The sequence below is a fragment of the Schistocerca nitens genome, chromosome 4 (assembly GCF_023898315.1).
Source record: "Schistocerca nitens isolate TAMUIC-IGC-003100 chromosome 4, iqSchNite1.1, whole genome shotgun sequence".
Classification (NCBI taxonomy): domain Eukaryota; kingdom Metazoa; phylum Arthropoda; class Insecta; order Orthoptera; family Acrididae; genus Schistocerca; species Schistocerca nitens.
Window position 1 is genome coordinate 944,566,744 of NC_064617.1, and position 116,185 is coordinate 944,682,928.

Here is a 116,185-nt window from a genome sequence, read left to right on the forward strand (position 1 = left end):
CTGAAGCGCCTAGAACCGCTCGGCTACACCAGCCGGCCAAACTGCAGAGGTCATCGGGCCCTAGGCTTACATTCTCTTTAATCTAATTTAAACTAACTTATACTAAGAACAACACACACACACACCCATGCACGAGGGAGGACTCGAACCTCCGGCGGGAGGGGCCGCCCAGTTCATACAGGGCGCCTCAAACCACGCGGCTTTACGGTCAAAACTTGCTCCGACTTTGAACACAGGTGGTAAATTATATACGATTACTTACACCGGATTCGAACTTTAAATTTATCCAGAAACTTGTAAGAATATTAGACAAAAGTTGATTGCCAGAATAATTCTTCGATGTTTCATGCAAGTTATCCTAATCGTTCAGGACTGAGGTCAGTAATTATTTTGTGATTCAAACAGTTGTGGCGGTTTATGTCACACAGATTGATACATTAGTACAGCTGACCATTAAAACTGCAATCCGTTGAAGGATACGAAGTAGTGAAATTGTTCCCTACTGTGCGTATAGAGCGAAGCAGTCATTTGGAGGATACGGTATGTCAAATTCAGTGCAAAGAGATGGCACCTGTGGCTGCATAAACGGCTCGATCCCGACTAGAAATCGAGTCAAAATCAGCTTGAATGACAGATGGAGGTAAATTACTCCATGCTGTTGACAGATTTTGTTTGTAGTGACTGGCCAGTGGTGCTTTGTTGTGTTTTTGCAATTTATGACTAGATGAGCGGTACTGACAAGGGAACCTCCCCATCGCACCCCCCTCAGATTTAGTTATAAGTTGGCACAGTGGATAGGCCTTGAAAAACTGAACACAGATCAATCGAGAAAACAGGAAGAAGTTGTATGGAACTATGAAAAAAATAAGCAAAATATACAAACTGAGTAGTCCGTGTGCAAGATATCCAACATTAAGGAAGTTTGACCTAAAGAGCACCGTGGTCCCGTGGTTAGCGTGAGTAGCTACGGAACTAAAGGTCCTTGGTTCAATCGTCCTTGGAGTGAAATGTTTTAATTTTTATTTTCAGACAATTATCAAAGTTCATGCACTCAAACATGATCAACTTCGCTCTCCAAAATTCCAGGACATGTTCAGATTTGCTTGGACACATGCAGGATTTGACGGTCTACACACGGAAAAATTTGAAAACGTTCAAAACATATGTTTTGACAGAGCACAGGGAAAACTGTGCGACTGTGAAACTGTTGCATTCTTTGTGGCAGTTTATGTGACAAACTCTTATGTTTTCATCACTTTTTTGGGAGTGATTATCACATCCACAAGAAAACCTAAATCGGGCAAGGTAGAAGAATCTTTTTACCCATTCGCCAAGTGTACAAGTTAGATGGGTCGACAACATATTCCTGTCAGGTGAAGCACATGCCGTTACCAGTGTCGTATAGAATATATCAGACGTGTTTTCCTGTGGAGGAATCCGTTGACCTATGACCTTGCGAGCAAATGTTTTTGGTGCCCATTGGAGAGGCACGTCCTTTCGTCTACTAATCGCACGGTTTTGCGGTGCGGTCGCAAAACACAGACAGTAAACTTAATACAGTGAACAGAGACGTCAATGAACGAACAGACGGATCATAGCTTTGCGAAGATAAACAACGTAAACTTTTCACTCGAGGGAAGACTTGAACCAAGGACCTCTCATTCCGGACCTGCTCACGCTTACCACGGGACCACGGCGATCCTCGTCTCACATTTTCCATAATATTGTCTATCTTGCGCATGGACTACTTAGTTCGTATATTTTGCTTATTTTTTTCATAGTTCCATACAATTTCTTCCTGTTTTCTCGATTGATCTGTGTTCAGTTTTTCAAGGCCTATCCACTGTGCCAACTTATAACAAAATCTGAGGGGGGTGCGATGGGGAGGTTCCCTTGTGAGAAGGTACTGCGCAAGTCACCTGTCGAACACGTATTGCAGTGAGGTAGACCTGTGTAACATTGCCAACATCTCTTTTCAATAGCACCCTGTACCAACACCTCTCTCTGCTACTGCATCAAGAGCAACTACAGAAATCGTAGCCATGCTGACAATCTATAGTACTGCAGAAATCCTCACACTGCTCGCGTGGTTGCTTTTCTTGCTGTCAGCAAGCAAATTTCCATTCTCAATGCACGTGATGTGGGTCTACAGTCCTGCATGACCGAGTGAACAGTAAGTTTGTTTCCTGTGACGCTATTCATGTGGGGATGTTGAGGTCCTGCATGGCGCTGAGAGTGACACTCTTGAACCCTTAGAGACCATATTCATTTGCCAGTAGTGGGATGTTGACCTACGCGAACACCAAAACTGAAGAACAATAAACGGCCGTGTCGATACGCCACGGCCTTGCCGCTTTCGAATTCCCTACAGTTGCTGGTGAACGTTTCACCTTCTTACACGAGGTATGCCACAATCTTCTCACAAGCAAACAAAATTCTGAACCGATACCTGAATAAGATACCGTTGTGTAATCTTGTCTTATGTATAGAATTCTGACGACTATACTCCCACCTACTCAATGCACTTATACTGAAATGCTTATCATTTAAATGTGTCATCACGCATTGCGTCTCATGCCACTTTGAAATTTATAGCACCCCGCTTTCATGGCGTTGCTTAATAGCCAGCAGTCTTTTTACGTTTATTCTATTTCATACCCCAGGCGTGGCACGATTAGGCTGTTTTTGCAACGAAAACATTTTTGTAACTTTTCCAGGATGAAGAACGTTAAAATAGTTTGGTAAGGCAAAAGTATAGTGAGACTCTTTATTGACGTATCAGTTCTAAGCAGATCGCAGCTGCAGAAAAATTCCAGTAACGTTTATATATCTTGCAGGATTCGTTCTTGAAACTGGTGTACCGTACTATTGGGATTTGTTCCAGCCTGGAAAAAAACATAATTATCTGACAAAAATAATATCACCGTATGTTCACTCTAAGACAAAAAAAAGTGGTACCAGAAAGGAGCCTGCCAGGGTGGCCGAGCGGTTCTAAGAGCATTAGTCTGGAACCGCGCGTCCGCTACGATCGCAGGTTCGAATCCTGCCTCGGGCATGGATGTGTGTGATGTCCTTAGGTTAGTTAGTTTTCAATAGTTCTACGTTCTAGGGGACTGATGACCTTTGAAGATAATTCCCATAGTGCTCAGAGCCATTTTGAACCAGAAAGGAATTAGCCGAATGCGACGGAAATCGTTAAATGCGAAATGCGTGTACAGATAAACAAACGATTACAATTTCAGAAAATTCGGCCTCGAAAATTGATTGACTGGAGTAGAATTGTCTTCAGTGATGAGCCCAGCTTCGAACAGAGCCGCAATGACCAGTGAAGACGTATCTTCATGACAAGCCATCCTGACCTTACATTTCAGCAAGATAACGCCCTCCCCAACCTAGCGAGAGTTTCTAATGCTTGTCTTCGTGATTACTAAACAATATCTTGGCCCGCAAGGTAGCCGGTCTCTTCTCAGTTGAGAACGTTTGCACCATTCGGTAGGGCCCTGCAATCATCTCAGGATTTTGACGATACAACTCGCCAAATGGACAGAATTCGGCACTATATCCCTCAGGACCACATCCAACAGCTCTTCCACTCAATGCCAAGCCGCATAATACACTCCTGGAAATGGAAAAAAGAACACATTGACACCGGTGTGTCAGACCCACCATACTTGCTCCGGACACTGCGAGAGGGCTGTACAAGCAATGATCACACGCACGGCACAGCGGACACACCAGGAACCGCGGTGTTGGCCGTCGAATGGCGCTAGCTGCGCAGCATTTGTGCACCGCCGCCGTCAGTGTCAGCCAGTTTGCCGTGGCATACGGAGCTCCATCGCAGTCTTTAACACTGGTAGCATGCCGCGACAGCGTGGACGTGAACCGTATGTGCAGTTGACGGACTTTGAGCGAGGGCGTATAGTGGGCATGCGGGAGGCCGGGTGGACGTACCGCCGAATTGCTCAACACGTGGGGCGTGAGGTCTCCACAGTACATCGATGTTGTCGCCAGTGGTCGGCGGAAGGTGCACGTGCCCGTCGACCTGGGACCGGACCGCAGCGACGCACGGATGCACGCCAAGACCGTAGGATCCTACGCAGTGCCGTAGGGGACCGCACCGCCACTTCCCAGCAAATTAGGGACACTGTTGCTCCTGGGGTATCGGCGAGGACCATTCGCAACCGTCTCCATGAAGCTGGGCTACGGTCCCGCACACCGTTAGGCCGTCTTCCGCTCACGCCCCAACATCGTGCAGCCCGCCTCCAGTGGTGTCGCGACAGGCGTGAATGGAGGGACGAATGGAGACGTGTCGTCTTCAGCGATGAGAGTCGCTTCTGCCATGGTGCCAATGATGGTCGTATGCGTGTTTGGCGCCGTGCAGGTGAGCGCCACAATCAGGACTGCATACGACCGAGGCACACAGGGCCAACATCCGGCATCATGGTGTGGGGAGCGATCTCCTACACTGGCCGTACACCACTGGTGACCGTCGAGGGGACACTGAATAGTGCACGGTACATCCAAACCGTCATCGAACCCATCGTTCTACCATTCCTAGACCGGCAAGGGAACTTGCTGTTCCAACAGGACAATGCACGTCCGCATGTATCCCGTGCCACCCAATGTGCTCTAGAAGGTGTAAGTCAACTACCCTGGCCAGCAAGATCTCCGGATCTGTTCCCCATTGAGCATGTTTGGGACTGGATGAAGCGTCGTCTCACGCGGTCTGCACGCCCAGCACGAACGCTGGTCCAACTGAGGCGCCAGGTGGAAATGGCATGGCAAGCCGTTCCACAGGACTACATCCAGCATCTCTACGATCGTCTCCATGGGAGAATAGCAGCCTGCATTGCTGCGAAAGGTGGATATACACTGTACTAGTGCCGACATTGTGCATGCTCTGTTGCCTGTGTCCATGTGCCTGAGTTCTGTCAGTGTGATCATGTGATGTATCTGACCCCAGGAATGTGTCAATAAAGTTTCCCCTTCCTGGGACAATGAATTCACGGTGTTCTTATTTCAATTTCCAGGAGTGTACATTACATGTACCGGTTTCCGCCCCATTCAGATAATTCCTTCGTGCTGCGTCGTTTCTTTCTTCCTTTATTTCTTTCTTTCGTCTTACATTTTATCTCAACGGCGTGAATTACTTCATTTTGGAACCAGTCTTAACCTATTGTATAGTAGTAATTATCAATGCAGTTTCTCCGGTTCAGGAACTCATGTTCCAACACCTCTCTTCAAGATTGGACAATACGTGAGAGAAATGGTTACAATAAATCAGATTCTACTGTCCTTAAAGGTTACTACAATTATTCTATTACTTATACACTTACAGTATTACACAGCTTTCAGCGCAACAACTGCAGACGCAAAACGAAGTGACTTTTTTAACAATATACCAAATGTTTGGCCAGTGAATAAATGAGTTATTGTGGTATACCAACTACAGATGCCACACAAATCCTTTTGACCACAATTTGAGAAGAATGATGACAGAATCACGAGAATGTTGCGACTGCTATGAATTATTGGTTTCACGGACGCAATCCGCTTACATTCGGGACAACCAAGCGCGACATCCCAAGCCAAATGTCATCAGATAGCGGTCAAAGTTATCTTGACTTTGGCTGGCCTAGTGAGGAAAGTTAGTCGTTACCTGACATAGTATGGGGATTATATACACTGACGGAAAAAACCACAACACCAGAACGTAATTAATACGTGGTAATGAAAATTTGGGGACACATTTGTATAGGTAACATATTTAAGTGATTAACATTTCAAGATCACAGGTAAATGTAAGCGCAAGATAATCATTGTAAATTCGAAATTCTGGTGAATTAATAATCGGTGTAACCGCAAGAATGTTGAATTCAAGGATGAAAACGTGCGTGCATTATGTAAAGTCATGTTGTTGTGGTCTTCAGTCCTGAGACTGGTTTGATGCAGCTCGCAATGCTACTCTATCCTGTGCAAGCTTCTTCATCTCCCCGTACCTACTGCAACCTACATCCTTCTGAATCTGCTTAGTGTATTCATCTCTTGGTCTCCCCCTACGATTTTTACCCTCCACGCTGCCCTCCAATACTAAATTGGTGATCCCTTGATGCCTCAGAACATGTCCTACCAACCATTACCTTCTTCTGGTCAAGTTGTGCCACAAACTCCTCCCCAATCCTATTCAGTACCTCCTCATTTGTTATGTGATCTACCCATCTAATCTTCAGCATTCTTCTGTAGCACCACATTTCGAAAGCTTCTATTCTCTCCTTGTCCAAACTATTTACCGTCCATGTTTCACTTCCATACATGGCTACACTCCATACACATACTTTCAGAAATGACTTCCTGACAGTTAAATCTATACTCGATGTTAACAAATTTCTCTTCTTCAGAAACGCTTTCCTTGCCATTGCCACTCTACATTTTATATCCTCTCTACTTCGACCATCATCAGTTATTTTGCTCCCCAAATAGCAAAACTCCTTTACTACTTTAAGTGTCTCATTTCCTAATCTAATACCCTCACCATCACCCAACTTAATTCGACTACATTCCATTACCCTCGTTTTGCTTTTGTTGATGTTGATCTTATATCCTCCCTTCAAGACACAGGCCATTCCGTTCAACTGCTTTTCCAAGTCCTTTGCTGTCTCTGACAGAATTACGATGTCATCGGCGAACCTCAAAGTTTTTATTTCTTCTCCATGAATTTTAATACCTACTCCGAATTTTTCTTTTGTTTCCTTTACTGCTTGCTCAATATACAGATTGAATAACATCGGGGAGAGGCTACAACCCTGTCTTACTCCCTTCCCAACCACTGCTTCCCTTTCATGTCCCTCGACTCTTATAACTGCCATCTGGTTTCTGTACAAATTGTAAATAGCCTTTCGCTCCCTGTATTTTACCCCTGCCACCTTTAGAAATTAAAAGAGAGTATTCCAGTCAACATTGTCAAAAGCTTTCTCTAAGTCTACAAATGCTAGAAACGTAGGTTTGCCTTTCCTTAATCTTTCTTCTAAGGTAAGTCGTAGGGTCAGTATTGCCTCACGTGTTCCAGTATTTCTACGGAATCCAAACTGATCTTCCCCGAGGTCGGCTTCTACTAGTTTTTCCATTCGTCTGTAAAAAATTCGTGTTAGTATTTTGCAGCTGTGGCTTATTAAACTGATTGTTCGGTAATTCTCACATCTGTCAACACCTGCTTTCTTTGGGATTGGAATTATTATATTCTTCTTGAAGTCTGAGGGTATTTCGCCTGTTTCATACATCTTGCTCACCAGATGGTAGAGTTTTGTCAGGACTGGCTCTCCCAAGGCCGTCAGTAGTTCCAATGGAATGTTGTCTACTCCGGGGGCCTTGTTTCGACTCAGGTCTTTCAGTGCTCTGTCAAACTCTTCACGCAGTATCGTATCTCCCATTTCATCTTCATCTACATCCTCTTCCATTTCCATAATATTGTCCTCAAGTACATCGCCCTTGTATAGACCCTCTATATACTCCATCCACCTTTCTGCTTTCCGTTCTTTGCTTAGAACTGGGTTTCCATCTGAGCTCTTGATGTTCATACAAGTGGTTCTCTTTTCTCCAAAGGTCTCTCTAATTTTCTTGTAGGCAGTATCCATGTTACCCCTAGTGAGATAAGCCTCTACATCCTTATATTTGTCCTCTAGCCAGCCCTGCTTAGCCATTTTGCACTTCCTGTCGATTTCATTTTTGAGACGTTTGTATTCGTTTTTGTCTGCTTCATTTACTGCATTTTTATATTTTCTCCTTTCATCAATTAAATTCAATATTTCTTTTGTTACCCAAGGATTTCTACTAGCCCTCGTCGTTTTACCTACTTGATCCTCTGCTGCCTTCACTACTTCATCCCTCAAAGCTACCCATTCTTCTTCTACTGTATTTCTTTCCCCCATTCCTGTCAATTGTTCCCTTATGCTCTCCCTGAAACTCTGTACAACCTCTGGTTCTTTCAGTTTATCCAGGTCCCATCTCCTTAAATTCCCACCTTTTTGCAGTTTCTTCAGTTTTAATCTACAGGTCATAACCAATAGATTGTGGTCAGAGTCCACATCTGCCCCTGGAAATGTCTTACAATTTAAAACCTGGTTCCTAAATCTCTGTCTTACCATTATATAATCTATCTGATACCTTTTAGTATCTCCAGGGTTCTTCCATGTATACAACCTTCTTTCATGATTCTTAAACCAAGTGTTAGCTATGATTAAGTTGTGCTCTGTGCAAAATTCTACCAGGCGGCTTCCTCTTTCTTTTCTTAGCCCCAATCCATATTCTCCTACTACGTTTCCTTCTCTCCCTTTTCCTACACTCGAATTCCAATCTCCCATGACTATTAAATTTTCGTCTCCCTTCACTATCTGAATAATTTCTTTTGTTTCATCATACATTTCTTCAATTTCTTCGTCATCTGCAGAGCTAGTTGGCATATAAACTTGTACTGCTGTAGTAGGTGTGGACTTCGTATCTATCTTGGCCACAATAATGCGTTCACTAAGCTGTTTGTAGTAGCTTACCCGCGTTCCTATTTTCCTATTCATTATAGCTCTAACAATATACCCAGCCAATAAGAGAAAAATCCTCGAACTAGCAGGAATGGCTGTTGCTTATTCTTCATTTTCTTCTTCTCTTCAGATGTTAGGCGAAATTGACTTCCATGGTACTCATCGTGTCCTGGGTATCCCTCAATCTGTTCTTCCTGGTCACTTATAATTTATAACCTTTAAAGGCAGTCAATCACTCTCCATTCTTGTTAGGTGGTCGTTCCATTTTCTTCTGATTTCTACAATTTTATAATTTAGAGTATTTTTTTTTAGTTGTTCTCTAATATCTTTTATCGTGAAAACTTTCACTCGCTTAGGAATTTTATTTCTTGTGCCTGGATGCGTCCTTCTTGTGCCGGGCGTCAGTTTGACGTATAGAGTTCCATGGCTGTTGCACTTGATTAGTCGATACAGGGACGGTTAATGCTGTTTGTGGATGACCCTGGAGTAGTCGTCAAATCACGTCCCATTTGGGCTCGTTGGGAGACAGATCTGCAGATCGAGAGGGCAAGGCAGCACGTCGACACCCTGTAGAGCGTCCAGGTTGACAACAGCGGTATGTGGACAAGCGTTATCCTGTGGGAAACACCACCTGAAGTTCTGTTCATGAATGGCAGCACAAGAGGTCGAATCAACAGATTGACGTACAATTTGGCGGTCAAGCTGCTTGGGATGAACACGACAGTGGTCCTGCTGTCATATGGAAACGCACGCCAGGACGTAACTCGGGGCGTAAGTACCGTATGGTTCAAATGGTTCAAAGGGCTCTGAGCACTATGGGACTTAGCTTCTGAGGTCATAAGTCCCCTAGAACTGAGAACTATTTAAACCTTACTAACCTAAGGACATCCCACACATCCACGCCCAAGGCAGGATTCGAACCTGCGACCGTAGCGTCTAGAACCGCTCGGCCACACTGGCCGGCCAAGTACCATATGTCCAGCACAGAGGCAGTAGTTGCAGACCCTCGATTGCACTCCTTCCAACCAATAAACGGATACCACTACGACAGAGGCAGAACACCCTTTCGAGAAAAAACACAACAGACCTCCACTCCGTCTTCCAGTGAGCTCCAGCGTGATACCACTCAAGTCGCAAGTTGTGGTGGTTTGCGGTCACTGGAATGCACGCTACAGGGAGTCTGGCAGGGAACTGTCCTTGAAATCACCGATTTGTAGCAGTTCGTTCTGTCACACCTGCTGGTCAAATTGCTGCTGCAGGTGTAGTATGATTCGATGGTGTTTCCTCGATGGTCTTCCCTCTCGATAGTGGCCACCTGGAGATCATCTTCTTCCAATAGCACATTTTTGTGACCACCGCTGTTAGCAATAATGCACAGGGGCTACTTTATTGCATAGTGTTTCTGCAACAACGCAGAGGGAACATCTAGTTCCTCGTAGCCCTATCTCTAGTTATTTAGAAAATATACACTACTGGCCATTAAAATTGCTATACCACGAAGATGACGTGATAAGGTCGCGAAATTTAACCGACAGGAAGAAGATGCTGTGATAAGCAAATGATGAGCTTTTCAGAGCATTCACACAAGGCTGGCGTCGGTGGCGACATCTACAACGCGCTAACATGATGAAAGTTTCCAACCGATTTCTCGTACTCAAACAGCAGCTGACCGGCGTTGCCTGGTTAAACATTGTTGTTCAAAAATGGTTCTGAGCACTATGGGACTCAACTGCTGTGGTCATAAGTCCCCTAGAACTTAGAACTACTTAAACCTAACTAACCTAAGGACAGCACACAACACCCAACCATCACGAGGCAGAGAAAATCCCTGACCCCGCCGGGAAGCGAACCCGGGAACCCGGGCGTGGGAAGCGAGAACGCTACCGCACGACCACGAGATGCGGGCAAACATTGTTGTGATGCCTCGTGTAAGGAGGAGAAAAGCGTAACATAACGCTTCCGACTTTGATAAAGGTCGGATTGTAGCCTATCGCGATTGCGGCTTATCGTATCGCGACATTGCTGCTCTTGGTGGTCGAGATCCAATGACTGTTAGCAGAATATGGAATCGGTGGGTTCAGGAGGGTCATACGGAACGCCGTGCTGGATCCCAACGGCCCCGTATCGCTAGAAGTCGAGATGACAGGCATCGTATCCACATGGATGTAACGGATCGTGCAGCCACGTCTCGATCCCTGAGTCAACAGCTGGGGACGTTTGCAAAACAACAACGATCTGCACGAACAGTTCGACGAAGTTTGCAGCAGCATGGACCACCAGATCCGAGACCATGGCTGCGGTTACCCTTGACGCTGCATCATAGACAGGAGCGCCTGCGATGGTGTACTCAACGACGAACTTGGGTGCACGAATGCCAAACGTCATTTTTTCGGATGAATCTAGATTCTGTTTACAGCATCATGATGGTCGCATCCGTGTTTGGCGACATCGCGGTGAACGCACATTGGAAGCGTTTGTTCGTCATCGCCATACTGGCCTATCACCCGGTGTGATGGTATGGGGTGCCATTGGTTACACGTCTCGGTCACCTCTTGTTCGCATTGACGGCACTTTGAACAGTGGACGTTACATTTCAGATGTGTAAGACCCGTGGCTCTACCCTTCATTCGATCCCTGCGAAACCCTACATTTCAGCAGGATAATGCACCACCGCATGTTGCAGGTCCTGTACGGGCCTTTTTGGATACAGAAAATGTTCGACTGCTGCCCTGGCCAGCACATTCTCCAGATCTCTCACCAACTGAAAACGTCTGGTCAATGGTGGCCGGGCAACTGGCTCTTCACAATACGCCAGTCACTACTCTTGATGAACTGTGGCAACGTGTTGAAGCTGCATGGGCAGCTGTACCTGTACACGCCATCCAAGCTGTGTTTGATTCAATGCCCAGGCGTATCAAGGGCGTTATTACGGCCAGAGGTGATTGTTCTGGGTACTGATATTCTCAGGATCTATGGACCCAAATTGCTTGAAAATGTAATCACATGTCAGCTCCAGTATAACATATTTGTCCAATGAATACCCGTCTATCAAATGGCCCTGAGCACTATGGGACTCAACTGCTGAGGTTATTAGTCCCCTAGAACTTAGAACTAGTTAAACCTAACTAACCTAAGGACATCACAAACATCCATGCCCGAGGCAGGATTCGAACCTGCGACCGTAGCGGTCTTGCGGTTCCAGACTGCAGCGCCTTTAACCGCATGGCCACTTCGGCCGGCTAATACCCGTCTATCACCTGCATTTCATCTTAGTGTAGCAATTCTATTGGCCAGTAGTGTACATTTTTCAAACGGCTGTACCATTTACAAAAAATAAGATAAAACGAAAATACCTTATTTCTTAACGCTTATGATATAGAGATCTAAAATATATGTTTACCAAAGAAATTCATGACCACGAGTTTACAGGATCTGTGTGATTTGACATGAAACCATCCCCCTCCCCCTCCAGACATTTGTATGTGTTGACAGGTTCCAGATGTAGCTCACTAGTATTGTTGTAATGCCTAATAGTTTTTTAGTATTTGGATATTCGCTGCAACAGATGATTTGTAACTAAATACGTGATTTTAGTATCAGAACAAAGAGAAACGTATAAGCATCAGATGAACGAGAACAAACATATAAATTTGACAATATCTTTAATTTCCTCACAACAGACATCAATTACACAATATTCTGTGTACTTTCCTTAATCTATGTGACCACACTTGTGAACGAAGGAAATCCTTGAAGCTGGCTCAAATGGCTCTGAGCACTATGGGACTTAACATCTATGGTCATCAGTCCCCTAGAACTTAGAACTACTTAAACCTAACTAACCTAAGGACAGCACACAACACCCAGCCATCACGAGGCAGAGAAAATCCCTGACCCCGCCGGGAATCGAACCCGGGAACCCGGGCGTGGGAAGCGAGAACGCTACCGCACGACCACGAGATGCGGGCCCTTGAAGCTGGCTAAAATGTTTTAAAAGTGGAGAAACGCATCGTTTTCAATCAATTTCACACTCTGTAACGTTAAATGCTCCTACTATATTTTCAACGGAATAAATGATACTACGACGATCCAGACAGCCATGGATCGAATTGTGTTCGCTGCCTTCAGACTCGTTGTTTTACGTGGCCAGAGTACGATAAGTGAGAACTAGATTAACAGCATAATCTTGTTACACCACACACACCGTCCTGCCATGACGCATCCCACCCTTCCCGCATCAACCCACATTCGCTTAGAAAAACAGTAGTTTTTCTTCTTTCATAGGTATCCTCGTGTTCTTTCGTCAGTGCAAGTAGAAAAACTGCAGTTTTAATCGAGTATTACTCGAGATGCAAATTACTTAGCTTAAGCTCGGTAAGCTGAACAATTAATGTCGGCCGTTGTGGCCGAGCAGTTCTAGACGCTTCAGTCTAGAACCGCACGACCGCTACGGTCGCAGGTTCGAATCCTGCCTCGAGCATGGATATGTTTGATGTCCTTAGGTTAGTTAGGCTTAAGTAGTTCTAAGTTCTAGGGGACTGATGACCTCAGATGTTAAGTCCTATAGTGCTCAGAGCCATTTGAACCAATAATTAATGCCCTAAGTTTTTTCGACAAACGCTATGGCCTTTACAGGCGCGAATCTAAAAGATTATCTCACTTATAGGCAATAAAATTCAATCTTACCGGAATAATCTACATTACCACAACTTTTCGTACATTTGACATTATCTGAATTACAAAATTCTCGAGGCTTTATTCTGCCTCTCTCACATACATATCGACAGTAACTTAACGGATTAGTCCCCTTTAATGCAGTGTGCAGTTGCTTAAAATTTCAAGACTAGCTGGTGTTAAAATTCCGCTAGATATGTAAAATAATGTTCTCTAGAAGTCCCCTAGATGTCGCTAAACCTTCTTGAGAATAAGGATATCATCGGAGGGCGGGAAACTATATTTATTTTCAGCTCTTGTATATTACCTGACAATAATCTACTGCAAAATATTTATTAATGATCCCATTTTGCTTTTATTCTAGCGATATTTTACAATGTTGGTGTGAAAGACTAAAAGTCACATTAATTTATTTGTATATGGTACTGAAAGTGTTTTATTATTTTTAACAACTAAATTCATTCTAACATATGCACAGTTACGAAAACCGGAAAAAATTAATTTCGTGGACGTTGCGCTCAAATGTTTCACTCAACCGAAATTGAGAATTTCTCGTGTCGCAGATTTTCGATCTGAAAAGACAAAATGAGAAGTTTACTTCTAGCTATTAAAATGTTCTACTTTTAAGTATGTACAGGGGATTATCAATAAACTAAAGTACATACACTTTGACATTTTAAACGTGTTACATTGAGAGCTCAGATAATGCATTCATAACTCCAGCCTTATTATGTGACCAACCCTGAAACCGCGAAAAATTTCAGCTGTTCCATATAAATACATCAATGCCAATCAAAATATTTACGTAACAACTAATTTCTTGCGATTTCACAGCTGATCCAATAGTTTATGTTGTTTGCAGCAATGCGTACATTGATTGGTCTTTTGATGTAACATGCTGCGGTGTATACATATAGGTACGCTTTCACAAAAGACAATAATTATTAGCCAGATCTTTTAACCTAAATTTCAAAATCATAGAAGAACCCTCCAGAGCCATCGACTGGGTTAACTAAAGATGACGTTGCATCCTCGTCAGATTCTGTTGGTCTTCCTTTGCCGACTTGGTTAGTAACATCTTCTGGGAGATTATAAGTCAAGCAACTCATATTTTTAATCTTGGGTTGGTTTCTGATGAGAAGAGAATTTAAGTTTGTTGAGAGAGTCTGTTCCTAAGTTTGGTTTTCACAATATTCATGGAGCTAAACAACAATTCTACTTCGGCGTTAGCATATGGTTAGGATAGAACAGCAATAACGAAATCACTTAAATCCTGGAGTATATTTTTGTTCTAGTCGCATACTTATATTCGGCCATCTTAGTCCAAAGGTAACAGTGTTCCAGTTCAGTCACTGTTGCAAGGTTTTGTCAGGTTTATCGCCAGAGTATCCAAGCTCGTTTACAAGATCAATTAATGAAGAGTCTTGATTGTTTCAAAGTTTCTTCCTCACTCAAAACTTTCAATTTTTATAAAGGTTTGTAACTGGCTGTAATCGTTCTTGAATTTCTTTTCCTGAATTCACATTAAAATCAACACACAGTTTTTTTATTCCTGGAACTGTGGCATTTTTACTTTGAAGTTTCTGAACATGTGTCGCAAAAATAAATCAGATGTAGATAACGGGATTGAAGCAGTATCTCATTCCCGAGAGCTATATAGTCTTGGCCGGCTGTTGCTGCCGTAGGCAACAAAATTCACTGGCAGACTGAATGTACCAAAGCATTTCTATAGGGTTTGCTTTTTCACTCTGAAAGATTTAGACTGTCTGTTGTACCTCACCCAGAACAATTTTGAAAAAGTAAATGCAGGGTCGATTCCGTTCAATATGAGTATACTAATTATTTGTAAACAACTGTGAGAACTAACGACACCGCAAAATAGTATACAAACAAAGTGAATATGATAATCAAAATAGGCCTATTCGAATATATTTCTCTTGTTCTCATTATTGAGTCACGAATCTCCCACAGTTTTTCTGCAGGTTCGCTACTGCAATGCCGCCAAGTGGATGGCCTTTACAAACACTGTGAAACAATTGTACGTCGTGCGTTGTGTAAAAGTACAGAACCACACTGAAAATAAAAGTGCTGTCGCATTCAACACTTGTTATGGCACTGTAAATCGTAGCAGCTGTCAAAAAATCTCTTTTTCGATTTCCAAAGAATGCTGAGATGATTGTGAATGATTATTATAGTAATTAAAAACGCTCATTTTAGCGTACATACACTTTAGGTTTGCGAGAAAATGTTGTCACCAGAACTTTGACTCATAACGAGACTAGCTAAATCTTTTACCACCTGTACAAGTTACTGCCGTCTACATGGCTTACCGTTTCTCGAATACAAATAAGCATATCAGTCGACAACTTCTTTAATCCGTACCTACTAAAATACAAATACTGAGTTTCGTACTTCAGTTTTATTAAAAACGAAGAGCCGTCCGGTCTGGCCGAGAGGTTCTAGGCGTTTCAGACTGGAACCGCGCGACCACTACGGTCGCAGGTTCGAATTCTGCCTCGGGCATGGATGTGTGTGATGTCCTTAGGTTAGTTAGGTTTAAGTAGTTCTAAGTTCTGGGGGACTGATGACCTCAGCTGTTGGGTCCCATAGTGCTTAGAGCCATTTGAGCCAAAAACGAAAAGTAAACACGCCTGTGCATTTTTGTGTATATGTACTAGTTTGAGTATGGAGTATGGAATAATTAAGATAAACGTGCATAAATTGCCAAGAAGCTGTCAAAATTTTCAGGTCGTAAGCAGGTTCATGACAGCGAGGAGTCGTTTTCGCTCGCATTAGACTACGTTGTACGAATATAAACGAAGACTTAATGGAAGTCTCTAACAGATACTGGTGAGGTAAGAGTGTTTAGCGGTACAATACGCTTGCCTTGAGTTTTCCCCCATAGACTAATTTTTATTCCCCCTCCACAGCAGGGGAGTTAGAGTATTAAAGGTATGTTGATCTTTATTAGGAGTAGAAAATTAACACGACACTGAGGATATAGGGGCGATATATAGCCGAAAGTGAGCAGGAATTGAATTTTTTGCTGTTTACAAGGTAACTGGTGATAGGTTCGATTTAAGAAGAGGACATAGACTAAATAAGAAGAAAGCGTCGTAGGTAGACTTGCAGGCGGGCTAAATGTCACAGGTGGGAAACAGAATCTGTAAGACACACATTTTGATATCTGGGAGGCAGAGTAGATAAAGACGATAGTTTCACGTGAGCCAGAGAAGCAAGAACAGGTCCAGAAGGGCGTTTAGAAGAAGAATTGGCAACCAATCCCCATGAATGTAAGAGTTGTGTCTAGTTGTGAATTTTAAAGTGAATCTGAAATCGACAAAGAAACTCTCGAAACGAAGTACAATCGGCGCAATGCATGAGGAAATACGTGCCAGGCACGCGCATATACTCGTAATCACTTCCTTTTAAATTTAAACAAGTCAAATTACAATTCATTCCCTGTCTAAGATCATTTTCCATGATAAAATTACGCCTCTGCTGCTGTGAACGGCACATGTTATAATGCTCTGACATTTTATCACTATGTGTTGAAATAGATGAGAAATGGGATACAACTTCAAATACATTTTCCAATTAGAACCGCCACTGATGTTCCAAAGCACCATCAAACTGTTTCTCGGCTCATCTGATGCCATCCATCTGTAAGTACAGTCCATCCGCTTGGGGCGCTACCATCGCTGCAGCAGGTTGTATGATTTTGCCCTATAGAGTTTCGTTACTGTTTGATAGAACTCCCGTTTTATTTGATTCAATGTTGAAGTTACCAGTATCAGGAGTTGAAAATCTTATAAGTGAATGAATGTAATATTTACATTTTATTCTTTGATTATGATTGGTTAGTCGCACACTATAAATTTATAAGCTAAGAAACCTTGCGTATGTTTGACATCCCATAGAGTCACCAGAAGAGAAATTTGTTACAGCTAAAACCAAATTTTTGTCCGGCAAAAGTTCATAAAATCGAGTCGCTGGAACGACAACCCTGCTCCGACGTGACTTCGCGCCTCGCACTCCAAACTGGAGGAAGAAAAATCATATCATTCTGTTGAAGTTTGAGCCACAAGGTTAGACAACGCAGGGATCTCGTTTATCTGTTTTGCATATGACAATCACTGTATGCCCCAATAAATGTTACCCTCAACTGCCATCTACGCTGATAATACAATTATTCCCATACGTCTTAACATATGATATATATCTGTTGGTTTCATCTTCGTGCCGTATTTTCCTTATCAATTTTTTTTCATTCTTTCGTAGCGCTACACTTCAAATGTTTCTACAAGTTTAGGATTTACATATGGTCCAGGTTTCACTATCATAAATCGCAGCACTCCAAATTTAAACACTGTACACTTTCAATAACCTCTTTCTCGCTTCCATGTCAGGAAATCCATTAAAGATGTTTGTTGAAGGAAACAGTTAATCATACGTAACAATCTACTTGTTCCATTGCTTCATCTCTGTAACAGAATGTCATATTAAGAACAGCAGAGTCTCTCACTTCTCCTTCTACTACGTTTTGACATTCTGTAGTCACTACTAATGTTTCTTGCGTTGTGTATGACTTTCGTGTCAACATAGTTTATCGTTGAGACTAGTTCTCTGATCTTTCCTCTGCACAGGGTAGATCATCTTGGTCATTCTTACTTTCGGTCAGGAGGTTCATATTTTCTATGAACGTAGTCATCAGATACTGAAAGTTTGTCTTCAATGGGATACACAAGAAGGGCATATGTCGCTCACACCTCCATAGAAAGAAAAAAAAGGTCGTATATCGAATGCACCGACCGATCAGCCTCGAAGACGTATCAGTTCAAAAACGCTTTTGAAGAAAACCACAGCACGTCATGGATGTTCGATTATAATAGGTGCACATAGTCATCTGACATGGAATCTAAAAACTATTTTACCATTCACCGCAAAACTAACATGTATTATCCTCCTCACCACCCCAGCTGAGAACCGCGTATGTTCTTCTTCGCCACGCCCCCTCCCCCTACCATACAACTGCGGTAATAGGCCGCAAAGTCATCTTTTGTTCGTTTCAGCACAAAACTGTCCTTGTTTTTATTAGACCACTTGTTTACGAAATTGTCTAATTAGGGTTCCTACATCACGTTTCCCACTACACTGACGAAAGCTCTCTCTATATCGACAGATGTTTCGAGTGCATGTTGATTTTTCTGTTCTTTTCATTCCGTTGGTGCGCGTAAGGTCATTATTGCTCAATTGATACATTTGCCTTAACTGAAACTGAACTGATCCTCATAAAGTTGGACGGATGCACCTGGACAAGTATGCATTTTCGGGTACTTGTGCTAACAAAGGGATCTGCAGAAGGCGAGATTAGGGAAGGCCGAAGCAAACGACACGGCCAGGGGACAGTCCACCTGGGCGGGGAAGGCCAGGAACCGAGTCCGCCTGGTACTTTCACGAGTCCAGCGGGCGGTATATAAGGACGTGGCCGCCGGTGTCACGCTACAGTTCATAGCAGCTCCTACAACAGCTCCGCCATGAAGGTCCTGCTGGTGAGTAGCGTTCGGGCGTCATTCGGTTTCGCTGCACATGAACCATGGACCTTGCCGTTGGTGGGGAGGCTTGCGTGCCTCAGCGATACAGATGGCTGTACCGTAGGTGCAACCACAACGGAGGGGTATCTGTTGAGAGGCCAAACAAACATGTGGTTCCTGAAGAGGGGCAGCAGCCTTTTCAGTAGTTGCAGGGGCAACAAACTGGTTTTTTTGTCATTTTTTGTGTTTTTTTTCTTTTTTTTTCTTTAAATATTTGAATCTTTTATTTTTTCTTATTTTAAAAATTTTTAAAAATTTCTTATTTTGTTCCCAAAAGTTTTATTCTTGCTTATTTATTTACTTTTTCTTTGTATTATATGTAAGTTTTGTTAAACTAACTGGCCTTGTAACATTAACCAAAACGGCCTTGCTGTGCTGGTACTGCGAACGGCTGAAAGCAAGGGGAAACTACAGCCGTAATTTTTCCCGAGGGCATGCAGCTTTACTGGAGAGCTGCATCAAACCAGTCTCAGGACTGAAGACCACAACAACAATAATTCCTACAGTTTCCACCGGGCGCCTAATTCCCACTGGTATTTTCCCATTGTGGCACAACTAAACGGCCTGAACCATAACTGTTTCAATGATATTCGTATGCAGAGTTTTGAATTCTAAAATTTCTAACAGAATTAGTGGAACACAGAATCTGACACGAAAGGCACAATTACTCTGTAAGGATCCATGTCACGATTGTCACTTTCGATAAACCAGTTTATCCTACCGTGAGTATAGCCAGTAAGTTTGAAACATCCCCTTTGAAAAATTACAAGTGACTGTGCTGGTAAGCTTCTACGTTATTTGATTTTCAAACAGCTGAACAAAACTGAACGTACTCAGAAATTTCTCTCTTTACTTATTCCGATCATCACTAAACTGACACACAATATTTGTAGCGCAGCGCAATCTGATTTTCAATATTCCCTACAAAAGAATGGCCCTGACTAACAATAACCTATCCCTTTCATGAATCACTTACCTCACAAAAATCTTCGTTACTCGAACAACTGCAATACAGCGAGCGCCAATACTGCCAACTAAATAAAAGATTCTAACTATTGAAGTCACTAGATACTGGTAGCCACAGTTAGCAAATAAAAGAATTTGATAGTGAACAACCAATGTATTTACCTTAATAATTTTCAAAATATCAATTCATGACCTCCATCTTTACAAATTTCCCTTTTCTGGCGGACACACTTCCAGGTCGTCTGCTAATAGCAACCTCTCAATACTCAGGTATCTCACTCTCCACATCCACCACTTCTGGCGGCTCACCTCCAACTGCGCAACGCTACGCGCTGTTCACATCCAGCTGCCCAACACTACAATAGCGAATATACCAACAATGCCAACCAGCCACAGACTGCAGTGATTTTCATACAGAGCGCTACGTGGAGTTACCAACATAAAAACCTAAACAGCTTACTTACAAGTTTTAAATTTTTCAACAGCGGTACTATTTATCGATTCACACACGAAATAATCTGCAAATAACACTCAATTAAGACCAGATGTTACCAGCATTATTTCGACGTATTCTCTAGAACGCGGCACTGAATTTGACAGAGAAGTAAACTGTACGTATAACTGTTTTTCAAGTGTTTATAATGAATGTGTAATATAAATTTGATGTGGCGAAAAACTATGCTAATAATTTATGCCATGTGATTAGTACACAATCGTTGTTACTAAGAAGAAAGTGACAGACAGGTCTAAAGTAATGAAACCAATGGAACAATGTCTATGTGAGGACAAAGATGCATTTAAGAAATACCTGCTATGCTTTACATATGCCACACTCTTTTTCACTTGGTTAGGTATTTCATCTTTAGGCAGGAAAACTATGAGACATGTTGCTGACAAAGTGCTCACTTGTTACCTTCCTTGAGCATAAGAACAGCTCAGTCAGTTTACCGTCAGTGCTTCATGTGGTGCAATGCTTTAATCAATGGCTTAATCGTGAAATACATGTAAACTGGTCACATTCCACATTTGTCGGCAAAAAAAGTCCGTTAAATGTCAGGTGAATTTTTACTGGGCTACTGTGCTGCTTTATCTGCTATAAATCATAATTAATTATACACGAGTGTCACTAATAGCCGGCATGTGTGGCCGATCGGTTCTAGGCGCTTCAGTCTCGATCCGCGCGAACGCTACAGCCCCAGATTCGAATCCTGCCTTGGGCATGGCTGTGTGTGGTGTCCTTAGGTTAGTTAGGTTTAAGTAGTTCTAAGTCAAAGGGACTGATGACCTCAGATGTTAAGTCCTATAATGCTCAGAGCCGTTTGTCAATAAATCTCCTAGTAATCAAATACTCATCCCTGTTTTTTTAATATATTTTCCCCAATTACGACTGACTATAATGTTCTAAAATTTACTATCTCACTCCTTTTCACTGTTCGTGCTCATAACGGCTCAATAGCCTTTATCACCAACAAATGCTATTGTAATTTTAACTGCCAAGTGCCCAGAGATGAGAACAATCAGGACACATTCTACTTTGTGATCTTGTAGCATACAACACGCACCAACCTGGTATCTGCAGGTACTCCTCGTCGCCGTCCTTGCTGTGGCCGTGGCTAGACCCGGCTACCTGGGCGCTGCGCACGGTGTAGTCCCTGCCACCCACGCAGTGGTGGCCGCGCCCCACGCCGTCGTCGCCGCCCACGGCGCCCACGGCGTCCACCCTGGACTGGCCGCCTACGGCCCGGCTCACATCGCCGTCGGCCCCGGCGGCTACGTGCAGGACACACACGAGGTGGCCGCCACCAGGGCCGCCCACCTGACCGCCGTCGCCCAGACGCAGGCCCGCGACGCCCACATCAACGGCGCCGCAGCGCACGCCGCGGCCGCCGCCCACGCTGCCGCTGCCGCCCACGCCGCCCCATTGGTCGCCGCCCACACCGCCCCCTTGGTCGCCGCCCACGCCGCCCCCTTAGCCGCCGCCCACGCCGCACCCCTTGTCGCCGTCGGAGCGCCAGCCCTGCCCGCAGCGCACGGTCTTCTGGGTGCGCATGGTGCCGCCCTCGCTCACGGACACCAGTGGTGAAGCGTACCAGCAGTTGTAACATAAATGACGTATCATAATTTCATGCCAACTTCATCTGCCTATAGTCTGTTTTACATTTTCATTAGTTACAAATAAAGCTGTTCTTTAAAATGTGCACGGGCATTCTTGAGTTACCTTGGAGACATATTTTTCTACTGACCTTGTTTATTATCAAATCTTGCTCTGACTTTGAACTCAGATGCCAAGTTATATGATGGTAGTCCAGAAAGTAAGATCCGATCGGTCGCTAAATGGAAATCACAGTGAAAATCAGAAACATTTTGTTTGCAAGAGTTAGCTACACTTTCCAGATACTTTTTACATAGTCGCCACTCCGACTTAGACATCTGTCGGAGTGTTATACCAAATTTCCCACTCCATCGTCATAGAAGGTAGCCGCCTGTGCTTTCCGATAATTCTCTACGCTGGTCTGTAGAGCGTAGCCTGCGCCCAAGTGTTGTCTTCAGCGTTTCATGTCAACAGAGATGATACTCAGGATGAGCCAATCAGGGCTCTATTGTGGCTGATCGATATCTTCCCACCGAAAAGGTTGCAGGAGCATCTACTGCCCCTGCAGAGTGCGGCTCAGAATTGCCATGAAGAAGGAAGTGAGTGGCAGTTGTGTTAGGTGGGCTGCATTCATTAAGGCGAAGCCTCTCAGCGAGCCCTCCTACTTGGCGGGAAACATCGTTGTTGTAGACATCTTTACTCGCTCACATTACGTTCACAACTGAAAAGAGCGTCTTGATGCGATCGACGGTCATACTAGGGACACTGCCCAACATATCTGTGCAAAGTTTATCCGGTTTACACTGTGGTGCCCATTTTGAGACCGATCGGCAGAATAAATGTCTCTAAACCGTCTGCGAATCAAGTCAAAGGGAGTTTTAATGACAGAGACATTTACATTATTCCACGCTGCTTCAGCTCTGTGCCAGATCTAATCATTTGTAGTGGCTGGCTAGTGGCGGTTTGCTAGAGTCTTGGCAAACCGTGACCAGATATTTTCACTGAATGGGAGATACTGAGAACGTGCCGGGCAGGTCAGCAGTCGAACACCAATTGAGGTAGTCCAGTGCACTACTGGCGACATTTGGTCCCAATGGCATTTGGTACCAACACAAAGGTGCTGGAACCGTTTGATGGTGACAAATGCTATCAACAAATTTAGTTCTCCTCTGAATCTATGGGCACCATCGGGACTCGTCTAAATCGATGACTTAGTGCTATTCCTTCTGTGTACAGTGATGTCGCTGGACGCACCACTGTGAGCACACATCTCTCTGCAGCTGCGTCAAGAACAACCACAGCAATCGTAGCCCTGCTCAGTCCGTGGTCCTACAGAAGTCCTCGCACTGTCCGTGCGGATACTGTTCTTGCTGTAAACAAACCAATTTCTTGTCTCAAAATACTGTATAAATTTGCGTGAGCGAGCGAAGACCAAGTATGTTCTTTCAGTAGCTGTTCACATGGGGACTTTGAGGTCCTGCATAGCTCTGAGTATTTCACTCTTGAACCCATCGATTCCTTATTTGCATGACAGTCGTCTCGATAGGCCACGGACCTGCTGCTGCCGAATTCCCTATATTCTGTGGTAAACGCCCCTCCTTCGTAGAAAGAACAGACACCACGTGGAATACGTAGCTGTGACGCATTGTATGTGAATTGAAGGAGGAGAGAGGGGGAAGAGGGGGAATGGGATGAACGAAAGGAAAGAGAAGGGATTATTAATGTTAGGTACATCGGAATATTACGCAGAATCAGCGGCTACGAGTGAAAGTACACTACTGCCCATTAAAACTGGAACACCACGAAGATGACGTGCTACAGACGCGAAATTTAACCGAGACGAAGAAGATGCTGTGATATGCAAATGATTAGCTTTTCAGAGCATTCACACAAGGTTGGCGCCGGTGGCGACACCTACAACAACCTGACACGAGGAAAGTTTCCAACCCATTTCTCATACACAAACAGCAGTTGACTGGCGTGCCTGGTGTTGTTGCGGCGCCTCGTGTAAGGAGGAGAAATGCGTATCATCACGTTTCCGACTTTGATAAAGGTCGGATGGTAGCCTATCGCGATTGCGGTTTATCGTATCGCGACACTGCTGCTCGCGTTGGTCGAGATCCAATGACTGTTAGCAGATTATGGAATCGGTGGGTTCAGGAGGGTAATACGGAACGCCATACTGAATCCCAACGGCAGTCGACATGACAGGCATCTTATTCGCATGGCTATAACGGATCGTGCAGCCACGTCTCTATACCTGAGTCAACAGATGGGGACGTTTTCAAGACGACAACCATCTGCACGAACAGATCGACGACGTTTGCAGGAGCATGGACTATCAGGCCGGAGACCATGGCTGCTGTTACCCTTGACGCTGCATCACAGACATGAGCGCCTGCGGTGGTGTACTCAACGACGAACCTGGGTGCACTAATGGCAAAACGTCATTTTATCGGATGAATCCAGTTTCTTTTTAGAGCATCATGATCGTCGCATCCGTGTTTGGCGACATCGCGGTGAGCGCACATTGGAAGCGTGTATGCCGCGGTGGTCTCGCGGTTCTAGGCGCGCAGTCCGGAACCGTGCGACTGCTACGGTCGCAGGTTCGAATCCTGCCTCGGGCATGGATGTGTGTGATGTCCTTAGGTTAGTTAGGTTTAAGTAGTTCTAAGTTCTAGGGGACTTATGACCACAGCAGTTGAGTCCCATAGTGCTCAGAGCCATTTGAACCATTTTTGAAGCGTGTATTCGTCATCGCCATACTGGCGTATCACCCGGCGTGATCGTATGGGGTGCCTTTGGTTACACGTTTCCGTCACCTCTTGTTGGCACTGACGGCACTTTGACCAGGGGACGTTACATTTCAGATGTGTTACGACCCGTGGCTCTACCCTTAATTCGATCCCCGCGAAACCCTACATTTCTGCAGGATAATGCACGACTGCATGTTGCAGGTCCTGTGCGGGCCTTTCTCGACACAGAAAATGTTCGACTGCTGCCCTGGCCAGCACATTCTCCAAATCTCTCACCAACTGAAAACGTCTGTCCAGTGGTGGCCGAGCAACTGGCTCGTCACAATACGCCAGTCACTACTCTTTATGAACTGCGGTATCGTGTTGAAGCTGCATGGGCAGCTGTACCTGTATACGCCATCCAAGCTCTGTTTGACTCAATGCCCAGGCGTATCAAGGCCGTTATTACGGCCAGATGTGGTTGTTCTGGGTACTGATTTCTCGGGATCTATGCACCGAAATTGCGTGAATATGTAATCCCATGTCAGTTCTAGTATAATATACTTGACCAATGAATAACCGTTTATCATCTGCATTTCTTGTTGGTGTAGCCGTTTTAATAGCCAGTAGTGATAGATTATATAATGGTAAGACAGAAATTTAGGAACCAGGTTTTAAATTGTAAGACATTTCCAGGGGCAGATGTGGACTCTGACCACAATCTATTGGTTATGACCTGTAGATTAAAACTGAAGAAACTGCAAAAAGGTTGGAATTTAAGGAGATGGGACCTGGATAAACTGAAAGAACCAAAGGTTGTACAGAGTTTCAGGGAGAGCATAAGGGAACAATTGACAGGAATGGGGGAAAGAAATACAGTAAAAGAAGAATGGGTAGCTTTGAGGGATGAAGTAGTGAAGGCAGCAGAGGATCAAGTAGGTAAAGAGACGAGGGCTAGTAGAAATCCTTGGGTAACAGAAGAAACATTGAATTTAATTGATGAAAGGAGACAATATAAAAATGCAGTAAATGAAGCAGGCAAAAAGGAATACAAACGTCTCAATAATGAGATCGACAGGAAGTGCAAAATGGCTAAGCAGGGATGGCTAGAGGACAAATGTAAGGATGTAGAGGCTTGTCTCACTAGGGGTAAGATAGATACTGCCTACAGGAAAATTAAAGAGACCTTTGCAGAGAAGAGAACCACTTGTATGAATATCAAGAGCTCATATGGCAACCCAGTTCTAAGCAAAGAAGGGAAGGCAGAAAGGTGGAAGGGGTATATAGAGGGTCTATACAAGGGCGATGTACTTGAGGACAATATTATGGAAATGGAAGAGGATGTAGATGAAGATGAAATGGGAGATACGATACTGCGTGAAGAGTTTGACAGAGCACTGAAAGACCTGAGTCGAAACAAGGCCCCCGGAGTAGACAACATTCCATTGGAACTACTGACGGTCTTGGGAGAGCCAGTCCTGACAAAACTCTACCATCTGCTGAGCAAGATGTATGAAACAGGCGAAATACCCTCAGACTTCAAGAAGAATATAATAATTCCAATCCCAAAGAAAGCAGGTGTTGACAGATGTGAGAATTACCGAACAATCAGTTTAATAAGCCACAGCTGCAAAATACTAACACGAATTCTTTACAGACGAATGGAAAAACTAGTAGAAGCCGACCTCGGGGAAGATCAGTTTGGATTCCGTAGAAATACTGGAACACGTGAGGCAATACTGACCTTACGACTTATCTTAGAAGAAAGATTAAGGAAAGGCAAACCTACGTTTCTAGCAATTGGAAACTTAGAGAAAGCTTTTGACAATGTTGACTAGAATACTCTCTTTCAAATTCTAAAGGTGGCAGGGGTAAAATACAGGGAGCGAAAGGCTATTTACAATTTGTACAGAAACCAGATGGCAGTTATAAGAGTCGAGGGACATGAAAGGGAAGCAGTGGTTGGTAAGGGAGTAAGACAGGATTGTAGCCTCTCCCCGATGTTATTCAATCTGTATATTGAGCAAGCAGTAAAGGAAACAAAAGAAAAATTCGGAGTAGGTATTAAAATCCATGGAGAAGAAATAAAAACTTTGAGGTTCGCCGATGACATTGTAATTCTGTCAGAGACAGCAAAGAACTTGGAAGAGCAGTTGAACGGAATGGATGGTGTCTTGAAGGGAGGATATAAGATGAACATCTACAAAAGCAAAACGAGGATAATGGAATGTAGTCGAATTAAGTCGGGTGATGTTGAGGGTATTGGATTAGGAAATGAGACACTTAAAGTAGTAAAGGAGTTTTGCTATTTGGGGAGCAAAATAACTGATGATGGTCGAAGTAGAGAGGATATAAAATGTAGACTGGCAATGGCAAGGAAAGCGTTTCTGAAGAAGAGAAATTTGTTAACATCGAGTATAGATTTAAGTGTCAGGAAGTCATTTCTGAAAGTATTTGTATGGAGTGTAGCCATGTATGGAAGTGAAACATGGACGGTAAATAGTTTGGACAAGAAGAGAATAGAATCTTTCGAAATGTGGTGCTACAGAAGAATGCTGAAGATTAGATGGGTAGATCACATAACTAATGAGGAGGTACTGAATAGGATTGGGGAGAAGAGGAGTTTGTGGCACTACTTGACCAGAAGAAGGGATCGGTTGGTAGGACATGTGCTGAGGCATCAAGGGATCACCAATTTAGTATTGGAGGCCAGCGTGGAGGGTAAAAATCGTAGGGGGAGACCAAGAGATGAATACACTAAGCAGATTCAGAAGGATGTAGGTTGCAGTAGGTACTGGGAGATGAAGAAGCTTGCACAGGATAGAGTAGCATGGAGAGCTGCATCAAACCAGTCTCAGGACTGAAGACCACAACAACAACAGTGTATGTACTGGATCCTAACTCGAGCCCAGGATCTCCTGCTTACTATGCAGGTGCGTCATCGGGGACGTCGTGTTATCGCAACTGCGGAACTATCTAGGTACGCCTCACAGCCGACCCGCATTCCCACCAGGCGCCGGCTATCCGCAATCACTGCAAATTTCCTCCATGCTCGCTACTCTGAGATTCCCACGGGAGGTCGGACGTATTTGTGCGTCCGCACTGAAGATGGTTCAAATGGCTCTGAGCACTATGGGACTCAACTGCTGAGGTCATTAGTCCCCTAGAACTTAGAACTAGTTAAACCGAACTAACCTAGGACATCACAAACAACCATGCCCGAGGCAGGATTCGAACCTGCGACCGGAGTGCACTGAAGAACGTGGATCCATTGCCCATCTAGGCGAATCTATTGTATGAATGCCAGGGGCGGTGGCAAGAGGGGTAGGGTCTAGGGGGCTATAGCCCGCCCCCCCCCCCCCCGCCCTCTCCCCCGCCAAATTGAATATCATATTACACTCGATAAAGTGACTTCAGAAATCAGCGGATATATTACTTCAACAGATTCAATCTGTTTTTTATAATTTTGTAGCAATATAGGTTGCAATGTATTTCAAACACATTTTAACGAAAGAATAAGAGCGTCAAATAGCTATCTAAACTAATAAATATCATTTAACATAAAATGGGCGTCTAATTATTTATTAATAGACACTGGATGTATATTAATGTACGAATACCACTTACAATAGTCAAGAAAGCTAAATATGCCGGGTATGTCTACCAACACTCAAATTGCTGACGCTGGACAAAAACTTGGATATCGCCGAACATCTGGATCAAATCTTATTACTTTACCGGGCACACACATTCTGTAGGTACGTTTTTACCCTGAACTCCAAAACAGTTACCAATAACTACTTTAAGCAACTTTTACCAATTTGTTGGTGGTGGACCCCATCTCTCCTTTTGTTAAGCGATATTCCACTCCCCCATACCCCCTGCCTCCACCCCCCTTCCCCTCCCGCCATTAGCTCCCACCCCCACCTTGACCTGCTTCTAGAATCGCCCCTGATAAATGCATGGTGTCTGCTGTTTCGTACGTGTCCGTGCCATGGTTCCACCTTCTTCGGTGCGGATGCACAACTAAGTCGGACCTCCCGTGTGAGTGTCAGAATTGTGAACATGGAGGAAATGGACAGGGATTGCGGACACGTGGTAGTCGGTGGGAATGTGGGTCGGCCGTAAGGAGTGCCGAGATAGTAGAGGACTTATGATACTGCGTCCTGAATGGCGCAGTGGTTAAGCATCTACTTGGTGAGCAGGAGAAACCTGGTGCGACGCACATTCTCACTCGTCGGCGTTGATTCCGCCTAATGTCCCGATGTAGCTGACATCAGTAATCCCTTCCCTTTCCTTTCTTTTCTTTTCTGCCCCCTCCCCCTCAAGCTTAAATTTACATATAATATCACAACCTTCTCCTCACGAAACAAAATTCTATTGCGATACCTGTATACGAATTCCTTTGTGTAATCTGTCCTTTTGACATTTATTGCATGCAGTCTTCACAGTTTAACTAAGTGGCAAACAGTGATTTTCCGTTTTTTTTTTCCATTTCGCACTTCAGACGTACCACGATTAAGCAGTTTCTGAAACGAAAACAGATTAGCGTCTTTTCTAAAGTGAACAGCGTTGGTATAGTTTGATGAATCGTACACTGAAGCCGTCGGCACACGGATCATGCATTCGAAACAGTGGTCTGAGTTTCTGACGTCATAGCGTGGAAAAGAAGGTTGAGGAGTCGTTCAGAACGTGCAGAGCAATATCTAGCGTGACAGATACTCTGCACGTGCGATAGCACGTTGACCGACGAGATAGAACAACGCCACCTAGGTCGCATTCACGCCGTCTATCTTATGCTATTTTCGCGTATGGTCGTAAATTGTAAATTACTCTTTTCTCTATTTTATTTTCGGTTTTTGTTTTTGTTCGCGTAATAACGCATATACGAAAAGAGCCGCGAAATACCTTTTAGTAGTGCTGTGCCAAGAATTTCTTTATAATCATTAATTTTCAACAAAACAGAATATATTGGGTTCTTATTGTTCTGAATCTGGCCTTCTATTAAAGGAACATTTTTGGCTACTGTAACTCACTATAAAAATCAACATATCTTCCGTACTTTATAGTTATTGAAAATGAAAATTACTTTGTTATGAAATACTGATGTTACAGTTCGCAAAGATTGTTCAACATTTTGCAGTGGATTTTTGTTAAGCGTAAAACACCAATAATTACCACGACTAGCACAAGAACATGAGACTATTGTCGAAGAAAAATACGTTTTCACTATAAGGTTTGCCAGACCAGAACTAAGCACAGCAAAATTCCTATTATGTTACAAAGGTAAATTATCTCTTTTGTAATGTTAGCAATATATTATCAGCAGCCCGCGTCAACCTGCAAAACACATCATAAAATCTGCTGCTCTGCTCTGCAAGTCCGGAAGCTGAAAGAGATGATTGTATTTCACTATTACCTTCCCGCTTCTTTGCGGTATGATCAATTTCTTTTAATGCAGTTTGAATGCACCGCGGCAGCGGCTTGTTCGTTCGTAGCGCAGCTCTGCACCACGGATAATATTTAAATAACTGAAAAATGTCTCAACAGGATGGGATAATAGGCAAGCAAGCTATAACAATTAATAATGCAAGTTTTCATCTAAATAACTCTATTTAAACATTCAAATATGTTAACTTATCTGCAATACACACCTTTTTCAAACATGAGTACGTAATGGCGTACATCGATTAACCGTGACAAAAGAAGACTACGTTAGCATGTACAACTGCGACACAGGCTATCTTACTCCCGTAACTTCAAGAAGAAGACAGAGAAATTAATGTTTATTCTGTATTATTTATACTAGTGACATTGTTCATCTTTGAGTGATATTTATCGTCTGTGCGGTTTCCGTACTCGCCGACACAGATATTATCTAAAATAAATAATAATAAAAAAATACATAACTCCATACAATAACAGAATACGATGCACAATATTTTCTCTTTACTACAAAATATGATTTTTCTAAGGGACGTTACAATGCCCCCTGGCAGCAATTGACTAACGTTAAGAATGTTCGGCAATATGCTGCCACTAACGTCCGTTTTGTCATTGTCTATCACCTTGTTTGGAATATTCACAGTTCACTTCTTTCCTCTTTTACATTATAGTTTTAATTACATTTTTTATAGTTTTTCACACTTTGCGAGGTGACCGTAAACCTAGTCCCAGGGTCATTACGGTTTTCTGGCTCCCCCATTTGGGCTACGTGCGATCAGAAAACCTGGGAAAACTGCGCCGGAGCCATGGTCATCTCGCCTGGATTGTCTTAACACACGGTTTTGTTCATCAAACAAGGGTGGACCTTATCCAATGTTCACAGATAACAATAATTATTTATGTCAAAATGTTAAACCTTTTAGTCTCTCTATTAAAAATGTACCTTCTACACTTTTTCACATTTGTGTTCTGTGTCACAATTAAGGTCAATCATTAAACAGTTTGATAGCAATGTAATGGATTGTCTCTACACGTATTCACGACTAATGTTTTACCATTGTATGGCGTTCGTGTCAATTTGTTTCACTAACATGACAAAAACGTATCGCATATATTATTGAATTAGTAAATGTTTTGAGTTTATATACAGGAAACTAAAGGAAGAAAAAAATGTTTGTCACGTAATTTCGTGTCCAATAAATCATTTTCATATTAGTATATGAACAACGTAGTTGTTAATGTTCGGTTGAGCGTCAACAATGTCGTACAGAGCGGGCGGCGCGAAGCAATTGTTGCGTAGCGTCGTCTGGAGCGCGGCGTGCCAGCGACCGCTGAGGTCGACGACCTGCTAGCAGCAACAGCGACGGCGTGCTGCGGTGGCGCCCGAGCAGTCGCGAACCGCGCCGAACCATTCACCAATGTCGGCGTGTTGCAGCGGTTTCTTGCGACCGGCTGGCTGGCGGCACGGCACGGCACCCGTCTCTGCTTCTCCGCATGGCTCCCCGTCGTAACGCATGAAACAAATATTCCACAACGGTGTACTGTCTTTAAGGATACAACTTATTAGCTGTGGAAGAAAATGCACTTTGGTTAAAAGCGTTTATTGTTCATTACGCCGTCGCTTCGCTGGTATGCACAGGATGTTTTGGCGTGATAACAGGTTTCTTGTGGCATTGTGACACTGGTATTCAGGGTTCGTCACACGCACATTGTACTACACACTTTCACTTGTTCTCACGGTTGATACACTGCCAGAGCGTCTTTCAACACGCGAAAATGTTTCGGTACACACATACTAAATGTCTCCGTCGAGCGATGTTTGTTTGAATCGTCTCCGAACGGATCACTAACTACCGTTTTTACTCACAGTGTACTGTTCGTTGAGCACTGCTCTATGACAGTTAGTCACTCAACACTTAACTTATACCGACGTATATATTGGTGCAGATACAACAGTCATTTTCTGTCCCTACTACACACAATATTCCGTCCTTTTCTAGATTGTTTATGCACACAGTTTATTTTTAATGCATAACAACTGTTCTTAGCATAATCACTCTCATCTACATTGAGTCCATTGTGTTACCTTCTCATTACACACTTTTAATACTATTACTAGGCATATATTGCTTTTTTGTAATTATTTAAAGGTGTGTGATTTTTTGTACATAGCTTTCTTTTCCTCTTTTAGTGTAGCTTGCCAGTTTATCACCCATCTAGCAAACAGATTTTACCATATGCATGACAGCTTGACTTGGGCATATTGTTCAATAAATACTTCATTTAGTACTAGTATTATTTTTGACGTTCTGTCCTACAGGACTACAGTGTAGTTTCCGCGTAACTTGATTCGCGTACCGCGTAATTAATATTCAAGAACGTGTACCAAGTACACAGGCTTCAATTGAAGCATTAATACATACAAAGCATAGGTTACACGGAACGGTTTTGTTTTTTATTGGATTCTGCTCCAGTGTCGTTCTCAGATCACTATTGGCAGTAAACATTACATCACATAATTATTTCGTACTACAAAGTCAATTTTTGGCTAGTATAGACTCTCTCTCAGGGTTCCTTAACTCTAACACAATTACATCTGCTACACATTTATATGAGATTTCATCATTAATTGTACTTACTTACTAAAAATGAAAAATGATTCAAGAAATTAATCATTATTTTATCAACAAAAGATTATTCATTGCTTGAAGAGCATGTAGTATTTTAATGACACTAGCTGTCTGTAAACAAAGTCTTACATTTGCATATTATTGCTCAGTTTACTGATTCTACTTCCTCAAAATTGTAACTATACACAAATTCTTTCTTAAAACTAACATACTTATACTCTAAAACACAATTGAAATCTTCTTACTACTACTATTTACATCAGATATGTCACTGAATAAATAACTCTATTATTCCATTCCAACATCCTTCAGATCTCTTTAGCCACTACCTCCCTCCTCGACCAAGGGATGGAGTAAGATGCGCGACAGTATGTTTTGTGAGGCATCACCTCTATGTGATAGTGGTACCCTTTGACTATTCCTGGTCGGTCGGTAAATACCATAGTATATTCCGATAGCAGCTGCGTCAACTGTTGCTTTTGTATGTTGCTTAAACTTTCAGATTCCTGTACTTTGGTTTGAAATTCATTAACATGTGGTTCAAAATTTCTATCTCCTATATTCGGATAATAGAGATCCGTCACAGGTGAATAATCATTAAGGTGTAGTACCCAGGGGTTCCTACCTTTGATATTAATTCGATTGCAACATGGCACAAGTACCTCCTTCGATTTCATCATAGATAACTCAATCCTCCTAGCTTTATTAACTATACTTAGTTTTCCCGAGGAGAGGTCGATTACTGCGTCCCTCTCACGGAGAAAATCTACTCCCAGAATGCAGGCCACCTTTAACCCTTTAACAATGAGGAACGAGCTCACTATGGCTTCGCCCTCCTTACAAATCTCCACCTGCACCTGTTACTTAACTAACTGGCTCTGTGCACTTATAGCTCCAGACACCTTGCAATTATTAACCGGGAAAGTCGGTATACTACGTCCCTTCCCTAGCGCTTTAAACAACTCTATACTCATTACACTCACTGAGGCACCTGTGTCAATGATTATATTCACTGCAACATCATTGATTTTCGCTTCTATTATGGCTTGCACATTTTCGTTGCTATCTTTCTTACATTCATGCGGTTCGGTCAGTAGATCTTTATCCATACTGATACCGTCGTTGTATCGCAGCATATGTACTCTAGGAATATTCTTGTCATTCGTGTTGCTCTCACTCCTCCCCTCGGCCAGCGATGGAGAGCATATCGAGGCCGATTCTAGTTTGTTGGATGGCTTGCTTGCGAGGTACTTGGACGGCTATTGTCCGCGACCTCTACTATGTTTACGCTTTGGTTTGTGAGCCGCCACGACTGCGCAATAGGCGCGTTCTGCAGTGGTGGTCTGTTGTTATCGTACCGGTCATTACCCTGCCGCTCTGGGCTTGGTCGCTGATTCTGATTCCAATTACGATTACCGTCATTGTAATTGCTATGCCACTGACCTCGCGCATTTTTCCAGCAGTTGGTCCCTGGCAATCCGGAATCGTACCGGTCGTCGAATCGACGCTTTTTATTATGGGACGGCTGCCCATACCCGTTCTGACTTCTACCATTATTACAATTTTGCGAATGCTCTTGCCGCTTGTTACCACCCCCACCATTTCCATGGTTGTGGTTTTGTGCACTATTATATCATGTTTACACCCTGATCCATTATTCCGCGAGTGATCACACGCTGCTTTTGCGTCTTCCTGTGTTAAGTCTATTGAATCTAGAACAGACAGGAAATGTTCCATGTCGCTTTCTGGTACGTGTATTAATTTCTCTTTGATATGAATGGGTAAATGTGATTTTAGGAGTCTTATTATGTCTCTTGGTGAGATAGGCTCGTCCCAGTAACGCGTTTTGTTTATGTACTTCTCGAAATACCGTCTCAGATTCCCAAGACGGGGTGAGTACGGTTCGGGATTGTATACTTCTTTTCTTAGCCGCTCTTGTATACAAGGCGACCAGTATTTCGACAAAAACGCCCTCTCGAACTGTTCGTATGTCATGCAGCTGTCTGCTACTTCTGTAGCCCACAACGCTGCATCACCCTGAATGTATGACATTACGTACTGAATCTTCTGTGCTTCGTTCCACACACTAGGCAAGATATTTTTAAAGCTTTTTATGAATACTACTGGGTGTACTGACTTTCGTTCAGTAGTAAACGTTTGAAACTGCCTATTTTTGATTAAACTTGCTTCAACTAATATTTTTGGGCTATACTGGTTTGCTCCTGGGACATAGGCACTGTGCTCCGAACCGAAGCTACAGCTCTTCGCATTATCGCCTAAAGATTCACCATTGTTGCGTCGCGTATAAGTTTGTGCGTTGCCAAAAACATTGGCTGCTGGCAACATAGTTTCATGTTCAAGATGTTTGCTACTTTGTGCTAAACCCTTTTCCAAGTCGGATATCCGTTTGTTAACATTCACTTGCCACTGCGGAATATCCTCACTGAGTATTTGTTTGATAGTTTGCACATCGTTCTGTACCTGACTATTTACTGCGGTACTGAACGATTCGGAATCTCTACCTGCTATGGCTGCTTGTACCTTAGAATTAATATTTTTGTCAATCTCACTGTCCTTCACTTCTAGCCATGAGTTGAATTCGGTTTCAATTTTCGTCGCTTGTTCGTTCCACTTCTGCTCTACAAGCTGTGTGGAATCTACCTCTAGCTTTTCTAACCGGTTGGCTAAGACACCTATTTCGTCTACCCTGTTAGTGTTTGCTACTTGCAGGTTGCTGACCTGTACAGTCAACTCTTGCACGGCTTTAGGTATCGACTCATAATTCTGTTTCATACAGGCAATCTCTTTTTTCATATTTTCTAACGACTGCACAAGTTGCTGGTCACGCTCAGCTTGCTGGCGATCTCGCTCAGCTTGCTGGCGATCCCTCTCAGCCTGCTGGGCAAGTAAATTTTCCTCTAGCCTGCGATCTCGCTCAGCTTGCTGGCGATCTCTCTCAGCTTGCTGGCGATCTCGCTCGGCTTGCTGTTGCGCAAATTTTGCCTGGTAATCCAGCACGCGCTCTAATATCGCCTGAAGTGAATACCCACCAGGCAGATTACCACTCTCTGGTTCCTGCTTTTCTGGAGGTGGTGTAATTTCTTTATCTACCTCTCCTTGAGCACTGGTGGACGGTGGCACTACTTCCTGTGCCTCTGCCCCCACATTTTCGCGTGATATATCCTCAAAGAGAGTACTTGTACTGCTTAATGCACCCGTTTCTACATTTCCTGCACTAACTAATGGCTGTTCCTCATCATCCATATTGCTCGGACGTTGACTACGCAATTTAACCATATTCATAAATTACCTACTCGAACACAAGACCTAACAGTTTTTTCACTTGCACACAAAATATGTTAATTCATCTACAATACACTGCACACTAAAAATTGCTATCTACAATCAACTTTGTCCTGTCATAAACACTAACATCAAACTACACACCACTAGCGATATGAGGTCACTTCATTGGAGTTAAGCTTCTACAAACAGGACAACTACACTGTAGTCTTACCTTTTATTTATCTGATCTCGGGGTTCGGCTGCCCCCGGATTATGTAGTCGTTACAGTTTCTCAGTACTATCAGGATCGTTTCCTCTAACTTGCTTGCAGTGGTGCGGTTTTTCATGAAAAATTTTTGTACATTCATTAATACATAGCATTAATCATGATACACATACATACATTTATCACTAAATACATACATATATATAACAATAAACACTGAAAGAAATTACACAAAATATTCTTATTTTCGTGGCCACTGCAAATTCGGGCCCCGCGTTTTTGGGCGACAATTTCGCGTATGGTCGTAAATTGTAAATTACTCTTTTCTCTATTTTATTTTTGGTTTTTGTTTTTGTTCGCGTAATAACGCATATACGAAAAGAGCCGCGAAATACCTTTTAGTAGTGCTGTGCCAAGAATTTCTTTATAATCATTAATTTTCAACAAAACAGAATATATTGGGTTCTTATTGTTCTGAATCTGGCCTTCTATTAAAGGAACATTTTTGGCTACTGTAACTCACTATAAAACTTTATAGTTATTGAAAATGAAAATTACTTTGTTATGAAATACTGATGTTACAGTTCGCAAAGATTGTTCAACATTTTGCAGTGGATTTTTGTTAAGCGTAAAACACCAATAATTACCACGACTAACACAAGAACATGAGACTATTGTCGAAGAAAAATACGTTTTCACTATAAGGTTTGCCAGACCAGAACTAAGCACAGCAAAATTCCTATTATGTTACGAAGGTAAATTATCTCTTTTGTAATGTTAGCAATATATTATCAGCAGCCCGCGTCAACCTGCAAAACACATCATAAAATCTGCTGCTCTGCTCTGCTCTGCAAGTCCGGAAGCTGAAAGAGATGATTTTATTTCACTATTACCTTCCCGCTTCTTTGCGGTATGATCAATTTCTTTTAATGCAGTTTGAATGCGCCGCGGCAGCGGCTTGTTCGTTCGTAGCGCAGCTCTGCACCACGGATAATATTTAAATAACTGAAAAATGTCTCAACAGGATGGGATAATAGGCAAGCAAGCTATAACAATTAATAATGCAAGTTTTCATCTAAATAACTCTATTTAAACATTCAAATATGTTAACTTGTCTGCAATACACACCTTTTTCAAACATGAGTACGTAATGGCGTACATCGATTAACCGTGACAAAAGAAGACTACGTTAGCATGTACAACTGCGACACAGGCTATCTTACTCCCGTAACTTCAAGAAGAAGACAGAGAAATTAATGTTTATTCTGTATTATTTATACTAGTGACATTGTTCATCTTTGAGTGATATTTATCGTCTGTGCGGTTTCCGTACTCGCCGACACAGATATTATCTAAAATAAATAATAATAATAAAAAAATACATAACTCCATACAATAACAGAATACGATGCACAATATTTTCTCTTTTCTACAAAATATGTCTTTTTCTAAGGGACGTTACACTATTTATAAGCACCAGCGAACTGAGGATCTCATGAAAACCCACCGTTAAAGGTATGAAATTTTGTAATAAAATGACAGGAAATGTCATATTGGTTGTTCAAGAATTATTGAAACTTTGGTACTATGAAAATATGCCGTTTAAAGTTAACGGCACACTGAGGATCCATAAGAAATGCAGTGTTCTTGATGGAATTTGCCGTAATTAAATGTCAGTTTTTGATACATATATGTATATGATTAAAGCTTTCAGGGGACTGTAAGATGTGTAAGTAGGCTGTTTAGGTTTTTATACTGGTAACGCCACGTAGCGCACTGTATGAAAATCACTGGCCGTGCTGTGTGCAGTCTGTGGCTAATTTGCATTGTTGTCTGCCATTGTAGTGTTGGGCAGCTGGATGTTAACAGCGCGTAGCGTTGTGCAGTTGGAGGTGAGCCGCCAGAAATGGTGGATGTGGGGAGAGAGATGGCGGAGTTTTGAGAGCGGATGATCTGGACGTGTGTCCATAATTACTTTTGAACACTATTAAGGTAAATACAGTGTTTGTTCTTTATCAAAATCTTTCATTTGCGAACTATGCCTATCAGCAGTTAGTGCCTTCAGTAGTTTGAATCTTTTATTTAGCTGGCAGTATTGGCGCTCGCTGTATTGCAGTAGTTCGAGTAATGAAGATTTTTGTGAGGTAAGTATAGGTTATGGTTAGTCAGGGCCAATCTTTTGTAGAGATTATTGAAAGTCAGATTACGTTGCGCTAAAAATATTGTGTGTCAGTTTAGTGATGATCAGAATTAGTAAAGAGAGAAATGTCTGAGTACGTTCAGTTTTGTTCAGCTGTCTGAAAATCAAATAACGTAAGGGGTTTATCAGCACAGTAATTCACTAATTTTTCTAAAGGGACGTTTCAGATGAAACGGACGGTTTTAGAATAACAATGGTAAGTATAGCGCAATGAGCAGAGTCTTAAATCTGTGAGGTAACGGAATGTCTGATGCTGCTTCCTATCTCAATGACTGTAAGAAGAATTATTTTACTAGCCTTCCCGTTTTCTAATAGGTTCTGTTACCTTCCTATTAGTTTAATAAAAGTATATTCTATAATATTTGATGTTATGTAAATACAAGTGTACTATCTCGGAAGAGTGAGTTTGTTCGATTTGCTTAACCTACAAGACACCGTGAACTACTTGCAGTTAAGGTATTTCTTGCTTTAAGTTTTGTATTTCACACGTTGTAAGATTTCTGCCGCTGAATGGGAACAGTGAACAAGTAAGAGTGACCTTAGGATCTTACTAAAATGTGAGAATGACGACATAATTTTTAACTTATTCAGAGAAGTATTGTAAACTGCGATATTTGTAATGGAATGTTTACACTGATGAGCCAAAACATTATGACCTGCTCAATTGCTTACTTGTCCGCCCTTGGGACTTTATACATCACTGATTCTGCGTATCGTGTTCAAATGGCTCTGAGCACTATGCGACTTAACTTCTGAGGTCATCAGTCGCCTAGAACTTAGAACAAATTAAACCTAACTAACCTAAGCACATCACACACATCCATGCCCGAGGCAGGATTCGAACCTGCGACCGTAGCGGTCGCTCGGTTCCAGACTGTAGCGCCCAGAACCGCACGGCCACTCCGGCCGGCTGCGTATCGTGTACCTGATACTTTTTGGTAGGTTTGTGTGCATTAGGTGTCTACAAAGCAGTGATGCAATAGGCGTAAATAACGGGCCGCTGATGTGGGTACGGCGTCCGCCCCCGGTAGCTGAGTGGTCAGCGGGACAGACTGTCAATCTAAGTGCCCGGGTTGAATTCCCGGCTTGGTCGGAGATTTTCTCCGCCCAGGGACTGGGTATTGTGTTGTCCTAATCATCATCATTTCATCCCCATCGACACGCTAGTCGCCGAAGTGACGTCAAATCGAAAGACTTGCACCCGGCGAACGGTCTACCTGATGGGAGGCCCTAGTCACACGACATTTATTTAATGTGGGTATGGCGTCTGAAAGCGACCCGGATGGATTCTATACGTTTAACACAGACAAGTTTGGTAGTCGAGATATCAAGGTGAGCTCACTGTAATGCTCCTTAAACAACTGTAACACGGTTCTGTCTCCGGCAGATGGACAATAGTATTCGTAAAAGACGACATCACCATAGTGGAAAACTTCAAGCGAGGACAGACTGTCAGCGTGTCTTCGTTTACTGCCACAGGTCATATGTAAGCCCAGGAGAATGTCTCCCATGGCATAATAGTGCTCCCACCAACCTGCGTCCGTGTCGCGCTGCACGTTTCGAGCTGGCCTTCATCTCCATGATGGCGTTTGTGGAGACGACCAGCGACATACGAGGTGCGGCTAGAAAAAAACCGGACTGATGCTGGAAAAAACATTTATTTACAATTATTTACAATTTCATGTTATCTCCTTCAATGTACTCTCCTCCTCGGTCTCTACACCGCTCCATACGAATTTTCCACTGTTCATAGCAATGCTGCAGATCATTTTCGGTAAGTCCATATATTACTTCCGTCGCTTTTTCTTTTACTGCTTCAACAGTCTCAAATCTAGTTCCTTTCAAAGCTGACTTGACTTTAGGGAAAAGAAAAAAGTCACAGGGGGCCAAATCAGGTGAGTAGGGTGGATGATCTAAGATGGGAATGTTGTGTTTTGCCAAAAACGTCTTCACTGACAACGCACTGTGAGCTGGGGCATTGTCTTGGTGAAGGATCCATGACTTTTTCTCCACAAATCGTTCCGTTTTCTCCGTACTCGCTCACGTAGGGTAGCCAGGACGCTAATGTAGTAATGCTGATTCACTGTTTGTCCCTCTGGTACCCAATCAATGTGCACAATCCCTTTGATGTCAAAAAAAAAAAAAACAATCATCATTGCCTTGAATTTCGATTTTGACATTAGTGCTTTTTTTTGTCGTGGAGAACCAGGAGTTTACCAATGCATCAATTGGCGTTTAGTTTCGGGATCGTAAGTAAAAAACCACGATTCATCGCAAGTAATAACATTTTGTAAGAAGGTGGGATCACTTTCAATGTTTTCCAGGATGTCAGAACAAATCATTCTTCGGCGTTCCTTCTGTTCAATTATGAGACACTTTGGAACCATTTTTGAACAAACTTTGTTCATGTTGAAACTTTCATGAAGAATCTGCCTAACACTTTCCTTGTCAACTCCTGTTAACTCAGACACTGCTCTGATTGTTAAACGGCGAACTTGTCGAACAAGTTTACCGATTCTTTCAATGTTTGCATCAGTTTTTGCTGACAATGGTCTGCCAGTGCGAGTGTCATCACTGGTGCCTTCGCGGCCATCTTTAAATCGTTTAAACCACTCAAACACTTGTGTTCGCGATAAACAATCATCGCCGTACACTCGTTGTAACATTACAAACGCTTCACTTGCAGATTTTCCTAGTTTGAAACAAAATTTGATGTTAACACGCTGTTCTTTCTGTACACTCAACATTTTCCGACGCACAGACAAAACGTCAACTACTTAAAACAGACGCCACGGGCAGACTGAGTGCAGGAGGCAGATGAAACTCGAGCAGTAGGCGGAGCGAGAGTCACGTGACAGGCCACGCGACTTTCAGCCTGATTGCATTCGTTTTATTGTTTCACCAGTACTAGTCCGGTTTTTTTCTAGCCACACCTCGTACTCCAGCAAAACTTTGTCACCCGAGGAGCCGACACGCTTCCTTTGATCAATGGTCGAATCCCGATGGTCCCCTGCCCACTGCAATCGTAATTGACTATGTCGTTGGATCGGCATGTGAAGAAGTAGGGGTGATCTGCTGCGCAACTCCATGTTTAACAATGTACGATGAACGGTGTGCTCCGAAACATTTTTGCGTGCACCAGCCTTGTGCTCTTCCGGCCGAGATGCCACAGATACTGCTTTACAGAGCAGACAAGCGTCCGTAGCCCATGTTCTGTGAAGAGTCGTAGAGCATTTGACCAACTTCGACGTTTTCTAGATACTCGTTCACCGGCTCTGCGTAATAATATTCTGTTCAAAGTCACCTATGTCAATGGAATTCCCCATTTGCAGCCCCTACCTTCGCTTGGATGATCTCCCGTCCGTGTCTGTTGCACTACACACGTTCATTACGGCGTCTCGTGCCCGCTACGCCACAAGGCGGCATACAACATCGCAGTGGGCAGTGATCGTAATGTTTCGGCTTATCAATATACAGGGTGAGTCACCTAACATTACCGCTGGATATATTTCGTAAACCACATCAAATACTGACGAATCGATTCCACAGACCGAACGTGAGGAGAGGGGCTAGTGTAATTGGTTAATACAAACCATAAAAAAATGCACGGAAGTATGTATTTTAACACAAACCTACGTTTTTTAAATGTAACCACCATATTTTTGTTAGCATATATCAACATATAAGCAAATACGTAATCAGTGCCGTTTCTTGCATTGTAAAATGTTAATTACATCCGGAGATATTGCAACCTAAAGTTGACGCTTGAGTACCACTCCTCCGCTGTTCGATAATGTGTATCGGAGAGCACCGAATTACGTAGGGATCCAAAGGGAACGGTGATGGACCTTAGGTACAGAAGAGACTGGAACAGCACATTACGTCCATATGCTAACACCTTTTTATTGGTCTTTTTCACTGACGCACATGTACATTACCATGAGGGGTGAGCTACACGTACACACGTGGTTTCCGTTTTCAATTACGGAGTGGAATAGAGAGTGTCCCAACATGTCAGGCCAATAGATATTCAATGTGGTGGCCATCATATGCTGCACACAATTGCAATCTCTGTCGTAATGAATGCCGTACACGCCGCAGTACATCTGGTGTAATGTCGCCGCAGGCTGCAACAATACGTTGTTTCATATCCTCTGGGGTTGTAGGCACATCACGGTACACATTCTCCTTTAACGTACCCCACAGAAAGAAGTCCAGAGGTGTAAGATCAGGAGAACGGGCTGGACAATTTATGCGTCCTCCACGTCCTATGAAACGGCCGTCGAACATCCTGTCAAGGGTCAGCCTAGTGTTAATTGCGGAATGTGCAGGTGCACCATCATGCTGATACCACATACGTCGACGCGTTTCCAGTGGGACATTTTCGAGCAACGTTGGCAGATCATTCTGTAGAAACGCGATGTATGTTGCAGCTGTTTGGGCCCCTGCAATGAAGTGAGGACCAATGAGGTGGTCGGCAATGATTCCGCCCCATACATTTACAGTCCACGGTCGCTGTCGCTCTACCTGTCTGAGCCAGCGAGGTTTGTCCACGGACCAGTAATGAATGTTCCGTAGATTCACTGCCCCGTGGTTTGTGAAACCCGGCCGGCCGCGTTGGTCGTGCGGTTCTGGTGCTGCAGTCCGGAACCGCGGGACTGCTACGGTCGCACGTTCGAATCCTGCCTCGGGCATGGGTGTATGTGATGTCCTTAGGTTAGTTAGGTTTAAGTAGTTCTAAGTTCTAGGGGACTTATGACCTAAGATGTTGAGTCCCATAGTGCTCAGAGCCATTTTGTGAAACCCGCTTCATCGGTAAACAGGTAGAATTGCAACGCATTCTCTGTTAATGCCCATTGACAGAATTGCACTTGTTGATTAAAGTCATCACCATGTAATTGCCGATGTAGCGACACATGAAACGGGTGAAAGCGGTGACGATGCAGTATGCGCATGACACCACTTTGACTCAGTCCACCGGCTCTCGCAATGTCCCGTGTACTCATGTGTGGGTTCATGGCAACAGCAGCTAACACACCAACTGCACCCGCTTCTCCTGTGACGGGCCTGTTACGGACCCGTTTGCGTGCTACGACCATACCTGTTTCATACAGTTGGCGGTAGATGTTTTGCAATGTGCGGCACGTTGGATGCTCTCTGTCCGGGTACCGTTCTGGATACACCGTGCAGGCTTCAGCTGCATTTCGTCGACACTCGCCATAGATGAGTATCATCTCCGCCTTTTCAGAGTTCGAATACACCATGGTCACAGTTCCTACAACACTACACTATCACAGACGTCTGGTAACACGGTGTACTACAGTTGGTCTGCGTGCGTAGACGAATGCAGAATAACAATAGCAGCAAGCGCTACATGCGGACACTGCGACAGCTAGACCAAACCACAATAGTGCACTGCAGCCACGCTCGTAAACACGGTCGTCATCGTAAACATGTCCCGGCAGATGCTGCTCGCCGACCGTGGCCCGTGTTTGTTACAACACGCAACTGAACGTCGGAGGTTTCAAGCGTCAACTTTAGGTTACAATATCTCCGGATGTAATTAACATTTTACAATGCAACAAACGGCACTGATTACGTATTTGTTTATATGTTCAGATGTGCTAACAAAACTAACGTGGTTCCATTTAAAAACACGTAGGATTGTGTTAAAAAACATACTTCCGTGCATTTTTGTATGGTTCGTATTAACCAATTACACTAGCCCCTCTCCTCACGTTCGGTCTGTGGAATCGGTTCGTCAGTATTTGATGTGGTTTACGAAATATATCCAGCGGTAACGTTAGGTGACTACCCTGTATAAGCTCAAAAATGTTTCAAATGGCTCTACGCACTATGGGACTTAACATCTGATGTCATCAGTCCCCTAGACTTAGAGTACTTAAACCTAACCAACCTAAGGACATTACATACATCCATGCCCGAGGCAGGATTCGAAACTGCGATCGTAGCAGCAACGTGGTTCCGGACTGAACCACGGCCACAGCGGCCACACGGCCACAGCGGCCGACTAATATACAGGGTGGTCCATTGTTCGTGACCGGGCCAAATATCTCACTAAATAAGCGTCCAACGAAAGAACTACAAAGAACGAAACTCATCTAGCTTGAAGGAGGAAACCAGATGGCGCTATGGTTGGCCCTTTCGATGGCGCTGCCGTAGGTCAAACGGATATCAACTGCGTTTTTTTAAATAGGAACCCCAATTTTTTATTACACATTCGTGCAGTACGTAAAGAAATATGAATGTTTTAGTTGGAGGAATTTTTTTCCATTGTGATGGATGGCGCTGCAATAGTCACAAACATATGGCTCACAATTTTAGACGAACAGTTGGTAACAGGTAGGGTTCTTAAATTAAAATACGGAACGTAGGTGCGTTTGAATATTTTATTTCAGGTGTTCCTATGTGATACATGTACCTTTGTGAACTTATCATTTCTGAGAAAGCATGCTGTTACGGCGTGATTACCTGTAAATACCACATTAATGCAATAAATGCTCAAAATGATGTCCGTCAACCTCAATGCATTTGGCAATACGTGTAACGGCAATCCTCTCAACAGCGAGTAGTTCAACTTCCGAAATGTTAAAAAAAAAAAAAGTTGAAATGGCTCTGAGCACTACGAGACTTAACTTCTGAGGTCATCAGTCCTCTAGAACTTAGAACTACTTAAACCTAACTAACCTACGGACATCACACACATCCATGCCCGAGGCAGAATTCGAACGTGCGACCGTAGCGGTCGCGCGGTTCCAGCCTGTAGCGCCTAGAACCGCTCGGCCACTCCGGCCAGCCCGTAATGTTCGCACACGCACTGACAATGCGCTGACGCATGTTGTCAGGCGTTGTCGGTGGATCACGATAGCAAATATCCTTTAACTTTCTCCACAGAAAGAAATCCGGGGACGTCAGATCCGGTGAACGTGCGGGCCGTGGTATGGTGCTTCGACGACCAATCCACCTGTCATGAAATATGCTATTCGATACCGCTTCAACCCCATGCGAGCTATGTGCAGGACATCCATCATGTTGGAAGTACATCGCCATTCTGTCCTGCAATGAAACATCTTGTAGTAACATCGGTAGAACATTACGTGGGAAAGCAGCATAAATTGCACCATTTAGATTGCCATCGATAAAATGGGGGCCAATTATCATTCCTCCCATAATGTCGCACCATACATTAACCCACCAAGTTCGCCGATGTTCCACTTGTCGCAGCCATCGTGGATTTTCCGTTGCCCAATAATGCATAATATGCCGGATTACGTTATCGCTGTTCTTGAATGACGCTTCGTCGCTAAATAGAACGCGTCACAAAGTCTGTCATCGTCCCGTAATTTCTCTTGTGCCCAGTGGCAGAACTGTACACGACATTCAAAGTCGTCGCCATGCAACTCCTGGTGCATAGAAATATGGTACGGGTGCAATCGATGTTGATGTAGCATTCTCCACACCGACGTTTTTGAGTTTCTCGATTCTCGCGCAATTTGTGTGCTACTGATGTGCGGATTAGCCGCGACAGCAGCTGAAACACCTACTTGGGCATCATCATTTGTTGCAGGTCGTGGTTGACGTTTGACATGTTCCTGAACGCTTCCTGTTTCCTTAAATAACATAACCATCCGGTGAACAGTCCGCACACTTGGATGATGTCGTCCAGGATACCGAGCACATAGCACACGCCCGTTGGGCATTTTGATCGCAATAGCCATATGTCGACACGATATCGACCTTTTCCGCAATTGCTAAACGTCCATTTTAACAAGGGTAATTCATCACGAAGCAAATACCGTCCGCACTGGCGGAATGTTACGTGATACCACGTACTTACACGTTTGTGACTATTACAGCGCCATCTATCACAAAGCGAAAAAAGTGGTCCAACTAAAACATTCATATTTATTTACGTACTACACGAATATGTAATAAAAATGGGGGTTTCTATTTAAAATAACGCAGTTGATATCCGTTTGACCTATGGCAGCGCCATCTAGCGGGCCAACCATAGCGCCATCTGGCTTCCCCCTTCAAGCTAGACAAGTTTCGTTCTTTGTAGTTTTTTCGTCTAACGCTTATTTCGTGAGATATTTGGCCCGGTCACTATCAATGGACCACCCTGTATAGGCCAATATCCTTATTGACTGGACATGTTACTGTCCTTTTGCCATATAAAATGTCCATAGATATTGAAGTTTTTTTATTTATACCACACACAGAACAACATGACTAACATATGGACATAGTAAAAAAAATGTGCATTTTAATAGAGCTACCGTAGAAATTTTACGCCAGTCCATTTCATAAACAGTGTGATTTGCAAGCAGCCAGATGCAGCCGATAACTGCCTCTGGAGTGCGCTGCGATCGCGTGTATGACGTACTTCATACACAAGCTGCATCGTTTCTGAGTGGTGGGCAGCATGCTGATTCTCCACGCTCAACGCTGACGTTCGAAAGCACGGTCCATGTGCCGGCGGCTTACCATTAATGGGCGCTGAAGCAACAGTACAGTGACATTCTTAAGTGCTACACCAGTTTAAAGGACATTAAAACTGCAGAAAAATTCCAGTCAAGTTCATGCTTCTCGGTGGAATCGCTCCTGAAATTGCTGTTCCGTACGCTTGGGTTTGATTCCACTCTGGACAAAAGCCTGATTATCTAACACAATTAATTTTACTGAACATATCTCTATAGCGTGAATTACTTCATTTTGGAACAAATCTCGAACAGGCGTTAAGCAATAATCAGCAACACAGTTTCTCCGATCCAGGTACTCATGCTACATCATCAACGTCTCATTTGGAGATATGACAGTTAGTGGCAGAAATGGTTCCTATAAATCAGATTCCACTGTCCTGAAATGTCGCTGTAATTACTCTGTTACTAATAATGGGTAGGATACACTTAAAGCCGGCCGCGGTGGCCGTGCGGTTCTAGGCGCTGCAGTCCGGACCCGCGGGGCTGCTACGGTCGCAGGTTCGAATCCTGCCTAGGGCATGGATGTGTGTGGTGTATTTAGGTTAGTTAGGTTTAAGTAGTTCTAAGTTCTAGTGGACTGATGACCTAAGATGTTAAGTCCCATAGTGCTCAGAGCCATATGAACCATTTCATACACTTGAACTGTTACACAGCAATGGAGAAACGAGCTATTCTCATATCTAAACTACTGGTGTCAAACTAAGCCTTTCGGTCACAATTCGGGAAAAAAGGAGATCTACAGATTAACAAGAAAATTTTGGTCACTTCCACTTCATAACACCTGAATGATGCCCTTATGCCGTCAGCGTGAAGCAAAGGAGACTTCCGGTAACACATTCTTCGAATCATAAATAGAGGTAAATTACAAACACTTTGTTAATGCGACAGAAATGTTCACTGCCCAGAGTAATTAACGCAATTTTTTCACCGTGAAAAACTGAACTGACGCAAAAAAACACAACTTCAAAAAGTAATTAATGTAGAGTAATGAAATATCAGGTATACGTTTGTCTAGGTAACATATTTAAGTGGTTAACATTGCTGGAGTACAGGTGTATGTAAGTGCGAGATAAACTAACGAAAATGTGAAATGCTGGTACATTAATAACCGATGTAACCACCAGATTGTTGAATGCTAGCATGCAAATTTGCATGCATTGTGTTGTACAGGTTCCCGATATCTGTTTGTGGGATGAAGTTCCATGCCTTTAAGACTTAGTTGGTCAATACAGAGACGGTTAGGGCTGATTATGGATGACGCTGGATTTATCATCCGATGATGTCTCATATGCGCTCGGCCGGAGACAGATCTGTTGATCGAGCAGGCCAACGCAACATGCCGACATACTGTAGAGCATGATGGGTCACAACAGCAGTCTGTGGGCGAGCGTTATCCTGTTGGAATACACCCCCCTGGAATGCTATTCATGAATGGCAGCACAACAGGTCGAATCACCAGACTGGTGTACAAATTTGCAGTCAAGGTACGCGGAACAACCACGAGAGTGTTTCTACTGTCGTACGAAATCGCACCTCAGACCATAACTCCTCTACTTATAGGCCCAGTGTGTCTAGCACACAGACAGGTTGGTTACGGGCCAACAACTGGCTTCCTTCTAACCATCATTGGTACAGAGGCAGAGCCAGTTTTCATCAGAAAACACAGAAGATCTCCATCCTGCCTTGCAGTGAGCTCCCACTCGCCGCCACTGAAGTCACAAATGGCGGTGTCTGGGGTCGATGGAATGCACGCTACACGGCGTCTGGCTTGGAACCGTCCTTGAAGTAAACTATTTGTAACAGTCCGTTGTGTCACTGTGTTACCAACTGCTGCTCAAATTGGTGCTGCTCGGAAGAGGGGCTGGATCTACTTAATTTAGAATGATAAACAAGAAGAACCTATTGTTGTTGTTGTGGTCTTCAGTCCTGAGACTGGTTTGATGCAGCTCTCCATGCTACTCTATCCTGTGCAAGCTTTTTCATCTCCCAGCACCTACTGCAACCTACATCCTTCTGAATCTGCTTAGTGTATTCATCTCTTGGTCTCCCTCTACGATTTTTACCCTCCACGCTGCCCTCCAATACTAAATTGGTGATCCCTTGATGCCTCAAAATGTGTCCTACCAACCGATCCCTTCTTCTGGTCAAGTTGTGCCACAAATTTCTCTTCTCCCCAATCCTATTCAATACTTCGTCATTAGTTATGTGATCTACCCATCTAATCTTCAGCATTCTTCTGTAGCACCACATTTCGAAAGCTTCTATTCTCTTCTTGTCCAAACTATTTATCGTCCATGTTTCACTTCCATACATGGCTACACTCCATACAAATACTTTCAGAAATGACTTCCTGACACTTAAATCTATACTCGATGTTAACAAATTTCTCTTCTTCAGAAACGCTTTCCTTGCCATTGCGAGTCTACATTTTATATCCTCTCTACGTCGACCATCATCAGTTATTTTGCTCCCCAAATAGCAAAACTCCTTTACTACTTTAAGTGTCTCATTTCCTAATCTAATTCCCTCAGCATCACCCGACTTCATTAGACTACATTCCATTATCCTTGTTTTGCTTTTGTTGATGTTCATCTTATATCCTCCTTTCAAGACACTGTCCATTCCATTCAACTGCTCTTCCAAGTCCTTTGCTGTCTCTGACAGAATTACAATGTCATCGGTGAACCTCAAAGTTTTTATTTCTTCTCCATGAATTTTAATACCTACTCCGAATTTTTCTTTTGTTTCCTTTACTGCTTGCTCAATATACAGATTGAACAACATCGGGGAGAGGCTACAACCCTGTCTTACTCCCTTCCCAACCACTGCTTCCCTTTCATCCCTCGACTCTTACAACTGCCATCTGGTTTCTGTACAAACTGTAAATAGCCTTTTGCTCCCTGTATTTTATCCCTGCCACCTTTAGAATTTGAAAGAGAGTATTCCAGTCAACATTGTCAAAAGCTTTGTCTAAATCTACAAATGCTAGAAACGTAGGTTTGTCTTTCCTTAATCTTTCTTCTAAGCTAAGTCGTAAGGTCAGTATTGCCTCACGTGTTATGTATTGTAAAGATTCATGTAGGTTACTTACATGAGTGAAATACGTAGTTATGCAGCCTCGAGATTAGTTGCACAGACTTTTTCCTATAAAAACGAGCTTAACAAAGGATGTTGCGGCAACACATTGCTATCCACACGAACTTTCAAACAAATCCGGCCAGCAAGCATCAACTGCCGGGCAGGGTAGCCGTGCGGTCTCTGACGTCTTGTCACGGTTCGCGCGGCTCTCCCCGTCTGTGGTTCGAGTCCTCCCTCGCTCATGTGTATGTGTTGTGGTGTGTGTGTTGTCCTTAGCGTAACTTAGTTTAAGCTAGATTAAGTAGTGCGTAAGCCTAGGGACCAATGACCTCAGCAGTTTGGTCCCATAGTCCTTACCAAAAATTTACAGGCATCAGCTAGTCACAGCAGCAAGCATTCCAGAGTTAACAGTTCCCTTGAGAACTGCCTGTATTCTGCCCGCCTTATGCGATACATTCACTGTTTCTTCCGAAAACGTATTTTATACAGTGTATTATGCCTCGTGTGGATTCATCAACAGTGTCTTGAGGGCGGTATCCTTCCAGAAGTTAATTTGAAAAAAAAAAAGAAAAGTCATACGGTAATTTTTAAAGAGAGGGTTTCGGTGCTTGAAAGGAACGAAATTGTAAAACCCTACGTTTTCGTTTGAAAAGTGAGTCATGAGAATGTTACGACCGCTATGAATTATTGAGTTCATGGGTACATTCTTCTTACGTTCGGCACAACCAAGTGAGGCGTTCCAAGACAACTACCATTGAATTTATCTTTACTTTGGCTGTGTTTTGGACTCTAGTGAGGAAAGAAGAGTTAATCAAAGTCAAAGTTGTTAGCTAATATAATGTGAGGATAAAATAGTACACTGGCGATATGTAAGTAGTAAGAGTACATCTGATGGAATACCTAAAAAGACGAAAGGGCAGTAAAGTTTCCTATCTGTTTTTATAGTATTCGTGCGTTGGAGATCATTGTTCCACGTCTGTCTCATGATCATCGACTGTAATATTTTAGTGAACGTCTTTGAAACAGTAACCTGGTTCCCAGCTACCTGATGTGGCTTGTTTCCTGAATAATCTCGTTGGAAAATCTTTTAGGAAAGTGCTGACTCGTTCCCTACTTGTGTAGTTGGTAATTTAACAGTCTGTTGCAGGGCAATTAAAATCTCCTCCAGCCACTGTAGTTAGACCACGGAACATCAATCTTTGTGAACTGAAATCTTTGTTGAAGCCATTTGTTCGTTGTGAGTCTGTTGTCTTATAAGATTTCGGCGTTGTTACTTCTAACTCCTACATTTTACTAATTTGATCAGACGATTCTTCGTGCACAGACAGTTCCTACGACAGTGAGTTTAAGTTTCTCGTCTACTTCGACAAATACACCTTTCCAAAAAATGTAATCTCAGTTTTCGAGTAACACTATTATGATTTTCTGGTCAAGTCAACTTCTAGCTCTAAATAGCATGTGAACAATATAACTTGAAAGTCTCTCAAATACTCCGTTTATTTTGTCACCTATTCATCCGCATTTCCAGTGCTGATACGTATATTTTGGAGACCTCTTAAGCTTAGTTCAGCCGACTGAATAGAACCTAAACTAAGGTACAATCCTTTGAACATCATGTTCAGTGTATTCTAGTTTCTAGATATAACTCCCACTTAATTCACAACAAGATAACCACGAACAGTTCTCGGAGCAACGCTACAAGCTGTATACTTGTCAATATAACAACGGTAAAGCTGGTCTCTGCAGTGTTCTACCAATCAAAACAAACCACCCAAATCTCAGAGCACAGGTGACATGTGTGTTTTGTTACGACATGAGATCCTGAGAAATACGATGCAATAGCTATTTATACAGCCAATTTAAAATCATAGATGAGAACGCAGTGCACATACAGAATACACATTATCTTTATTCCTGAGTAGTCCAACACGTTCAGTAGTATTATTACACAATGACAGTGATGAAGCTGGTTGAAATGGCTCTAAGAACTATGGGACTTAACATCTGAGGTCATCAGTGCCCTAGACTTTGAAGTACTTAAACTTAACTAACTTAAGGACATCAAACACATCCATGCCCGAGGCAGGATTCGAACCTGCGACCGTAGCAGCCACGTGGTTCCGAACTGAAGCGCCTAGAACTGCTCGGCCACCGCGGCCGGCCAGTGATGAAATCAACCGACATTTATAACGAGGTTAGTATCTTCCTTTGGATCGTGGCCATGCAGAGGTGATTTAGTCCTATATAGCTGGTGAATGTGCTGTCTAACCCTACCGTGACTGGAACAGAGGCGTAATATTCCCCAGAGAAACTGCGTATGATGCATGGCACATTCAAGGAAAGGTCTTAATGGGGTGTTCAGGACTATACCCACGTATTACTGTCCCTTCGTGATGTTGAGGGATGTGAAATATCCCACAGAAAACCTGTATTATTTCGGCGCGGGAGGAAACATGTTCCCGCGAGTTCAGCAAAGGCACAGTAAGAGTAACTAATGCCGTGGCGCCTTGCACGGGTCAGATACTGTGTACGTTTGTTCTCCCTTCCTGTCGACAGCATTTATCCTTGATAGGTAAGAAAATAGTGCACGAAAGCAAATGGCTGTGAACAGGATGTAGTACATTCCAGAGAGCGCTGAACAGTTGCTTACAGAATGCATTTGAAGTGGAAGGCCACGTAAACTGTTCCTACCAGAGAGTTGTATGAGCCGACAAATTTCAGTTGTGACTCATTGGTATTGTTGTAATGCCTAACTCGTTACAAAAGGTGATATGTTTGAAATACATGATCAGTTAATCAGAACATTAACTAATGGTATAATCGTCAGACGAACGACAACAAAGAGATAAATTAGATGATAAATTTAGTTTACACGTAACAGATGCTAATAATACAATATTTAATTTACTCTGTACCAGATGTTTATAATTAAAGTGCAGCTGCTCACAGGGTTCCAGTTGGGGCTGCAGTTGTCGTATGACACAGAAAGTTGGTAGGTATTGTAATGCGTTAATGCGGAATCAATTTACGCTGAAAAAAAATTGTTCCAATTTTGTCCACCAGGTGCGAATATGGCGCTGTGATTGCAAGAAAGATGTGCAGAAATGTTTCCGTGTGTAATAGATCAGGAACGGGACGTGGGCAGAAAGGGTCAACCAGTGGGAAAGTCGTGATGCTGGTGTTTCGATTAAGCACCGCTTACAAAATTTGTTCAATACAGACACCTAAGACGTCGCCGATATGCTGTATCCGTAAGACTAAGTGATCAACAGTTGCTCGCGCAACGTGCTCCTGTATACTGGTCTTCAGATCAGGTAGATACCGAACGTGTCCCTGGTAAACGCGTTCTTTTACATAGCCCCTGAGGCAAAAGCCACTTGGATTCAGATCAGGTGATCTTGCACGCCACGCATCTGGAAAACCTCTGGAGATAACACGTTGGTGAAAGGTTGCGTTAAGCCGATCTTTCACTAGCTTCCATAGAGTTGCGCTCTTCCAAAGCAGGAATAACGTGCTCTAGAAGTAGGTCTCGTTAACGCACAGACATCACTGTACATCTGGCAGGTTATAATGCGCATTCTAGTGTAGAATACTGCCCGCCCACACGTCATGAAACTCCGAATCGGCCAGAAACGGAAGGGCGTATTCAAAATGTTCCTCCGGATCATGAGGTTTCAGTTGCTACACTGTCTGGATCTCGTACGGGTACCAATGTAAAACAGACAGCAAAACTTTCCGTTCTATTGACCGTGGGATGGACAATTCTCGTGACTCTGCAGGAACACTAGCTCTACTCGGGGAACGTGTGCTGCATGGTCAGTTACAACAACAGCAACATCTACAATAACTTCCATCGGAATAAGGCGCCTTCCTCTGCCAGGTGACACACGAAGACCACACGTGTTTTCGATTTTCATTATCATCTTCTTTAAACCATTTAATGACACTGGGCCTCTCCTCAGATCTTACAGTAACCGATACTGTCTCGATGCAGAAATGTAATTCCTGTCGTTTACATAAAACAGATTCACTAATAGCTCACGCTCTCTCTCTCTCTTCTCGATAGCCATACTGTTCACTCGAGTTATGGTTTGTGAAATGACAGTGCGGATGTCATACACAAACTGCAGAGCGCCTAATTTTCACTTGGTAGCCACAACAGGAACTAATATGTTTTCCAGCGTACATCGGTTAAGCATTAAGGCATTAGCATTGAAACGGTGCAGTAGTTTCCGCTCCATAAGCAGCAGGTTTCGCTGCTCGCTCGCAACGGGAAATACAAACAGAGGCGGCTCCGCCGACTATTTTATTGCACGACGCGGCCGGCCGCGGGTGCAACAGAACCCATGTGGACGGGTGGAAGGAAATGTGTCAGGCTTCATAATACATATTTATATGTGTCGTGTATTATCCATTTCTTGTACGTGAATTTGAATCTGCACATGCACTTTACTAATCCTCCTCACACCTTTCCATAAAGCGTGGCCAAATCTTAGCTGGGAGGTAGTTCTGTATTATAGTAGTGCCAACCTTACTCCTGGGTAGGGGATCAGAGAGACAGCACAGGCAGGTAAAAGTCAGAGACGTTCCAGTGTCACATAACCTGGGGTGGAGAGGTGGGTCATGGCCAAGTGGTTCGACCATCCCCTCGCCGGGGCCCAAGAAGTCCTCCGACTGCCCGCGATATTCTGGGAGTATTACAGAAGACGGGTAAGTGAGAAGACATGCCCTCAGTGCGTATGTCTCGATGTTCACGCGTGGAAGAGAGGTATTTGAATATTTGCACTAATTCTTTTATTTCCAGCTTCGGACTGTGTAAGGAAATGAGTGTTCTGGTTTAATTTCGGAAATTTGACTCCCCTGTGTTAACGTATCTGGTCCCCAGTTTGCCCGTTATCCTCCTCACATAGTGGCTGTCCCATGTAAAATATTGGGAGACTTTGGTCCTATACATTTGGCCAACGCAATTCCTTCTTACCTGTAGAAATATGCGTGCAGATTAGTATATAATAAACCCGAGCTATAAGTTGTAAAATTGTAATATCTGTAAACTGGAACAATTGCTACAATCGCTGTAAAGTCGAATCATAATGTTTAAAATAAATAGGTATTCAATTGTCATCTTTAACATACCCTAAAAATCATACAGGGGTCAAGTTAAAAGATTTCATTTAAAATAAAAGATACAGAATACAGGGACCCACACATCAGCGTGTGAGCCCTCCAGCCCCTTGTCTAGTGTCGTACAGATAGGGCACGCTTTCTAGGTAGCTTCCCTCCCCAGTTATCCCTTGCGCAATTTTCTTTCAGGGATTGGCGACATCAACTTTCATGTGGCGTCCCTAGGCAACAGGGTTTGACGGTAATCTTTCAGCATTATCAACAAAGTTTCGCTGCCATGCGATAATTACAGTCCATAGTAGAGTTCCGCGAGCAGTTGCACTTCAATTACAACCATCCGGTGTAAACACTGTGGTCTCACTTGTGAACGAAGCAAAACCTTCAAGTGGGCTAAAATGTGCACATGTGCACAAAAGGGGAGAAACCAGTTTTCCGTTAATTTCTCACCCTGTAATGTTTGTTACCGCTCCTACTACATTTTCTAACGAGCAACTGATGATGTTTTGACGAATTAGACAGCCATGAATCACATTTTGCTCTGCGCTTGGACTCCAAAATCGTTGTGCTGCTGGTGCAAATGGTTCAAATGTCTCTAAACACTATGGGACTTAACATCTGAGGTCATCAGTCCTCTAGAACTTAGAACTACTTAAATCTAACTAGCCTAAGGACATCACACACATCCATGCCCGAGGCAGGATTCGAACCTGCGACCGTAGCGGTCGCGCGGTTCCAGACTAAAGCGCCTAGAACCGCTCGGTTACACCGGCCGGCTGCTCGTCCAAAACACGATTAGTGATAAATAAATAAATTACGTAAGTTAGTACTTCACGCACATACGTGCCTGATATGAAACAGCCCACTCTTTCCGCATACTACACTCCTGGAAATGGAAAAAAGAACACATTGACACCGGTGTGTCAGACCCACCATACTTGCTCCGGACACTGCGAGAGGGCTGTACAAGCAATGATCACACGCACGGCACAGCGGACACACCAGGAACCGCGGTGTTGGCCGTCGAATGGCGCTAGCTGCGCAGCATTTGTGCACCGCCGTCGTCAGTGTCAGCCAGTTTGCCGTGGCATACGGAGCTCCATCGCAGTCTTTAACACTGGTAGCATGCCACGACAGCGTGGACGTGAACCGTATGTGCAGTTGACGGACTTTGAGCGAGGGCGTATAGTGGGCATGCGGGAGGCCGGGTGGACGTACCGCCGAATTGCTCAACACGTGGGGCGTGAGGTCTCCACAGTACATCGATGTTGTCGCCAGTGGTCGGCGGAAGGTGCACGTGCCCGTCGACCTGGGACCGGACCGCAGCGACGCACGGATGCACGCCAAGACCGTAGGATCCTACGCAGTGCCGTAGGGGACCGCACCGCCACTTCCCAGCAAATTAGGGACACTGTTGCTCCTGGGGTATCGGCGAGGACCATTCGCAACCGTCTCCATGAAGCTGGGCTACGGTCCCGCACACCGTTAGGCCGTCTTCCGCTCACGCCCCAACATCGTGCAGCCCGCCTCCAGTGGTGTCGCGACAGGCGTGAATGGAGGGACGAATGGAGACGTGTCGTCTTCAGCGATGAGAGTCGCTTCTGCCTTGGTGCCAATGATGGTCGTATGCGTGTTTGGCGCCGTGCAGGTGAGCGCCACAATCAGGACTGCATACGACCGAGGCACACAGGGCCAACACCCGGCATCATGGTGTGGGGAGCGATCTCCTACACTGGCCGTACACCACTGGTGATCGTCGAGGGGACACTGAATAGTGCACGGTACATCCAAACCGTCATCGAACCCATCGTTCTACCATTCCTAGACCGGCAAGGGAACTTGCTGTTCCAACAGGACAATGCACGTCCGTATGCATCCCGTGCCACCCAACGTGCTCTAGAAGGTGTAAGTCAACTACCCTGGCCAGCAAGATCTCCGGATCTGTCCCTCATTGAGCATGTTTGGGACTGGATGAAGCGTCGTCTCGCGCGGTCTGCACGTCCAGCACGAACGCTGGTCCAACTGAGGCGCCAGGTGGAAATGGCATGGCAAGCCGTTCCACAGGACTACATCCAGCATCTCTACGATCGTCTCCATGGGAGAATAGCAGCCTGCATTGCTGCGAAAGGTGGATATACACTGTACTAGTGCCGACATTGTGCATGCTCTGTTGCCTGTGTCTATGTGCCTGTGGTTCTGTCAGTGTGATCATGTGATGTATCTGACCCCAGGAATGTGTCAATAAAGTTTCCCCTTCCTGGGACAATGAATTCAAAGTGTTGTTATTTCAATTTCCAGGAGTGTATATTCTCGACTCACAGTCTCTCATAAAAACATTATTTTTTCTTCTTTCGTAAGCCTCTGCACATTCTTACGATAATTCCCGTAGAAAATGTGCAATTTTAATTAAGTAGGCGTACACTAAAGTGGTACAAAATGAATGTCATACCAAGAAGCATACCGTGCTTCTGAACAACACATAAATTCTGCTCGCACTAACTGCACTCCGCTTTGAGCGACCTACCACAATGCTTTTACGTTTCTCGAGCTGCAATAAAAGCTAACGGTCTGTTTAATGGTGCCGTTGAGTATATCGATGAAGTTGTGGTCAAGGCTAGGCTGCGCTAATGTTGTGCAGGGACATTCCAACAGACCGCCAGAGATTATAGTAACTTTCACAAGGGCTAATGCAGACGTTACAGAGAGTGTATTGCATATTTAGCCCAACAGAAAATGCAAATAGTTATTAACGCCAGCGACGATGATTCACGTGTCAAACAGCAATGAAATGTTACCGTTTTTATTTATTACGCTACATTTTTAGTTCCTGTTTAAAATAACTGTGCTGCAAACAATGATAACTAGTTTGACCAAATTTCATTGTGGTGCACTGCATTATTAGTGTGAATTTTTGCATGTGTACTTATACATTATTTTTACAGAGCAAACCTGTCTTAATAAATGTATGTAACGCGTATTCTACCAAACTTGTCCTGTCTTCTGAATAAATATGAAAAGAGTGTTACTTACGAAATGAAAGTAGCAACAAAATGCGCTTGACATAGTGATAAATGTACTACTTTAAAACGTGTGTAATCTCGCACTTTTGCACGATGCTTATAATTGTTACATATATCTTATTTGTCCTTCATCCAGAGGAATAGCACAGCGTCCAGATTGCCTTTAATCCATGTGCGAAAACAACAATTTAGGTGCACGTTGAACACAAATGCATTAAATGTTACTTCAGTAACCACACAGCTGCAGCAGTGAAACTACTAGAAGCAGTAGAACTTTCGCTGAAGTATGCCCAGTAAACATACAGTTCCATTATCAAGGAATGATGCTGGAGACTTGTTAAAACTAAATGAGGGGCACACAAGGAACATCCTCTTATGTGATTTCATTCCAGGACAAAGCAGCGGAAAATTCGTGGGAGTTTTTGTCTTAGAGGCATTTCTGAGTAAAATTTCTGCTGTGTAACGTAATGTTAAGTGAGGAGAATCTTTTCTAACTCGAAAAATGTTTAAACGTGCGAAAGAAGGACATTTATTCCGGAGAATTCAAAAAAATATTTGGTCATCTATTATGACATGCACAAGTAATGCTCGTTAGCAACGTGACATTACTAAAATTGAACTTAAATATCGCTAAATATATATTTGAAACTGTAAGGAGTTTCTGTTTTGTGTTTATTTCTTACAGGGCTGGCTAATGTATTTGTAGCGCATATTTTCGGAACTATAGTTCATATTCACGGTGCTTTTAGTGCATATACACATGTGCAAGCATGTTTTAATAACTTTTATGCGTATCTGCCAGCCCAGTAATGCTGACAGTGATGTAAGTGAAAACCGTCATAGAAGTAGGCGCTAATACTAAACCAAAAATCTTTATTTTCATAACGCTACGATGAGCCAATAAGCGTAACACAGATTTGCTGAGATAGTGGTTAGAAGCTCCAACATCGCCAGAGTGAAACCTATATTGCTAGAAACACTCTGCATGTATTCAGTAGCGATAACATAAGAACACTGAAAATGAAAAGCCCTGTCAAGTGCTCACAGGTAGCTGGAGGCAGATTGGATGCATCCTTGCACAGATCCGTATGTTTGTCAGTTTCAGAAGCGTGAAGCCGTTCCTGGCCAGACACTTCTCGTTTTTAATAAGCAGATCCAGTCAGTCATCGATCCAGTCAATTATCGATTAAGGTTTTGTTTAGATCGGTCAGTTTATTTTTGATTCGAGTCACAAATTAACAAGAGTGTTTGTAAAGGTCACGGAAATTTTCAATCTTTTTCTCTATATTTCAGTTGGGTTTCTGTGCATGTAATATTATATTTTTTGCGCCTGAGACCACGCGATCCGAGATGCCCTGCTGTGTTACTCTCTGGGATTCAGTACTCGTCGACCCGATGTGGCAAATACATTGCCCGCCCATACTGTTTTGGTTCGGCGTTGCTCTGGCGTCTGTATCAAACGTTTTCTTCCTCCTTTATAAAACAGTGCACAATACGAGAGTCCAGCAGAACACTAAAAACTGGTGGCCCGAAGAGACACGCCCCAGCGAATAAATGGCCATTTTACAGCTAGGCCCTTCCGTCAAAGCGTTTTCTGCTTAGGGCTTTGTACAAAAGGCAGGCGGAAGGGAGACCCAATTGAACAAATCGCTACCTGCCTGCTTCTCCCGAAAGCAGCCAGTTTATTCAGACTCTTTTCCTGTGTTTTTACCACTTGGTGAAAGTTTGTTGTGACAAACTGACGCCAGAACTTGGTGTGTTATTTTTTCTCACTCACGGACAAGAAACGTATTTGGTTTTCTCAGAAACAGCTGGAGTGGGAGGCCAGGTATCGTTTTCTGATCCTTGTACGCGAAAAGACCACGCACTGGTAGAACAAAAAGGCTAGATGACGTAGGTTCACGAGTTGGAAATATTCTGAACAACACAGGCGAAAAACCGGTCCATTTGAGAACAACTTTCACTCAGTTTCTGGCGATAGATAAACAGTAAAATAACAATTATGCTATTGGTTGGAGTCGGGTCAACTTTTCCCCATTGATGGGTGATTTTTAGACCCAAATTCTGAGCAGATCAGGCATGGCAAACATGTTGTAACTTCACTGAGGCCTGTATTACACTATCATATTTCTCTGATAAAGAATTATGATAAAATATTCGTCAAATTTCTTTGACAAAAATCTTTGGCGTGGCGCTAAAAATGGGCATTACACTGTCGTCATATTTTTGATCAAATTTCAAGATGGTGCACTACAACTTGTTATTATGCGCTCCAGTTGCTAGTACGACAATTGCACTGTGTGAGTATCTGGAGGAAAAGAGGGGCAAAAAAAGGAAAGATACTTGGAGGAAGCTATAGGTATTACGCCGAGATAGCAAAAGCATTCATCAGAATTTGTTACGTGAGCTGTTAGTGGAGAACGTATATATATAAATTACTTACGAATGGATGAGAGTATATTTCAGTATTTGCTCTGTAAAGTGGCTTCCCATATTACAAAACAGAATACTAGCTTGAAAAATGCTGTATGTACAGAAGGCAGGCAAACTGTGACGCTGAGATTTCTTGACGCAGGAGAGAAATACTGTAGTTAATAACATAGCACTGGAATATCACATTGCACATTAACGAAAATAACTTCAGAAAAGAGTGGAGCGATTTATAAAGCACTGAAGGGGGAATATGTGAAGGTAAATTAATGTTTTGTACACTATATTGGCAATATGAACTATTTTTACTTTTGAATAATTTACTTAATGGAATTAGTGTTCCAAAAACACCAAAATAAATAAAAAAAAGTACCAAACAGACGAAGCGCTTTTTAACTTGTGGCATCCAGAGTTCAAAAATAAACAAATGTAGAATTGAAAACTAAGAACGAAATTTCAGTTTTAGAGTGTGAGAACATCCTCTATTCCGACTTGCTGAAAAACTGCCTGGATGTTTCCAGATGTAGAGGTGGATAGCTGTAGTTGTGTCTTTCTCCTCCTTCCCCCTCGCTCTATGAACATCTCTTCGTCCTCATTTCTCTCTCCACGTTATCACACCCACCCAAATAGCACGCTGATGCCAATTACCACTGCAGAATTTATTTCTAGATTGCAACAAACATGTGTCCCAAATTTGATTTAAATCGTTCAGGTGGTTTAGGATGAGCTTTTTGCCTGTGGGTTTGCTCACATACGCGTATGTAAAATATATTTCACATGTCCTTATCACATTTAACGTGTGTTTGTACACATATTTCTCCTGTATGTCTAGCAAATTTCGCCCTGCAGTTTATCACGTGGCTTCAACTTTATGATGTCGTATCTCCTGAACTATTTTCCGTACAATGATATAGTTTTTCAGTTACGTCCATTGGTATATGCGCATACTGTCTGTGAAATGTGTTTTGAAGAGAGTAATAAATTAAAACGTAATGCATCATGTGCAGTTCTACTGGATGGGCAGCGAAAATGCAGTAAAAGACGAACTTTTTTCCTTTCATAGTTTTGTGAGGGTCGCCAGCGAGAAAATTTCCCAAAAGCTTTGAAAGTATGTGTAAAATTTGTTGCAAGCCTCTAAAATTTCTCATTCTCAAATACTGTATAACTAAAGTATGGGTATTCTTGCATCGTGGGCTGCACTGTTTCCTCACCCCCACGCTCACCTCTTTGGTACCCCCACAGTGGTGCTTAGCATACATTAAACGAAATGTGTACCAAGTTTGGTTGGAATCAGTCCAGTGGTCTAGGAGCAGATAAGAAACACACATACATACATTCGCATATCGATTCGTATAATTTGTATGGATTTCATGTTTCATTTAAATGTCTTTGTTGTGTACTCAGCCGCTCGGAGTGGCCGAGCGGTTTAAGGCGCCATGTAACGGACTGCACGGCCTCTCCCGTCGGAAGTTCGAGTCCTTCCTCGGGCATGGGTGTGAGTGTTGTTCTTAGCGTAAGTTGGTTTAAGTAGTGTGTAAGTCTAGGGACCGATGACCTCAGCAATTCGGTCCCTTAGGGATTCACCCACATTTGAACATTTGTGTACTCAGCCAAATTATACGTAATGTCCTTCTTAACTTGTGAACGTTAAACATTTTATAGTATAAGTTGAGTTTACTTGTGTTTAGTGTATGATTTCATAGTTAGTGAATGACTTTTTTCTGCTCTTTGCTAACTTGTTAACACCAAAACCTTTGCGCTACGGCCACGTCAGTTTTTATATAGCGTTAAACAAAATCCGTTGTCTAACATTTTAATCGACTAACTGATCAATTCTTCGGGGAGCCATATGCCTCTCAACAGCTAACCGATGCGGGCCATTATGCTATTCTAGAGGGAAGGGTCTGCGTCACTAGCTCTTCGCAAGTTGAGTGGACAAAAAGTCTCTTCAGGTGACCGAAGTAGTCGTACTAAAGAGTGCTGACCTCAGACACTGTATCTTGTCTGTATAAAAACAAGCTTATCGTAGGTATTTATCAAATGTAAAAGGCAAACGGTCTTCTTTCCCAGAAAATTATCATGTAGCAAATGAAGTCACTTCTTTCTCTTTAAAACAAATCATTAAGATGCTAAAGCTAATCATACAATTTCTACCGTTGCATGCAGATTAACATTTATTACGGACAGTGTATGCAAGCTTCAAAATTAATGGTACTAGGAATTAATATAATGTACAGATCACTCAAGATAACTTGGTCCACGCGCATTCTTCTGAACGCTGGGCGATTCTACACTACACTTCTGTTCCAGAGGGTTTAATATCTCAGTTGGCTGTCCCCTGGTGAGCTGTGTGCTTCGTTCGTTACGAACGAAACGTTCTTTAGCCGCTTCAGCGTGGTTGGAGGCATGTGATAATTTGAAATTATATAATACATCGCACGAAATTAGGATAAACTGCAGCGAAAAATAGAAGTTCCTATGCGTCTGCATTTGGATTTGATGGATGTTTGGTCATACACTGCAGCATGTGACATGCAATTAATATATTGAATTTTTCTGTAGCAAACGATTGTATGTAGCGCATTCACTTCTGCTCTTATGTGCCAACGGTACTGTAAGAGCGAACTATTCATGACATCCCTTGTATCTCATAAATGGTTCGAAATATCGAAACGAGGTTTTCGCGATTGCAACATACATAGTGCAAAAATTTATTACTTACCATGATCACTACAGATTTTCAGTCAAATAACGTAACATTTTTGCAGGTACCAATATATTGTGAAATGAGAATTAGTATATGCTGAAATCAGCGTAAATGAAGAGATTATACATTATAGATACTGTACATCGAGAATGAGATTATCGTAAGCTATTGACCTAAAGTGTCCTTAGGCATCATTCTGTAGGCTTCCAAGTCCAGTGTCAGTTTAAATAAGATCATTTTGGGTTTTTGGCTGCGTCACTATGAGACGTTAAAAACTAAAATACCGACGTGTCGATTGTCTTTGCATAGATCCTCTTGGTCGGCAGTTAGTCACCCTGAAAAGAACTGTTTCAAAGACAGTCAGAACGCTGATACTTTAGTTATTATTTTGTTTTGGTATTTCATAATGATGTGGCCTAACAGACAAACAATTTTATTGAAATTGTTCTCAATTTTTTGTTTAACAGTACACTGTTTTAGGATTCTGTCGCAATTGTGGCTATATTAGTACGTTCGTGGGATGATGATGTGCCAACTATGCTGTCTTTTTGGAAAAGAAGCAAATTTTAACATAGCAACAAGATAAGTACAGTAGGTCCACAAACAACACATATGACGTTCCTCTGAAAGAAAAAAAAGGTTAAAGACGAAAATAAATCGCTTCTACTCTTGCAGTTTCCGCGTAATCCTGCAACGCAGTGTGTTTTTAATTAAACAGTTGACTCGTCAAATTATTGGTCATACGGGCTTAGCTTGTTAAGACGTTAGTTTTCAGTCCCGCTAACTGTAGCTTACTAATTCGACTTTGTACTAGCCTTCCATTGCCGAACTGCACCTCCCCCTTCCTCTTGACGCACACTTTAAGTGAAAACATCTCCCCCCCCCACTCTCCCCTCCTCCCCGCACACATACTCACACATCGATGTCCCCTACCCGTTGCACGGTCACACGCCATAATATCTAGTGTACACTCTGCCTAACCTATATTGCTCGAAAGAATTAGGGGAACATGATTTTGGATGTCTGCCATATTCCACAGAGGAATAAATTAGGACTGTACGTATTACTAAATTATATTTCTGTCTTTCACAAATTAAGTTCACAACAAAACATTATTATATCCTCGATAGTTTACATAAAAAGAACTGAAATGTCCGAACAATGGAGAAAACAAGTGGAAACAATCGTTCATCCGGTCATTACGGGTGATTTTCATTGGATTTTGACAGCTTCTATAAAATATAAGACCTCCATAGACTTGCTCCTTATAAATTTACGGAGATTCTGTCATGGTTTCCGTTGCGGCTCTTCAATGAGAGCCTGTGACAGTTCTTGGAGAGTCGGTGGTACAACAGGACGACCACGAACACGTCTCCTAAGCATGTCCCACATACACATGATAGGCTTCAGGTCGAGACTCACCGCCAACCATTACATTACCTCAACGTCCAGGTTTCGCAAGACATCTCCGCAGAAGCTTGCCACACGGGCGTGGCATTAGAAGGAATTCATGGCCACAGCCGTATGCAGCATCCACAACTCCACCTCATAGTTCAACAAGGTCTGTTCTACGTACAGCCTGGCGGTAAGGCGATCATGGACAGCAACAAAATCCGTATGGCGGTCAACATTGAAGCCAGCCCACATCACAGAACCTTGGAAATCTCTCGATTTCCTGAAGAGAATTTGGCTCACCACAGGTCTCCGCATACGAACACAGCCTTCACCTTGCGTCAGAGGAGATGTGGACTCATCTGTGAATAAGATGTTTCGCCAGTGACGAAACTGCCGGCTGACATGGGAACGGGATGCGTGGGTCACGAAGTCTCTTGTCGTAATCTGTTCATTACAGTCTCATCGGATTCAGCGAGTGCAGTGATAATAATGATGACGATGTTTGGTTTGTGGGGCGCTCAACTGCGCTGTTATCAGCGCCCCTACAATTCCAAACCTTTGCTCATTCCAATCTCGACACTTTCAAGAATGATGATGAAATGATGAGGACAACACAAACACCCAGTCATCTCGAGGCAGGTGAAAATCCTGGACCCTGCCGGGAATCGAAACTGGGACCCCGTGCTCGGGAAGCGAGAACGCGACCGCGAGACCAGGAGGTGCGGACGCGACCCCAATGGCCCTTCTGAGATCGTCTTGCAGGGCTGTGGCTGCAACGCAGAGATGTCCAGATATCGGTCTTCACGTGGGGTTGTAAGGCGTCGGCGACATTGTCCAACTCGCATTGTGTACTGATCTGTCTCCCTGTCCACACTTGGAGAATTATTGGCGTTCGCAAGCAACGGCTGAAAGTGCATCCTTTTTCAGTCAAACAGACGGCATTTGCAGCTTGCACTGCTTTAAGACGTCTGATTGTATGTGCTTGATTGAATAGAACGTCCAGAAATGACCACTGCTATCGGTTTATCTCACTAGAAAACACTGGGTCTCTGATACTCACTTTCTTCTTAGGGGGTACCTGACATTGTAATTTGTAACACGACGAACAGATAGCGAATGATTTTAACTGTTGCCTGCAATGAAAGCGAAGATCTAAAGCCATGCAGTAGGACCACGGATACCGGCTGTATCAAAATGTATTAAAAATAATTGACGGCGATGCAAGTATTCTCCTAATCTTTTGGACAGTTCATTTTTGGGTGACATTAAACTTTTAATATTTCATTGGAAAAAGGAAATGAGCGTTTGGTCGGTGACCTGCGCTCCATATGGTGATGAAATGATGGTGAAGACAGCACAACACCCAGTCCCTGAGCGGAGAAAATCCCCGACCCAGCCGGAATTGAACGTGGGCCGGTAGGACGGCAATCCATCACGCTGACCACTCAGCTATCGGGGCGGACAATGTTTCATTATTAAGTACGTTTTAATGTACAAATATTTTAATTAATAATAACTATGCGCTTGTTATGCACCTGCTGACGCTGCAGTCTCAGTAGCCGGCGTAAACCTGGTCTTCATCACCAGACTTTTGCTATCAGTGTGAGAAAAACTGATGGTGTGTTCGGAGTAATCATAATGTTTTATTTACCATCTAGAAAAAAAAAGTTCCATAGTAATTTTTTGTCGTTTCCAGATGCAGGTATGCAGTTCTAGTGCACGTTGAAATCCCCACTCCACAAACCGTAGGACGCCTCTAGTGGAACCTGAACATAATGGCGCAGCCCATTGATAAATGGAGCATCCGTTTTCTCCTTTTGGCCGGCCGCTGTGGCCGAGCGGTTCAGTCCGGGACCGCGCTGCTGCTACGATCGCAAGTTCGACTCCTGCGTTTGGCGTGGATGTGTGTCTTGTCCATAGGTTAATTAGGTTGAAGTAGTTCTAAGTCTAAGGGACTGATGACCTCAGATATTAAGTCCCATAATTCTTAGAGCCATTTGAACCATTTTTCTCCTTTTGAAAGAGAAAAATAATGCAGCCCGTCGTACTGAGTTAATGGAAGGAACCAGCATATAAGACAACGCTTATGTGGCAAGCAGGTTCCAAGGGTGCTCAAACATGTCTGAAACGAGTAAGTGGCAGACCGTCTCGATATGAAAAACTGCGCATCGATAGAGACGTGGAGGCGCTGTTAGTCGAAGACAGGTGAGTCACGATCAGCGCGATAGTGGCAAAAGTGAAAATCCTCCGTGGATTAATTGTCAACACGTTACATGACATTTTTTTGTACATGACGAAGTTTGCCGCCCTCTGTCTTCAGCAGCTGCAGACATCCACGGAAGCAGCCATGGAACTGGGGCAGCAGCGGAAATATCTCAGGCTAGTTCAGGTGACTTCTTCAGCAGCCTAAACATCATGGAAGAAAGGTGAATATATCACTATGACCAATGCAAACAATGGAAACCCATAAATTCATCACCGCCAAAAAAGGTGATACACATCTCGGGAAAGGTCTCACTTTTTTCCACTTCCGCGGTACGTGTTAACAAATTATGCTCGTAAGGGGCAAACTCTGACAGGAGCATACTACCGAATTCTCCAGACAAGATACGAGAGGTTATCGAGATGAAACCCCGCTGTCCACATTCTGCGTCTCAATTTTGCCTCATCTTCTCGTATTCCTCCGAGGTGGCATCCACTAATTTCTTCCTGTTTCCTTGCATGAAGAAACCAACGCGAGGCAGACATTTTCAGAACGATGACTCTGTGATTTTCAAGATGAAACGAACAACTATAATTCAGATTTCTGTTGCCAAGCACTCCAAGTCATCCATCGCATGGAAAATATGTGGTCAATGTCTGAATACGTGGAGAGCAATCCCTTATTATCATGGCCGCTGCTTGAAGTTTTCATGGTGATGATTAAAACATTGTGATTACTCTTCTACCGTTTCTGTCACTAGATTGCCACCAGATTCTTGAGTCTACATCTACATCTACACCTGCATAGGTACTCCGCAAGTCACCATACGGTGCTTAGAGGAGGGCACCGTGTACCACTACTTGCTATTTCATTTCCTGTTCCACACCGTAGGAGCCCTAACTTCTCGAATCTTATCTTCGTGGTCCTTACGTGCAATGTCTCGTATGTTCGTGTCAGTAGAAGCATTTGGCAGTCAGCTCAAATTTCGGTTCCCTAAATGTTCTCAATCGTGTTCCTTGAAAAGAACTTCGACTTACCTCCAGGGATTCCCATTTGAGTTCCCTAAGCATCTCCGTAACACTTTCGTGTTGTTAGAACCTACCAGTAACAAATCTAGCAGCCCGCCTGTGAATTGCTACGAAGTCTTACTTCAATCCGACCTGGTACGGATTCCAAACGCTCGAGCAGTACTCTAGAATAGGTCGCACCATCGTCCTATATGCGATCTCGTTTACAGATGAAACTCTCTTTCTTAAACGACTTGATTGTATTACCCACTAAAACTGTATCCGAAGACGTAGGTTTATTCTTTCTACTCATCCGCATTAACTTACATTTTTCTATATTTAGGGCTAGCTGCCATTCACCACAGCAACTGGAATTTTTGTCTAAGCCGTGTTGTATCTTCCTACAGTCACTCAACTTCCACACCCTATTGTACACCACGGCACCATCAGCAAACAAACCGCAGACATTTACGTATACAGTGTGGTCAGAAAATGTCTGAAACGCTTGTAGGGATATTGCAGGGCAGGTTGTACTGGGATATGAATGTCATAAAAAAAATTCCATACGTTGCGCCGTTTCCGAGTTATTTAGCATTGAAGTTAGCGAATCAGGTCGTCGCACGCGTAAATTAAAGTTTCAGCTAACGAGACAAAGCACTTGTTGGGCAACACCGCCCCTGGCAGGCCGCTTGAATGCGGGCGCGCGACGCTCCGATTGGCTAAATTCTATGCTAACTAACTCGGAAACGGAGCAACGTATCGAATTTCTTTCTTAACATTTATGTCTCAGTACAACCTGCTCTGTAACATCCCTACAAGCATTTCACACATTTTCTGACCTCCCTGTATAGAGAACAACAGCGGTCCTATCAGACTTCCCTGGGGCACCCGTGATGATACCGCTATCTCTAATCCGTCTCCCGCCATCCTGATTTAGGTTGTCCGTGATTTCCCTAAATCGTATCAGGCAAATGCCGGGATGGTTCCTTTGAAAGGGCACGGTCGATTTCCTTGCCGATCCTTCCCTAACCCGAGCTTACGCTCCGTCTGTAATGACCTCGTTGTCGACGGGACTTTAAACACTAACCACCTACCTACCTACCTGTCTCTAATGACACAGGGTCTGGTATCTACTGAATCCCAGCTCGTCCAAATATCCTAAGCCATACACACTGACAATAACAATAAAGGACAAAAACAGATCACAAGAAGTCATTGAAACTCTTCATGTGACCCAACTGAATGTCTGACCAAAATATGCCAGAGAAAGGCAACAGATAACCATCTCCCGTGACAAAACAATGAACAATTAACGTATGGTTTCCACCGCACAATGAGGTAATGAAATGGACTCATCGAGAACATTGAGTCTGACATGTAATTTGACAGTAGTTAGTTCGTACAACGAGTTTATTTGCATAAGACTTTATTTCACTAGCGAAATATCGTATCGGTAAAACTCAGAGAGTCGAGATACGAGGGCTATTCGGAAAGTAAGGTCCGATCGATAGCGAAATGGAAACCACAGTGAAAATCCGATAAAGCTTTGCGTAGATGATTTGGATAGTGTCTCTAGTATGCCAGTCGAACGAGTCACGTCGTTCTTTCCAGTTCTGAGGACGCAGTGGGCACGTAGAGATGCCAAGAAAATAATGCGTCCCTTCAAGTATATTTTTTCAAGACTGCGTTCTATGACGAGGTTATTGGAAAGTTGGTACAATGCCGCGAAAAATGTCTCAATCAGAGCGACGACTATGCAGAGAAGTAGTTCGAAAGTGTAGCTCACTGTTGCACAGGAAAAAAAGATCTTCCTATGGACATAGAAAATATGACCTGAATTACATAAAGCACACATTTCACAGTTTGTGACTTCCATCTTACCACCATATCATAACATTACATTAATTAAGTTGTTTTCTTGTTTCATTTCTCTTTCGAAAGCCTCTGCATTACCTTCATTTCCACTATTCGCACGGGTAGATTAATTCTTAAGGATACGGGTAAATCGAGGAATAACATTGTCATACATGTTACTGACAAACCACAAAATGTGATTTACTATCTTAAAGAACAGTTTTACAGAACAAAAAGTCAAAAGACCCGTTTGACAATTCCAAAGACAATACCACAACAAAAGATCTTATTTAAATGCCTCGTATCTTAGTCCAGAATGTTTGGTTCGTAAGAATACAACCAATAGCCAGTAGTTATCTGAAGATGACCTAATAAGCCCAAAACTAGTTCATACAAATAAAAATCAGTAGAACAAAAAACCGCCTAACTGTTATTCAACCCTCAACATGGAATTGTTCTATAAAGAAGCGACGGAAGAATCCACAAATAAGAATAACATTAACGTTAATTCTTCTATGCTTCATGTGAAAGTGTATCTAGTAAAATTTCTGCTTCTTTGATTAATTCGTCTTGTTATTCTTTGACACGGAGATCAATATGTCACTTACTTTTCATGTGAAGAATTTTTCACTGGTGACTGCAAACAAGAGCAGAAATTTTTAATGTTAAATGAAAGTGCGGCTTAAGACAATACTGTCAGCATATAATTTTCAGTGATGACGTTTACGATACTTTTCTTGTTCTTTGGTTGTTGCGCGTGTAAGAAATCTCATTGTTCTAAGAGAGGAGGAGATTAGTGTTTAACGTCCGTCGACAAAGAGGTCATTAGAGACGGAGCACAAGTTCGGATTAGGGAAGAACTGGGAAGGAAATAGGCCGTGCCCTTTCAAAGGAACCATCCCGGCATAGTCCTGAAGCGATTTAGGGAAATCACGGAAAACTTAAATCAGGATGGCCCGACGCGGGTTAGAGCCGTCGTCCTCCCTAACGCGAGTCCAGTGTGCTAGCCACTGAGCCACTTCGCTCGGTATTGTTGTAATTGTTCATGTTTTTGAACTCTGTAGTGTGAACTACAATCTACATCTACATCTACATTGATACTCTGCAAATCACATTTAAGTGCCTGGCAGAGGGTTCATCGAATCACCTTCACAGTTCTCTATTATTCCAATCTCGTATAGCGCGCGGAAAGAATGAACACCTATATCTTTCTGTACGAGCTCTGATTTCCCTTATTTTATCGTGGTGATCGTTCCGCCCTATGTAGGTTGGTGTCAACAAAATACTTTCGCAATCGGAGGAGAAAGCTGGTGATTGGAATTTCGTGAGAAGATTCCGTCGCAACGAAAAACGCCTTTTTTTTAATGATTTCCAGCCCAAATCCTGTATCATTTCTGTGACACTCTCTCCCATATTTCGCGATAATACAAAACGTGCTACCTTTCTTTCAACTTTTTCGATGTACTCCGTCAGTCCTATCTGGTAAGGATCCCACGCCGCGCAGCAGTATTCGAAAAGAGGAAGGACAAGCGTAGTGTAGGCAGTCTCCTTAGTAGGTCTGATACATTTTCTAAGTGTCCTGTCAACAGAACACAGCCTTTGGTTAGCCTTCCCCCACAACATTTTCTATGTGTGCTTTACAATTTCAGTTGTTCGTAATTGTAATTCCTAGTTATTTAGTTGAATATACGGCTTTTAGATTAGACTGAATTATCGTGTAACCAAAGTTTAACGAGTTCCTTTTAGTACTCATGTGGATGACCTCACACTTTTCGTTATGTTGGGTCAACGGCCACTTTTCGCAACATTCAGATATTTTTTCTAAATCGTTTTGTAGTTTGTTTTGATCTTCTGATGACTTTATTAGTCGATAAACGACAGCGTCATCTGCAAACAACCGAAGACGGCTGCTCAGATTGCCTCCCAAATCGTTTATATAGATAACGAACAGCAAAGGGCCTATAACACTACCTTGGGGAACGCCTTAAATCACTTCTGTTTTGCTCTATGACTTTCCGTCCATTACTACGAACTGTGACCTCTCTGACAGGAAATCGCAAACCCAGTTACATAACTGAGACGATATTCCATAAGCACGCAATTTTACTACGAGCAGCTTGTGTGCTACAGTGTCAAAAGACTTCCGGAAATCCAGGAATACGTAATCGATATGAAATCCCTTGTCAATAGCACTCAACACTTCATGTGAATAAAGAGCTAGTTGTGTTTCACAGGAACAATGACATCAGTTCTGATGTTTTCTACGACGCTGGAGATGTAGGAAGCCAGAATGTGAGCACAGCTTAAAAAATTGAATATCCCATCACTCTCCCATTTCATACATACCGACAGATCCAAAATCGTCGCTTGAAAACCAAATAGCGTAGCCCACGCTTCCACAAGAAGTTGATATCACAATACATTTACTGGAGAATGATTGTTATATCACATTTCCGATTTCCGCGTACGGATTTGTTGAAGCGGAAATTATAGCATGACAGGTTTAGTGGGAACAATGACGTCTTTATTGTTGTTTCATTGGAAATTCGTGTCTCGATTGGTGCTGAGCACCTCACGTTCTCGACCGTAACGGAACAGAGGCATTTCTCGTAAAACGAGCCGGTTGCGTCGGTCGGCCCTGCTGTGGAATGGGGGTATGCGAGAACAGCGAGGTTTCCGACCGATGCTGTCCGTGGACCGGTCGCGTCACGCTTTCACTGACCACAGACGTGCATTCGTGGGCGGACCTGCCCGCACAAACGCCGCGGAATGCTCCCAGATAAGCAGCGCAAAGTGGCCCGTCGCCGAGCAGAGGCCCTTTTTCCCCTCCCAGTTACGTTACGGTGTTGCGTTCTGAGTTATGCCACAGTTACCAAATGAGAGAGCAGTTAGTCAGAGCTGCTAGTCCCCTGAATACGGCGCGCACCGAGGGCACTATTTCAAGATGTATCGGTCTTCACGAACAAAGCTACCTGAATCATACATGATTATAAGAATTGCTTTGGTCTTCAAATGGTACATCTGATGGTACAATGAAAAAATTATTGGCATATTTAAGGCATTCACCTCGTTATACGGTCTTACATGGCACTCCTCTCAAGCGTAAGTTTTATTTTTGCTATCGGACAATGCAATTCCGTTAACAGTGTGAGCGTGTGGGTGCTATTCTGTCATTCTGCGCAACGGATTAATCTGAGATGTACCCTTTACCCTGAGGCTCCTGCAAGATGCAACTTCCACCCCCACACTACTACAGAAGTCAGACAGACGCTCCTAACGTTATAAAGAGAAATGCCTGAAAAACTTTCAGCAATAAATATCTTCTGGAGTCGCCTGCTGTAAAGAAATGACACAAAAATTCACAAAATTTCTTACGTAACTGGTGGGATACTTGGGTACTGGAGTAGTGCTAGTTAGTGTAAGAAAAACATGAAACTCACAAAAATTATTATTTATTTTGCTAAAATTCTGAGAAATCACAATGGCACTTTTAGTTATGAACTGAACAAGTTATTTCCGGGTTCCTTTCGGAATGTGAAGTTACCTCTTAAGGATCGGATTCGCTAATGAAATTTCTATACAAAGTTTAAAATTGTTATTGAGTTGGCAGAATGGCTGAGAGCCGCGCCTACTCAACTTGAATAATTATCCGTTAGAATGTTGCTAGGTACGGTCGAGGCTGTCGCGCGTGAAATGCTGTGAAGTGTACTGTTCTGGAGGGAATATGGGGCTCGCAATAGCTGTAGCGCACAATACCGTAAGCTGCGATGACTGATGTCTGCGCCGCTCGCTGCTGATAAATAAGATAACTCTCGTTCTGTCTGGATTATCCTTTGCCAATCAAACTCTCCCTACGCCTTGATGAAGTCAAGGACTCCTCTTCGCCCCTAGGCTAACTACTGGCGTGGTACACCGGTCAGATAACCAGTCCACCGCGGTGCCACTCAAAAATTCGCTCACAGGCGTTTAACTATAACTCTGTCCATTCACACCGCACAATAAGTGTGGCGGCCAACACAGTGAACAACACTTAATCGCAAGGATTCAATATAGAGTCGCACTCGAATTCGCTCTCGACAGAGGTGCTCTCCCTGTGAAGTACTGAGGAGAGACTTGTTCCTCACTCTTTGAGTACACGTACTAGCGCGCACACTCTCATTGCGTGTTCTCGCTCCAAGAGCGACAAAGGAACGGCCCCTCTCCACGCCAGATGTGAAGGGGTATATCTTTTGGTCTCTTCCATTACTCCTTCAGCTCAATTCGTCAGGAATATCGTCTGCCAATCAGCATTGCTCTTCTAAAACGGGAGAATGACGTTTCGTTTAAGGCGACCAATCTGGAAATCTGTAGCATCGGCGTTTGGCGTTTGCTGTCTCCCTGTGAAAACCTCTGAAACTTCGTCCTATGTTTGTAAAGAATGCGTAGGCTGGGCGCTCCCACACAATGTAGCGGAATTTGCTTTTAAGCCGAACACGGGGTCATTCTCCCCTTTCACTCGGGCAAACACTGTCCGCTCCACGGGCGGTCGCCGTCTGACGTAGATAGGCTGAATCGTCCTCTGAAGGGACCGGCCTCTCGGCGTGTGGTCTGCCTCTCCCAAACTAAAAGCTCTTGTGTCCATCGTGTCTTGAATGTATGTGTGTACGCCAGGCTCGAGTATCTCAATCCCGGTGCGCACTTGTTATTTGCGTATCGTTTACATGAATTCATACAACACTGACTTTATCTTATCGAGTTTGGGTTCGAATGAAGCGTCTTGATGTGCGGAATATGATTGTGAGGGCGGAATATGTAAGCAATGAAGGTCGAAGACCACAACGTCTTACAACAGCTAGTCAAATTGGGAGAGTAAGATTCAAGGTTCTCATGACCGCAATGTTATCGAAAACACACCACAAATCAAAAGCAAACACATATAAAAACTCTGTGCGCCATTTATCAGGAAAACCTACCATATTATTCATTAGCCGTGAACGAATCTCATATGCAGCAAGCAAAATGGCTAATAAGTAAATAATCGGTCCATGCACGAGTAGAACTCGATTTCCCAGGGTTCCACACAAACTTAGTTATGTACATACATTAACACACACAAAACGTCTAACACCAAAATTAATGTAGAGTAACAACATTTCGGGAATACATTTGTCTAGGTAAATATTTAAGTGGTTAAAATTTCATGATCATACGTTAATGTAACCACGAGATATGCCATTGGAAATCTAAAATGCTGGTACATTAATAATCGGTGTAGCTGCCGAACTGTTAAATGCAAGGATGCAAGTGTTGTGTTGTCCATGTGCCGGATGTCAGTTTGTAGGATGGAGTTCCATGTTTGTGGCACCTGGTCGGTCAATACAAAGACGGTTTATGCTGGTTCTGGATGACGCTGTAGTTGTCGTTCGACGACGTCCCATATGTGCTAAATTGCACATATGGTGACCGAGCAGCCAAGGCAATCTATCGACACTCCGTAGAGCATGTTGGGTTATAACAGCGGTATCTGAACGAGAGTTTTCATGTTGGACAACACTCCACAGGCCTTCGATTGGCCTCCTTCTAACTACCACAGGGCCATCACTGGCACCGATGCAGAATCAGCTTTCATCAGCAAACTCAACAGACAGCAACTGTAGTGTATCGACGTAACTCTTGTATAAATGATTTTCTTTTGACATATGACCATGTGCAGACTTCGTCACCTACGTCAGTTACAACACACTTCAAAATTATTTAAATTCTTTTTAAAATTTGTCTCTGAATGGTTCTTCAACGAAACTGTAATTAAAACATCATCATTTGAGTCGTATGCGCAGAATTACGTCACTCAGTCCAATTGGTTTGCGCAAACTTTTTTCAATTTAGATGTCGTTTGTTTCTTCTCAGAAATTATATTAATGCAAGTGATCTGATTTAATAAATATTAGAACCACATTGAACAAATTTTCAAGAATCAAACTCGCGATGAACGTTGTCAAAAATTAATAATTTGTCAAATAAATTACTTAACATAATTCTTCATAAATAAATTCTTGGAACACGTATTTAAACTTTTATAGTATACACTAGTTTATTATCTTCCTACATATAGACGTGAACCTGAGCCTTGACAAGATGGGACTGAACATTTACAACATGATTAAACTTTCTATGACGTCATTGTTGTAGAAACATACAAATTCTTATTTTTTTTCAATTTTTAGAAGCACGACGCAACAACTCGGTTTCAGGATCTTCTGTTGCTCTCTGGCTGTCGACCCGCGACGTATACTAGCCAGCAATTTTCTCTCTGGTCCCGGCAGCGAAGATGCTGTCTCCGTTCGTTGCGCCGCCCTCTCCGTACACGAAACATAAAAAATAAATACAAAACTTTAGACAATTCACAACCATTACAAATATTACAAAAAATTCATAACCAAAACACTAAATTAAACTTATATTCACCTGCAAACTGGGCTGACACTGGTGGATGGGTGACGCTTCAATTTCACGTCACACTACATACCCCACCCACAAGCTCAGTTTGTCAGGTTTTAACCGAAAATAAAACTTCTTCTCTATACAATATTTAACTGTTAATATTATACACTTTTATCACAATTTCCTGTAATCTAGAGTCCTTGCTCTTAGATAGATTTAGTCCTTTTATGACAATATTGTTGTGATTATTTGTCATTTACTTTTAATTGTGCTATTATGGTGATTCACAACCGAATATATGGAGATTACTCCTTTTCATTTAATAGTTGCTAGTAAATAATAATTTAGTGCGTTCTTTAACGTTGTTACATTAGGACGGAGCGCTCAAATTGTGATAGGTTAGTTTCACTTTTATTCATTTACTAGAGTTATTCTTTCCAAAATGTATATTACTAATAAGTTTCTCACAATAACTAATAGTACTATTTACTTTACGTCGTTTCTTTCCCTAATGCTTTATTTATGCCTGAGGTCAAGAAGAAATCAAGCAAAACCTTCTTTAGAATCTCGGCACGGCTTTCTTTACCTTCGGACACTTTGTTGGGTAATGGCAATTTATTTAGGAGAAACAAGCGAGAGAGCCCCGTTGGGTGTGTTCTATATTAACACTATACAAATCTCCATTAAAGGCACTCTGATATGTTCTCGTGAGCCATATAGCTCTGGACGCCCATGGTCCCTAAAATTATTAACCATCCCCTTTGGTTCCTACTATCCGAGTAAATATAAAATATACAAAATTCCCTCTGACCTAATAACAAAATTTCTTCCATATAAATCCCCTTTTAGTTATCATTCCCTTTTTGAAGTACCGGTAAATTATTGTTGAACACTTGTTTAAACTTCCTGTCATTTCTTTAAAATAACACGTAACTATCGCGAAAAACTTCACATGAATAAACTATGAACGCTCTTCCGTATGTAACATATACTAAATATTAACTTATTTAGAAATGAAGGGTTTCATTTGATCGACACTATATAATCCTTTAATTACACCTGATGAAGGTTCCATAAGAAGTAACGCTTTAGGATGTACAATCTTATGTACAACATATGGACCTTGAAAGATAAAGAAGAATTTTCTACACTCCTTATTGATCTTCGAACTTTTAGGATGAGATAGTACTAATACAAGATCTCCTTTTCTCGTTCGGATGGACAATTAGTGGAATAACACTTTTCTTTCCTTTACATAATACGGTAACCAACTAATTAGGACTCGTATTAGATGACTTTCAATAATTGATTCTTCAATTAATTTAGCACGGTTTAAATTCCATTCGAAATAATTCGTATAACCTCCCCACCGTTTAGAATATGGAGGAGGGTCTAGCAAATCTAAAGTTAAGTGTTGTTGTTTTCCTCTTGACCAATAATTTTGTTTAATCTGCTTAACAAAATCATCCCAGTCCCTAAATTCAGTACTATGCAGTACTGCCCATTCCGCAGCGTCTGCTTCTAAATGTCCTATTACAAATTGAATCCGTTTTTCATTACTCCATTTAGGAGATAATGAAGTTTCAAAAGCTTTTATAAAGATAATAGGGTGAAGTTCGCCTCCTGGTTTGAATACAGGAAATCGACTTGCTACATTTGAATTTGTCGGTATATCATCCCAACATTCTGCGAGACACGTAGTTGGATTTTGTTTAGATTGCAGAGACGGAGTTGCGTCGGATTTGCTTGCCGTGATTTCTTTATTTGTGTTGTTGTCGTCCGAGCTAGCAAACACGATGCGACTGTTGTCTCTGATTACGTTATTACTTCTACTACTTGAAATGTTTTCATTATTATCTAATTCCGATAACCGTTTAGTAATTTCCTGTATTCGCATTTCTGTGTTGGGGTCAACAGAAAGGTCCGATCTTACTCGTCGGCTTTGACCCGTGACGTAAGCGTGTTGTGGTGTGTGACGTCATTACGGCGCGGAAAACGTAATACATGGTTTGATGTACTCTTGTTTAAAGAACATGTGTACGTAATATGAAGCAATTTGATGAACATATTGATCTGTAGCGTAGCCCACTTGAGGTTAGGTTGGGAGTTTTTTTTTTTGGAATGCGGCCGCGGCAGCGGCCGCCTATGATTCGAAAATATTGATTTGACACTAATGAAGCCTGTGGGGGGATGGGGGGGCACTGCAGACTCCCCCCACCGCATAACGACATATTTAGTTTCTCCCCACCCAAAAACCCCCAATTTCCCACGTTTGTCCCGTTACAGTCATTAGGCTTTTTGTGAAACTTGTGTATTTCAGTGTTTACAATACGTATTCGATGTTTTTATATCCGCCATATTGGAATTGTTGTTTATGGTCGTTTCCGCGGTATTTGTGACGTCATGGGTCAAAGCCGACGGGTAAGATCGGACGCTTCTGTATTTCCCTGTGTTGAATACGCGGTTAGCTAATATCGATTCTTCACTGTGTTCACGATGTGAACGCTCTGTACCTTCGTCAATGTTATTATCTTTGGAAGTCTCAAGGTTACTGCATATTTCGGTAATTAAAAATTTCATGTTTTCTATTTCAGTACGATCTTTTTCTACTCGATGAGTTAATGTCTCTAATTCTACATTATCTATTGAAGAAATCTCTACAGGTTTGGTAGAGACCTCTTTAATAGATTCTAATAATTCTCTACGAACAGTTTCTGTTTGCATAGAAAATTCATCTCGTAACTTATCGTTATTTTTCTCTATTTCATTTACAACTAAGACATTGACATTATCTAGTCTCTTGGTTAAGTCAGTAATATCATTTCGCTTGCGAGCTTTTTCCTCACGCGATTCCTGGATATGTTCTTCTAACCTTTTACCATTATCAGCAATCTTATTACTGAGTCCTACTAGTTTTTCCTGCATTTCAGCTTTAGAAGCCTCTATTTTATCACTTAATTCTCGACTGGTTTCATTAAGATGTTCCTGTAACCTGTCTGTCGATTTTGTTAGTTCCCCTTTAAGTTCCTCTTTTAATCTAGCCGTAGATTCTTCGTTAGACTGTTTTAATCTAGCAGTAGATTCTTCGTTAGACTGTTTTAATTCCTGTTTTAGTTCCTCTTTTAATCTAGCAGTAGATTCTTCGTTAGATTGTTTTAATTTAGCGATCGCCCTAAAAAGGGATCTCATGCTCCTATCGGACACAGATTGCTCTTCGTCTGACATTTCACTTCCCGATGTTATTGTAAGATATTAGCTAGTCACCCCCGCAGACTTGTAATCAAAAATCCTATTAAAAGCACACTCCCCATTTACAACACTCCACTTCCAACTTAAAACAGACTCACCGGACACTAATATTGTAGTTTGTAGTTCTCGGTGACCAGTGTGCTGCTATGGGCTGCAGAAGTAACAGCCGTCGTCGCAGCCGCTGAGATGCTGCGACCCCGCTTCCGCAACCGTCAGGACGCTGAGTCGAACACCGGAAACGTCACTGGCTGCAACCACGCCCGGCACCGCCGTAGACAGGCGAAGCCCTCAGCAACACCCCTAATACCAGCCGGAGGAACGCTCCCCAGCTGACGTACTGGGCCTGTTAGTTTAGGGAGGAAAAGGTTGTCGGGGTTTGCAGCGTTCAGCTGCTGCCCAACAGATGCGCCTTCTCGTAGAATAACTGCGTGACCGTACTGCTTGGCTGCGCTCCGTCAGCTGCCCACACCCGCGAAGTCGCCGCTGGCTGGTGAAGGCTCCAAGAACACTCTCGTTGACTTCCGAAGGACTCTTGATGTTTTAATTGTTTCGTACCTGTGTGCCTTAGTTGCACACAAGTCCTGTTTATAAGGTCGCCACGGTGTAGTGTAACGACGTAAGTTTTGTATAAATGATTTTCTTTTGACGTATGACCATGTACAGACTTCGTCACCTACGTCAGTTACAACACACTTCAAAATTATTTAAATTCTTTTTAAAATTTGTCTCTGAATGGTTCTTGAACGAAACTGTAATTAAAACATCATCATTTGAGTTGTATGCGCAGAATTATGTCTGTCATCCAATTGGTTTGCGCAAACTTTTTTTCAATTTAGGTGTCGTTTGTTTCTTCTCAGAAATTATATTAATGCAAGTGATCTGATTTAATAAATATTAGAACCACATTGAACAAATTTTCAAGAATCAAACTCGCGATGAACGTTGTCAAAAATTAATAATCTTGTCAAATAAATTACTTAACATAATTCTTCATAAATAAATTCTCGGAACACGTCTTTAAACTTTTGTAGTATACACTAGTTTATTATTTTCCTACATATAGACGTGAACCTGAGCCTTGACAAGATAGGACTGAACATTTACAACATGATTAAACTTTCTATGACGTCATTGTTGTAGAAACAATACAAATTCTTATTTTTTTCAATTTTTAGAAGTACGACGCAACAACTCGGTTTCAGGCTGCTCTCTGGCTGTCGACCCGCGACGTATAGAGGCCAGCAATTTTCTCTCTGGTCCCGGCAGCGAAGATGCTGTGTCCGTTCGTTGCGCCGCCCTCTCCGTACATGAAACATAAAAAATAAATACAAAACTTTAGACTATTCACAACCATTACAAATATTACAAAAAATACATAACCAAAACCCTAAATTAAACTTATATTCACCTGCAGACTGGGCTGACACTGGTGGATGGGTGACGCTTCAATTTCACGTCCCACTACACAACCTTGCCCTCCAGTCAGATCTTGCTTGACACCACTGTAGTCGCAAATGGCGATGGTTTGTGGTCGGTGAAATGCACTCTACAGAACGCCTAGATCGGTGCTTTCCTTAAAATAATCCATCTGTAACAATTCGTTGCACCACTGTCATGCCAACTACTGCTCAAATAGATACTGCAGATGCAAACGATAAGCCGGAATGCGATAGTCTTCGCTTTCGGTAGTGTCACGGCGCCCTCCGGGGACCGATCTTCTTCGGACCGTACATTCTCGTGACCACCCTTGCCAAGCGGTGTTGGCGGAGGGCACAATTTTCACCAAAGTCATATTTCCCTCCATCTGTTCCACTCGCGCATTGCGACTGTCTGAACGCCTCAGTACGAGCTCTAATTTCCCTTATCTTCGAATGTTGATCATTGCGCGATTTGAAAGGTGCTCTACATCCTCGTTGAAGATCGGATTTGGGAATTTAGTGAGCATTCCCTTCCGTTTAACCCGCCGTCTATCTGAAAGTGTGTCCCACTTCAAACTTCCTATGACATTTGTAACGCTCTCGCGATGGCTAAATGTACCAGTCACGAACTTGCCCCTCTTGTTTGGACCTTCTCAGTCTCTTGAGTCAGATCCTACTGCTAAGGGTCTCATACAGACGAACAATACTCCAAGACTGAACGAACCAGCGTATTGTAAGCTATTTCCTTTGTTGAAGGACTGCATCGCTTCAGGATTCTACCAACAAACCGCAATCTACAGTTCGCCTTACCCGTTACTTGTGTAATCTGATCATTCCATTTGAGATCATTTCGAATAGTCACACCCAGATACTTGACGGATGTTACCGCTTCCAAAGACTAGGCATTTATTTTGTACTCGTACATTAATGGGGATTTTCGCATTGTTATACGCAGTAGATTACACTTACTAATATTGAGAGATAACTGCCAGTCATTACACCACGCATTAATTTTCTGCAAATCCTCATTGATTTGTTCACAACTTTCGTGTGATACTAGTTTCCTGTAGACTACAACATCATCGGCAAACAGTGTAATGCCGCTGTCAATACCATCAACCAGATCGTTTATGTAAATCGTAAAAAGCAGCGGACCTATTACGCTGCCCTGGGGCACACCTGATGTTACGCTTGTTTCTGTTGAAATCTCCCTATTCAGGACGACATACTGCACTCTGTCTGTTAGAAAACTTTCTATCCAACCGGTCATCGGATAGACCGTAAGCGCGCACTTTTTGGAGCAAGCGACAGTGCGGAACTGAGGCGAACGCCTTTCGAAAGTCCAGAAATATAGCATCAACCAGGGAGCCGGTATCTAGAGCCTGTTGTATATCATGGACAAAGAGGGCCAGCTGTGTTTCGCAGGACCACTGTTTCTGCAGATGAGCTTCTGAGAGTCTAGAAAGGTCATTATGTAAGAACACAAAATATGTTCCATAATTCTACAATAAATCGATAGCAGTGAAATTGGCTGGTAATTATGTGCATCCGATTTTCTACCCTTTTGCTATGACCCGAGCTTTCTTCCAGTCCCGTGAAACTTTCCGCTGTTCCAATGATCTCTGAAAGATGATGGATAAGAATGGTACTATATTTGTAGCACAGTCAACATAAAATCTTACAGGATACCGTCTGGGCCAGATGCCTTCCTGACATCTAAGGATCTTAACTGTTCTACAATGCCAGGTACAATACACACTATGTCAGCCATCCTTTCATTTATAGATAATTGAAAGGAGGAATGGTGCTGCAGTCCTCTACCGTAAATGAGTTTCTGAAGGCTAGTTTTAGAATTTCGGCCTTCTGTTTATTATCATCAGCTACATTACCCGTACTGTCAGCAAGAGAAGGTATTGAATTATTTTACGTGCAACAACATTTTTTTGCGGTTATTGTCAGAATCTGCAGATAAAATATTGCTTTCAAATTCGTTAAAAGAATCTCTCATTGTCCTTCTGACAGCTGCTTTCATTTCGCATAATTTCTGACTACATTTAAAACGACTGTGCAAAATTCTCTACCTTCTCAGCAAGTTCCTAATGTGATTGTTATACCCCTCCCCTATATTTTTGCTAGGCACATACTTCTCTAGCATATGGTGGACAATAACTTTAAGTTCAGAGCCGGCCGGTGTGGCCGTGCGGTTCTAGGCGCTCCAGTCTGGAACCGCGTGACCGCTACGGTCTCAGGTTCGAATCCTGCCTCGGGGATGGATGTGTATGATGTCCTTAGGTTAGTTAGGTTTAAGTAGTTCGCAGTTCTAGAGGACTGATGACCACAGATGTTAAGTCCCATAGTGCTCAGAGCCACTTGAACCATTTTTTTTTTTTAATTCAGAGCAAAGATGCTCAATATCTTTGTGTCCCGCAGTGAATGCTTGGAGCTGACTATGAAGATATTCATTAATGATACTTTTATTTGATTTCCCAAACAAGACAACTCTACAATGTTTCTTTGGCTTTTTTGCTACTCCTACTGACATAGAAGCCACAACGACATTATGGCCGCTAATACCTTCTTCTAGATTAACCTCCTGAAAAAGATCAGGTCTTTTTGTCCCCAAGATATCTAATATGTTGCCATTTCGAGTTGAGTTTCTAGCCAGTTGCTCAAGGTTGTATGTTCAGAGCGCTCCTAGAATAATTTCACACGAATCTTTGCTTCTGACCGCTGTGATAAACGTATAATTTTCCCAGTCAACTGATGCCAGCTTAAAGTCTCCACCTGTAACTAATGGATAATTTGGATGTTTATTCCAGTTGTTCAAATGGCTCTAAGCACTACGGAACTTAACATCTGAGTCCATCAGTCCCCTAGGCTTAGAACTACTTAAACCTAACGAACGTAAGAACATCACACACATCCATGCCCGAGGCAGGATTCGAACCTGCGACCGTAGCAGCAACGTGGTTCTGGACTGAAGCATCTAGAACCACTCGACCACAGCGGCCGGCGCCCTGCCAGCGATTATGAATAGGGTCTACATTCCTCCCAAGTTTTTGCAGTATCACAGAAGGAACATCCAGCTTCTCCCAGCCCTATTACACGACCTTGTTCAAACCCAGCGATGTGCTGATAATGGCGTCTTTTTCGCTTTAAAGGTATTCTTGACTAACATCAACTCATCACGCCCAGGTTCAGAGGTAATTAACGCACGACTGTTACATCGTGTGTTTAAAGCAAACCTGATTAGTAACCCCATAGTGGCGGTACTAGCACTACACTGGCACGAAATTTAAATAGACATCTTCCAGATGAAAATTATCAATTTTCAAGTTTGTAATCGTAATTATTTGACATAAGTCTTTGTAGTGATTAGCAAATATCATGTGAGTCAAGACAGAGGAAAATTCATAGTGAAGTACCATTGTACCGATGTGTGTGTGTAAACGACCAGTATTCAGCTTCCACTCCGCCGCGAGTTGTAGCCGCGTGGTCTAGGGCGCCTTACACGGTCCGTGTGGCTACACCCGTCGGAGGTTCGAGTCCTCTCTCGGGCATGGGTGTGTGTGTGTGTGTTGTCCATAGCGTAAGTTAGTTTAAGTAATGTATAGGCTTAGGGACCGATAACTTCAGCACTTTGGTCAATAAGACCTTACCACAAATTACCAAAAAATAGTGGTTGAACATATCTCATTACATCGTAACAAATTCGAATATGGTGCCCATTGAAATCCACAGAGATTGCTCAAACGCGATTGGGCTGCTACCAGTGGTACAAACTGTACTGTACTCACGTAAGAGGTTGTGATTCATAAGTGCCACAACATAGCTAATCCGTGTTCAGAAGAAACCATTTATGCTTTCTACCACAAGGGAGTTATACAACCTCGCCAGTAAAACCAGGAAGGCTGTAAATGCCTAATCCACTAGTAACCAATTCAACACGTCCCACAAATTGCGAGTCGCGACGGAGGAGTAATCGGCGACTGCGACACAACACGTCGGCCGCCTACAGTTCGGCAGTACGCTGCACTTGCGTACCTTCACACTGAAAGAGTAACGCGTCACACACCGTAACCTTTGTACATCAACTATTCACGTATAAACCGAAACAGTTCGTCACCATCAGAACACTACTTCGACACACTACCTTCCTGCCTGCCTGCACACCTTCACTTCTATGGCGTTGTTTGCACCGTCTGTGCTCAAACGAAGCCTATTGTGACATTAAGACGGAGCGACACCGCTGCACGTCCATCCTGTTGAACCTGTAGAGCCGTACCTTCTGTAACAATGGCGTGTCTGCCCTCTGCTCACGATTCTTCGTCGCAGTGGCCCAAGACCCCACTGCTTTACAAATATCTACTCTGCTTGTAATGCTCTAATTGTCCTCGATTTCCATATGTGGAGACAAACTCCATAGTCTCATATAATTCTGTGACTTCACTACTGGGCGCCACCATAAGACGTACGGTGGACTATTTTTCCTTCAGGCTGGGCCCATTTAGGAAGGAGTATCCGTCCCCGAGCACAGCATCGTAACCCTTTTGTCGTGTCCCCTCTATGTATCACTGCGCCTACTTCTACCGTTTCCGGGTCCCGCTGGCTCCGTCCTCCATACTGAATATCAGTGTTGGAGACTGCTGTCTGCACGTGCCCCCGACTGCGCCCTTCGGCCTTCCGCACTCCACCTATCTCTTTGTCATTTCTGATACGCTTGTGTAAGTAAAACTTAAAAATCTCTGTTCTCCGTCCGATCGATACGTTGTTTTTACCATTTTCTTTTAACCACTTCCTGCGTCAATTAACAGCTTTTCCACTAATTAAATTTTTGTACTATTATTCTTAATTCGATCAATGGTTGATTATTAGTTTGAGTGTGCACGGTGTTACGACAGCACAACGTCACGTCTCACTTCGGTCCAACATTCAGGAAATACTCTAGCAAACCTGCAGGTTATTACAGTCTTCCATGCGAGTCGCAACGGAAGGGTCATCGGCGACTGCGACTCGACAACACCTACAGCTCGGCAGTACGCCGCACTTGCCTACCTTCACACTGAAAGAGTAATGCGTCGCTCACCGTACACGAGCACTGGATGAGGTAATAGTTGGCCGGCCGAAGTGGCCGCGCGGTTCTGGCGCTGCAGTCTGGAACCGCGAGACCGCTACGGTCGCAGGTTCGAATCCTGCCTCGGGCATGGATGTGTGTGATGTCCCTAGGTTAGTTAGGTTTAACTAGTTCTAAGTTCTAGGGGACTAATGACCTCAGCAGTTGAGTCCCATAGTGCTCAGAGCCATTTGAACCATTTTTTGAGGTAATAGTTCTCGGCTTCTGAAGCTCACGCGGTGCAGTTTACCCACATTCAAATCGACAGCGATGTGACAGACTGTCGATCACTCCGTACGGCTCTATGGAGACTACGTGACGTCCATTTATCACTTAGCAAAGCTTTACGTGTTTGGAGAACTTATCTCTGTGATGATGAATACCCACACTAGACACAGTCGCTTCTGAAACCATGTCTAATCTCAGACACCATATGATTAATTTTGACCATTGTCCCGATATTTAAGGATGTCATGACCCATCCCCATAAGAATAACTTAGTAAGCATTTGGGCACTCCTGATAGTTCGAAACACGATGCGTATCCACTTCGTGAATGGGCGTGGACGTGAAGGTTTCGAAATGAGTTTCTGAGCGCGTCGATAGCGGTAATCAAAGCAGTTAGAGCCAAAGAAGTAGAGGGAGGCTTCGGCGCATGGTCGAACAATAAATTTATCCTCGTGGCTGCCAATGCTGAGTAACAACCGCCACGCCCGTGTCGGCTGGACGGCGTTTCAGCTGTTGCCCTCTGTCGTCCACTGACTGAGACTTCTATTACCGCTTCCACTGCATATCCCGTTACGCCAGCTCACATGTTCGTGTCGTTCTTTCCTTTCTATGCCCTTTAAACAACTGTGGTTAGTAGTGAGAAACTAAATGCAGAAGGCAGGTGGCTTTTAGGCGTGTGCACAACGCCTGGTTACGTTCTCAGTTCATCCAGTCAGTAGAAACATGCCTGGTAAATAATTTAAAGAAAATTTACATACTTTCTAGCCACTTGTGGGCACATGGTTATTTCTTACCGATCGCTATATTTCTATGGTACCTGTGTTCATTCGAAGCTATCGCAAAACGGGTGACGTTGGGCGGCGGGAAAAAAACCCCGTGTGCTCGTACCCTAGCTGCTGATCAGGCATCTTAATAAAAGTTTATTCAGCTTGAAATACCTTGTTGATTTAAGCTGAGACATGTCGAAAATTTTTTATTACCTACCTAATATGGGTACTTAAGATGAACAGAACAATATTCTTGATTACAATTATACAACGACGCTACAATGAACAGAAACAACTGTGAAGTTAATCTCAAACAGGAAGTTAGTCTCAGTTCGAAGGAACTCCCAGAGGCTCAGTTGGTAATTCGTAATGGCATAATACTGTAACACCGCAGCTCTGACAAATTACAAAGATTATTCAAAATAGTTCTTGCAAAATATAATCTCTCTTCCAGATTAATATAGGATTTAGAACGTTTTGTCAAATGTAACCTAAATTTTCTTTGTTGCACAGGGCAAGCGTTTACAAGAGGCAAACACAAACTTAGTCGGTTTAGCTTTGCCTCGTGGTACTATAAACGTACTCAGTAAGATCCCCGCAAATTGATCGACCAACAGTGATAAGGCGTACATCCTGAGAAATTCCTTCTGAAGCAGGCAAAGTAGTTACATCAAAATAAATTCTCTTTGGCCGAACAATAAGTGAGTTGTTCTTTCATTCAGCACGCTCCACCGAGTGTACCAAGAACAAATACAAAGACACCACACCTCAAAGAAAGACAAAGCCGAAATATTACTACTAAGGCTGCAAAATAACACAACATTTAATGAAACGACGCTCAGACGTTATCACCCCTAGATGATTTTGGGATTATGTTTACACGTTATTCTGACTCAGCAAGAAAAGAGGCATCAAATATGCGGAACCCCTCAAACTTGCATCTGTAAATAAATTACTCACAACACATAAGAATCACTATGTAAAAAAAGAATTTTAAAAAATGAAAAAATCAAATCGGTCGCATGTGACCAAACCAATAAATTAACACAAAACAATCCTAGTTAGGCGCGACTATTATTTTCAAGAAAGCCATAAATTAAGTTAACCAAATAATCCTCTAACTAGTTCTACGTTATAGATATGTTGCTTTTCTTTTTTCTTTCTCAACACGGGAGAGTCTTGCCCAACAGTTAACTATATTCCAAAAGTTTCAAATGGCTCAAATGGCTCTGAGCACTATGGGACTTAACATCTATGGTCATCAGTCCCCTAGAACTTAGAACTACTTAAACCTAACTAACCTAAGGACATCACACAACACCCAGTCATCACGAGGCAGAGAAAATCCCTGACCCCGCCGGGAACCGAACACGGGAACCCGGGTGTGGGAAGGAAGAACGCTACCGCACGCCACGAGCCGCGGACGCCAAAAGTTTCAAACAGCAAAAAGTTAATGCTACGCCGAAAGGCTGTAAGAGGTCCACAAAAAAAAGGAAAAAAAATAGCTCGCTACGAATGTAATTCAACTAAAGCGCACTGGGTAGCGAATAATATGAAAGGAAAGGTAAGATACCCATTGACTATGGTTTAAACGCAGTATCAGTAACGTTGGGTGGACAGCTTTACACAGGTAGTACAGTTTCGAACTTTACCAGACTCCTCTTAACAACAAGTAAAGATCTTGGTCACAACATCTGTCTTAGGCCTGCAACACATATGCATCATTATACGTATAAAATTCAGTAAGCATATTTATACCAGAACTTATTTCTCTGGCTGGGATAGTGGGAATTAGTACACAACAAAAAAACAGTAAATAGCAAACGGCCGAATCAGTAGTTTGCCCAGAACAGTAATTATTCCCGTACAGTGGGCGATCGATTGCTCACATTAAAACAAATCGTTACATCAGAAGACAGGTCTTTAACAGAAACGCCGCTTATTATTACAGGTAAACCACAACTGGCCAACTCTGCGGTTTACACAGAACAGCAGTTATTCTAACATTGCAGCCCATATACTGGCACAGTAAAAATCCACTCCTGGAAATTGAAATAAGAACACCGTGAATTCATTGTCCCAGGAAGGGGAAACTTTATTGACACATTCCTGGGGTCAGATACATCACGTGATCACACTGACAGAACCACAGGCACATAGACACAGGCAACAGAGCATGCACAATGTCGGCACTAGTACAGTGTATATCCACCTTTCGCAGCAATGCAGGCTGCTATTCTCCCATGGAGACGATAGTAGAGATGCTGGATGTAGTCCTGTGGAACAGCTTGCCATGCCATTTCCACCTGGCACCTCAGTTGGACCAGCGTTCGTGCTGGACGTGCAGACCGCGTGAGACGACGCTTCATCCAGTCCCAAACATGCTCAATGGGGGACAGATCCGGAGATCTTGCTGGCCAGGGTAGTTGACTTACACCTTCTAGAGCACGTTGGGTGGCACGGGATACATGCGGACGTGCATTGTCCTGTTGGAACAGCAAGTTCCCTTGCCGGTCTAGGAATGGTAGAACGATGGGTTCGATGACGGTTTGGATGTACCGTGCACTATTCAGTGTCCCCTCGACGATCACCAGTGGTGTACGGCCAGTGTAGGAGATCGCTCCCCACACCATGATGCCGGGTGTTGGCCCTGTGTGCCTCGGTCGTATGCAGTCCTGATTGTGGCGCTCACCTGCACGGCGCCAAGCACGCATACGACCATCATTGGCACCAAGGCAGAAGCGACTCTCATCGCTGAAGACGACACGTCTCCATTCGTCCCTCCATTCACGCCTGTCGCGACACCACTGGAGGCGGGCTGCACGATGTTGGGGTGTGAGCGGAAGACGGCCTAACGGTGTGCGGGACCGTAGCCCAGCTTCATGGAGACGGTTGCGAATGGTCCTCGCCGATACCCCAGGAGCAACAGTGTCCCTAATTTGCTGGGAAGTGGCTGTGCGGTCCCCTACGGCACTGCGTAGGATCCTACGGTCTTGGCGTGCATCCGTGCGTCGCTGCGGTCCGGTCCCAGGTCGACGGGCACGTGCACCTTCCGCCGACCACTGGCGACAACATCGATGTACTGTGGAGACCTCACGCCCCACGTGTTGAGCAATTCGGCGGTACGTCCACCCGGCCTCCCGCATGCCCAGTATACGCCCTCGCTCAAAGTCCGTCAACTGCACATACGGTTCACGTCCACGCTGTCGCGGCATGCTACCAGTGTTAAAGACTGCGATGGAGCTCCGTATGCCACGGCAAACTGGCTGACACTGACGGCGGCGGTGCACAAATGCTGCGCAGCTAGCGCCATTCGACGGCCAACACCGCGGTTCCTGGTGTGTCCGCTGTGCTGTGCGTGTGATGATTGCTTGTACAGCCCTCTCGCAGTGTGCGGAGCAAGTATGGTGGGTCTGACACACCGGTGTCAATGTGTTCTTTTTTCCATTTCCAGGAGTGTATATTATTATATCAGAATTTAGACCTCTAACTTAAACATAGTGCATCAATACACAATACACAGCAGCTGGCCCAAACCTAAAATTTAAACACAAGAGAAAATGTCACGGCGCATAGATGGCCGACACAACAATGTGTTTGGAGAATCACCATCGCATACAAGAGGCGACAATGTAAAAGCCAAAACGTCAAGAACAAAAATTTATACAAGTTCCCCAAGCTCAAACTATAGAGGACAGTAAATGAACAAAAACACAGACAGAAACAGAATGAGTTGGCTGACTCCCATGCGAAACCAACACTTTGCTAGACACATCGAATACCACCATTAGAAGAATAGCAATATCGGGCAATCCAAACGATCTTCCTTCCGTCCACGGCCTGATGTACGAGTATTAATAAAAGAGCCTCACCGGACGCCAACCTTCAGAGCACAACCCCATGTACACAGCAATGGTCGGCTCCATTCAGTGTCGACACATCTCTGGGACTGCGGAGCTCTAGTATCTGCCGGCCGGTAAACATCTTCAGTTCAATGTCCTGCACGTGGCTGTAAATGCACTGCGCCCAGGCACTCACTGCCCTCTCGCAGGGCTGTAATCGGGACAGCGTAAGAATATCAGTGACAGCTCGCAGCACTTTTGCCATCCTTCAACAGTGAAGAGCTAACAGCTGAATGTGAAAAAAGAAGCCGTCTACTGTGACAACACTGAGGCCATGCCATGGAGACGTTTACCAAATTGGTCGAGGTAGGCCCGCGAAACTGCCGGACCAAGCAAATTGCAACTGTCAGGTATAAAATTGTGCCCAATAAACTCTTGGGACTACCTCAACGTCGCGGGAACCAAAGAGTGCGCGTGACCTATCGATAGGGACTGCCGCCAAGAAACTAGATCACGCACATGGCACAGAAACGTTACTCTCTCTTTTTTAGGTCTCGACATTTACGTCCTTCTCGCACCACTTTTTTAAAACCACCAATCTCTAAGCTCAGATTTTCTATAAATTGGTTCTGGCAATAGCAGCTATGACCCATACGTCTTGCACTGATTATGATCACACGTTTAAAGTCCGTTAACTAGCGACGGGCTGCTCCGTTTACTACACAGCTGCCTGTAAAAGACTGCTCAGCTATCGTTACATTCCACGTCAGTCGACGCCACAGCTCCAAATGGGACAATCCTTCTTTCGACTTTTAACTACTTTGCTAAGATGGCTTTGTGTGTGTGTGTACTGTGTATTGAACTGGGTGCCTAGAATCGAGGGAGAGGCTTTGTCCCACCATAGCACTCAGTGGTCCACAACCTCCCAACAGGTCACTGCGGTCCACCCACCCCACCAACACCCCACACCGAACCCAGGGTTATTGTGTTGTTCGGCCCCCAGCGGACCCCACCGGGAACGTCTCATACGAGACGAGTCCAACTCCAATGTTTGCGTGATAGAAAAATTATGGTGTAGCCGACCGGAGTGGCCTTGCGGTTCTAGGCGCTGCAGTCTGCAACCGAGCTACCGCTACGGTCGCAGGTTCGAATCCTGCCTCGGGCATGGATGTGTGTGATGTCCTTAGGTTAGTTAGGTTTAATTAGTTCTAAGTTCTAAGGGACTGATGACCTCAGATTATAAGTCCCATAGACCTCAGAGCCTTTTGAACCGTTTGAGCAGCAATCGCCGACGTAGTGTAAGTGAAGCGGAATAATGGGAACCACCACGCATTCGCCGAGGCAGATGGAAAACCGCCTTGAAAAGCATCCACAGGCTGGCCGGCACACCGGACCTCGACACTAATCCGCCGGGTGGATTCGTGCCGGGGACCGACACCACTTCGCGCTCGGGAAGCAGCGCGTTAGACCGCGCGGATAGCCGGGCGGGCTAAGATGCCTTTAAATGAGGCCTAGTGTATATCATTAAAGGGTCCTTCAAAAAGAGCGCTGTTTTTGATCTATCAAAGCACGAACTTTTGTTTGAGTGTAACGTCATGTAGATTATGAAAATTGTTTGTTTTTTTTGATTTAAAATAAGATGTGCATACTGCAGTACTTCTGTCAAGGACACACATCATTTTGTACAGAGCAAAAAACACTAACAAAATACATACGCCACCACTCATTCCCATTCGAGCTATGGAGAATGATGTCTGTTGTGTGGCCTCCTCTACTGCATTGGCATGGAACAACATCGTTCGTGAAATTTAGTATGGATTGCCTGACAAGGCACGACTTGCAAGTCGCCAACACGTCAGTTTTCCTCATTTAATTCCCCTAAGTTTTGGGGTTTGTTGATATACAGCAATGATGATGAAGATCCTATGGCAATGTTGGCCGGGAGGCCCCATCAGGGGAAGTTCGGCCGCCGAGTGCAAGTCTTATTTCTATTGGTGCCACATTGGGCGACTTAGGTGTCGTTGAGCATACACCAATGATACAACAGGATCCAAAAACACTGTAAGGGTTCACATGCCTCCGGTGCTCGTTGACGGTCAGCAGTACGCCATATGAGTTCTTGGAGGTACTCAATTGTTTTGCAGAACATTTGACAGGTGGCACCATCACGCTCAAGGCATATTCCGTTGAAATGAAGCAAAAAAAAAATCTATTGTCATCGCGCAGTATCAGTTTACAGTAACCGTCATAGCTTCAGAAGGCCTGAGGATAGATGACGCTGTCCATCCAAAAGCCATACCGCACCATTACTCGTTGCACATGCATTTCCCTCTTTTCAACCAAGCAAGATTTTTCTGACTCCCAGGTACTGCATTTCTGTTTATTCGCAAACTCATTTAAGCATCCATTCTCTTCAGCCAGACGACTTTATTGTTGGAAAAACTAATGAAAGAAGGGTGCCTCACGAAAGACGCCCGGCTCTCGAACACTAACCTGCTGGTAGTCAGCTGCGCTCGCGCTTCCCCTGAGTTAAGCACGAACAACGTTACCTTTATTTACAGTAGGTTGAAAAATGGTTCAAATGGCTCTGAGCACTATGGGACTTAGCTTCTGAGGTCATCAGTCCCCTAGAACTTAGAACTACTTAAACATAACCAACCTAAGGACATCACACACATCCATGCTCGAGGCAGGATTCGAGCCTGCGACCGTAGCGGTCGGCGGATCCAGACTGTAGCGCCTAGAACCTCTGGACCACCCGGCCACCCGGCTTACAGTTGTTGTTGTTGTTGTGGTCTTCAGTCCTGAGACTGGTTTGAAGCAGCTCTCCATGCTACTCTATCCTGTGCAAGCTTCTTCATCTCCCAGTACCTACTGCAACCTACATCCTTCTGAACCTGCTTAGTGTATTCATCTGTTGGTCTCCCCCTACGATTTTTACCATCCACGCTGCCCTCCAATACTAAATTGGTGATCCCTTGATGCCTCAGATCATGCCCTACCAACCGATCCCTTCTTCTGGTCAAGTTGTGCCACAAACTCCTCTTCTCCCCAATCCTACTCAGTACCTCCTCATTAGTTATGTGATCTACCCAACTAATCTTCAGCATTCTTCTGTAGCACCACATTTCGAAAGCTTCTATTCTCTTCTTGTCCAAACTATTTACCGTCCATGTTTCACTTCCATATATGGCTACATTCCATACAAATACTTTCAGAAACGACTTCCTGACATTTAAATCTATACTCGATGTTAACAAATTTCTCTTCTTCAGAAACGCTTTCCTTGCCATTGCCAGTCTACATTTCATATCCTCTCTACTTCGACCATCATCAGTTATTTTGCTCCCCAAGTAGCAAAACTCGTTTACTACTTTAAGTGTCTTATTTCCTAATCTAATTCCCTCAGCATCACCCGACTTAATTCGACTACATTCTATTATCCTCGTTTTGCTTTTGTTGATGTTCATCTTATATCCTCCTTTCAAGACACTGTCCATTCCATTCAACTGCTCTTCCAAGTCCTTTGCTGTCTCTGACAGAATTACAATGTCATCGGCGAACCTCAACGTTTTTATTTCTTCTCCATGGACTTTAATACCTACTCCGAATTTTTCTTTTGTTTCCTTTACTGCTTGCTCAATATACAGATTGAATAACATCGGGGAGAGGCTACAACCCTGTCTTACTCCCTTCCCAACCACTGCTTCCCTCTCATGTCCCTCGACTCTTATAACTGCCATCTGGTTTCTGTACAAATTGCAAATAGCCTTTCGCTCCCTGTATTTTACCCCTGCCACCTTCAGAATGTGAAAGAGAGTATTCCAGGCGACATTGTCAAAAGCTTTCTCTAAGTCTACAAATGCTAGAAACGTAGGTTTGCCTTTCTTAATCTTTCTTCTAAGATAAGTCGTAAGGTCAGTATTGCCTCACGTGTACCAGTATTTCTACGGAATCCAAACTGATCTTCCCCGAGGTCGGCTTCTATCAGTTTTTCCATTCGTCTGCAAAGAATTCGCGTTATTATTTTGCAGCTGTGGCTTATTAAACTGATTGTTCGGTAATTCTCACATCTGTCAACACCTGCTTTCTTTGGGATTGGAATTATTATATTCTTCTTGAAGTCTGAGGGTATTTCGCCTGTCTCATACATCTTGCTCACCAGATGGTAGAGTTTTGTCAGGACTGGCTCTCCCAAGGCCGTCAGTAGTTCCAATGGAATGTTGTCTACTCCCGGGGCCTTGTTTCGACTCAGGTCTTTCAGTGCTCTGTCAAACTCTTCACGCAGTATCGTATCTCCCATTTCATCTTCATCTACATCCTCTTCCATTTCAATAACATTGTCCTCAAGTACATCGCCCTTGTATAGACACTCTATATACTCCTTCCACCTTTCTGCCTTCCCTTCTTTGCTTAGAACTGTGTTTCCATCACAGCTCATGATATTCATGCAAGTGGTTCTCTTTTCTACAAAGGTCTCTTTAATTTTCCTGTAGGCAGTATCTATCTTACCCCTAGTGAGATAAGCCTCTACATCATTACATTTGTCCTCTAGCCATCCATGCTTAGCCATTTTGCACTTCCTGTCGATCTCATTTTTGAGACGTTTGTATTCCTTTTTGCCTGCTTCATTTACTGCATTTTTATATTTTCTCCTTTCATCAATTAAATTCAATATTTCTTCTGTTACCCAAGGGTTTCTACTAGCCCTCGTCTTTTTACCTACTTGATCCTCTGCTGCCTTCACTACTTCATCCCTCAAAGCTACCCATTCTTCTTCTACTGTATTTCTTTCCCCCATTCCTGTCAATTGTTCCCTTATACTCTCCCTGAAACTCTGTACAACCTCTGGTTCTTTCAGTTTATCCAGGTCCCATCTCCTTAAATTCCCACCTTTTTGCAGTTTCTTCAGTTTTAATCTACAGGTCATAACCAATAGATTGTGGTCAGAGTTCACATCTGCCCCTGGAAATGTCTTACAATTTAAAACCTGGTTCCCAAATCTCTGTCTTACCATTATATAATCTATCTGATACCTTTTAGTATCTCCAGGGTTCTTCCATGTATACAACCTTCTATCATGATTCTTAAACCAAGTGTTAGCTATGATTAAGTTATGCTCTGTGCAAAATTCTACAAGGCGGCTTCCTCTTTCATTTCTTCCCCCCAATCCATATTCACCTACTATGTTTCCTTCTCTCCCTTTTCCTACTGACGAATTCCAATCACCCATGACTATTAAATTTTCGTCTCCCTTCACTACCTGAAAAATTTCTTTTATCTCGTCATACATTTCTTCAATTTCTTCGTCATCTTCAGAGCTAGTTGGCATATAAACTTGTACTACTGTAGTAGGTGTGGGCTTCGTATCTATCTTGGACACAATAATGCGTTCACTAAGCTGTTTGTAGTAGCTTACCCGCGTTCCTATTTTCCTATTCATTATTAAACCTACTCCTGCATTACCCCTATTTGACTTTGTGTTTATAACCCTGTAGTCACCTGACCAGAAGTCTTGTTCCTCCTGCCACCGAACTTCACTAATTCCCACTATATCTAACTTTAACCTATCCATTTCCCTTTTCAAATTTTCTAACCTACCTGCCCGATTAAGGGACCTGACATTCCACGCTCCGATCCGTAGAACGCCAGTTTTCTTTCTCCTGATAACGATATCCTCTTGAGTAGTCCCCGCCCGGAGATCCGAGTGGGGGACTATTTGACCTCCGGAATATTTTACCCAAGAGGACGCCATCATCATTTAATCATACAGTAAAGCTGCATGTCCTCGGGAAAAATTACGGCCGTAGTTTCCCCTTGCTTTCAGCCGTTCGCAGTACCAGCACAGCAAGGCCGTTTTGGTTATTGTTACAAGGCCAGATCAGTCAATCATCCAGACTGTTGCCCTTGCAACTACTGAAAAGGCTGCTGCCCCTCTTCAGGAACCACACGTTTGTCTGGCCTCTCAACAGATACCCCTCCGTTGTGGTTGTACCTACGGTACGGCTATCTGTATCGCTGAGACACGCTAGCCTCCCCACCAACGGCAAGGTCCATGGTTCATGGGGGGGGGGGCAGTAGGTGCTCAAAATGATGTCCCTCTGTGGTGGCTAGGGCAGCCTGACATCTCCTAAACATATTAGCAAACACACGACAAATGTCGGCTGCCGAAATCTGGGAAATGAATAACCTTACCTTGTCGTCCAGCTCATCGAGTTGGAGGGGGGACGGGGGGGGGGGGGGCGGGGAGGGAACTGTTTGCTTACGCCTTGTCTTTTTTCCCCAAATATAAAAGTCACACGAATTTAGATTTGGAAAATTGAGCGAGCAGCCATCTATCCTATCATCAAAAACACTTCCTATTGCTGTTACAGAAGCATTGACGCTGTGTGGTCTTGCATTGTCCTGTATGAAAGAAGCGTACATCTTTCTGTTAGGTGTTACCTCTGAAAAAACAGGATATTGTTCACATACCTGCCAGAACGCATTGCTTCATTGTAAAAGATAATTCGTCTTGCACTACTGCACACCACATTCTACTTTCCGCATCATGCAGACGTTGTTATGTACTTCAAGAGGATTTTCTGGGCTCAATCGTCGATTGTTCTGACAATTTACGTACCCTGACAAACGTAGCCATGCTTCATCAGAAAATAAACTTCTTCAAATGGCTCTGAGCACTATGGGACTTAACATCCATGGTCATGAGTCCCCTAGAACTTAGAACTACTTAAACCTAACTAACCTAAGGACATCACACAACGCCCAGTCATCACGAGGCAGAGAAAATCCCTGACCCCGCCGCGAATCGAACCCCGGAACCCGGGCGTGGGAAGCGAGAACGCTACCGCACGACCACGAGCTGCGGACGGAGCAACTTCTTCATCGTATGTAACAGCCAGTAGCAATAATGACCTCGAGCGAGAGTATCTGAGTTCGCCGGCCGGTGTGGCCGAGCGGTTCTACGCGCTTCAGTCTGGAACCGCGCGACCGCTACAGTCGCAGGTTCGAATCCTCCCTCGGGAATGGATGTGTGTGATGTCCTTAAGTTAGTTAGATTTAAGTAGTTCTAAGTTCTAGGGGACTGATGACCACAGAAGTTAAGTCCCATAGTGGTCAGAGCCATTTGAACCATTTTTTGTAGCTGAGTTCCTCAGTTGATGTACTATCGTTATTTTGTGTGGTTTTAATTTCAGTTCATTCACATTTCTGTGAGCAGATGTTCTTGACAGACCAGTCTGAAGTGCCAAATGGTGCTGAGATTTTCTCGGACTTCTTTTGAAGGCCTCCCCTATCTCGTCTAATTTATTTTAAATTAATTTTCCATTAAAACACTATGTGACTAAACGGGCTATTACGTTATCATTGGGTCGGCACCACCTCCGTGTAACTCACTTGGTTACTTCTTCTTACTATTAAACTAAAGCACAGGCAAATGGTCGCTGATGGCAGTCGTCGTGAGGCACCCTTGAATAAATTCTGCAAGACTGCGTGTACCTGTTGCGATCTGTGTAAGTGGCATGAAAAGACTTGAGTCAACAAAACGTAGTGCTCGGAACTGTGTCCGAACAGTTAAATGAACCGCCGGCCGGAGTGGCCGAGCGGTTAAAGGCGCTACAGTCTGGAACCGCACGACCGCTACGGTCGCAGGTTGGAATCCTGCCTCGGGCATGGATGTGTGTGATGTCCTTAGGTTAGTTAGGTTTAAGTAGTTCTAAGTTCTAGGGGACTTATGACCACAGCAGTTGAGTCCCATAGTGCTCAGAGCCATTTTTTGAGTTAAATGAACCAGATGCAAATGGTTATTGATTGTGAAATTAACGTGAGAAGATTAGGGTCGCCACCGACTCTAACCATACAACTAATCAAAGGTGTCGCCGAGTCGGAAAATAAATTAATTGGATCACAGACCAAAAACTCATAATAGTGCACACGTTAGTGATATCGCTCATAGGGGATGCGATGTAATTAGTAGTATTGCCCGTGCACTGTTCAGGAGAGTCAAACATTTAAAATGAAAGAGAAAGTGCATGAACACTTTGCGTAAGATCAGCTCCCAGCAACACACCTGAAAATAAGACTTAATCTAAAGCATTTGTTTTAAAATAAAATGGGAAACTAATCACTGCACCTGTGCGTAAGGAAACGCGTTGGATGTGCTAACGGGAAAGCTACGAGGTGAGTGGCTTAGGTGCAAAACCGGAACCTCTGAATACAAGAGAAAATTGTGGATAAAATAATTTTTTCCTAAGACATGGATGTGAGGCATGTACACAATTCCTGATAACATTGATTCCTAAAATATTACAGAAAAGCATTCACCGTTATAATCTACACCTAAAATCATTGGTGAAAATCATTCATACAACTGCGGTTGCCTGATAACTGGTTGCAATGGCTCGTGAAACGGCACACGTTTCGCAGTACACCCGCGTGCCTACGTGGTTTGTGGAGACGCAATTTCTAGGTATCGTGGCCAAGTTGCAACAATATCACATCACGCAATCATTAACACTTAACATTCTTTAAAACACACATGAGATAGGACAGTGAACGGTAGCCCAACAAACTGTAATTTTCAACCACGTGGCTGGCTCCCCACGGACGAAAGATAACATAAAGCAAGGAAAATTTACGAGAAGGCAAAGCTATTAATATTTAGAGAATTAAAATCGTATACAGGCACAGATGAAGGCAAACAAACATTCATACAGAAGCGAGTGCTCACTTCTTATAGATGCGACACCTTTGTGTGGCGCTTTTACGGCGGATCCAATTCTGCTATAGAAATTTACTAAAAGAAAAATCTAAAAAAATTTTGCTTTCCTTGCTGCGACAAGGTAAAGCAGTCTTTCAGAGTTGAAAAGGGGGACCAAAAGCTAACAGCTCTCCTCTCGCCAAGTAACAACGCGCCACGCGGTCAGTCTAACTCACCCTTCTTCGACTGGAGCACAGCTGTGGACGCTTCACGTACCGGCGGCAGACTGCCTCGCTTTTTCTCCTCCATCCCGAAAAACCCAAAGATGCCATTTCCACCACCAACCTAACGCAGGTAGATTTCTCACAAGTAGCGCAAACCTCTTTGCCTACTTGTCCACTATGAGAGCTGGCTATACTGTAAAAATGGTTCAAATGGCTCTGAGCACTATGGGACTCAGCTGCTGAGGTCATTAGTCCCCTACAACTTAGAACTAGTTAGACCTAACTAACCTAAGGACATCACAAACATCCATGCCCGAGGCAGGATTCGAACCTGCGACCGTAGCGGTCTTGCGGCTCCAGACTGCAGCGCCTTAAACCGCACGGCCACTTCGGCCGGCTAGGCTATACTGTACAACTGCTGCTGAATCTGTATGACTATCGCAGACTTCCTGCAGCAGACTGTGCCACCGTCTAGCAACGTGACACACTAACACATTGATTCAATCAGTTATGAAAAAAAGAGAAACAAGGAAAAGAAACAGAAATGCTAGTAAAAGTGGGCTCCTGGACTAATGAAAGGTGGCTACAGGACCCTTTCAACTAGGTTCTCCAGGCCTTCGTTTGTGTAACACAGACTCAGTCTCTTGAAATTTCTTCAACAATCTGTGTAGTGTTGGATCCCTGGGAACATGCAGACCGGGAACTTTTCGTATGAAGTCAGGCCGACATTCAAATTACAATTCTGTTTGTGCATAGTTAAACACGAGAAACACTCGTTGATCCTTCGTGTATACCCTACCGAATGGAAACTCGGGTAAAAGCTCAAAAGAAAACACCTGTACACTCGGCCGCACAGTGTAGGGGTCACGTGCGAAGTATTGGTGTCCGAGAACCACGCATAGCGACAACCGGCAGACGCAGCGGCGACTGCCGACAAACTCGCCGCGCGGCAGCCGGACCTTTCCCGGACGTTTTTCGTGAGACACCCTGCATTTTTGCACATTATTTATTGATTCTGGGGCAACATTTTCTGTTTTTTTTTTAAGAAATTCAGTCAGCATTAAACCTCCCCATCCGAGGAGTTTCGTGTGCAAAATGAGGTGTGCCCACGACGGAAGCTCAAATGGTTCAAATGGCTCTGAGCACTATGGGAGTTAACATCTATGGTCATCAGTCCCCTAGAACTTAGAACTACTTAAACCTAACTAACCTAAGGACATCACACAACACCCAGTCATCACGAGGCAGAGAAAATCACTGACCCCGCCGGGAATCGAACCCGGGAACCCGGGCGCGGGAACATGACGGAAGTCCTGCGGATCGCAAATCTTATCTGAAAGCAGAAAACAATTTTCTTAATCTATTGGATACCGCACAGCGAGTAATAGCAATGTTTCTAGAAATTAAAAAAAAAAAAAATAGCGGATGTTTCGCACAAGGACGTAGCTTGTTCGCGTGTTTTCGGTCATGTTTTTGCAATAATTAATGGATCAGTTAAAATAAATAATAGCCTATTACTCATTCCGGTCAGGCCCGAGGAGTAATTCAAACAAATTTCAAAGAGATATCTTTATTAGCGTGCCCACAGTCCATTCCGACATCTTGAAATACACTGTATCTTAAGTTGACGGATAGGACTGCGGGCACACTAACGAAGATATCTTTCCGGAATTTCGCTGAATTACTCCTCGGGAATGTCCGCAAGGAGTAAGAGGCATTTTCTTTATTTTTATTCATTAGTTTGACAAGAAACGTGAACAGGAACACATGACCAATCCATGTCGTTGTTTGAAACGTCCGCCATTTTATTATTTTTTTCCAATTTCAAAAACCTGTAGTATTCCTTCGTACACAATATCCTATATATTACGAAACTTTTTTTATTTTTATAAGATTTGCAGACTGCAGGACTTTCGTTCTGGGCACACCTCATTTTGCACTTGGGTGGGAGCTTAATTCCGACCAAATTACTTAAAAAATCGGAAAATGTTGCTCAACTATCAATAAATAATGTGCATAAACATTTACGATAATTGGTTCATTAGTTTTTGAAAGGAATCGTAAAACTCGCTTATTTTACAGACTGACTGAGGAGAATGGACTCGTCACTGTTGAACCCGTTACACGGAACCTGACAATAAGTCTGCGAACTGTTGATTCATTCGGCGTTTCAGTGCATCCTAGAATTGCTCGAAGACGTATGGCAGTTGCCGCGTAACTTTCTTCCTTGTCATAACACAGGGTGGTCCATTGATAGTGACCGGGGCAACTATCTCACGAAATAAGCGTCGAACGAAAAAACTACAAAGAACGAAACTAGTCTAGCTTGAAGGGGGAAACCGGATGGCGCTATGGTTGGCCCGCTAGATGGCGCTGTCATAGGTCAAACGGATATCAACTGCGTTTTTTAAAATAGGAACCCCCATTTTTTATTACATACTCGTGTAGTATGTAAAGAAATACGAATGTTTTAGTTGGACCACTTTTTTCGCTTTGTGATAGATGGCGCTGTAATAGTCACAACCGTATAAGTACGTGGTATCACGTAACATTCCGCCAGTGCGGACGGTATTTGCTTCGTCACACATTACCCGTGTTAAAATGGACCGTTTACCAATTGCAGAAAAAGTCGATATCGTGTTGATGTATGGCTATTGTGATTAAAATGCCTAACGGGCGTGTGCTATGTATGCTGCTCGACATCCTGGACGACATCATCCAAGTGTCCGGACCGTTTGCCGGATAGTTACGTTATTTAAGGAAACAGGAAGTGTTCAGCCACATGTGAAACGTCAACCACGATCTGCAACAAATCATGATGCCCAAGTAGGTGTTTTAGCTGCTGTCGCAGCTAATCCGCACATCAGTAGCAGACAGAATCGGGAATCTCAAAACCGTCCGTGTTGAGAATGCTACATCAACATCGATTGCACCCGTACCATATTTCTATGCACCAGGAATTGCATGGCGACGACTTTGCACGTCGTTTACAGTTCTGCCACTGGGCACAAGAGAAATTACGGGACGATGACAGATTTTTTGCACTCGTTGTATTTAGCGACGAAGCGTCATTCACCAACAGCGGTAACGTGAACGGACATAATATGCACTATTGGGCAACGGAAAATCCACGATGGCTGCGACAAGTGGAACATCAGCGACCTTGACGCGTTAATGTATGGTGCGGCATTATGGGAGCAAGGATAATTGACCCCCATTTTATCGATGGCAATCTAACTGGTGCAATGTATGCTGATATCCTACGTAATGTTCTACCGATGTTACTACAAGATGTTTCAGTGCGTGTCAGAATGGCGATGTACTTCCAACATGATGGATGTTCGGCACATAGCTCGCGTGCGGTTGAAGCCGGATTGAATAGCATATTGCATGACAGGAGGATTGTTCGTCGAAGCACCATACCACGGCCTGCACATTCACCGGATCTGACGTCCCCGGATTTCTTTCTGTGGGGAAAGTTGAAGGATATTTGTTATCTTGACCCACCGACAACGCCTGACAACATGCGTCAGCGCTTTGTCAGTGCATGTGCGAAAATTACGGAAGGCGAACTACTCGCTGTTGAGAGGAATGTCGTTACACGTATTGCCAAATGCATTGAGGTTGACGGACATCATTTTGAGCATTTATTGCATTAATGTGGTACTTACAGGTAACCACGATGTAACAGCATGCGTTATCAGAAATGATAACTTTACAAAGGTACACGTATCACACTGGAACAACCGAAATAAAATGTTCAAACGTACCTACGTTCTGTGTATTAATTTATAAAACCTACCTGTTACCAACTGTTCGTCTAAAATTGTGAGCCATATGTTTGTGACTATTACAACGCCATCTATCACAAAGCGAAAAAAGTGGTCCAACTAAAACATTCATATATCTTTACGTACTACACAAATATGTAATAAAAATGAGGGTTCCTATTTTTAAAAAAACGCAGTTTATATCCGTTTGACCTATGGCAGCGCCATCTAGCGGGCCAACCATAGCGCCATCTGGTTTCCCCCTTCAAGCTAGACAAGTTTCGTTCTTTGTAGTTTTTTCGTTTGACGCCTATTTCGTGAGATACTTGGCCCGGTCACGATCAATGCACCACGCTGTATATTTTCACCGTTAAAAAAATGGTTCAAATGGCTCTGAGCACTATGGCACTTAACTTCTGTGGTCATCAGTCCCCTAGAACTTAGAACTACTTAAACCTAACTAACCTAAGGACATCATACACATCCATGCCCGCGGCAGGATTCGAACCTGCGATGTAGTGGTCTCGCGGTTCCACTCCGGCCGGCTTCACTGTTAAGACAAGCTGCGCAATAGCAAACTACTCCATGGCAAGACTCACAATGAAGAAATGTGAGAAATTCAGAATGATGCAACATTCGGGATGTTTGCGGGAGCCGAAATGATCTGTAACAATGTAGTCGAAATATACTACGCGATGCAAAACCGGTGCGCTTAATGGAGGACAGTTTTTGTTGCAGAAGAAAATCTGGATACGCATCGACGCCTCCTTGACTGTGTTCCACTGATCGTATCAGCATGTTACGACACACACACAATGCGACCCGTTGTAGCTGCGCGACGCCCCGGCGGCACTCCTAGGAGGCGGCGCGGCGGTCGTGCTGGGGCCGTTCCGGCGGCGCGCATGTCGGTCAGCGGCAGGTGGGCGTGGCCTCGGCGACGCGTGCGCACTGCGCCCCGCGCGCCGGCCACGGAGAATTCGCCGCTCCGCGCCCGCGGTCGCCACCGGAAGCGAACCCCGCGCCGTAACGCACGCGCCCCTCCCGCCAGGCGGACCGCGCCGGTCCCTTTCACGTCCGCGAGCGACTATAAAAGGCGGCGCTTGCTAACTGTGAGCACAGTTCATAGCGGGAAACACCGTATAGACACCACCACGAGCTCCGCCATGAAGGTCTTCGTAAGTAGATCAGATTCTCCGAACTACTCGGATATACAGGGCCATCTAAAACTCCCTCTTGCAAACTTCTAGGACTTGAAAAGGGGCCCGAGAGATGACATTTTGAATTGGAACCCATGTCCGGAAAGGCACCTTTTCCGTCCTACAACCATTTGAAAACATTGGTTAAAAACAGTCTTGGCTGCAATTTTATTTTTTTATTTTTTCACCGACGCGTTTCGCCTTATTTAGGCATCTTCAGGTTATCTTTTCTAGATGGACGCGAGAGGCACCAAGATCTGCATGACGCGTTCCCGTTCACAGGAGCTCCTGTGAACGGGAACGCGTCATGCAGATCATGGTGCCTCTCGCGACCATCTAGAAAAGATAACCTGAAGATGCCTAAATAAGGCGAAACGCGCCGTTCAAGAAAAAAAAAAGAACTAAAATTGCAACCAAGACTGTTTTTAACCATTACTGTTAAGCACTGGTTTGCTGTATGCCACATATGGATTGCAAGAAAGATTTGAAAACATGTTAGTAATGCGACCACTTTTATAAGAAATCTATTGGATGTAACGCATTACATCACTTGTTTCACAATTCCACCCATTATTAACCAAAGGAACAAAAAGAAAATGTAACCAGCTTCCACGATCGCTGTTGTTTACAGTTGAACTTAAACCGTTTTTGTCCATTTCAAAGCAGGGTTGGCATTCTGATCCACTGTAAGTAATGTTCGATGTGGCGACCACCAAGTTCGGTGCACAAATAGTACCAACGATTGATGTGGTACACAACCTCCATCACATCTGGTGTCCCTGAAATCTGTCATGCAGCGACCACCTCTCGTGCGATTAGGTACAGGAGTCTGTACAGGAGTCTTATAAACAAAACTGTTCATTCGACCCCAGAGGTCCAATGGAGTGAAATCCAGAGGGCACGCGATTGGACCATCTGAGCCTATCCATCGATGTCGGTACCATTGGACATAATATGAGCCGGACGGTGTGGCCGAGCGGTTCCAGGCGCTACAGTCTGGAACCGCTGCGGTCGCAGATTCGAATCCTGCCTCTCGCATGGAAGTGTGTGGTGTCCTTAGATTAGTTAAGTTTAAGTAGTTCTAAGATCTAGGGGACTGATGACCTCAGAATTTAAGTCCCATACTGCTCAGGGCCATTTGAACCATTTGAACAGAATATGATGCAAAAAGTGAACGCGTGGTCCATCGTGCTGGAACCACATGTCTTGACGGACGTTCGGTGGCACAGCATCCAACAGCATGCCCAATACTTACTGTAGCAAGGTCAGGTCCAGAATACGCGCCCACACATTGATACCAAATCTGTTTTGGAATTCACGGGCAAGCGTGGCAAGTGGGTTTTCGTCTCCGAAGAGATGGCTGTTTCGTGAATTGAGAACAGAATCCTTAGAAAATTTATTTTCATCTCTGAAGAGAATGCACCGTGGAGATACCAGAGGCTCGTTGATGCAGCGCGGCAAACTGCGTACAAAACTCAACGCGTGGTGTAAAGTCATTTGGTTTGGATTGGATTGGATTGTTTGGGGGAAGAGACCAAACAGCGTAGTCATCGGTCTCATCGGATTAGGAAAGGACGGGGAAGGAAGTCGGCCGTGCTCTTTCAAAGGAACCATCCCGGTATTTGCCTGGAGTGATTTAGGGAAACGACGGAAAAGTCATTTGGCACTAGTGACTGTATCCTTTGGAGGCGGTATGGATGTAGATGTCGGTCATGCAGAAGATGCCATACGATGCTGGGAGCGATATCCATTGCACGTGCTTTTGTTCGTGTAATCGTTGACGGACTCTCTTCAATGTGATGCAGTAGGGCCTATTCTAGTTGGGAGGGGCGCCGTCTTCTTGGAGCGCCACAGTCGCTCCTGCTGACGTAGAGGTACCATTTCTCGAAGCCGTTGCGTAACTCTGACGAAAAGACTATGCGATGGATTCGGGCGTTGTGGATAACGATATCGATAAAGGCCCTGAGCAGCTCTTAAATATCCGTGAGCTTAGCCATACGGAAGGATCATGTCGGTGTATTGTGCAAACATGTACCCAACTATACTGTTCTAACTTTCACATACACGTGAATGAGGCTTGAACCAGATCAGAGAGGTAGGAAACACGTCAAATGACGTCCGCCGATCCAACGTAACCCCCCTCCGCCATGACTACACTGTTGCATGCATACCTAGCAAACATATATTTGGCACTAGTGACTGTATCCTTTGGAGGCGGTATGGATGTAGATGTCGGTCATGCAGAAGATGCCATACGATGCTGGGAGCGATATCCATTGCACGTGCTTTTGTTCGTGTAATCGTTGACGGACTCTCTTCAATGTGATGCAGTAGGGCCTATTCTAGTTGGGAGGGGCGCCGTCTTCTTGGAGCGCCACAGTCGCTCCTGCTGACGTAGAGGTACCATTTCTCGAAGCCGTTGCGTAACTCTGACGAAAAGACTATGCGATGGATTCGGGCGTTGTGGATAACGATATCGATAAAGGCCCTGAGCAGCTCTTAAATATCCGTGAGCTTCGCCATACGGAAGGATCATGTCGGTGTATTGTGCAAACATGTACCCAACTATACTGTTCTAACTTTCACATACACGTGAATGAGGCTTGAACCAGATCAGAGAGGTAGGAAACACGTCAAATGACGTCCGCCGATCCAACGTAACCCCCCTCCGCCATGACTACACTGTTGCATGCATACCTAGCAAACATATATTTAAGCGGCTGAAGCACGGAAACGGTATGTTTCCGGATATGGATTCCAGTCCAAAATATTGTCTACTCAGTCCCCTTTACAACGCCTAGAAGTTTCTAAGGGAAACTTTAGAGCACTCTGTAGAAGTAAGAAAGGGAAATCAGAGCTGACGTCCCATCCACCACGAGGTCGTTAGAGACCGAGCACAAACTCAGATCAGAGAATGACGAGGAATGGAGTAGGCCGCGTACTTTGCAAAGTAACTATCGCGCCATTTGCTTAAAGTGATTGAGGGAACCACGGAAAATTTAAATCCGACTACCCAGGCGGGGATTTAAATCACCGTGCTCCATAAGGCGAAACCAGTGTCTTGTCACTATGATAATTCGCTTGACATGTGTGGTTTGTTCTCAACGTCCTGAACAAGTGCTCCCTGGATCTGGACCGTCTGATGCCGATACAGGTCTGTCCACTTCGGGCAGCCAACAAAAGCGATCTAAAATGAAGTACTTACGTGGGTCACTACCATTACCAAGTGATAGAGTCTTGCCGAACCAGTAAGCACATATGCAGTTTCTGCATAGCGTAAGGGAAGCACAGCTTTATCCTCCCGCGCTGTCACTCCTCTCGTGGTCATCTTATGTTGGGGTTCAGAAGGTGGAGCTAACTTCCTTCGCCTGTTCACCGCTCTTAAAATCCGGTCATCACGCTATGAATTACAAATAAAATGTCAGCACAGTATACGAGCAGGAACAAAGTCCCTTCAGTCTTTCTTACCCCACCCGCCCGAATAACCGTGCGTGTTCAACCGTCTCTTCCGTGACGGGAAGGTGTGCCGGACCCAATTGAATGGGGCCGGCAGATTAACGCTGAGTGTCGGTGTGCTGACCAGCCTGGATGTGGTTTTTAGGCGTTTTCTCGCATCTGATTAGGTGAATATCGCGCTGATACCCAAGCCCCGTCTCAATTACACGATTCGCAATCATTTCGAAAGTTTTCGTCCAGTTCCGCGTGAATAAAACTACAGACAGAGAGCTGGGGTGCCCACATACTGTGCCGAGGTGGCAACAGGCAGGGCGTCCGACCACCCTCTAAACTAACCATGCCTAATCCGACTCTGCGGCGATGCGGGACAAAGGCACAAACAGAAGTAGAACAAGAGTCATCCTTAGCCTCTGAGCGCAGGAGATTTCAGGCAGAGAAAACATGCAGAGATGACAAACTCTAAGGCGTTAGTACTGCCGTCTGTTCTGGTAACTCTTGTTCATCCCTTTAATTTTAATGTAATACATGTGTACTGAACGATTAGTTTGCTGATGTCCATGCTATCTCATTTACTGTTAATTTTGTTGCAACGTTCGTGGTTACTTGCTAATTTGCTGCTGTTCCATTCTTGTACGTCGTCCAGCAAAGTTTTCTGGCGCTATCAAAGATGATTTCTAAATTCTGCTTCTGGAACTTGAAGGTGCAACAATGCCAGAAACTCGGAAAAAAGGAAGGACTACTCGCCGGAAGCTCTGGAGAAGGTACACCGTTTGAGGAAAACCGTTCACGTCGCGGTGTGGCGTTTTGTTATTTGTGTATGTTGTTGTTTATCCTATTGTTGGTTGCATGCCATATCGTTGTGTTAGTAAGAGGGTAGCTGATGAGTGACACTGGGAAAGTATGAGGGTATGATGGTGCAGATTCACGGTAGGTGAATCATGACTTGCCATGGAGGCATGGCTTAAGGCAATAGGAAAGTGAGGCCTTGTTCTTGGAGTACATGGAAGAACGAATTTCAGTATCTGATTGGGGAAATGATTTAGTTCATTTTTTCCTTGACATAACTTGTATTCCTGGCTCCAATAAGATTTTCGTACTACTTCGCTATAAGGATGATTTTCTTTAGGTGTTACATAAAGGCGATAGATATTTTCACACAAGATACTCCTTCGATATCTGTTACGTTACAGCTGGCCGGGGTGGTCGAGCGGTTCTAGGCGCTTCAGTCTGGAACCGCGCGACCGCTACGGTCGCAGGTTCGAATCCTGCCTCCGGCATGGATATGTGTGATGTCCTTAGGTTAGTTAGGTTTAAGTAGTTCTAAGTTCTAGGAGACTGATGACCTCAGAAGTTGAATCCCATAGTGCTCAGAGCCATTTGAACCATTTGATTCTGTTTCGTCACATCTTCGCTCGGGAAATCTGAGATCCTCGTTCCCCTGAGTTTTCCATGTGTTCCAAATAAAATAATGCTTACGGTCCACTTTGGCTTTAAACGTTTCCGTACGGCGCAGATTACACCATAAGATTAAAAAAACACCTATGCGTTTTGTCTGGGACAACCTACACTGTCCAGGAACAAGAAATCATCTGTAAGATTCTCAGAACACTTGAGAGGAAATAAGGATAGCTTTGATTCAAATGGTTCAGATCGCTCTAAGCACTATGGGACTTAACATCTGAGCTCATCAGTACCCTAAACTTAGAACTACATAAACCTAAATAACCTTAGGACATCACACATATCCATGCGCGAGTCAGGATTCGAACCTCCGACCGTAGCAGCCGCGTGCTTCCGGACTGAAGCGCCTAGAACCGCTCGACCACAGGAAAGCTTTGGAACGAAATTGTAGCGTTATTAGGGGAGCCTTAGTACTCAGGTGCTGGACTTGTTCGCAGGTTGCCCTGTCCGCCCTGCTGGCCGCCGCCGTCGCCGCCCCCGCCCCCGGGTACCTGGGGGCCGCGCACGGCGTCCTGGCCGCCGCCCCCGCGCTGGTCGCCGTCCACGGGGTGCACCCCGGCTACGCCGCCTACGGCCCGGCACACATCGCCGTCGGCCCCGGGGGCTACGTGCTGGACACCCCTGAGGTGGCCGCCTCCAGGGCCGCCCACCTGAGCGCCGTCGCCCAGACGCAGGCCCGCGACGCCCACATCAACAGCGCCTACGCGCACGCGGCCCTCGCAGCCCCCGCCGCCGTCCTCGCCGCCGCTCACGCCCCCGGCCTGCTCGGAGCTCACGGCCTCGGCTACGCCCACGGACACCTGCCCATCCACGGCTGAGGCCTGCTGTCGCGCCGAACGCCCCACCGCCGACATCTCAAATTGTGTACAAACTAACTTATAAGTAAATAAACATCGGCACATCGATATGAATTTCTCATTAGTTTCTTTGATTGCAGTTCCCTTCCTACATAAAAAAGAAGAAAGCTAAAGAAAGCAAAATAATTACACGAAACTGATATACGAGGGTGAGTCAAATGAAAACGTTGAATATGTTTTAAAATATTACTTATTGTGCAGAACTGGTACAAAGCTGTATTAATTTTCAACATAATCTCCCCCCACGCTCAATGGAAGTCCTCCAGTACTTACAAAGTGCATAAATTCCTTTAGAAAAAAAATTGTTTGGTAGTCCGCAAAACCACTCATGCACTGCATGGCGTACCTCTTCATCAGAACGGAATTTCATTCCTCCCATTGCTTCTTTGAGTGGGCCAAACATATGGGAATCACCTGGGGCAAGATCTGGCGAGTATGGTGGATGAGAGAGACACTGAAAATGCAGGTCTGTGATTGTTGCAACTGTTATACGGGCAGTGTGGGGCTTTGCAATGTCATGTGGCAAAAGAACACCTGCTGACAGCAATCCACGACGATTTGATTTGATTGCAGGCTGCAGATGATTTTTTAGAGGATCTATGTATGATGCACTGGTGACAGTGGTCCCTCTAGGCATGTAATGCTCCAAAATGACGCCTTTCTCGTCCCAAAAGAGAGTCAGCGTAACCTTCCCTGTGAATGGTTCTGTTCGAAACTTCTTTGGTTTTGGTGATGAGGAATGGCGCCATTCCTTGCTCGCTCTCTTCGTTTCCGGTTGGTGGAAGTGAACCCAGGTTTCGTCCCCAGTAACGATTCTTGTAAGGAAACCATCACCTTCTCGTTCAAAGCGCCGAAGAAGTTCTTCGCAAGCATCAACATGTCGCTCTCTCATCTCAGGAGTCAGCTGCCGTGGCACCCATCTTGCAGACACTTTGTGAAACTGGAGCACATCATGGACAATGTGGTGTGCTAAGCCATGAGTAATCTGTAAACATGCTGCAATTTCATTCAGTCTCACTTGGTGGTTTTCCTTCACTATGGCTTCAACTGCTGCAGTGTTCTGTGGAGTCACAACGCGTTGTTCCTGACCTGGACGAGGAGCATCTTCCACTGAAGTCACACCGTTTGCGAACTTCCTACTCCATTCGTAGACTTGCTGCTGTGACAAACATGCATTACCATTCTGAACCTTCATGAACGATGAATTTCAATACGTTTCACACCTTCACTACGCAAAAACCGAATAACAGAACGCTGTTCTTCCCTGGTGCAAGTCGCAAGTGGGGCGGCCATCTTTATACTGCTACTGCGACGGTATGTCTGCATCTGGACTATGCTGCCACCTACAGGCCATTCTGTACGCTGTTTGTAGCACGCTTACCAACTTACAGGATAACGGCGCGAAATTTTGATTTGTTATTACAAATTTAAGGTTTTCATTTGACTGACCCTCGTACTTCTGGAGTTGAAAACATTAACATTACTCCAGCACTATCCTGAACCCTTTAGCAGTTGATGGTAGTCTGTCTAAAGGTCTCTAGTGGCAACAACGTTATTATCAATACTTTGCGCTATTATCGAATTATTTTAAAAATTTGAAATTCTGTCGTAATCTGCTCATTAACAGGTATAATCTTATCTTAAAAGCTGACACAATAAGTCACGGTTTGCCTGGAGGCAACGTGTCTAAAGACGTGCAAATAATATATTCATCCAGTCTTGGGAACGACAGGTCTTAGCGACTTCCAACAAACTTAACACATAATTTTAAACCTTGTCGAAACTTTTTCTCACTGACACTCCCCAAAAATTTTTTAAAGGAAACCTCAGTGTGAGGCTTCACATTTTCACTTTTTACTTCTTTATTACCAGCTCTCTTAATAACAGAGATTGCGGACAGCATCCGGATGTACCACAGAATGTAACTGCAAAATTCTATCTTTGTATGATGCCTGTTTCAGAGACATTTGATGCATGAAAAACTAACTTTTCATTAAAATGGAGCTCACAGTACACAGACTATATTCATCCAGCGTTTCATAAAGAGAGAGCTTAGCGACTACCACCAATGCATAGTTTCACACTTTTGCTACACGTTTTATCACGTACACGCTCAAAGTGAAATATTTAACACGTTAACTTGTTTGTAAATTAATGACGATTGAAGCTCTATTATGCATGAGAGTCCGGATTTTTAAAGACTTTGGAGTTTACTGGTATGTGGTAAAAAGATAAAAAAGAGAAAAATTTTTTTGGTGCTGTTGGGACTGGGACACCTGAAATGTTGTTATAACAAAGCGGCCTTACTTTTGTGGTGAATACCGCGACTGAGCATTGTCGTCTAATAATCTCTACTCTATTGTTCTAGATGCATAATGAAAACAAAAATGCACGAAAAAAGTCTTACAGGAAGAGCAGAAGTCGACAGGCTTTAAAATTTAGAAGTTGCGGGAAGGGTTGTTGTGTTGAAAATACGATGATCAAAGGTTAGAATAAGATTCGAAAACTTTAGTCACCTTCAGTCAAGCCCATACAAAGCTGCAGCGGAGAATTGTGACAACTGTTTCCAAACTGAAGCCACCATTAGCAGGAACGAATGTATATTCGGGTGAAAAAACTCATGGGATAGCGGTGTGAACGTAAACAGATGGCGGTATACCACGTACACGAAGTGTAAAAGGACAGTGCGTTGGCGGAGCTCTCATTTGTACTCCCATGATTCACGTGAAAAGGTTTCGGACATGATTGTGGCCGCACAACGGAAATATAACTGGCCTTTAATGTACAGTGACAGTTGGAGTCCGGCGTATGTGCTACTCCATTTCGAAAATGGTGAAGGAATTCAATACTCCGATTTCCATAGTGTCAAGAGAGTACCGCGAATACCCCTCACAACGAACAACGCGGTAGCCGAATGCCTTCAGTTAGCGACCGCGAGCACCGGCGTTTGCTTGGAGCTGTCAGTCTATAGCCCGCCTCACCTAGGACGACGCTTCCGCGCATGGAGGCGGTGCGGAAAGGAAACGTGGAGGAGGGATGAGAACTCCGCATGCGAGGCAGCAGAGTGTAGGCAAAGTCCACGTTGCTGAACTGCAATGCTACCGACAACAATAAGGCTCGTTTGCCTACGGTACATTGTATTATACGTTCAAATCTATGAGGGGAATAATAAATATTAAAACAAGTTTCGATCAATCGTCATGAGAGATTAATTCATGACGAAGCTGCGTCCACTGCTCCACAGATTTACTCTCCTTGACGTCGGGAGGCGAGAACAGACGGTACAGCTTTGTGGAGACGTGAAGTACTGTTTCTCTCATATGACAATTGTCTGACGACAAGGTCATTGAAACTGCTTGCAATAATTATCATTTATTGCGATTTGAACTAAATGTAAATGTCATTGGACTAGGGCCTCCCGTCGGCTAGACCGTTTGCGGGGTGCAAGTCTTTCGATTTGACGCCACTTCAGCGACTTTCACGTCGATTGGGATGAAATAATAATGATTAGAACAACACAATACCCAGTCCCTGAGCGGAGAAAATCTCCGACCCAGCGTGGAATCGAACCCGGGCCCTTAGGATTGACATTCTGTCGTGCTGACCACTCAGATACTTGGGGCTGAAGCGAGTTGAACTGCATTATAAGTAAAAATTTAATACACAAAAAATTAATTTCAAGCAAAAACCGAATTCGTTATATCTGCTTGACATTTGCTTCTACTCAATAGAATTTTTAAAATGTGAAAGGTGTGTGTGTCGATGTGTTTGACTATAGTTACGTGTAATCATACTCTGTAAAAAAAGAATTACTGGTAGAAAAAACTAATTTAAAAAGACTGTCATAAAAATGGTCAGTAATTTGTCATATTTTTCGCTGTTAACGGGCTGTAAGACTGTATACCAACGCGTTCGACATTGCAGTGACAGAGAGCATTTATAATCTATTGAACAAGGAAACAATTAACCACCATCTGCAAATAACTCCAGGGAATGCTGACCTTATCCTTTTCGTACCTTGAAAATGACAGAGGTTTACATGTGGAAATATTGGTCTTCTGACGAAATTATCCGCTGCATTGTCGCGTGTTATTAGAGCATACAACGTGGTGGGAGAACCTTAACTTCTTCTTGGGCAATATGTTGAACATTACAGCCTGCATAATTAAAAAAATACGAAGCCATAATCAAAAAGGCTAGGTAGCTCGTATTTATGCAACTGATATGTTGACAAACACATTTTTAAACCACGAATCTTTAAAACTAAGAAATATTATTACTTTGTTCCTAATTCCACATAATAATACCATCGTCAGTTCTATTTGCAAACAATCTGATGGTAAATTTACGATGATAGTTTCAAAGCTTATAACCATCATCACTTTCCTGTCAAATAATTCGTTCTGAAGCTTTTCAGCACGCCGCAGAGACTGCGCCCAGACTACAGGTGAGATTTTGTCTATCTCCTCATGCACAAACCATGTTTTCTTCAATGTTTTCTTTGTTTCTTCCACATAGCCTTAAAGCCCTTTGCCCAGATTAATTCTAAGGGCTACGTTGACAGTGGCACGCGAGTAAACTCAACACCGTGTGATCCCATTCACGTCCAAGGAAGTCAAGTTTGTATGTTCTGTCACGTGACTTGTATAAATTAACAAGCTGCAGGAGATCGGCAGGAGTCTGGTTTATACTGTGCTTAATATTTTTGTTTTTAAGCCGGGGAAAATATCTGTTGCCGACCGCGGTGGTCTCGCGGTTCTAGGCGCTCAGTCCGGAACCGCGCGACTGCTACGGCCGCAGGTTCGAATCCTGCCTCGGGCATGGATCTGTGTGATGTCCTTAGGTTAGTTAGGTTTAAGTAGTTCTAAGTTCTAGAAGACTGATGACCTCAGATGTTAAGTCCCATAGTGCTCGGAGCCATTTGAACCAAAATATCTGTTCTTCTGGTGTTTGTACTTAGTGTTTTCAGTTTAATTATAAATGGCAATGACCGACTTCGAAGCAAGGTATGACAAGACTGGTAAATCACGTCGTGAAACTGACAGCTTTCATTTCCGAAATGAAACACGTAAACACAAGTTAATTCTCAGAAAGAAAAGTAGAAGAAGAGTCAGCATACAGAATAATTATCCGATAACTTACTCCTATGAGAACCTCAAAACCGCCAGTACCATCACTCGTTCTCCAGCAGAACTTCCTGGAATGATTCTAACTGACGCATACACTGCTGAACTACCTTCTTCTCTTTTGTCGTGAATCGTTATATGGGATGCAATTCGTGCTGCACCTATCCCACTTCTTTAAAGTAAAAACTTTCTTCTTAACATATCTGGAACCAAAGTCTTTTACAATTCTTTACATTGACGAAGCGCTTACCAGTCAAGCTTGCAAAACTGTAACACGTTTTTGTGGTGTCGGGCATTCATCGTTCACATGGAGTACTTTAAAATATCGTTCTTTAACCCTTTCAGACCAGAATTTTTCCTAGAGGAAGGAAAATTTTCCTTTGTGTGGTAATGCTCTTGGTGATTTTGTAATGATTTGAGATGCTATATTTATATCAAAATATCTACCCGTTTTCAAAATATCCCTCGTACACTTGGTTTGTTTTCATGGACTGAAATAACTAATTACGAAATATTCTCTATTGTAACAAACAATAAAATGATCATTCAATAATTACAATTCAAAGTAATAACAACAATATTCAATTATACAGTGCAATACTGCGAACCAACCACATAATTCACTAACTGGTGTGCACTGCTACACTGACTTGCTAATATTTTGATA

The 116,185-nt window shown here is 43.6% G+C and overlaps 1 protein-coding gene across 2 annotated transcripts; it reads left to right on the forward strand.

Annotated features, from left to right (window-relative positions):
* Positions 1-18,723: 18,723 nt before the first annotated feature.
* LOC126253593 (cuticle protein 18.7-like) lies at positions 18,724-110,446 on the forward strand. 2 transcript variants are annotated; one of them, XM_049955028.1, is made up of 3 exons: positions 18,724-18,757; positions 21,345-21,557; positions 110,162-110,446. In XM_049955028.1, the coding sequence occupies exons 1-3, from the start codon at positions 18,743-18,745 to the stop codon at positions 110,351-110,353; spliced, it is 420 nt and encodes a 139-aa protein (XP_049810985.1). In that variant the 5' UTR covers positions 18,724-18,742; the 3' UTR covers positions 110,354-110,446. The 2 variants fall into 2 exon arrangements, with proteins under 2 accessions (XP_049810985.1, XP_049810987.1); XM_049955030.1 differs by lacking the exons at positions 18,724-18,757; positions 21,345-21,557 and adding an exon at positions 104,555-104,597 and having other exon boundaries at positions 109,973-110,446.
* The last annotated feature ends 5,739 nt before the right edge of the window (positions 110,447-116,185 follow it).

Excerpts from the sequence above, each read along its gene's own strand:
- LOC126253593 (XM_049955028.1), top strand. Across the intron at positions 21,558-110,161 it reads ACGTGCAGGACACACACGAG|GTGGCCGCCTCCAGGGCCGC; the intron begins GTGGCCGCCACC and ends GACACCCCTGAG.